The sequence below is a fragment of the Ambystoma mexicanum genome, chromosome 13, assembly GCF_040938575.1.
Source record: "Ambystoma mexicanum isolate Mex_15411 chromosome 13, UKY_AmexF1_1, whole genome shotgun sequence".
Taxonomy (NCBI): domain Eukaryota; kingdom Metazoa; phylum Chordata; class Amphibia; order Caudata; family Ambystomatidae; genus Ambystoma; species Ambystoma mexicanum.
Genome location: NC_090938.1, coordinates 255,515,087 through 255,659,265, shown reverse-complemented (window position 1 = coordinate 255,659,265; position 144,179 = coordinate 255,515,087).

Genomic DNA, 144,179 nt, shown 5'->3' with positions numbered 1-144,179 from the left:
ACCTCTTACATTCCAACTCATGCACTTGAGTGTGTCAGCCGCCATCTGCCCATAGTAGGAGGCAAGTCATGGGCCCGGAACAGGCCTGTAGGGACACCTTGTCAGATACAGTTTTGGGAGCTGTAGTCCTCTGGTCACGCATTTTACATTTAACATACCACACCCGCCCATCCACCACCCCCACCATCCTCCCAAACAGAGGGAATACCCCATAACAGAAAATACAAGAACATTTGTAATTTAGCATAAGGGGAATGTTCGCTTTGTACAGCCCGGTCCACAACACAGCAGGGCAGAATGTTGCAAGTGTAGAATGCATAGTAGTACACAGTTAGAGCCATTGCAGGGGAAATCAAGCTGACTGGCACTGGGAATTCAGTACTCACCCAAGTCTATTAAGTTATGCGTTAGAACCCCTACTACGACATGTAGAGTCGGCCAACAAGCATAATGAAAGAATAACCAGAGTCACCCATGGAAGTGTTGGTCCAGGAATTTCATTGCTTCCTCTGAGATCGTAAAGAAGTCGACCTTGTCGGATTGCTCATTTCTCAGCTTGGCAAGGAATAGCATAGCATATTTGACCTCAAGGTCACAAAGTCTCTTTTTCACTGCCATGAAGGACTTCTGTTCCTGCTGCACAGTGATGGATAAATCAGGGTAAAGGTGAATCCATTTGGATCCTAACAGGAGCTCCCCCTTGGCCCTAGCAGCACGTAGCAAGGGATCTCTGTCCAGGTAGTTCAAAACTCTGGCAATAATTGGGCGGGGAGGGGCTCCTAGTTTAGGCTTTGTGGTCAGCGAACGATGAACACATTCTATTGCAAATTGGGATGAGAACTTGGGGCCATCAAGCGGGGAGAGGAGGGTGTGCTCAACAAAGTCCTCCATGGAGCCAGTGATGTTGTCCTCAGGGAGCCCAATAATTTGTATATTGTTTCACCGTGATCTGGACTCTAAGTCCTCATTTTTCGTGCTGACAATCTTCACCTGTTTGGTGAGTGCAGTCATGTCCGATTTGAGAACATTGTCATCTTCCGCCAGCCGGATCCTGGTCTCAACCTCAGTGACGCGAGTGTCGGTCTTCTCCATACGGGCCTTTATGGCACTGATCTTACCACTCATGTCATCAAGTTTGGTGTGGAGGGTTGTGAACCCCTCATGCATGTAGTCCATCATCCGTTGTAGTTCAGAGGGCTCCTCAGCAGGAGAATGGAAGGGGCCCGGCACAACCTCACCCCATGCCCCTAGTTTCCGGGGTGGGTTTAGCGAAAATATATAAAGAACTTTGCTTCCCCCCCTCCTTTTTCATGTCTGCGCCCTGAAGGGGATGATAGGTGGGCCAGATGAAGCAGCGAGTGTCAGCAGGAGGGTGGGGAGGGTTGCAGGTATGGATGGTGCATTATCTAGTGTATTACCTTACACCAGGACTCTCAAGCAGGTAGGTTAAGGCAGCAGCACCCAGGGGGCCGGCGGCGACTCATTGACAGCGCAGAGGTCAGCCGGCCCAGACCAAGAGAACAGCAGCATCTGAGACATATGAAACGGTCTACACCATAGTGGTGCAAGCGAGGGCCAGGTGTATCAAATATATCAGAGATGAAACCCAGTGCACCATCAGGGCAAGAGGAGCAATTATACTACAAAAGGGAATGTAGCACATCCACCCAAATGAAGGCAACCCCATTGCATGGGAAGGGAGCAGGTGGGCGCACAAATGGATACCACAGGAGGCGAGGGATTAGGGTATCACAACGCGTAACCATTCACCGTCCAGCTGCCATACAGTCAGTCAATCAGTTCTAGAGTCTTCAAATGTCAGATAAGCTTAGACAGCAGTAGTTAGTTGGTTGTGTTCATCCTGGAGCAGACAATCCTCAGAGTTAACAGACAAATCCCACTGGTCCGGACCAACTAATGGCATCTCTCCATTACACGTATGTGGGGCAGCAGCACGGGCAAGCAGGGACCCCAATCCAGATGCCACTATGACAGAAAGCTCACAATAACCCACAGTTGCAGTACTACGTCACTGATATCTGTAGATATGTGGGGCAGCAGCACCTCCGTCAGGGTCAATCCGCTCTAGTACTTGGTAAGTGTTACGTGAGACCGGGGAGCGTACTATGCCACGCAACAGTCACCAGATTAACAGAGCGGGCTGGGCCGCCCGCACACAGTAGACAGCCCACAGGGACGTGAGCAAACCGCTCCGGATGAGCACACAGGATCAGGGACGGCTCCCCACTTGGAGTAAGCATGCTCAGCCAGTGGTACAAGGGGGAGTCAAGGGCAGCCAATCCTCTGCAGTAAGGTTCCCCTTCAATTGAGAGGTGGAGTGCAGGCCAGTTGCTCCAATCTAAGAATTTTGGCAACACTGCAGGTTGGAGTGCACAGGTCCAGAAGTTGTTTGTATATTCAGTCCCACCAGTTGGGGCTTATCAGCGCAACGTTAAGCTGTCAGCCCAGGGCAGCCCTTGCAGCCAGATCTAGGTTGTAGAGCCATCAGGTGTGCAGAATTGAACCAGACACTGCCACTCCGGGAACGGGCCACACCAGTTGCAGGGAGGCGCCTCTGGCAGTGCCCTTCTGTATTGGTCCTCACACTTCCACTCCAATTGGTCCCCTCAGTGGAAGCAGCAGTAAAGAGGAAGGCGGCGCACAAGCCGCTCACTGGCAGTAAGTGTCTAGGCGGGGTTGGGGAGAGTTGGTATGCCATGCACCACTGAGCCTTGTAATCGCTGAGGCGAACCGCCCAGTGGCTCGGGGTGCCAGGGTCGCGGGCATCCCGGGTTTGAATGGGTTTGGGATGCAGGTAGGGGGAAGCACCCACAGTGGAGCAGGGGCACCGCCAGGGGCATCCAGTGTTGTTCACTCAGCCCCGACACCCCAGGTTACACAGCAGGGCAGCCGAACGCAATCCAGTTGGCAGTCGCGAACACCAAAGCAGCGGCGCAGGGCTGGTTGCGGTCCAGGTACACCGGCAAGCCCAGCAATCAGCTGGTATGGTGATGTACCCCTCCGGTTGAAGTATCGGTGGTCCTCAAAGTATTCAGTGCATTGCAAGTATATTTAAACTGCTACTTTGTGGTCACAGACTGCAGAGCCACATGACTTTGCAGCCATCTTGTTCACGCGCAACAGCACCCCCTGAAATTGGCATTTAAAAAAAAAACATTTTTACACATTTTGGAAGATTGCATTTTTGTATTTAAATTATATATTTACAAAGAAAATCATTTGTGGGACTAATATATACAGAAGACATTTATAATTATGTATTTCAAGAAAGGGATGGGTAAGTAGGAGTAGGAAACACAAATAGGGGAATTTGGAGGGTGAATATTTTCTTGATTAGGGGATTGAGGATTGAAATTTAATCAAAATGATTATTAGGTGAGTCTACTGGTAATAATTAGGGTGATTGCTGGTGCAAGGGGCACTGGTACAAATAGGGCAGCGATAATCAAGATTTCTAATGACATGAGTTTTAACATAAATTACAAGTTCTTTGAAGTCATGGCTAAATTCATCTAATTCTGAAGACAAGTTCATGATATGATTCTGCACTGTTGGGGATTGGGATTGTCTTTCTGGTTGTTGAGATTCTCCATGATTACTGTGCATTAGTACCCGGCGCGCGCTGTACACCGTGTATACTACGTGTTGATTGGCTCTTTTCCGAGCCATACCCATGTACGTTAGTGCGTCCCGCATGTGCCGGGTACTCTGTTCCCGGCGAGGGGCGTGGTAGCCCCTTAGCCAATGAGGAGGCTTGAAACGGAGCAATCCCCGCTCCAAGCCTCCCCATGGCTGGAGGCTGCCTCCGTCCCCTGCCAGAGACTCAGGTAAGTTTGTTTTTTTCTCCACCCGCCCTTGCAACCCCACTTACCTTCTTTTTTCTTCTTTCCTTGGGAGCGTACGCTCTGGAAACACTTCTGTTCCCAGCGCGTCCGCTCCCGATGGCCGCCATGGAAAGGCAAAACGGACTACGTTTTCCCTATCCCGGTGGCCATTTTTTTCACTGCGTTTCGAAACAGAACAAAATTCCATTAGTACCCTGGTCTAACGGGCCGGGGTACTAATGGCAATAACACCCTCGGCGGTGGGCCAATATAGCCCACGGTAATGCCCCGGGGCTTTGTTAAGGCCCTCGCTATGATCGGGCATGTAACTACGCCCCCCGGGGCATTAGCTGGGGCGGTATTGGCCTGCCGCCTTGGGTCTTATTTGCCACAGTGTGGTTTCTTCATCTACATTATGAACTATAAGAAAATAAGAAATTCATATTTCAATAAGCTCTGTATAAGTTACATTAGGCCTAGTACGATAGTCGCTTCTTTTGTTCCTCTCCTCCCTTTCTGCACCCCTCTGCCTCACCTTTTGTTTTCCTTGGGCTCTACCAGAAATGTTGTCAGGCCTAGTAAGGTAGTCACCTGTCTGTTTCCATTTCCTTAACACTCTCCCGCTCCCTTCCTTATCTATGTCTTAGCTATTACACTATCTGAAATTTCACCAGGCCGAGTACGATAGTTAATTTCACATCCTTACTGTTCATGGCCTGTAAGAATGTCATTGTATTTTCCCTTGTTCCCTCCTTATCCTTGAAGCGCTTTGAAACACATTTTGTATAGGCGCTATATAAATAAACTATCATATCATATTATTTATTTGCATTGAAAGATATATTATTTACTGTTAGATATTTCATCATCACTAATTTCTTCTTTGGGAAAATTTTCTTCTAGCCACTGAAGTGTGTTTGCCATTGATGTCAAAATAAAAAAATGGTGATATTTGCTTATGACAAATGTTTAAAAAATGAATGGTAATAAGAGAGAAATAAATGAAGTGTACTTACTATTTGGTAAGAGATTATTTTCCAGTGTGCTGTTGCTGTATCTCATTGCATATGAAGAGTTGTACTAAACTGATAATATGAGGGGCACAGTTATGCTTTGTGTTTAATACATTTCATAATATTGTGTGCTAAATGTTGAATTGTATAAAGATGTGTATGTGGGGTAGAAAATATTAGTAATGTTGCTTTATGTATATGTTTTTGGTATTAGAAATGTAAAAAAATATTCTGTAGCACCCTGTGCTTCTGGCCTTTGTTGATGCTACCTGCTATCCACAGACTTTTATACTGTCTGCAGACTCTAGAGCTGCTACATTGGGGGTGAGTATGATTTTTAGGTGCAATCATTAAAGATATAAGGAAGTGGTAGAAAGTTATGGTGCACTGGTAAAACCCTATGAAATTCACTGAAAAAATGTGTTTAGAGGATGTTATGGTTACAAGTAAAATAAAAAAAAACAAGATATTTGCCAGTTATGATAAGCTATGCAAACATAACTCACGCCACCATCGTGCACTGCTAAGATTAACACAGAGGACATCAACGATGACCATGACCATAAAGTCCATTTAACAAAGATTTTTCACTGAATTTGTCCATATGTAAAAAGATAACTGCTGTTTCACTTGGGCCAGCGCTAAACACAAATTCAAATAAAATAAATAAATGTACAAAGCAGTGTGGGATCCCCTCTACTGAGAACAAACATGAGTCAAATACCCTGTTCTATGGAATTTCTTCCACTCAGGAGGAAACCCTGTTTTAGCACACTTCACCATTCACAGAGACGAAATAAACATTTCAGGACAGGATAGGAAGATCTGGATGGACAGGTGAAGTCAGGAGAGATGGTGAGTCTTATAAGGTGTGGGAAAATTGGTATGTTTTGTGGCCTTTTTGGAAAGTGGTGACAGAGGGAACAGTGCGGATGTGAAGTGGTAGGGTGTTCCGGGCACTCAGTGCCAACTGGGTAAAGACTTGATTTTGCTTGCATGTAAGTTTGCAATGTAGAAGGTGCTGGCCAGCTTAACCAGTGTTTGTGTGGTGATGGTTTTTAGTTAATGATTAAGGCAAGATGGGGTTTTGAGGTGGATGGTTTTGAATACAATGCAGAGACCTTTAAAGGCAATTCTCTGGGGCATTGGGAGCCAGTGCATCTGGGTGAGAGCTGGAGGGATGTGCAGGTGTTTGGGTAGGTGGAGAATGAGTCTGACTACTGTGTTGTGTATGTCAGGCAAGGGTGCTGTTGAGGAGAGGGTTACAATAGTCTAGTTTGGCCAGAACCAGCGCTTTTAATTCAGTATGGAAATCACCTGGGGAAAGGATGTGTCTTCTCTTGCTGAAGAGGTGTAGTTGTAGTTTGCATGTTTTTGTCACAGTAGCTGAGCAGTCTGTGAAAGAAAGATGGGGACTGATGGTAAAGCCTTGTGGATAGGGATATACATGGGTTGTCTGTGGTGAGTTCTTCATTCCAAGGGATGAGGTTGGGTTTGTATCTGGGAGGGCAGATGAGGAAGATTTCTGTTTTGGAAGGGTTGAGTTTGAGGAAGTGGGTGACCATCCAGGTGGTGTTGGTGGAGAGGCAGCTTTATAGGGTGTGGATTTCTGAGGAGAATGAGATTTGGAAGTGTATTTGTGTGTCATTAAAGTGTTGGTGGAAAACAATGTTGTTGTTAACGGTCTGTCTGGAAGATGCCACGTATAGGTTGAAGAGGCGTAGAGAGAGGGAGGGTCCTTTGCTGAGACGTTAGCTCAGGGGCAACGTGGAGCACTGCAGGTGCACAGAAAATGAAGCTTGACAGTCCTTCAAATCTTCGCTACGCACTGTTCAATGCAACGTTGCATGATCCGCCTCCATGCTTAAAACCTGCCTACCGAGCCCTCTGCGTAGAAGCCTGTAAAGGCAAAGGGCATAGTGTTGAGAGCCGCAGGGGCGCAGGAGACGTTAGTCGACTGTCTGTTGAATCTCTGCTATGCACTACACAACACAACGTCGCTTGAGCTGCCTCCACCCTTAAAACCTGCCTACCTAGCCCTCTATGGCAAAGCCTGCACAGGCAAAGGGGGTGGTATTGAGCACTGCAGTGGTGCAGGAGATGCTGCTCGACCGTCTGTCGAATCTCCGCTATGTACTACGGAACACAACAACGCTTGATCTGCCTCCACCCATAAAACCTGCCTACCAAGCCCTAAGCGGCAAATCCCCGGAAGGCAAAGGGCACACCGTTGCACATTGCAGGTGTTTGGTGTTGATGATGTATGGGCCAAATCCTCATGGATCTTCTGAAATAGCCGTCCTGACCTCAAACTGGCCTCTTCCTCCAAGGCTACCCAATGCAGGCTCCTGAACCAAACTGCAACTGCCTGCCACCCTCATCTCCCCCACAAATAAAGGTAAGTGACTGCATGATGGTACGAGTCTCCCACTCCACCTCTGCTGTGCCCCTTACATTCCCATTCCTCAACACATGTCCTGCCCCTACATACCCCCGCAGCATGTCACGTTATGGCGCACCACGCCGGCCCTCACTCTGTCTGCACCTAATACCATGTACTCGTCCTAAAGCCCCACGGTGCACCGTGCCAAGTCTCACACCTGTGCCTCCACCATGCACAGCCCAATTAATCCACCCAGTGCGCACTATGCCATGCAGTCAGCCCACACAGCTGTGCATCACCCAGTGCAATGCACCCACAGCCCCATTGCGCACCAAGCCAGTCATTCAGTCCACGCTACTGTGCATCACGCCACGCAATCCACTGAGGGCCTCATTGCACGCCATGCCACGCACTCAGGCCACGCTCCTGCACATTGCCCACGCAATCCACCAATGACCCCATTACACACCATGTCAGGCACATAGCCCACATTCCTGCGTATTGCACCATGCAATCCGCATTCGCTGTCACTCCTTCAGTGCCCAGCTCAACACAGTTTGCCTATGCTTCCACCATGCACTATGCAACATATTCTGCACATAATCCTGCTGCACACAATGCCATGTATCCAGCCCTGTGCCCCACAGCACATCACAGCACACCACACCACACTTCTCACCCACCACCCAACTGCACACTGCACCACACAACCCATCCATAGTTCCACTGTGTCCTGTGCCAGGCACTCCACCCATGCCCCGGCCATGCATCACCCCTCGCAATCAGCACACGGTACGCTGCGCATCGAGCCATGCATGCTGCCTGTCCCCCCGGACATACACTGCGCTCGGAGCCCTGCCTTCCATCGTATCTCGCTTCCTTTCCACATCCCCACCACGACTTGTGCCAAGCACATCCAGCTTACTGCGACTATTCCCATACAACCCCACATGGGTGCCGACCATTGATCTTAGCTTGCAGCCTGCACGTCTCACCCATGCCTCCCTCCTCACCTCACCTTCTCCCGGTAGCACACACAACAATGGCATAAACTCTCGCATCTCTGCGCTCAAAATCCCAACCTCCACCCTAGCAGCACGTGACATCCTACACCCTTCTCCGGCACCCTTGCCTGCCACCACCCCTCACAGCTTAATATGTGCACGTTCACTTTTGGCCCACGCACCCGACATCCTAGACCTCATTGTAGCTAACAATTTCAACGTGCTAACTCAACCACTGACATACTCGCACCCCTCAAAACAGGTACCCCCAAACGAGGTACATGCACCAACTCCAGGTTCACTCCTGAGCTCCTTGCCCTACATGCCAAAAAGCCCATCAGCGAATGCACATAGGGCCTATAACCCCACAGCAGTGAACAAATCCTTCTTCGCTACACTCGCCAGAACCTACAAAAAAGGATTCACCTGGCCCAAATTGCCCACGCCAAGTCCAACTCCCCTGAGCAATTCACTCTCCTATGGGAACTAGAATCCCCTGTCTCACCCCTGTTTACAGACATCAACAACGTCACGTTGTGCAATGACTTCCAGAAGGCTCTCCTTTACAAAATGTCCTTACAATAGAGCAAGGTCCAGCTCAAACTAACCACCATCAACTCAGCCTCCCAGACCCCTACCAACATGACACCTCACCCGCAGTCCACTCCTCTATTCAATTTACACCCATTCTCCATCCCAGAGGTCACTGACATCCTAAAGAGTCTTAAACCTTCCAGATATAAAGAAGACATTTTCCCTGTGCCCCTCATCAAAGAATGTGCAGACCTCCTACTGCCGCAAATCACAGATATTATTAATGCCTCATTTACCTCCTGCTCCATCCCCATCTCACTAAAAGAATCTTGGATATCACCCCTCCTCAAGTAGTCCTCACTTGACCCAGGCATACCTATCAATTACCGACCCATCACCAAAGTCCCCTTTCTTCTGAAAATTAAAAACCGGGCCGCCTACCTCCAGACACAGCAACGCCTGGAACAGCATCCCATTCTTGGCCCATGCCAATCTGGCTTCCTAGACCAGTCCCTAAAACAGTCGGAATGTTGCTGAGGTTTTAATCCTGTGGGATAAGATGCAGAGGAGAATGGTGTGTTATATGGTGTCAAAGGCAGCCGAGAAGTCGAATAGTACAAATTGGGCCGTATGTCCTTTGTCAGTGATATTGCGGAGGTCATTGAGGATGTGAAGTGCAATAGTCTCATTGCTGTGGCCAGCTCTAAAGCCAGATTGGAAGGGGTTGAGGCAGTCATTTGTGGTGATGTGTTATTGGATTTGGGTTGTGACAAAGTGTTCCATGATTCTGGTGCAGTATGGCAGGACAGTGATGGGACAGTAGTTTTCAGGGAGCATGGGGTTGTGGAATGATTTTTTGAGGTTGGGGGATAGTTGCCCTGTTTTGAGTGTGCGTGAGTATTGTATGATGTGTGAGGCTGGAGTTGATGTTGCTGACCGATTAAGGCGCAGGGCAGAGTAGTGATGCGGTTGAATGCGGCTTGTGGTGGGCTTCAGTCATCCAGTTGATTGCAGGTTTTGTTTAGTTGGTGAGGATGATGAGGGTGTCTCTGTCCATGGGAAGAAGTATCCCATATGTTGGGAGGTTTGTAGTGGGGTTTGGCAGTGGAAGATCAGAGGAGAGGGCTAGTCTGTTAGTGTGTATTTCTACTGTTGTAGTAGTTCATTAATGACTTGAATGCAGAATTGGAGGGGACTTGGAAGGTGTGGATGGTAGTTTGGTGAGTGACTTGACAATGTGAAAAGGTTTCTGTGTATGACTGGTTGTGTATTTATGTCCGGTGGAGGCACCATAGATAAAGAAACACAAACATGTATGGATATGGAGAATGCATGTGCATACACACACACACACACACACACACACACACACATATGACCACAAACCAGATTTCTTCTAACAGGTCTGTAGATAAAATATATGTACAAATACACTCACACAGACACAGGCAGGAAGACACACACAGACACGTGACATAGCCCCTACAAAGGGATCAGATTTTTCAGGTATTTACATGGATGTGGAAAATGTATGTACAAATACAAATAAGGACCTACAGAATTTGTATTTAACACATGACCAGAACACACAATAACGAAAGTAGCAAGATGCAGAAAACCGACTTCACTAGCGCAAAGTGAAGGAATGTAGAACACTCCAATTAGGAAACACACACGCTGATTCACTTGACCATACCTAACTCTAGCATACATATGAATATAAACTGGATTCGAACACAACCAAACTGTCCGCCATGCTTGATACTCACACATACATGGATATAGCGGTATGTTGAACTGATGCATGTGAATATGGATACAAACATGACAAACACACATGCAGACTTTTATAAGGGCAAGACATCACTCATGCTCACACTACCACCCTTATGAATGTAATGTTGAACACAATGCAGTGATACATGAGAAACATCAATGCATTCATGAATATGGACAGAAAAAGAGTCATGCACAACCTTATATGCATATCACACAAATGTAGTTATGCACATAAAAACTCATGAACCAGACAATGCATGCACCGACACGTTGAAGAACCAAAATGAAAATAAGTCCAGCCACACTACAGGGTACAAAAACAGGAAACACTCTCCATACAACGCCCTAGCATTCTGGAAAATGAATACTGTAAGAGTGGAGACTCATTGTGGAGAGTATTTTATCAGTACACATATTTTTTTTGTCTAAAACTATACAATATTTCTACACACTCATACCCGTTCGTTGCGTTACACATACGCAACAATGTAAAAATAAATGTAATTATAAGCATTGTGAGAAAGCTGAGGGTATTCTCTCTCCTGCTCTCCTTGGGTCCTCTGCGCAGGTGGCCAGGGAAAGGCCATCACTCTTGGATCTTGACCCTGAGGATGGAGAGGCGAGGGAGGATCATCTGGGTTGCGGGTCCTTGAGGAATGGGAGTGGGGTCCCCTTGGGCGAGACATGGTATCCTCATTCCCTATTGATGACCACCCTAAACTTTTTCCAACCTTTATGGGCTATTGTATGCCAGTTCCCCTCAATTTTTCACATGTAACACTTGGCAGCACTGGGACGAAGAAGAGGCAATTAAGAGTTATAAAGAATGCACCTTTTTACCACTTTGGTACTGGGAAGAAGAAGATGCCTGCAAGGAACTGTGAGGGACAGGCATGTCCCTTTAATTGTGGTCAGGTAGCGCTAATCAGACCTCCACAACTGCAGCCTGTCAAGGGGCTGCAGGTGTATAAAGGGAGAACAGCCCAGCAAAGCAGGGTACAGCAGGTGAAGCAACAGCAAGACATGAGTGTGGAGGAGCAGCAGGCAACCTGTGTAAGGAGGCAGCTGTGGTGGCCCAGGAGGAAGAACCAGGACACCGGCAGAAGTCCTAGCGGTTTTGGGACCAGATGTAAGTGGGCGGTTTTGGGACCAGATGTAAGTGGGCTTTGTATTCCCCACAAGCATGCCAGCCTCCAAAGCTCAGCGCGACCATCAGGAGCTGCTGAGGAGCCCAGAATGCCAAGGACGATGTCCGTGTCTGGAAGCAAGTGTTGCAGGTGCGGTGTGATGCCGGGGACACTCGGCGAATGAGTGGAGCTCACAACAGTGGGTTCTCCCAGCTGCAGGAGGTGAAAGGAAGTCACAGGATCCACCGGGAGGATGGAGAGCAGGCAGGTAAGTGTCAGGTAGTCACTCCAGCGAGCTCCTAAAGAACCACAAGTGAGTAACAGTTCAAGAGAATAACCAATTAAGCACATTTTGAATATTGAATTAAATGGAAACTTAACATTGAAATAAAACCAGTGAATATTGAATATCGAATTCCAGTGCATATTGAATACCGAACTAAATGAAAATGTAATATTAAAGAGAACAAGTGTACATTGAATACTGAGCTTAATTAAGCAACACATGAGCACAATGAACCTTGAAAAGAAGGTGAACTTTAAATATATGTGGCACAACGAATTGACCCAAAACTTGAAGTCAAATACATTAGAGGCTGAGGGAAGCCAAACATTGAACTTTAAAGAGTTAATGCAGAGCGGCAAGGATAGTTTGGTAAGGGGTGTATGATACATGCTGGCAGAGCCACTAGGCTACCAAGGAGAAGCCAGAGGAGCACAAGAATACAACCCATGCCAAGAGCCCAATAAAAGTAATCAAGTGGCAATGACTTGGTGCACAGGAACAAGTGCCAACTAAACTGTGTGTAGGTTAAGAAGCCCAGGGGTCCTGGTTGCACAACATGTCATGGGTGGACTGTGTGGCCTGACAACTGCGCCTAGACCAGCGAGCCCTTAATGGTGAAAGCTATAGACACCATAAAACAAGCCTAACAAAACCACTGCAAAGGAGCTGACGAGGCAAGCCAGAAAAAGGGTCAGGTTGACCTGGTGTTTTGTTGAAGACTTCTGAATAGACTGAGGCAAGTAGACTGAGGCAAGTGTAATTAAAGGCATGGAAATCTTGGGGAAGGGAATCCTGAGAGCTAACGGACTACACTTGTTGTCTTGGGACAGAGTCTCAAGACCCTTTATTTTTGGATTGTGTTACTTGAAACTTGGGGAAGGGAACCCCAAGGACTGGTTCTGAACCATCTGCCTTAATAGCACCTTGGTCCATGCCGGTAAAATACTGGCACCGCCTTGGTGGAAAGGGGAATTACCGCCCTATTCCAAGTTTGGTGGGGCGGTAATTCCCCCTTCCCCCATTGCCCTTCCCCATTCCCATTTTTGCCCCATAGGGCATAATGGGAATGGGGAAGGTGCTAATTACGGCACCGCAAATTGCGGTACCGTAATTAGCTCCCTGGTCCCTTTGCAGGTTGGTTTTTAACGCCTGCAAAAAGCAGGCGTTAAATTCTCCAACCCGCAAAGGGACCTAGTAGTAAGGCGGTAAGGGTTTACCGGTACCGGTAAAATACTGGTAAACCCTTACCGCCTACCGTGTAATGAGGCCCTGAGACTTTTTCATGGAACTTTCTTATGCTTGGGGAAGGAGAGCTGAACAAAAGCTGTGAGCTGGAAGAATCTCAGATCTTTGAGTTAAACACTGTTCCTTTTGACTTTTACATCCCTACACATTGGTTAATTGTAGTTGTGAGGGGAAGGATAGGATTTGGACCCAGAGAGACTTCTTAGTTGAACTCTTTGACTGAGAGTTTCTTTAGTTTCATTCTGGTAGGGAAATCCCACCTTAGCACAGGACAAGATAGGTATTCAACCATCCTGACATATAAGTTAATAAGTATGTTTGTGTTTGAAGTCTGTTGTCTGTGTCGTACTTCATGATGCCTTCACAGCATCCACTAATCTTTCTTCATCGTTTTCTACAGATCAGCCTCCACTGCCTCAATCCCTCTCCCCTCTACCTCTTTTCTCCAGACACATATCTGGCAACACCTCTGCCTCCTCCAAAGACAACACCTAATATTAGATAGCTCAATGAGATATTATAGTTAAAGTGTGTGTTGTGAAGTGGAATTGAAGTATGAGTTAAGTTTCGATTTTTTGGTGGATTGGTGTTTGTGTATTTTTGGGAAAATAATTGATTTGAACAGATCGCTTTTCGTGTCCTTAACATTGGCATGTCCAACGTGCATAGACTTTATTTTTATAAATAGTAAACTGAACTTACTTCTACAAAATACACTTTTTCAGATCATTTCTATTTACTCTGCACTATCTGTACCCATCTCATAGATCCACCAACCATCTCTAATGAAAATGGCAAACAAGAGATGTTAAATTGATCAAAACACAAGTAGCCTTGATATGTTGTCATGGATTCTTGATTCATTCGAAATCTGGGATGGGTGACATGCTGCATATTTTGGTGTACATAAACAAATCATCAATATCGAGACTTCTGCAGGTCCCATAAGGTTATTCAGGCATCATTTTCATCGAGGAGAAGTATTGTTAAAAACAGGAGAATAACATCAAATATTATTTTTGTTTGGTTTATTTACCTTATTATTATGCAATTTCACTACTTTTTACAGGGAAATTATTACATGGGTGTGTTTATCCTTAACCACTCTCATTAGTTTTGAGGCAACATAAGACCTGTGCACAGTATCTAAGACAGATACAAACTAATGGCATGGTTGTTTCATTGTGGCCTTAGCAGATAAACATCTTTTCGACAGGATTAACTAGCAAATGTGCCTTGTGACAGACACACAGATACACACACACACAAACACTCCCTAAGTAGTATATGAAGATCTATCAAACAAAGTACAATACAGAACGCTCGAGTTTCATTAGGATCTAGGAATTCAATGAAAACTTAAAATATGGGCATTTGTTTTAATCAATAAATTACTTCTGGATCCAAGCCAAATCCTTGTGCTTGCTTGTTGTGCTGTAGAATTGTAACCACTATGTAACATGATTATTGATTGATTGTAAATGTTTATTCAAATAAAAGTATTCATCAAACACAACACATACACATAACATATCAGAAATGAAACATAAACCATTGGTGCATATTGCATAAAATAAAAATTAAAAAACACACATTTTGAATGATTTAAAATATAGTTTCTTGTCCTCCTAAAAATCCCCTTCTTTAAAACATGGCAGCCTTCAAGTACAACAACAAGGGCCAAGTTGTCCATTTCATTCCCGCCCTCAACAGAAAAGACATGACTGCTCTATATTGGTGGAAATCTGTGTGTTTTAGAAGTTGCAGGGTGGTCTTCTTCCTTGTGCTCCCATAGCCTGGGCAGAAGAGAATGAAGTGGCTCAGGTTTTCATTCGGGGCACCGCACTCAGGACCATTTGGTTCATCTGGTTAGCCCACCCAGTTTGCTGGGTTCCCTCTCAAGCGTAAACAGTCAAATCGTGCCCTTGTAATGAACCAACTTTGAAGTTTTTTTCCGGCCCAGACAAGGTACGGCTGTAAAGATGTGCCTGATTTATGAGCTGATGGGAACTATCCACTTGTGACACCAATGCTGCATTCATGTGTTTAACCACAGTTTCCCTGGTTACCACTTCCTTAAATAATCTTACTTCCTGCGGGAGCAACATCATGGTAGAAGGCAGCACAACCGGCACATTCGTTTTACACATTAACTCATTTATGGATCTCAACCAGGCTATTTTATACAACAGATCCCTACTCAACATCGCTTTTATTATAAAGTGACACAATGTGGCATGTTTGTTCCCCCATATTCTTAACCATAGGAAACTTGGGGCAACTGCCCAATCATCCTCCAATAAGGCCATCCCCAATTCTCGATGCACCGAGGCACAGGAAGAGGAGCTAGGGAGTCCCAAAGGTTTTCTAAAAAGTAACGGTTTTCCCTGGCCCGCATATCACTGGGCTTGCAATACCCCCATAGAGCTGCTCCATATAGTATGGCTGCCCTTACTTGCATAGTATAAACCTTGAGGGCCGATTCCATATGCTGGCCTTTGTATTTAGCCGAAATGTGTGACAGACCCCCCAAATAATAGGACATTTTCAAGGACTGTTTTTTTTTTACATGTGCCATACCAGTTAAATTCTCCGAAAATATAACCCCCGAGTAATCATACTTAGCCACCCTTGGGATAACTTCTCCCATGCAGACTATGGGCCACACCTTGATGAGCCTTCTGTCTCCACTACAGCTCATCACTGCTGATTTAGTGGAATTAATTTTGAGGCCGAAGCTGGTCATAAAGGAGGTGTATGCATCAACCAGGGCTTGCAAGGCCTGTGGAGTTCTGGTCATAAGCACTGTATCATCGGCGTATGCTAGGACCGGGAATGACCCACCCCCCACTCTCAAGAAATCCACTGCAGTATTCAACAAGGCCCGTAACAGCCCGATAATGTACAAGGTGAAAAGTATGGGGGCCAATACACACCATTGGCGAACACCTAACTCAATTTCGAACCACTCGGTACAAACTGGAAATTACCTTTATTGTCCGAATGAATCTCCTGCAACACTCCCAAAATATACGAGGACCAACCCATGGTCTCAAGCACGGCCCACAGCTTGGCACGGTCAACTTTATGAAATGCCGTGCTTAAGTCGATGAACGCGAGGTAACTACCTCGCCCTTCCAGAATACAAAGTTTGATGCCAAAAGATACAAATTGAGTACCTGCCCCATTGTGCCCAAACCATGTGGAAGCCAAATTGAATATCGGTTAAGAGCGCAGCCTCATTGAGCCAACCCTCTATGTGGTCCAACAGTACCAGGCCAATGATCTTGAAAGCAATGTGCAAGAGAGAAATGGGACGATATGAGGAGGGCTTGGTGGCATCCCAGCTTTTAAAAATGAAGAAAACGGTTGCCGTCACCCGGGATGGTGGATAGTGACCTGAACTCAAGCAAGCATTAAAGGCCAAAGTTAAAACTGGTGCCCATAGATCAATTTGACTCCTAAAGAGGTCTATGGCATCCGGACCAGGTGCGTGATATTTCATGATTGGCCTCCTATTGCTTTGGCACCGTCCGCCAAGGAAAAGGGTAGAGATACACCCCAGCCTTTCCTTTCTTACATGACCATCATCATACAATGTCCCAAAATAAGAGTCCCATTCCGCTGCCCCCACAAAAGTCCCCCGTAGTCCATGTTTTCCCTCACTGTGGGACACACTCGTTACAAATTCCCAAAAGCCCTTTCTACCATTTGCCCTAAAGGCCTCTAGAAATTCTTTACAAGCTACGTCTTCCAGCTCCAATGGTCCTGCGACAGTCAGTACTCGCCTGGGCAATACTACGACTATTAGTCTATCAGTGGCTGGACGTTTTAGAGCTTTTTAGAGGGCCGATTTTGCCTGCTTGCAAGCTTATGATTATTAATACCAGAGTTGCAGCACTAACTCAATAGTTAGTCTGCATTATGCCGTTGGTCCAACCAAGTGTGGTGATGATTTGTATTGGAGGGTTGCAAATATTTTCTGTAAAATGTGTGAGTGACTGAGCATTAGGTTGAAATGGTGAATTTTACAACAGACAGTTAGTGAACAATTGGGTAAAAAGCCATACCCGCCATTACACAGCCACGGTAGTTATGGTTAAGTTGCTAATCCCATAGGAAGAGCACTTTTTGGGTGGCTTATAACTTTGCTCCCTCTGGACGAATCCTCACCAAAAGTATATGGCCCACTCTGAATTGTTTTGCAAAGTTTGGTGAGATTTGGTCCAGGGGGGGGCGAAGTTATAGAAGGTGTCCCTATTTTTTTTTTCCCTTAGACATAATGGGAAAAAACTTTGCTTATGCCTACAGCCCAAACCGCTGGATGGAATTCCACCAAATTTGCGGCAGGAGCAGCGGCTCGGTGTAAATCTGTCCAGTAGTTTTTTTTAAATGACCAAAACGTGAGGCAAACAAATGTGTGAAATCTATGTCCGCTCCGTGGACTCACTTCCCTGTGCGGTCTGCGGACTGGCCTCTGATTGGCTGTACTGTCCACAGACTGGCCTCCGATTGGTCAGAAAATTCGCTGACTTTTGGGTGGTCCGTGGACATCGGGACGCGCCCGCTGTTTGGCTGGTGGGAAAATGTGAAATGTGTCGGTTTTCCTGAAGCGCCCGCCACCTTGGATTTGTGGACTTTTTTTGGGTCCGCGAACAGCGCAGTGAAAAATATTTTTTTAAAAAGCAGCATTTCACTTGTCAAACTCAACAAACAATCTCTGAGGATGTGAGGGGGATGAGGATTGGATTGGATATGGCCATAGGAAGCAAAAAAATGGGTTGTTTCACCCCCCCGAAAGTCCGCGAACACTCCAGATGTCCTGGGGCAGTGCTGTGGTGTTCGTGGACACTTCAGATGTCCTAGGACATCTGTACCTATTTCTGCATTACAGGGTTGGGGAAAAGCAGTTTTTGGATGGCTTGCGCCATCCAATGAACTGAATGTAATTTTGCAATTTTATTCTAGAACAAATCCTGAATGGTTTTGCAAAGTTTTGTGGGATTCTGTCAAGAGGGGGCAAAATTAGAGGGGGGTCCCAAAATATTGTAAAGGCATATAAATGTGGTGTCATTTGATGAATGTGCACAACATTTGGTAAAACGATTTTGGATCTAGATATAAATGGTTTTCTAAAGTTTGGTGGTATTTTCTCAAGAGGGGAAAATTAAAGGAGGGTCTTAACATTTTTAGATGGCTTATAACTTTGTTGCTATTTGACGAATGTGGACAAACATTTTGAGAAAGATTATAGACCCAACCTTCAATATTTGTGTAAAGATTGAATGGATTTTGTCAAGTGGGGGCTAAGTTATATGACTATTGTATGTACATACATTTTGACACATTTAAAAAAATAAAACATGGGCGGATATCGAGCAAACTCATGAGGAGCATTGGCAAGGGCATTAAAGCATAGTTTTGCAAATGTGCCAGTGTTTTATTTTTTTACAAGTGTAATAATGTAGGTACAATAAATAGTCATATACCTTTGGTGACTGAGGTATAGCCTGTGGTCGTGGGCAGTAGCCAGATTGTCTGGGTCATGGCATAAGGTCATGACGCGGACAATCTGGCTACTGGCCATAACCGCTATGGACGAAAAATGGTGTTAAAGTGGCTATGTTTACCTGGGACCGGCTATGTGATAAAGTTATTCGAAGGTAGGATAGGTTTGAAAGGGAAAAAAAGTGCTTGTGGTAATATGTTCATAGGGTTTTGCAGGCTGCCATGGCAAGGGAAGAGGGGCTGTGTACGGAGCCCCGCCTTCTCTTTCCATGTTGGCTGTCTTGTAAAAGGATTTTCCTTCCTACAGCGGGACGCCGCTGGCGTCCCACTCTAGGAAGAATAATCCCTCCTTCTTACAGCGGGACACCTGCGGCATCCCGCCAAAGGAAGAAAAATCTATGTTATAGCACCCTGAGTTCCCGCTTTGGGAACCAGGGGTCTAATGGCCTTTATCCCCCATTTCAGGGGCTGCAATGGACGATAATGGTCCATAGCCCTCCTTATTTATTTATAACGCACCAATGCCCTCAGACATCAGGCTGTGTGGTTACAGTATTTGTTGAGGAAGATGAGGTGGAGGAAGACAGCTTACTACTTGCTGAGAAAGGAACAACCTTTCTGAGAGCATTGCGGTCATTGGATTTGGTGTGGCGGTGCATGGAGGTGGTCCCATAGGAGTACTGTCCAGGTAGTCTGCGACTGAGTGCACTCAGTGTATTTCACTTTGGTAGCTTTAGCTTCTGTTACACTCCCAACAGTAGCAAAGAACTGGCACAGCCATGATTTGATCTTGGTGCTAGAAGTAGGCACTTCCTCTACCTCATCTTCTTGGTCCTCTTCATTGTCTTTGAAAGTACTGCGCTTTTCTTGTTGTGAAGGTCCTCCAGCTGGTGGTTGTGGTGGCTCTTGGGGAGGAGGGATGGCAATAACTGATGCCATTTTTAAGATTAATAGCAGTTTTGATCAAATTCTTCCAAGTATGTACGGTGTACTAGATTGGTAATGGATAATGAGTACGAAAAGGTGTAGGAGGTGTGCAAGGGAAATTTTGAAGTTGAAAGTTCCTAGATCAGTAGAAAATGCAGTCCCGAACTGTCTGTGAAGGATGGATCTTATCGTGAAATTTGGATGGGTTCTCGGACATCTCATCATGCCGCGTGCCAGCGTATGGTCATGTGTCACTGTCCGGAAGGTCTGCAATGAAGTCAGATGTTGGTAGATGTCTACGGATGCAAAACTAGTTGAAATAGTTGCAAAAAGTGTATGGAAGTGTTAAAAATTATTCTAGAAGGTGGGAAATAGCAGAGTTTTAAGGTGACACTGTAAATTGGACACAAATATTGTTATATTTGGTAAGTATGATATTAGTAAGTTGTAGGAAAATAGCATGCACTGGTTAAAACCCATGAAATTCACTGAAAAAACGTTGTTAAAGGGACATTATGGTTAAGTTGGATCCCCTCCCTCTCCATTATTTTCTGCAGTAATTTCTCATTAATAAAGCTCCTTTCCTGTTCAAGTGCCAAGGTAGCTTTTATCACTTTAGAATGGTCATTTATACAAATGTGAACCCATGGCTGCTCATCTTCTATGTGTATTTCAGCAAGGCTGGTAATGTGTTTTCATGTGTCTATTTTAGGAATAGTATTCTGTTTGCATTTCTTCTCTTTTAAATAGAAGCGCAATGTGTGCTCATCTATTTCAGTTTGCCATTTCTTCCTGGGATCCAAATAAATCTGCACAGATTGTTTTTCTTTTTCATTTTGCATTTTATCCTGACATAGCAAAATGACAGTAACACTAGGCACACAGCTATTCTGTAGGTATACCTCCACTGCATCATTCGTTTTAGCAACAGTGTGGCATTCATTTATACTGTTGTTTTGTGATTTTATTTTCTTAGGCATTAATGGTTTTTTGGTTAAAGACCACAGTACTCCATTTACCCCATCTATAAGAGGAGACAATCTTTTCAGTCAATCTGTTCCCATTAGGAATGGAATTTCACAAATAGATGTTATCAATACTTCCTGTTTCATTCTGTGTTTTCCTATCTTTATGTCAACCTCAGTAACACCCACTATAGGTTCCTCCTCACCGTTAAAGTTATGCACTGGGCCTTCACTCTACCTCACTGTGATCTGGTTCTGTGGAGATCTCCCTTCATTGATACTTTTTACCAACTCTTTTGACATAATTGTGACCTGCACGCCTGTGCCAATCATTGCAAACGTATTGCATTTCTCTTCCACTGTAATGGGAGCATAATATCTGTCTTCAACTTCCTCTAACACACATAAAAAGTGCACATTTTTACAAATGTTAGGATTCACTTTTCTCAGACCTTTTTCACTTTTGGCTAAGCACATTGGTAAATGAAAGGACATTTTTCCTTCCTTTTTGTCCATTTTCGTTTGAGAAACCGCATTCTTCTCCCCATATTCAGAGGTCCTTTGGAATGTGTCCACTGTTCGCCCTTCCATCCGGGGATCAGCTGAGTTCACACTACAATTCTCCAACTGAATAGGCGTAGAAACATTACTTGGTAATTTGTCATTTTCTAATTCTGAGCATTTGTGGATATTTGGCATGGAATCAACCATTTTAACTTCCTCAAAAATCTGTGATTCGAAGAACTCTTCAGGTTATTGGTCTGTACCCTCCTTTTGAGTACTTATTCTTTCTGCCTGTATTTTGTTGATTGTCTAGGGAGAGTGTTCTAACATCCCCACTTACTCCCTGTTCAATTGTATTACCCATGCATGAGTTGACTTTCTTAAATCTGTCCCTTTGTTCCTTTGGGATTTCATGTTCTCCTTTTTCATTTGTGCAAATCTCCAGCGTTTGATTTAACTCCAAGTTAAACCAAACTTCTTTTTTAGATGTATTTGCAATTCCTGTAACATGTTCATTTGCCGGTATTTTCCTTTTTAAATCATTAGGCATCTCAGAGTCATTACGTAAAATCAAATCAGGGCAATCTGTCTTTTTAGCACTATAGGTATCATTCTTTAGTCACTTATCATCGGAAACCACCCAGTCATTGCTATGGCCTTCTGCCCCCTCCTTTGATGACTGTTTTTGTGCTGTACCAAGCTTTCCTATTTGTTCAGCCAACATTTTCACTTGGGCCTCGAGACACTGGAATCTTTCCATCTCTCTACAATCTTCTCTCGGTGGCCAAAGTCGATATTTTTTATTTTCCCCCGATTGAATCTATTCTGATATCTCTCAGGAGAATGATTTCTATTGGGGTGGTTTCTGAACTCTTGATTCATATGTGGAGGGGAGCGGGGTGAACCCATCCTTTGGTTGTAGTCCCCTGGTGGTGATGATTAATTGTATTGACGTGGGGCATAATTCATACTCTGCCTCATGTCCTGTCTCTCATTTTGTGAGTATTGTCCCCTATGCTGATTCCCATTTTCAGTAAATCGATCCACATATCGGGGTCTATCCTGATGACTATATATCATGGTGTTAGGGTCAAATCTTCTCTGTGTCCCCAATGCCTGGTAGGGACCATTATTCCTTTGATCCTGACTTTGTCTCTGATTATTATTCATACTTGACATATCAGGCCAATATCCTGCCCGGGGCCTGTCTCCTAACTACCTAGGGCTAATGTAGCTCTCCCTATTACTAGGATCATGTGATTGAAACATTGGTGCAGGGAGCAACAACCTCTGTTGATTACCCCTTTGTTCAGGTGTCACATTATTTTTACCTGGACTTTGAGCGGACTCAAGGGATATTTTAGCTGACCTGATCTCGATTACTGTTGCCGAGGGTTCTTTAGATTTTGGTCTAGTGGCTTTCATTTGATCACTTTTATCACTCTCTCTACCCTGACAATAGAGTACTTCATATAGTTTTGTACTTTGGTGTACAATCCATTCAAGGGACTTGTCACAATCAAATTCACGGACTAACTGTGATATGTTGTCTTTCTGTAGCCCATAGAAATAGCCAGTTTTAAACTCATTGGAATTGGGGTCAAAAGATACATCAAAGCGATAAAAAGCTCTTTTTAAGTCTTGCAAAAATTGGCAAGGTGACGTATTAGGTCCAGTCGTAATTGTGTAAGCAACTTTCTTTGCTTTCTGTAAGGACTGGAATGGAGAAAAATGATGTCTAATCTCTTTTTCAAACTCTGCCCATGTCAAGTTCTGCTGTTCATTTAATCCCCTAATGATACTGGCTGTGGGAGGGTCTAGAGCTAAATGAAAGTATTGTCTGTATTGTTCCTTAGGTATCTGGAGGGCTTTAAATATGTCGTGCACTGTTTCTAAGTTGTCCTCAATACAGCACTCCCCTCCTTTTTTAAATGGTTTGATCAGAGCCTTGATTTATTTCATTATTTTAACAGGGCTACTCGTTGCTATGCACGGAATTGCACTACTTTGTGATTCAACCCTTGTTTCAGGCGTATGGGATTGGTGGCAGCCCCCAATGGGTGTGTCAAATCCCCAAGGGTGCTGCAACCAAGTTCAGTCACTGGCACAGCCACTGGGGTACTATCGCTCTGTGTAGAAACAGAATTCACCTCAACTCCATTGAATGTGATGCCCTGTCGTTTGTCCTGGGACGTGGAATTGCATATTTGCTGTTCCAAATCTTTGCACTTTTTTAGGAGCCTATCTGCCTCTTTACGCAAATAATTGTTTTCATCACTCATCTTATTATATCGCTCATTTGTATTTGGCATTCATTGAATTCTTTGTTTCTTTTGTAACTTTCTTGAAACATTAGAACTATCTCTTGTTCAGCATTTTGAAGATCACTTTCTTTCTCAAAATGTTCTTTTTGTAAAATCTGCATTTCCAAAACAACTTCATCTTTATCTTGTCTAATATGATCTACCAACGAGATCTTTATATTTTGACTGCATGTCCTTTTGACATACCTCCAGTTCTGCTCTTAACTTTTCCACTTGTTCACTAGCTCCATCCAGTTCAACTCTTAATTCGCTAATCAGCTTGGCATCATTTTCTTGCATTTGCAGAGACCTATTTAGGATAAACCATGTCTTGGCAAATAGCCGTATCAGACAATCTTTCTCTGCATGTTTATCAGCTGCATTTAATAGTCTCAAAAGGCAGACCTGAATTATACTGCCTTCTGCAAAAATATTATCCAGTGGTTCTTTCTGCACTTCACCATATATGCGGTCATGCCATTTTGTGGCATTATTTGATGACCATGTCCCATGTGCATATAGCTTTCCCTCCAGATATTGCACTAACTCTGGGAATGTGGCCTCCATATGAGACATTCTGAAATTCACTTCTAATGTCACACTGCTCTCATAAAATGGGTTCTCTTCAATGCACGTATGGTAGTGTGAGACACACTTGCCACATCCAGTAGGTGCTCTACAGCCACTTTCCCGGCCAACGCACCATTATCTGTAGGATATTTTTGGCCTTATTGGGGCAAATTTGGGGTTTGGCGGTATTTTCTTACCGTAAAAATTTTGGTGGTAAACTAGCCTTGCATTTAGATTGGGTTTGGACTTATAACATACAAGCACCACAAAAAGTCCACTATGCGCTCCAAATTGTAGATTGTTTTAAAAAAATAAACTTTTCAGAATTGTTCCATTCTTAATGAGTATTGTTTATTTTGTGATTTCCATTTGTTAGAAAATTGTAAGCTCATTTTCATTCACATTGAATTCATTTTCATTAGCCTTTTCAATCACATTCTTGCTTTCGGAAACAATAAATTGTGAGCTTCATTTACACATAATTTGAAATCAGATGTTTGGGTCAACACCCACACTTCTTGGCACACTTTGTGCTGGTTTTTGCATTGTTATCTTCTAGCACCTTCCAGTGCCTTCTGGCACCCTCTACATGTTTTTCCCCTTGCTTACATTAGGCATTGTTCATCAGGAGGGAATTGTAATGAGGCGCTGTCTTTATTATAGGTCATACAGTTTGACTGTGGGAAAAGGGGAACAAGAAAAAATGTATCCTTAGTGAGCGTAAACCCGTTAGTGCCCAATATGAATTATTTCTGTAAATTGTCAAAATCACTTACTTTTTGGTTCTACTTCATATGGGTTTGTGTTGCTTATCCTCATGGGATTCAAAATCGCCTGGTTTGGCTGTTTGTTTGTAGTTTGCTATGCGGTCTCTATAAGCAAACAAGACCGCTTTTAGAAAAAGCAACAAGGATTTGCTCCCACTCTTAATAGGCTACAGTCTAAAATAAGGTGGCAGTCTGGGGCTTACCTGTGATTTGTGTTTCTTTCAATTCGTGTGCTCATGGCTCCATTCTGCAGAGATGCATCGGATTCGAGTGTCCGATGCATCTCTCAGAATGGCCGCCATAAGTATTGCGTCCGGAGCATCGTGATGCAACGTGATGACGTCACTGCGCTCCAGAAGCGAACCGATCGCCATTTTGGATCAGGAATGCCTTTTTTAAGTCGATTGGGGGAATTTGCTTGCATTTCGGTTATTATGAAGTGTTTTATAGAATATTAGTGCAGACTTAACTTAGCCCTAATCATGATTAACAAAGATGGAGACATTAACGGTTGTATACGTTATGCTGTGCCATTTGTCGACCTGCCGTGAGTGATGTCACTTGTTGCCGTTGGTTACACGGCTCAAGCGTGACACAATATGAGGACTTTCCATTTATGCTTCACTAAGTAAATGTTCGTACCAAAGTTGTTTGCCCAGCTCATGATGGGTAAAGGGGCAACACTTGTTAATGTGTATTATTAATTTCCACAATTGACACAATAGAAGCTCATTCCTTTCGTACATCATTAAACTATTTTGTCTTGAATATTACATGGTTTCTTGGTTACTATAATCTACAAAAAATGGCCCATTTCTGTATCTGAGTTCAGGCCACGATTACAACAGTCTAGGATACAGATCCATTTGGCTTCATGTTGACAAAGTTTTTTCTCCCTATTTCCTCATCTTTGGCCAATTTTGACCTGTTCAATTCCAAAGAATCTTATCCCATCTGTGTCCTGTGTCGGATGTTCAAGTAAGTAATGTTTGCCGAGAGGGTATCTTATATCTCTGTTTTTGATGGTTCGTAGATGTTCTGAGATTCAAATTTTCAAAGGCCTTACTGTACTTCCTATATAGGTCTTGGCACATATACAAGTAACAGCATAGACTGTATAATTCGTATTACAGTTCATGAAGTCCTTGATTGTGTACGTTTTGCCATTGGGCAGACTGATTGTTTTTTTGCAGTTTTCTGCAAACTTGCAGTAGTTGCATTGTCCACACTTGAAAAAACCTTTGAATTGCTCTTTCGACCAGATTTGACTTATCCCTTTTGACGAAGCTTTTTGTGTAAAATGTGATGGGCATAGGATTTGTTTTTTTCCTTCCTTTTTTACCTTTTCGATAAGAGGCTGATCTCCAACATAGTTTCTGAAGTCATTGTCCAGTGTAAGTATATTCCAATGTTTTTGTAGGATTTTCCTTAGGATCTTGTTGTCCATACTGTAGGTGGTTACAAATCTGATTTTATTGTCCTGTTTTTCTATTGGATCTTGTTTCTTTTTATTATGCAAGAGATCTAAGCGATTGCATTGTTTGACTTTGGCTAGTGCTTCATTCAATTGTTTGTTATTATATCCTCTTGTAAGAAATTTTACAGTTGCTGTCTCCATGTGTTTGTTCATTTCTTTGTCTTGAGTGCAGTTGCGTGTTATCCTGATGAATTCCCCATATGGTATATTGTTGATTGTGTGCGGTGGATGGTTACTACGGGCATGAAGAATGCTGTTTCCTGCAGTTGGTTTTGTATACAGTGTGGTTTGTATTTTGTTGTTTTCAATGTATAATTGCAAGTCCAGGAAGTGAATCTGATTCGTGCTTTCTTCCATTGTCAGTTTGAGGTTATAGTTATTGTCGTTAAGATATCTATGATATTCTTGCAGAGTTGTCTGGTTTCCATTCCATATTACCAGAATATCATCTATGTACCTGCCCCAGAAAACGATGTTGTTGTCTTCTGTAAAGGCTTTGTGTAGCCAGGCGTGTTTGATTTCGAAGATGCCCGTATACAGGTTGGCATAGGGGGTTGCAAATTTGGCTCCCGTTGCGGTGCCTTGGCATTTCTTGTAGATGATGTAGTTGAACAGAAATATGTTTTTATAGAGGACAAAGTTCAGCATTTCTAATATCATGTTGTTTTGTTCCAGATATGAGATAGATCTTGCTTTTAGAAAGTATTCTGTTGTTTCCATGCCTTTTAAGTGTAGTATGCTGGTGTATAGGGCTCATATTATTTTAGTGACCAAACCTAGTTAGCTTATATTGGGTAATTTAGTGATATATTGTTTTTCGGTATTTAGTGGTGAACATGGTTTTCTTACTTATATTATAACCCCATCATAAAACAAAACCTTCCTTTTCATTAGAGTACCTCCCAGTGGTTTATAGAGAGCCTTGGAACTATGCACTTGATAGAAACCCAACAATTTTATGTAGAGTGCCACCAATAGGTTGTGGCCGGGATCACTGGCTTATTTAAATCCAGTAATCTATGTCATAAAGTATTACTGGCTCATGGACGTCCAGTTATCTATATATTATCTCAGATTACCTCCCATCATCATGCAATGAAGACACACACACACACACACAAACCTGCTTCATCAATGAATATTATTAGCTTCTTTTGGATTGTTGCTTTATCAGCAGTGGTAAATTGACAAATGCAAAATTCACTGCTGAAACGTCATTTTGCACTGCCAACAAACACACTGTTTCATGGAACAGTGCACAGTGTCTTTTTGCCGTGCAAAGTCACTTTGCACCGCAGAAATACCCTTTTTACAGCTTCACTGTGATTCATTGAGCAGTGCAAAGTGTCATTGCACTGCAAAAATACACTTTGCACTGTTCCATGAATCAGGGTATTTGCTGGCAGTGCAGACACTTTTCACCAGTGCAAAGTCACTTTGCACCGTGCCAAAAAAATCCATGAATCTGGCCCTAAGTGTTTAGCTGAAGTAAAAGAGATTTCTACAAAGAAGGGGAACGTTTGGATATGAGCTTTATTTTATGCTGCATTTTTTTAGTCATGTCTGAAGCACTTGCAAGTTGTATTTTCAATGCTGTTACATTTCTTGATTGTATTTATCTCATAATTAATTGCATGTTTTACGGTTTAAAGATCATGTTTCTGAACTAAACCTGATATTGATTGGCATACTGCTACCAAATAGCATTTCCCATTAATCATACTTTTTAGGAATAGTGCATATTACTCAATTTTTTAAATCCATCTCACTTCTAAATTGAAAAGGTTTTTTAGCCATATTCTCATTTTCAAACAAAACAAGTATTTCTTACATGGTTACATAGTGCTCCGTAGGAGAGCTCGATAGACTTATGATCAATTTCCTCTTTCAAATCAGTGATCTATTTTTTCCATTTAGGAAAGGATCTTTCCGATTGTAAAATCGATAATCTTAACAAACCCATTGATGCTTTGTGTGAACTTTCATCCGAGGCAGCTAATATTTCAGTTGTCTCCTTCCCCTCAAAGACAAGACATATTCAGATCCTTAGTCTATGCCGTACTCTGCACGCTTTCGTATTGTTTTCAGGTTGAGCATGTTCCACCATTTTGAACATGCTCAAATATTATTTTTTTTTCCTTAATATTATTTAGATTGATATATTTCAGTCTAAATCACAAACATTGCAGCTTTATTGGACTAACTGAAAATATCATGCCATGGTGGAGTAATTCATTAGCTGTCAAAGTTTCAAAGATCATCTTCATCAGCTGGCAACAGGCAAAAGGGAGGGCATTTCCTGTTTGATGAAGACGCTGGCTAGTTTAAATCTGTAGAGCGTACTATACCTTATGGAACTGTTGGTTTAGCATAGGATAGATTCATCTCAGCCTAGAGGGGTATGCCCTTACTATAAAAGCATTGATTTCTTTTTTTCAATTCTTTTTCTTTTTTAAATCTAAGCCTAGGGGGTCTGCCCTTACAACAAATGCATTGAGTTAAGGTATACTTGCGTATTCATATGGTTTAAGAAATGTTTTATTTTAAGTCTGCAAGATTAAATAGTATGAAACGAGATATGCATTAAAAAAAATTTGCAAAGCCAATGTATGTTCAGATGTTGGATGCAAGGCTGCCAACAAAGCATCATACACCTTGTGTGGCTTTAGCTGCAGAAATAAATGTTAAATCAACCGTATAACGTGCAACTGCTAAACAAAGAGTGTGCTGGCATGTGTTTTCCATGCCAGCCAATACAATTTTATAATTATGCATGCTGGTAAATTGCCTAAACGTTTCAATAAACTATAACAGCATATAGGAGGGAGTATGTAGCAATACTGGGGGCTATGAGGTACAGGTGTTCGTGCATATGTAGTGGTAGTGGGTTCATGTAGAAATACAAACATAAGTGGAAAAGGCAGCCAGCGCATGCACCAGATGGGAAATGCACAGATTCCAGGAACAAAACAGAAAAAGCACATATTAAAATTATTTCATTTCAGGATAATATTCAATTTGACTGAATTTGCACCAAATTTAATAACTAATATACATTAACATATACTAACTTTATGAATCCCATCCCATGGTGTGCAAATTAGTTTACATGGAAATAAATGTTCCGAACCCAAATTTGAAATCCATGTGGCTTCATTCAATGATGATTTTAAACATGCAGCATGGGTTTGTTTGCTAGGCTGAACTATGCGAAGAAGGGCATTGTTACAGAAGGCCATTGTATGTGCAGGATGCAATGTTTCATTTGAAGTGAGCAAAACTGTTGTTTTTCAAAAGGGAAAAATAAAGGGCAGAACGGATGGGGTGACATGAGGTAAGCAAGGGGAAGGGTTATTCTTGAGCGACAGCGGAAGGTTTTAAAAAGAAACTGGGAGAAGGTGTGAGTTCAGACATGCAGGGAGACGTGGAGGAGCCACTTGAGGAGACAGACATCTGACATCCAGGTTGTGTCTGAGAGCTGGGCTGAGGCAGTGCTGGCAGTTTCTCGGGTCGTGACATTCCTTATCGGTGGAAAACCAAGTGAGAGGATTTTTCCATGGTTAGTGGTGCAAGGAATTTCATCAATTTCTAGGTAATTATGGTTCAAAGTGAGGGTGTGCTGAATTTGCCTGTCCGATATTCAGGAGTGGGTCTTTTCATGAATAATATTTCAATGTTAAAAGTGCACGCAGTTCTGAACTTACAAGGTTGTCTTTTTTATAGTTGGATTTTCATAAAGCGTAACTCTTGCCAAAGGACTTGGCAAGAGTTACGCTTTATGAAAATCCAACTTCAAGTTTGGGTTGCCAGGGCTGGTTACTGTTCATTCTATTTTTGAAATGTGCCTTTTGCCATGTGAAATTGGCAAGTCTATCTGTCATGATAAAGACACATCATAAAAAATACTTTGTGTTCTGATGCATTTTGTAGCCTTTGGTCATTCTATTTAATCTGCACACACAGACAAGTGTGCGATGATGACTACTTCCATGGGAAAGATCTGATGGGAACTCCATAGTTAGAAAGTGAGCAAGTGTACAGTGTTTCATATTTGCATGTTTACAGCTGTGCAGATCAGCCATCAGGGCCTATTTTGGCATTGTAGATAAGTTGTTGAAGAGTGAGTTTACCTCCCAAACTAAGTGTAATAAGTCCAGTATGTTTGTTAGATTATCTTCTGAGGAGAGTGCCAACATTATAAAAGGGGATTGTCAAAAGAGGTGCTATGCTATAATAAATACCACTATTTACCACCATAATAAGCTACCACAGAATTAGGTGTGACTCCTCCAGAAAATATATCTAACAAGCAACGCCATGTGTAAGTCAAAGATAAAATCCTGTTTTGATACCTAATATATGGCAGTTGCGGTAACACTCCTATAGCGCTCCTTCTTTGTACGATTCCAATGAATTATTTAATTAACTAATATGGGAATCTTTCAATCAAGCTGTAGCGGAATAGAATATCTGCTGTTTTCCATATCGGAAGGTAATGTTTATCCCTCACGTCCACCCTGTAAGCATTCAGGCAGGGCTGTTCACTGCTGATAAAGGGACACTCTCAGCCAGTTCTTTCCCATCATCTCCAATGTAAGTGAGTCCCTATTGTGCCACTCAAGCTAACTTATAGGGTTAGGAGGCTGTCCTCAATAACTTGTAGAACATTTGGGTTGGAGTTAGAGATAAGTGTCAGTGTTACGGAAAAATAAATTCCCAATTGCATGTATTTGGAAAATTCACGTTTTGGCACCCGTTAGGCTTCACAGTACATGTCAACAGAAATTCATGATGACTTTCCAAATAGCATTTAACTTCCTCTTTCCTCCTAGCAAAAGCGAATGCACCGAGATATTTCCACGCCACCTTTTTCACAGTCGAATAAACAGTCATGCTTCTTTTTGATAAAGCCATTAGCCGCTCAATTTATGATCTTCTGCACATGTTGCGCACTTAGCAAGTCTATATTCCAACCCCTTGCATGACTTAAAATCAGCAATTAAACAAGTGAAGGCAAAGGATAACCTGAGCTCCCTGACAGGCTGGAAGATGTATTTTCTAACATTTCAAGGAACAGGCCAAAGGTGCAGTTGTAAGGTATTTTTAAAATAAAGCATCCTGTCAATGGACCTCATTAGGACCCTGGCGCTAAGTGTTTAACAGCGCCGTAAAAGGCGGCGGCGCCGTTAAACACTTAGCGCCTTACTACGAGGTCCCTTTGCGGGACCTGACCTGAACGGCTGGTCTAGACCAGCCGTTAAAGTAGGGACCCGCAAAGGGACATTGGTGCTAAGTACGGTACCGCAATTTGCGGTACCGTACTTAGCGCCTTCCCCAGTCCCATTGAGCCCTTTGGGGAAAAAATGGGAATGGCGAAGGGCCAATGTTCAATGGGAAATTACAACCCCGCCAACCTTGGAATTGGGTGGTAATTCTCCATTGAACATTGGCGGACTCGTTACGATACCGGCACCAACCATGGTGCTAATAGCGCCATGGTTTAGCGCCAGGATCGTAATGAGGGCCAATAACTGCTAAATGATAAGTAATATTTGATTTATGATGATTAGATGTTAGTCTGCAAGTGCTGAAATCCTAGATGGGGGATCGAGGAATGTTATGGAGTGTTAGCCAATACGACAGTAATGCCTTTTCATATGCGTTCAAGATCCCTCCAAATGATGAGATGAGTAAAATGATTCTGTGCTGAATTTTACGCAATCAGGAATCAGCGAGCACAAGCAAAGAGAGTTCTGGACTCAGAAATGTGCTGTTGATAACCACTACAAAGAAAGTCTGTTGTCTTTCAGCTGAGAATCACGGACAGGAGTGAATAAAAAAAACTAGTGTTTGATTACATTGAGTTCCGTTTTGATTATAGTAATTCAGGTATTCAGCTCCCTGATGAGGAGCTAGTCATTCTCCCTCGCATACAGTCTTCTCCCAGACACATCAAATGTGGTCTGAATAACAGGTTTTTAAAATGCTAGATCACTTCAATCTCAATAATAAGCACATTCAATAATCCCCAGCAAATAATGACAGCAAACTGTAGACTTTGCATACGCCATTGGCATAACACAGACAGTTCACAACACCATACTTTGTAACCGGATGAGACTCCTCCATAACAGAGAGCTACTCAAAGTAGTTAATTAAATTGCTGTTCCTCTGCTGATGGCAGAGGGGTGTTGAGTCACTTGTTTGCTGAATCAGATGCGCTAGCACTCTTCTTCAAATTATAATATGTATGTTCACTTTCGACTAGAGTTCAGTGTCCAATCCCTGTTATCATGCTCCTGGCTCCGACAAACTCTTTTGGGTTCAAATCTTGCTAAAATAGGGTATTGTTGTAAGAGTGTGAAGGGTTTGTATAAACAACCAGGTACAGTCACTGAAAGCTTTAGATTGATGCTTTCCTTAGAGTTTGTAAAAGGATGACAAAATGTTACAAGGCACCAGGCTCGAAATCATTTGAGATATGCTGGAGAAGATGATGGTCATACAACATATAACATTACATCCGGTAATGAAACCATACCCTTTAATAACATTTTCATTTTACAAACATCAATCTGCATTCTTTATCTTAGAGTAAATCCAGAAAAAGCGGGTCTCTCTTCAAAACGATGGGTTTGATTCATAATGATTTGAACTGGAGCCAAAGAGGACATGCCTGTGAGCATCTCAGATTTGCACCAGCTACTATATATCTTATTCCCAAAGCCTAACACTGGGGGAAATATCCAGAATACTGTACATCTTTGAGATGCCCTTGAACAAATCTTGGTGAAGGGTATTTTCTCCTGATCATCTCAGAGGTGTTTTAGCCTTTGCAAATCAGATGTGAGGAGGCAGGAGCAAATCTGGGATGTCATGGGCATCACATTTTTGCTCCAATCCACACCTCTGTGAATTGGGTGCTATATATTCTGGTACATATCATTTCCATGTGTGTATGTGACTAGTAGTGAGTGCATTCACTACATTTTGAGGTTTGGGGGTCACATCAAGGTCATGATCTAAGAAAACTTTCAGTTGCCCTTGTTCCATTTGTAAAGGAAAGACATAAATTAACAATACAAATGGAATGATGTGGGTCCTCACATCTCAGAACAAATCATTCCTAATCCATAATGGCACAATTTTGTACTGGTTAAACAAGATTTAAAAGGTGAGTCATTTTTTTTAGAATGGTGCTTGATTTAGCATCGGAAAGGGCCTGTTATTTTGGAATATCCTCTGATATGACTATGACTGATGACTATATGATATGACTATAGCACAGTGTTATGTGCCACTTCAAAGAACAACCTTTCTCTTGTATGACTAATATACAGTTATTCCAGTCTACAAACTGATTCCCCTCTATCGGGGATCCATCTGCTGAACAGGTCAGAGCAGTCAATCTCTGATTTCCAGGTAGAATGCAGTATAATTAATTGTTTGCAACATTTGGGCACTACAGCAGAAGGGTCACCGCCATTTTTTTTTTAATGTACCCTAGAATTAGTTCTCTTGCAGTTTTCTCAAAGTAAGAAACAATTGTAAAGCCAAATATGTCCTTACGCTGGATGACATGCATTTCAAAGATATTTTGGACTATGCCATCATCCTCGTTTGCATACATTTCTTTTCATACCTTCTTTAATTTCTTTGTTTCTAAAACTATAAATGATTGGGTTCAGCATCGGAGTTAGAACAGTGTACACTAGTGATACAAGTATATCCCAGTCTGATGAATGGACTGATGTAGGTCTAATGTACATAAAGACGACAGCCCCGTAAAACATACACACAACTATGAGGTGGGAGGAACAAGTTGAAAATGCTTTGCGCCTCTCCTGATTAGTTTGGATTCTCAATATAGCAAGGCCAATTAAGCAATAAGTCACCATTATGAATAGGAATAGGCAGGGTACAAGGAATCCTGCTATACTGAGCACTATCTTGTTGGGGCGAGTGTCTGTGCAAGCCAGACTCAATAGTGGCGGAATGTCACAAAAGAAATTCTTGACTTCGTTGAGTCCACAAAATGGTAACTTAGATGTCATAATTGCCATGATCCGAGAGTCTATGCAGCCATAGGTCCAGCTTCCAATCACCAGTGCAGTGCATACGTTCTTGTTCACCAGCATGCTATAATGCAAAGGCCTGCATATTGCAGCATATCGGTCATAAGCCATGACCGCCAGAATTATACATTCTGTGCAACCAAGGCAGTGTAGAAAAAAAATCTGGGCTATGCAGCTGCCAATAGACATGAGATGAGAACCCCTCAGCAGGATCATCAGGATGGTGGGAACAGTAACAGCGGTGTAACACATTTCCTGGAGGGCCAGATTACCGAGGAAGAAATACATTGGTTTATGAAGGCGGGCATCCTTCTTCACTATCACAATTAGAAGGGTGTTTCCAATTAGACTGCACACATAGATGAACAAAACAAGAAGGAAAGCAAGGACCGGATACCTTAGACGGCTGCCATGGCCCACAAGTATGAATGTGTTCTTTGTAGTGTCATTCCCAACTCCCATTGTTTCAATTTGGTTTAATCTGTAAAGGAAACACAATTGATAACAACTGCAATTAATGCCTTCCCTTGCAACATGTAACATAAGCATCATTCTTCATGAAAATGGCCAGATCCAGGTGTGCTTCAGAATGATTTTGAATATTACTCTAATTTTGAGGCGGTTGTTTGATTTAACATCTATTATTTTGGATAATTTGCCTTGATATATTCTTGACTACTTTAGCAAATGATCATTTAAAAGAATGTAGAGACGAATGTTTTTCATAAAGTTTAAACTGGAGTTCTCTGATAAAGGTAATGGGCCAGCCATTTTAGACACCAGGTTGCAAACTAATCACCTACTTACCATTCTATCTACCATTTAACAAGTTTCCCATGAATATATCATAGACTAAAAAGTTTGATTTTTAAACTATACTTGTTATCATGCAACTTTTATTTTAATGTTATGTTATTTTAAATAGTTTCGAGTCATCCACTTCCATGTTTTGGAGGCAGTAGAGAAACCCTAAAGAGGACAACTCAAATGTATTCAGTACCAGTAGTTTGTCCGGGAAAAAATGTCTGGTAAGAAAAGTCAGCTTCTTTGTGACATACTTAAACTTCACTTTATAATACTTTCATGGTGTCTTATTGGATTCAAATAAATGGATCCATAGGCAATAGACACAGTTCAATTGTAAAACGTAAACAAGTGATAACGATTATTTGTTGGGGGAGTGACAATATAACCTTTAATCAATATACATGTCCAAATGCAAATACATGTTTCACACTACATATTACAATATAGTAATTCACAAACCCTAACTTTGAGGGTAGTCTACTGGTGAATGCATACAATAAGCAATACATGTTTTCACTTGATGCTATAGCCCTTAGGCAGGGGAAGTAGCCCATATTTTAAATTATTAACGGCTATACGCAACACATCGGTTTCCTATTTTGGATTAGAAACAACATAAGGTTATGCTAGACTAACATGTCCTTTCTCACTTTAACCCATGAGCTAGTTTTGTATTAAGATATTTTACACCCTTGACATCAAACTGCAGTCTGCTTTCAGATAGGTTAGTTATAATTCTTCCATGCCACAATCTGCCTCTTAGCTCTCATATATTCATAGCATTCTTCATGGGATGTCATTAGATATCATAGGTTTCTTCAGGAAATGTCATGCTGCATTTGTCACAGATGACCTGAGAAATCCACAAAGACAATGGGCCTCATTACAAGCATGGTGGTCCGGGAACTACGGTACCGGTAAGCATGCTAGTACCGTATTTCCTGGACCACCATACTACGTGCTCTGCTCGCGGGTGCCGTTTCACCCGGCAGGTTTTTCCTGACGGGTGAAATGGCACCCGTGAATAGAGCAAGTCGGATGCACCCGCACAACTCTGTATGTGCCGGCGCATCTGACATCCCCATGCCCATTCAGCCCTGTGGGGCAATATGGGGATCGGGAGGCCCTTGATTCTGGCACCCGCAAATGGGCAATTACTTGGTCCGCCAAGCTCGGCATGACCCGGTTCTTGCCCATTCGCGGTTGCTGGAAAAAATGCAACTCCGGCGGCAGCCGTGCCCTTAGGCTACCACCAGAGTTGTAATGAGGCCCAATAGATTTTAGTTACCTTTTTAATATCTTCAACAAAATTGTTTGGTAAGACTGGGATAGTCGAAACTAGGGGTACCCTACAACCTTTTCGGTCTCATCCTGTACTCCCTTCACCCTAGCCCAGATGACCTTTATAACTAGAATGTCTCCAAAATATTCTAATGGAGGGCATCCCCTACTGGCTAAGTCTTCTTTATTCAGGGAGGGAAACCAAAAGGTTATGACCTTTTCTATCCATCTCCCTCCAAGATTTTCTAAGGAATACTTCTGGTCTGCTATGACTACCCAATGGCATCAGGGTTTCTCTTCCAGTCTCTCCCTTTTCACACTCACTCTTTCTTTCTGCCTTCATTTCTCACTCTATATTTCTGCTTTTCCTCCTGTGGGGTCATATAACTTTCCCCCTTATTGTGGAAGTGACAATGGTACCAGCAGTCGTACACAATACACACTCCAGGAATCAGGGACTGTCATCCGCATCTATCTCACTCTTTCTCGGGGGTAAGAGAGGCTCTTGTATGAATCATGGTAGGCCACCTTTCCATTTTGGGAGAGGTCCTTCCTGACCCTTTCACACATGTTATAGGCCTAACTCCTACTTGGTTCCATTATATGAAGAATGTTGGTGGTTACGTGAATTCCTGATGGTTGTTTTCCACTGCCAGTTGTTTTAAGGGTATTCAATTAAGCAACTGAGCAATTATCTTTGTCACTCTCTATATGTTTTCCCAGCTTAAGTTAAGATAGTGTGATCCTTAAACTTAACATGTGATGTTTTAAGGATACAAACAAGGCATGTATTTGGAATCACATTTTTGTTTATAACTAATATTTAATTTGAAATTGCACGGGTACTTACTAAGTACTCTTTACAATGAATCCCAGACCACCAAAGTCATCATAGAGTCATTAACCAGTGTGTGTGATGCAGCTAAGTAAGGACAGTGAGAGATGGGGCGAGAGGCACAGACAGTGAATGCTGTCCAGCCCCCTGTGGTCATACTACCCCAACACGATAAGCCCTCTGCACCAGTGCTGCACAGGTCAAGCAATCTGGGTGCGCAAGAGGGCCCATTTTGCCTGACACAGCTCCCTGTTTCATCCCATCTCTGACGAGGGAAGGCACAGTGTACGGGAGGGACTCAGATCCTTCAAGCACCTCATATACAAATGCTGACAGGGAACGAGGAGGAGCAGCAATGGTACAACCTCATTACTGTACACATTCCATGGACACCAGAATTCCCAAGTATCAGACAGGAGCAGCAGCGATTCATAGAAGAGCTGCACATGGTCTTTCAATGTTATAACCCCGCTTGGGCAGACATGAATCAGCTATGAGGGTTGTGATGCCATCCAAAGTGAGGCCAGGAATTACTGAACACGCTACTTGGCCAGAATAGGACCTGGGTACAGGAGACACCTTGCGCAGGTTAGGGAGAGACAAATCACTGCTATCCCCTACCTTTGCAGCCAAAAGACCAAGATATGTGATTGCAAACAAAAAAAGGGAGAGTTGCCTGCAGATTACTTAGACCAACTAAAAAGTAGCATTTGCTCATATTCAAGTATTATTAAGCCAGACGAGACTGCGCAGGAGGCTATAGCAAACTCCTGTGTAGCCAGACTACCGCCAAGGTGCGGCACAGTTAAAGAATATGTGCATCGGATTCATACTAAACCCTGAGCAGAACTAGTGTTGATTGAGAATCACTGTGTAGCTTGTTAAGTGCAAAAGAAAGAAAGCTTGGAGGGTAAATTCATATCTCGCCAGATAGAAAACCTGCATAGACAGGTGAGGAGACAGATATAGAAGGCACATAATACCACCACAAATGGAGCTGAGGGCATATCACGAAATAGGGGAACAAGAGGTCCACCTCCAAAACAAATGGGACTATGGGGGAACGCAGAACGCTCCCAGGGCAACCAAAATAGCTCAGACAGTGGGGTCAACAGGATCAGCTGAGAGAATGGGGACCACAGACAAATGGGCTAGTATGTAATCAATGTAAGCAGATAGGACACAAGAAGATAGAGTGCCCATATAGAGTACAGAGACCATACATTTAGGGCAATGAGGGACAGAAAAACAACCAAAGTCACCCTGCAGATAATCCTGCCCCCTTTGCAGATGCGAGTCACAATGGATCCCCTAATACTGATATATGAAGATGGACAGTGCACAATGGATGTACATTGAATATATATACCCTGCTTTGTAGATGCAGGGGCAAGAAAGTTATCTCTGCATATCTCTGCATATGGACAATGTAACTGATGTGCCCGTGTCCACAGAAACAGCAAGGGTACTGAGTATATCTAACACTCCAGTCATACACTTGGGTACAGCGCGCCTGACGATCACACCAGGACCATTCACTGATACACATGCTTTCCTACTAAGCCCTTTAGCACCAGTCAATCTGTTAGGCAGATTTTTACTTAATGCCTTCCACACCTTCCTCTTTGTTGTTCACCCATGATAATGAGGTGGGATATATCCACACTGCTGATCCCTTTAGGATAAAGATACATCTATTTAAGAAACTGCTGTGCATCCGCCGCAGCCCATGATACCTGAAGCGGAACTAGGAATCACTCCTGTTATCGAATAACTCCTGAGCCAGTGCACAATTGTCCCAACTACCAGTACATGCAACACTCGAAACCCATTTCTATAAATTAACTATTCAGGCCCAGTGCAACTTTTATCATCATTAATAACTGTATTATTTATTGTATGGTTATTATTATTAGTAGTGGTAGTAGTATCATTAGACTGCTTCTTATTATTAGTATTTGGAATAATAATAATTATAATAATAATAACAATAATAATAATAATAATAGTTATAAGAAATTGCAATCTTTTATAATGGATTTACATTTCGAAATGTAATTATTCATGTTCTTATGTATAACCATAAATAATTACATTGCATTACTATTTATAATAACACAATATCAAATGTTAATAGTAATATAACTGTAAATGGTAGGTAGCTCACAAGTTAAGTGCTCACTTAATTCTTTGTCCCAGACTGTACTTCTCAGGTTTGAACCCCATGACAGGTAGATAAATTGCTTCAAGGTGTACCCATGGTAACTTTCCTCCTTTGTGATTTGCTCATAGTGGCGGGCACTGCTGTCTACATTGGTATGTGTGCCACTGTTATATTGCTTCACACTCATCTTTCCTAATGCTGGCTACTTCGAGGTATTACCCATTGGTATCTTACTCCACTCTGACTTTGCACCCAATGCTGTCTATTCTTAAACATGTTCAGTCTTTTTACACTGTGGTGTTGGACTCGGGGTTACACATTGCTCGTTGCCAGGAATACCAGCCCTTTTGCATTGCTTCAAGATACGCCAGAAATGTGCTCTGAATGCCCATCAGGGTCTCCACAACTGGTCACATGCTGCTTTCCAGGCCATAATACACATACCGAATCATCCACTCAAGCAAGGCAATTGAAGAACCCCTCCCAACAAGCATCCAACATCAAAAGGCTTCAGCCCTGCAACCAACGTATATATCACAGCAAGACTGTACTGGCCTATAGAGAACTCTGGAGAAGTCCTAGTAGATCTCTACACCCTGGGCCTCTTGTGTGTGGTAACCTGTGTTATTTCCAAATGTTCCCATAGGAAAAGGGCTGTGCATGCTGAACATGTGGAATATGGGGCAACTTTGAAAATGAGTTACATGGCCTCTTTCAGTCCCTAGTCCACCCCTGTATCACAGTTCGAGTCACGGCAACATCACAGAAGGGCCTGACATGACTCCCCACCGAAGGAAGTCAACTGCACTCAGCACACATTACTTAGATGCATATTTACTCAGTACTTGGGCACTTCGGAACTCTATACAGTAACAAATGAGCAAAACTACCTTGCATTTTCCCTGTCTCCAATAGCTAAACACAGAAACCATCTTGTTCAGCACTCCTGCCCCCAACACACCATGCAAATCGCAGCAGAGTGTTGTATACAAAATTAATAGCAAAATATGGCCATTAAAATAGATAATAACATCTGCTACTGCAGTGCTTAGAAGCAGGATGAATGCAGCTAAAAACACTCATTGTTGTTGTTGTTATTATTATTATTATTTAGTAGAAACTCATTGCATTATGTGTACATTAATTTTTTCAATATTTCGGTTAATTGTAATTTGTTTTACTTTTTTTAAATAAAATTCAAAACAACATTTCATGCCACATTTTAACACCTTTTTTGCATTTTAATATGTCTTCTTACTGTCTTATTTGGTCAGTCATCATCATTTTTCTTTTTCATAAAAAATGTGTCATGATGGATTTCATCATAAAAATATCATAATCACATGATACCAAATTTTAAAAGTTGATATTGTTCAATAATGAAACAGTTTTAATGAACTCCTACATCAATTTGTCATATTCCAGGAATATAGCTGTCTCTCATTCACACAGTATGTACAGTTTACCTTTGCCACAGCAGTTGCTACCTACCCCAATACACGCTTAGATCCCCACAGCACTCCTGAAAGAGCAAGAGCAAGAAATAGCATCAACTGTTTGTATCAATTTGCCATGAGTTAAGAGTTTTTTGTTTGCACAAATTAATACACTTGCTTTCAAAGTTGGTAATTATTATGCAAAATCATTCTTGCATAATTTACATCAGTGGTGATTATAAATAGTTTTAAACTGTGACAAGAGGCATCTTCAAGAGCACGATAAATTGCTATGACCTGACTGACCGGAGACTATTCTTGTATCCCACTGAGTGCACTAGATATTGATTATTCTATACAGTTGCTATTCATGCCATCAGTTGTCTGTGTGTGTCCTTATGTATGTTTTCTTTTTTTATTGTGCATTCGTTTAATAACAAAACTTTAAGCACATTTAAAAAAGATTTCAAAAGATATCAAAAACATCCATAAAAAAGGCAATACCTTTTCAATTTGCCATAATCAACAATATAAAAAACCATAAACAATGTCATGAATTTTACTGGTAAAATCTTACTATCAATTTAACAATTCATCATCATCGTTAATATAAAATAAAAAGTACATTGTATACTTATCCATCAATTTTTATATTCGAAACTAGCTTCCAATTACAAAAGAGCTACTGAATTTATCAGCACCGATTGTGCTCCCACCAGTGTGGCCCAAAATTGATCTCCACTTACATTTTCAACTGAGCTGACACATCTCCCATATCCCCTTCTATAGTATTTCTTCAATACCAGGCAGGAAGTCAATATATGACGGCTGGTCTCAAAATACCGATTTACAGCACCTACGTAGATTGTCTTGTGTTAAAGCATGTTTCCAATGACTAATAAACTCTTTGTTCTGTAAGATATTGAGGCGAAGTTGCATTGTAAAACGCCTCAACTCTGGGCTGGACCATTTGAGTATATAACTTTGAGGCAATCCACTCTTGAAGGATTGAAGCGAGTATTCACTATAGCTTTTAAGATTATGTAGCATGTCAATGCTGTTAGCTATATGAATTTGCAATGCTTTGCATTTAATAACTCTTTCATAATCTGGCTGACTTTCAAACACTTCCAATTGGAAACCCAAATCAAACAGATACTTTTTAGTAAAGGTTTGAAGATACGTAATGAAATGATTTTGACAATCTGTATACATCTTTTGATCCAGCAATTTCAACACATTATTAGACTTGCAGTCATTTTTTATGCAATTTAGCAAATAAAAGCACCTTTTAAACTGAGCACATAGAGCGCAAAGATTGAAGACAATATTCCAGCCTCTAAGCTTCCACTGGCACTCCTTTAAAGAGGTTAATAATTGACCGTAGTCATTTTGCCTCCAATTTTTCCAACCAAGTTATATTTACTGCTGATAAGACATCAAGGGCGTATAATATAGAGGGAACAACACTGATCTTATAACTCTCAACAAAGCCCTGGATATTTGTCCCCCTCAGTGCTTAGTTGTCGAAGTGGGCGGGAGCGGTGCTCCTCTACTTCTTTTAATTAAGATTTACTGTTCCTATACTTTTATTTGAAACAGAAACCGTTCTGGAATGGTTTCGTTTTAAAATAAAAGTGTAGGAAGAAGTTGAAACTTGCATGTTCAGTGCACTGCACTGAATGTTCCCCTAAATGGCAGGCACATGTGCTTGGGGGTTTGGATTGCTTGTGGGAAGGTGTTTGGTGATGGGGGTTGTGGGGAGCGGTGCAGGTCAGTATGGAACATAGTTCCACTACTTCTTTTCGTACACTTCGACCACTGTCAGTGCTCAATATAATGTTTAATAACCAGCCAACACTTCCAAATCTTTGCATGTATAAAAGCTTCATAATAAAATGGGGATGGTCTAGTCGTTATAGGAAAACATAGGTATAGTACCTCTTGGGCATTCTCCAACACAGTGTTTTCCATCCGCCTCTCAAATTTCTCAAGAACTCCATGAGACCCCCCCTAAGCACATCGTTTTAGTCTTTGTTTTATTTATGACCATTTCATTTGCCCTGGCATAATTGGTTAATGCATTCAATGTACACTGCAAGCCAATATGGGTCCGCTCAAATAGGATAATATCATTGGCATATGATATGGTGACTACTTTAATGCTGTTTATCCTTGGTGGAAATTACATGTGATCTGAAGGGCAGGTTCCATGTACGCAGTGTACGCATTATACACAAAGGGTCCCAGTACACAGCCCTGCTTCAGTCTCAGATTTGTAGATGTATGTTACCATCAGAGCTAAGGTGAATTGCAATTGATTTATTTGTATAAAGTGACTGTATAGAATATAACAATTGTGGATCTATGCCCTACTTTACCAATTTGGCCCAAAGTTCAGGTCTCGAGACCAAATTAAAGGACTTAGTAAAATCCATGTAGCAACAATACAGTTCACCCTTTGACTTGATAGTTACGTCTGTAAGAAATTGCAGCGTGGCGATGTTGGTAGTCGTACTATACCTCTTTCTAAAACCTGTTTGGAAAATGCTCAAGATGTTCTTTTCTTCCAACCAACTAGCTAGCTTCTCCAAAGGTATTTTTGCAAACAATTTCTGACTGGAATCCATCATTGTCAAAAGGCGATGGCTCCAGTCTATTTCCTTTCTTAAAGATCGAACTAATATGGATCTCCGCAAGCAATCTGGTAAATGGCCAGTCCGAATAATGTGATCAAAGAATACCTCAAGTACCCTGACCCACAGAATCAGATCATCTTTAAACACTGTATTCGGGATTCCATCAGGGCCTGGAACACGTGAAGGTTTAGATTTTCCAATTAACCGTACCAGGTTTTCTTCATTAATTTCAGCCTTGAGTGGGCCCCTTATCACTGCATCTATATTAACAAGGTCAGAAGTACCAACCAGCCTAGGTTCCATAGATGAATTCACTGGAATAAAATATAGCGTTTGAATATATGATAACCATACTGCCTGGGATATAGGGGTAAGTTCTTTCGGTGAGAGGGACGTGCGAAAATTGTTATAATATCGGAAAAAGCTAGTAGTTTCAGCCAGTTTGATCCTCTTATTGATGCCTTATGAAGTTTATGCCAATTTCTATATTTGGTAGACACATTTACTGCATTTTCTGTTTTTTCTGGAGGTCTATACTGGGATTAGTTCTAATAACCATACGTTGCCTACGATATAATTTCTTTCTTTCCGAGATGGCATAATTGTAGGGATTAGAATTATATATGATATTATTTGTTCTGGTTCTCCACGTCACATTCGCAGGCAATTGCATCTTGGCAATAACCATTCTTCCCAAGTCCCACTCTGCTTCAATAAAAGCAGCCACCAAGGCAGGTAAGCTATGGTTTAAAATCCCATTTACAGTTTTGATTTCCCTATGAACCCATCTGAGTCTATTTCCCGCATAATTTATCGACACCAAAGAACATTTTCCTTCAAAGGAGGGAATGGTTTTTAACTTCATGTTCCAACATAAAGCCCCATGATCACTTAATTTATTATGAATTAAAGGGCTACACTGGGCACTTAACTCCGAATTAGCTAACACACAGTCAATAAGTGATTTTAAAATTTCATTTGACCAGGTATATTAAGATTCATAGTCACATGTAGATGATAAACCAAGGAACAGTAAGTCATAAAACTCAATAATTTTAAACCAGGAATTATGTCTCCTAGTAGAGATGTTGTCAAACAAATGTAAAGCCCTTTTACTAAAGTGACACACTAATATGATATGGCCATTTGGTGATCTCTCGAGCCAGTAACAGATAGCATTTATCAAGATATTTTGTATAGTAGTGGTTTGAGCTCCACCTGTAGGATCATAGATATTTATGATCAAAATGTTACTGCTAATCAAAAAGATTAGCGGTATTAAACAATATTTGGTAGCCGTCAATAAAAAAATGTTTAGTGCATCATGTCGCTTGTGAAAAGAAATATGTCTGAATCCTGCAATAATCTTTGACCCTCTGTGTGCACCAGGAATGATCGAAAACCCTGTGTGTTCCAGGATAACCAACGTAAAGATGCTGTTAATTCAGTTGGTCAGTTTGCCCCATTGTGAGAGCACACTTGCATCCAAAATTCGGTAGTCCTTACATCTTCATGTGCTTGAGTGCTTTGATTTTTCATGGCTCCCAACACGGCACGCTCAGAGGTATGCATGGTGATTGGTCTGTCCCATGCAAGTACTTGATTTTCCTCACGTTGGGTGGCACCTTGAATCTTTTTGCATGCAATCAATGTATATCCTGTTTGTAGCAAAAGCTCTGCATGAGTTTTTAAAAGGGCCACCATTAAAGAGGACACAAACTCAACCAGTTCCCAATTTGTGGCGTTGCTCCATAAAGGTAGCTCAATTTTCAATATGTCAATTGATTGTATTACATCCAAATATGGGAGTTGTTTAAAAATGGACAAAAGAGTTGACCTATTTAGAAAGGGACTATACATTGTTGAAACATTCTCTTACAGGATAATCCACGTTCCTTGTGTTTGAGGATGTATAATAAGTAGAATGATCTTAGATTCCGCAGACTGTAGAGGCATATGATTTATTGGCACCTTCGCCTGATCACTCACTAAGATGCTACCTCTGGGGGTGGACAAGCCAAGTGAAAAACCATCCACAACCTTAATTATCTGCTCTTTTGTAGGTTGGACCTTTGTTGATAGCAATTTCTCAAGTGTTCTTTTACCTCCTATTTTCAATGGACCCTGAAAATATTCCTGACGAATGGTACCATGTGGTGCACATTTTTGAATCAATGTACCCTTACAACAACAGTCACTCTTCACTCCATGAGCTACATTTTATTTTGTCTTCATTATTACAGACTACGGCTTTTGTGCTACAGGTAGTAAGTATGGAATCTGTAGTTGGCGCGTATTCTTGAGGAAATATTTTAGTTCTGTAGGTGGGGGGATGTGCACTTCCTCAAAGTCCCAACCCATTGAGGACATTTTCTTATTTCTCTCGCAGAGTAATGATGGTTTAATTTTCTTTTTACCTTCCTTTTCAATCGACCTCTTTACTGCACAGGGTGCCGGGCTGATAATAACCTCCGATGATCTCAATGTATCATTAGTAAATGGTTGCTGCTCAGTATTTTTTATGGAAGTTGAAATGAGGTCAATCAATTTAAGCATAAGTGATTTACTAGCATGCTATTCCTCTATTATTAAGGCCAAAGTTGAAGATTGTAGGTCAGTCTTAGTTTCCAGTGAAGCGAGATAGTCCTTGAGGCACCCGTGATCTCTCCAAGAGGTGTTACTAAGATCACAAGCTTCACCTTTGCTGATGGAATCATCAGTACTAGTGGAATCAGAATGTGATGCAAAAAATGCCATATCCGGTGTATTGGATACATTTATATCAATAGCGTCCTCCAGGTTGTTTTAGGCAGAGTCGGTTCCCCACCCATAGAACCCATAGAAGCCTGTTTCAGATTTACTACAAATTTCAACAGCGAATTGTTGTTGTCAATGACCTGGGAAAGTGATTGTTCAAATTCCTTGTCCAATGATATGGATGAATGGCGAGGGGCTACAGAGGGTTTTGACCCAAATAAAGCTGTGATTTCCGTTTGAGAAGGTAAAATATAAGTGATGTTTTTAACAAGGTAGTATTTGGTTTGGGTTCTCATAGTATGTCGCTTGTTATGTGCAGCCGCACTGTGCAAGGTCGCTTTTCTCGTAATTTCTTAAAATGGAGAAAATAACTATTAAATATTCTTACCTTTAAAAGCCACAGCAGATGATAACTGATATATTAATAAGGGGGCAATAAAAAGGAGAGTCCCTCGCCCTCACCCACCAGAACACCAGACATAAGACACTCACCACATACTCAACGCACACCCGCTGACGCGCTAATCTAGTGTCTTTAAAGATTGAGGCAAATCCAGGCACGATGAGTGGAATGCAGAGGTAGATTGCCACGAGGCAAGTGCAGCGGAATCCAGAACAACGTATTCCAATGAGGAACGAAATGCCATCACTAACATTAACCAGGTAATGGGAGTGCTTGGATGAGCAGCAGAACATCCAGCCATACAAGACACCCAGCACACACACAACGCGCACGTGATGATGTGCTAGGTTATTGGGCCTCATTATGAGTCAGCCGGTCCAGAAACAACAGTGGCGGTAAATCCGCTGCCACCCTTGTTTCCAAACCAGCTGATTCCTGTTACTGTCCTGCAGGCGGACATGGAAACACTGGTTTTGTCCTAGAAGGAACCAGTGTTTCAATGGTCCCCATCCCCATGGAGTTTTATGGTACTCCATGGGAATGGGGATTTACAGAATTCTGCCTCCAGAATTACCGGGTCACTGGGGTTGTAATGCCCCGGTGATTCCGGCAATCACAGAGGTGGAATGGTATTACTGGTCCGGTGGCAACCTGCCAGTTATTACGACACGGCTACCGCCGGACTCGTAATGAGGCAGAAACGATTGAGAAATGTAGAAAGTTTGCTGGCAAATCCAGGCATGATGAGTGGACACTGAACTCAGAACCATGCGTGCATCAAAAAGATCTGCTGAAAACATCTGGCAAAAATCCGCAACGGAGCTAAACAAAAGCCTATACCAAACCTTAGCCAACAACTACAAAAAAGAGATAATTAAAACTAAAAGCAAAGTCTTTAATCAGAGAATATCGAACGCCCAATCCAATACTACAGAATTATTCACTATTCTCCACGAATTGGAATCTCCAGGACCTACCTCAGACCATACTGGCAAAGATGAACTATGATGCTCTAACATAAAAAATGCCCTAGCAGACAAAATCTCACTATTGCAATGAAAAATAGAATTAAAAAAACTAAACTCAGCCTCAACCTAATCCCTCCAGCATCACCCACTACAATGGATCCCCCTATGGCCAATAAATTTACATTCACCCCGCTCTCTATTTCTGACACCATTAATATTATCAAAAGCCTAAAACGCTCCAAATGCAAAGGTGACATCTGTCTCGCAACCTGGATAAAATGATAAAAGAATGTGCGATTGAATTTGCCCCCTCTGTTACTAGCCTTATCAACAGTTAATTCACCTCCAACAAAGTCCTGATAGATCTAAAAACAGTCTGGGTCCTACTCTTGCTAAAAAAACCTACACTAGATCCCAATAACCCCAACAACTTCCGCCCCATCACCACAGTACCTTTTTTACTAAAAATACTTGACCGTGCAGTCTATCTGCAGATACAAAAATATGTGGAAGACAACCATCTCCTGGGCCTAAAACAATCAGGTTTCAGGCCAGGCCATGGTACGGAAACAGCCCTACTGGATGTGAAAACACAAATGGACCAATATAAAGACAAAGTTGAACAATGCATCCTCCTTCTGTTAGACCTCTCAGCAACCTTCGATTTGGTTAATCATGACATCCTGTGCCAACACCTCGAGACCGCAGCCCAATTCTCTCCAGAATCCATCAAATGGATCAAATCATTTCCCCCAAATAGGACAATGAGGGTCTTCTCTGACACCGCAGCAGCCCCCCCGGTCCTTGTGACCTGTGGCGTACCGCATGGCTCTTGCGTATAAAGCACATTATACAATGTTTTTACTAAATTATTATTCGACAAACTGAACAACATGGGCATCACGTATACAAATTGTGCGGATGATACTCAAATACTGATACCAACCACTGGATGCTATGACACAGGCTCCAAACATTTAACAAAATCTACCTTGCAATCCAGGCTTGGATGGCTCTCAACTAATTGTGTCTTAATGACGACAAGACCGAGCTTATCCTTATCGGAAATAAAACTAAACTAAGCAACCTCCCCACCTCGTACAAATCATTCAACATCGACGACAATACCATCACGATCGCCAACGAAATAAAAACCCTAGGAGTCTCCATTGCTTCCTCACTCACCTTAAATAGACAGGTCAAAGCTATCATCTCCTCTGCAGCCTACACAGCCAAATTGATTAGAGCCAGTAGACCCTTCCTTTCTTCAGAAAACACCATTACCCTGGCCAGAGCCTTGATACTTTCCAGGATTGATTATTGTAACTCACTATCTGCAGGAACAAGTACCAGAAATGTGAAAAAAAAACTACAAATAGTACAAAACAATGCCATTAGAGCTGGCTTAAATATTCCTAAACATGAACATATTTCATCCATCAGAAGAAACATCCACTGGCTCCCAGTGCACGACAGGATCACATTTAAAATTCTGACTTTAACACACAAATGTATTGCTAACAAGGCGCCAATATACCTTAGTAGTCTCCTCTGCAAAGCCCAATCCATCAGACCGACCCACTCTTCTTATACCAATCTGCTTATCATCCTGAGGCATAGAAGACAGAAAGCAGGAGGCTCAAGTTTCACAGCAATAGCTTTATTTATTTATTAACATTTATAAAGTGTGCAACAGCCCGAAGGCATTGTGGCGCTGTTACAAGAAAACGTACTTAGTTACAAGAAGAAAACAAGTAGATGGAATGAGGAGGAGAGAGGGAGGAGAAATTACAAGGATAGGGTGGAGATGGTGTATGGGATGGGGAGAAGTTAGTTGAGAGGGTATGTGGGAAGGAAGGAGTTAGTTGAAGACTGTAGTTTTTAACATTTTCCGGAAAGGTAAGGAGAGAGGTCTCAGCTCTGAGTGGTTTCAGTAGGGCATTCCATAGTTTGGGGGCGATGTGGGGGAAACCGATGATGCCCGCTATAGCCCTCTTGATTGAATTGGTTGGCGTGACAAGTTATTTTCGCATGCAAGGAAATGGCTCTGCTAATTTTCTCTGACAGGTAGGGTGGGGCTGTGAGTACAAGGCACTTGTGCATCAGGATGAGCATCTTGAAGGTAATCCGTTCCTTAACCGGGAGCCAGTGGGTGCAGGTCTTGCATGTGAAATGTGGTCTCTTTTGGGAATGTTTAATGCTGCTCTGAGAGTGTTATTTTTAATAACTTGGAGTCTATTCAAATGTTAGGCCGAGGTGCCTGCTAAAAGGACATTGCAATAGTCTAACTTGTCCCCAATGGTGGCTCTAGCTATTGAAAGACAATTCTGTTTAGACAAGTATGGTTTTACTGCATTTATTAATTTGGTAGTGAGCGCAGAGGCGGATGTAATCACGATTACTTGTCTTGTCATAGATAAAGTGGAGTCTAAATAGACCCCAAGTATCTTTACTGAGGAGGAGACAGGGATAATGGTATTATCAATGATGAATTCACTATATTGTTTACCAAGTTTAGTTAGAGTTTCTTTAGGAGGGTCTCCGTTTTGTTTCCATTGAGACAAAGCACATTTGCTGCCATCCAAGCTTGTATGGTAGCATATATTTTATGGAGAGCTTTGCATCTTGATCATAGGTGCCCGAGAGTGGTAGGAGAACCTGAGTATCATCGGCATAATTTGTGTATGCTATGCTGATTTAGTCCAGTTTGTCGAAAAGAAGTTTAGTGAACAAATTGTAAAGAGTGGGTGCTGCACAGGAGCCCTGGGGGACTCCACAGCGGACTGCTGTTGGGGCTGCGCTCGCCTCGTTGGAGAAAACCTTTATGGCTTATTTGGAGAATTGAGCTGCATGGGTAAGGTGTCTGGTGAGAATCTTGTGATCTACAAGATCACATGTGGCTGACAGGCCCAGAAGTAGGAGAAGAGCTGGTTTGCCTTTGTCCATAATTTCGGTTATTTGGTTTTTGAGATTGAGAAGGGCAGATTCAGTGCCATGACCTTTGCGGAACACTGATTGCCTCTTGCTGAGGATGCAAGTTGTCAAGTCAAATGAGGGATGAAAGGGTCGCAACCCCCTCTCCCAAACCACAGAAGCCGAAAAGATCGACCCTCCCACCGTGGTTGGCACGGGCATCTGAATGTGAATACACAGATAACCACGTGGCAGCCAATGGGGGGAAGACGGAGTTAGGGAAAGGGTGTGGAATGACAAAGGGAAGGTAAGGAAAACAAAACATGCATTTCATAACACATCACTTAATACTGACACTTCATAGTCCTGCACTCCTTGCTTGATACTGCCTATCCTATTCAACTCCTGAATATACTATGTAGCACCTAGGGTTCTTAATGATACTCTAACATACCCAAGACCATGTACGTGTGTGTAAAACGTGTATAACACATAGCAAACATAGCAAACATGAAGCAACATAAACTTTATGGCACACACAAGGGAATCTTCCCTACATGAATTCAACATGACACATGGTTCCGTGGATTGACATTGAACATAAGCAAACATAAGCGAAAACATAGATCATGACTTGTCTGTAGTTGGATGCCTGAAATAGAGTATTGCCTCATACTCTGGGTATAACCAAAATTACCAACAGTCTACTGAACCAACGCCAGCAGCTCAGAATTTAGTGCTGAAACACCATGCTCGAGGCATTTAACGTAAATACTTGAATGTACTTATTTTAGGACATAGTTCTTAGTACTTGAATGTACTTATCTTAGGGTCCGGGTGACTCGAGAGTACACCCGGACATTAGGACATGCTGCTGTTGGAGCGCCGTAGCCGGAGCCACTGCCGCGCATCGTCTGGAGCTCAACGCTGTAGTATGGAAGGTTCACCACGGCGGCCGGGAAAAGCTGCCGAGTGACCCGCGTTGTTTCATAGAGTCACTGCCGTAGCAAGGATCAACAGACTCGGGCCGACAACTCTCTCTCACTGCCGTGATTGCCTGCAGCCCCCGCTCGCCACAGTGATTGCCTGATTACCCAGATTGCCATCAGTTCGTCCAGAGCCCCATACACGCCGTCCTAACCGCCCGTGCTGCACAACATCAATTATCAGCACCTGTGCACGGGCGGTTAACGGCTAAATACTCCCCTGATGGGCTCCAGCTGTCTCACGGCGCGAACTCCAGTGACTACAATTCGCCCATACGCATGCTTGGAACCGTAGTCTTTACCTCAATTTCTCTTATACTGTCTCCTGGGCTTGCCCCACACACTATTCCTGACACAAATAGACTCGAGGAAGTGTTGAATTTGGTTGTGAGCTGCTTTGTCAAGGATTTTCAAAAGAAACAGGACCATGGTGATTGATCGGTAGTTATTAGGGGAGATGGGATCTAGAGGGTTTATTAGTAGCAGGCGCACCCCTGCTTCTTTGAGGCTGGGTGGGACAGTCCCTGAGGTGAATGAGGCATTATTGAAGGCCGTCAAGAATGGTGCTAGGGAGTCAGCACATTCTTTGATGATGTTGGAAGGAAAAATATCTAATTTGCAGATAGATGGTTTTAAGTGTTGGAGGAGGTCAAGGACTTCCCTTCAGTGATGTCTCGGAAGGAGAAGAGGCCACTGTCATGGTGATTGGTGACATGGCTAGGCGAGGGCGGGGTGTCAGGATGGGGCAAAGATCTGTATTGAGCTTGGATTGATTTGGGAGGAGCTCTATTTTGTTGAGCAGAGCTGCTTGTATACTAGAGCACCAGGCTTCATATTTAGGGATCTAGACAGGGCTTGTGCTGGGGGTAGCTAAGTCTCTGAAGATGGCAAACATTTCCTTTGCCTGGGACTTGGCATTCGTTATACATGTGTTAAAAGAATTGAACTTGGCTTTGATTATGGCTACTTTGTACTGAGTGGATAGCGTTTTAAAGTCTTCCTTAGTGGAGTCACTAGGATTAGATTGCCATTTAATTAGAGCATTATGTTTACAGATGCATAGGGCCTGAAGTTCTGCTGTGAACCATGAGTTAACGTCCATTGTTTTTTTCTCTTTTTTAGGTTCAAGTGGGGCGATGGCATCAATTGCTTTTGTGAGGGTGTCTGAGTAGATGTCTGCTATGAGCCAGGGTCATTTAAAAAAGGTGGCTTGAGAGCAGGAACTTTGAGGAAGTGTAGAAGGTTGACCTTGGTTAATTTTCGCGAACTTCTGACATGAGCGGTGGTGCATATGTGAGTATTTTAGTAGAAGAGGCTCTGGGAAAGGAGAATTGTATGAGGTTGTGGTCAGTCCAGGGGTCAGAGGAGTTGGAGCTAATGGAGGCAGAACAGTTATGGTCGGGCACCCAGTCGACGGTGCGACCTTTGCAGTGAGTGGGATTTGTGACTCTTTGCACGAAACCCATGTCTTTAAGTTCCTTAGACAAGGCTGTGGCTAGTTTATCTTTTGAGTCATTAAGGCCCAGTTTAAGATCGGCAAGCAGAATGGTTTTAGCGGAAATCTTAAGGTTATCCACTAGTAGGTGGAGGAGATGACCCTGAAAGTCTGCGGCAGGGCCCGGGGACCGGTAGACAAGGTGTATCTTTATGGTACAGTTAGGGGAAATGATAAGTTTGGCAGAGATGATGTCCGCGATACCTTCCCAAGGGAGGTTGAACATTCTGAGAGAGAGAGAGGGCATCTTTAGTTATAAAGGCTACTCCTTCCCCTTTCAGAAACTGTCTATCTTGTTGGAGAATGGAATAGCCTGGTGGGAGAGCTAGTGAAATAGCCGGACTGGACGCTTCATGAAGCCAAGTCTTGGTGATGGCTAGCAAATCAAGGTTGTGGTTAGTGAGGAGATTATGGATCTCTGTTGCATGGGCGGGGAGAGAACGTGTATTTATGAGGGCGCATTTGAGGGGGGGATGCTTACTAGTTTTAGTGGAAGGGATAGCTGGGAATGCTGTGGTGGGCTGGGGGGGTATACCAGGTGGGGAGGATGAACCTAATGGCTTTCCGATATGAGTTGTGGGAGTATGGTGAATGTTATTAAGGAAGGAAGCAAGTCTTGGGGGTGGTATTTTGGTAGACGTTTCACACAAAGTGTCGGTGTATTTGACTCTTGTGTGGGTGGGGGCATCAGGGCAAGGTGAATGTGTGCCCAACCTGGTGCTCCTCATGGCCGTATGTCTGGGGTGGTTAGGTTGTTGTGTAGGTTTGGTGCGGGACCTGAGCCTGACTAATCTGTAGACCGGGGCGCAAGTAGTGGCACTGAAGCACAGGGGTGGGGCCACGTTTGTAGGGAGAGAGTCATACATGTGATGTGTAGTGGTGCACATCCCCCGCTGACGAAGGTGGGGTGAGTGTGCCTTACAGGAATCACGCATCAGCACTGATTTATAATTAGGTTGGGCGGCTAGGTAGGGCATGAGAAATAGAGCCAGTGGCAAGATTATGTAATGTAAGCAGGTAGGATGAGTGTTGACTGGTAATGGTATGCATTGATGTAGTGGCAGGCTACCGTTGGGTAGAGGTAGGAGGCAAACAGGAAGCAGATTGTACAATAGGCGTTAGTATAGTGGCATAAAACAGTGGTAAACAAGCCACCTATGTAATTATTGATAAGCAGTGTTAAACAGACTAACTTGCAATTGATATGCTATCAAACAAATAATAGGCATTCAGTACAATGATCCACTAAAGAGCATGCTATTCTAGTGTGAGAGGGCAGAACTAAACTTAGGCAGTAAGGCTTTGTTTAGAGGCAAGAAAAACTGAGAACTGTGCTTGTACATTAGTAAGGTGGCAGCAATGTCAAATGAGACCTGCGGATGAAGTCAGGAGGCAATCGTGAAGCACATATAGATAAGGTATTAGTACAAATGCGCAAGTTTATCTAATAAACAGATAGCTGAAAAACAGCAATGTGCATGGGTTCTTGGGCAGTGCATGTAGCATTAGCTTGCAACAGTAGAACTGTGAACAGTAATGATTTATCTAGGCATTGTGTCCAGTGGTGTTGGTACGTTATAGAGTGAGCATTAAATACATGAAGGCATGGGACAATATACACAGAGAACACATAGGGCCTCATTACGAGTATGGAGGTAGCCATGGTGCTATTAGCGCCATGGCTGCCTCCATACCGGGCTCCAATACCGGGTTCCTTCAATGGGGAATTACCGGATCATTCCAACATTGGAGGACCCGATAATTCCTCCTTGAAGGAACCATTCCCCTTTCCCATTTGAGCCCCCATAGGGCTCAATGGGAATGGGGAGGGAGGTAATAACAGGGACAGATTACAAGTGGCCCGTTATTACCTCCCTCTTCCCCTCGCAGGACCCGGAAAGTACATCTGGTTTTACCAGATGTCTGTTCCGGGTCCCGCAAAGGGAACCTCGGAATAGGCGCTCCTGTAATGAAGGGTGCCGGTCCCGTACCGGCACCCTTCATTGAGGGAGCGCCAGGGTCGTAATGAGGCCATAGTGTTATGGGTGTTACCCGCTGCCATGGAGTAATCATCTGGATAAATGGTTTGAATCGGCTGATTAGTACTATTGAGTAACTACCAAGCGTATATTTAGTTGAGGTAGGGTGGTAGCGCTAATGAGACAAGAAGTTGAGTACATGAGAATAGTGTCAGCGTAGAAGTTGTGCGGGAACGCACACATTGGTGGGTGAGATTGGAAGTGCGAGAGGTAGTGCAGATGGGACCGTTACTCACGTTCCTCCCAGCTCCGATAGGCTCAGGACAGGAGCCTTAGTTCCATTGCCTTTGTTCTGGGGCCAGCTTTGCATGCTGGCTTTTCATGTTTGGCAAATGTAGAACGCGTCTACCAATCAGTAACAGAGCATACGCCAGAGGGAGAGAGGGGGGTCCCAGAATTTGGTGGCAGTCATCTTAGATATATTTAACCCTCGTGGTTTAAAGAGGTGCATGGTGTTGACAAATGTTATGCAAAGAATATAATATTACCTTTGCACCACCAAAACACGAAGAAAGTGATCTCCTGCAATTTCTTAAAGGAACTGCACGTTCCGATGATCGTGATGCTACAAATCTGCTGTTCACGCCGATCCGAATTCAGTGAGAGCCCATGGGCTTACCTTTACTTGGCAATAAGGAGGGCGCTGCTCCTGTAGCGTGAGATGAGCTCCTGCTCTTGGAGAAAGTGATCTGGTACAACTAAGGCTCAGGACAGGAGCCTTAGTTACATTGCCTTTGTCCCGGGCCGGCTTTACGTGCTGGAGTTTTCATGATCAGCAAATGTAGAACACGCATCCACCAATCAGCAACAGAGCATACGCCAGAGGGAGAGAGGGTGTCCGAGAATTATGCGGCGGCCATCTTAGATATATTTAACCCTCGTGGTTAAAAGAGGTGCTGGTGTCAACAAATGTTATGCAGAGTATAATATTTCCTTTGCACCACAATGTATTAATTCCAATGATGAACGAAATGCCGCCACTAGCATTAACCAGGTCATGGGAGTGCTTGGAGGAAAAACAGAACACACAGCCACACAAGACACTCAGCACACACTCAATGTGCACTTTATGTATGTGATAGGAACAAGTACTGGTAGTAGATCTTGACATCAGTTTTCATCATAAACGCCATGGGGTGAGTTTAAATATGCCAGTTCACACTCTCTTCTGCAGCACATTTTTCTTTCATTAGCTAATCCTTTAGCTGCTGAGCTCTTTGGCTCAATCATTGACCATATTGTGTTGCTAGAGGAAAACCCTTCTGAGCCAAGACCCATGAGGCTGCTCTATTGTGGAATACATTGCCCGATACATTTCCTCGTCTGATTTTGTCACTTTGTAAGTATTTCAGTGGTTAATGAATGTCACCACAATGACTGTTTTGCCCTGAGGAATCGTCCAATTTTTGAGTTTTAAACTGTGACTAACAAAGCCTTTTCACAATGTTTTTCCACAGGGGTGTGCTGATGTAATATGCTTTCAGGAGAGCTGAGGCACTTTATGATGATAGCCGGGATGTGATTTGTTAAATAAGGCCTGGGAGATGGAAGTAGGTGGTGAGTCACGCAATTGTTTCCCTTTCAATATTGATATTGATATTGAAATTTTATTTCTTTCGCGCTCATACACAAGTGTTTCAGAGCGCGACAAAGCAAGGGAGGGGAAACAGGGGAGAACAAAACATCGATCTCACTAGGCCCAGTGACATTGAGAACGCGGAAGTGCATGGGGGAGGGGAGGGGAAAAGTGCAACAGAAGGGGGTAGAGTAGAAAGTGCGGAGCAAAAGGAGAACAGAATAAATAATAATAATAATAATAATAATAATAATAATAATAATAATAATAAATAAATAATAAAATCAACAAACGTGGTAGTGCAGCCAGCAAGTGGCAAGTGCTGAGTTTAAGGCAGCAGGCAGCGTAGGTCAGATAAGTCCAGGAAGAAAAAAAAGGGGGGAACTGTATGGGTACAGATACAGACCTGTCATAATGCCCGCTCCCGGGGAGCCGGTTCAAGCCCGGCGTCCCCGAAAGCGGACATCCAGTCCCCAAGGAAGGACCCAGCAACCCCATATAGGGGCCCTTTGGACAGTGTCCTGGCGCCTATGGCGCCAGGCTCATAAAAGACATCAGTCCTGGCGCCATAGGCGCCAGGCTCATTATGGGAATGCTTGGGTGCACTTACCTGATGCAGACCATGCTGCAGGATCCCGGCCTCCTTGAGGCCTGAAAGGAACTACTTTACCTGTGGGACTAATTTACCATCCGGGCGTGGTCGGGGAAGGATACATACCTGATTGGAGGAAGGATACATACCTGGAACTTCTTCCAAGGCTATTTAAACCCCACCCGAACAGCCACACGTGCTTCGCGTTGTTCTGCATCTAGCAGCTGGACGCTCACCGTGTCTGCTCCTGCATCCTGACTTCTGCCACGCCTGCCAGCATCCTGGATCACCTGCAAAGGAAGAGAAGAAGAGAACAGAAGAAGGAAAAGTCCTTACCTGCTAAATCCGCATCCCGGAGACATCTCGCCGACAATCCTGAAAAGGAAGACTTTAATTTAAAAGCTCATCGCGTCGATCGCTGCAGCGCCGCATTCCACTCACCTTTACAGGGCGCCTCCATGTTCAGCAGCGATCATTCGGATTCGCAGTCACGCCCCAGCGCCTAGGGAGAAAAACACCAGAACAAAAGGTGAGAGAGAGAAGGGAATAAGGAAAGCTAAATCTCCATGTTAAGACTTACCTGTTGATTCATTCCCTCTTCATTTCGTGTCCGCGCCGCATCCTGGCATTTCCGGACCCCGGCCCCTAAGGGGAAAAGGAGACATCAGCGTTAATGAGCGAATGAAAAGACATTACCAAAAAACGCTCATTAAAGACTTACCTGATTTCTACAAGGATTTCACCGCTCATCTCGGGTCGGTGCCTGTTCCCCGGCATTCCGTACCCCGGCCCCTATGGGGAAAAAGACACTAGCATTAGTACATTAATGCATGGACACAAGGGGAACCTCTTATCAAAAATCTTACCTGGAAGCCAAGCAAGTTTGGTTCTCACCAATCCGAAAATCCAGTGAAGTAACTGGATACCAACGCGCCCCTGCATCAGAAGCAGGATGGAGAGCTCGTCCTTCCAGACCCTAAGAAGAATACTTCTGCGAGCCAGACAAGCCAGATTTGGGGGCCCGGTCCAGTCCGTCTTCCGAACCCTGCGCATCACCTAAGAAGAGGTCACAGCAGCGCGAACCAGGCCAGCGCCTCCGTGGGAGTCAGGTGAGCGTAACAGAGGAGGCAATGCAGGAGGGTGGCAGGGTGAACAGGAACCTGGACTCAGAGGATAGAGGGTGGCCAGATGCACAGGGCCAGGAGAGAACAAATCAGCAGGGGCGGGGGGCGAAGGCAGAAGCAAAGAGGAAGGTCTTGAGGTGCTTCCGGAACCGGAGATGGTTCTCCTCAGATTATAGAGTGGCAGGGAGGCTGTTCCAGTGGGAGGCCCCAGCCATAGACATAGATCTACCCCCAGCTCATTTCTTTGAAAAACGACTGACCCTGAGGGAGTTAGAGGTGGAGGAGTGAAAAGCTCGAGAGGGGAGGTTGCAGAGGGATAGCTGAAGGTATTTTGGACGCAGGCCCTAGAAAGCCTTGTGGACAATCCAGAGGGTTTTGAATTTAATCCTTGCAGCCAATGAAGAGATTTCAGAGCTGGGGCGATACGATCCCAAGGCTTGAGGCCAAGGACAAGTCTAGCAGTCCTGTTCTGGATTAGTTGCAGAGGGGGAAGAGTAGAGGCAGGTAGCTTTAGAAAGAGGCTGTTACAGTAGTCCAACCTAGAGGGAACCAGAGCTTGGGAGACAGTGAGATTCTGGGAGAAGGAGAGGAAGGGCAGAGTACCTCTGAGGAGGTCCAGTAGGAAGTTTGACTTTTTAGAGACATCAGAGATGTGGGCCGAGAAGGAAAGTGTGCAATCAAAGATGACCCTGAGATTCTTAGCCTCGCAGATGGGGGTAGAAAGAGACCCAAGGGAGGCCGGCCAGAGAGTGACGGGAAATGATAGAAAAGGTGTGCCGATGAGGAGGATCTCAGTCTTGCTGGCATTCAGACAAAGATCATTGGCGGAACACCAATCTTGAATGACAGTAAGGCAATCACAGATGAAAGAGGGATAGGAGGTGGCTGAGGGCAGCCTGAAAATGAGTTGGGTGTTGTCAGCGTAGCACTGGAAATTTGAGCAGAAAATGGCAATGCAGTGGGCGAGAGTTGCCAGGTATTGGTTGAAAAGCCAGGGCGAGAGGTTGGACCCCTGGGGGACACCACAGGTAGAGAGGGAGATAGATGATAGGAAGGACCCCAGTATGACCTGGGGTCAAGAGCCCATATAGCAAATATTGGTGCAGCCCAGCACACAGAGAGAACTGCCTGGAATACAAACCCGACTAGCAGTTGGCATTTACTGGAGAAGCTTGTGGGGATGTTTTTTCAGCCTATGTGATAGAATCCTGCATATGTGTTTGAATAGTGTGCTCTGGTCCAGGTGAGGCAGTGTGCCTGATATGTCCAATGGCAGGTGAGGTTCCCAGGTGTTGCACTGCAGCAACAGCCAGACCGGTGCCTGGAACGCTGAGAATGACAGGTAGCGTTCTTTGAAGGACCACCTGCTTCTGCAATTGCAGACCTGAAAGCAGAGAAGAGGATTTGTGCAGGCACAGGAGTCAGACATCCGCAGGACTCTCCGTTGAGGATGAAGATGGGGGATCTGATACCAGGCAGATTCTTGATAAACGTGAGTCCAGTTAGAGCGAAGACTCAGGAAGAAGAGGGGTATAATAGAATGGATCTGTGTGATTACTGTACCAAAAAACAGCCAAACACAAAAATGTTTTTTATCCTGCACATTTTCCTACAATTGTTTGTGGGGGGTGACCCCCCGCAGCTGCCACCCATTTTTCCTTTATATGTTTTATCACTCTACCCCCCCCCCCCAGCCTCCCACATATAATTATGTGAAAATATGCACCTGCCTTTTGGTATTTTTGTGTTTGCCATTTTTTGCCACAGAATTATGGGCTACTACCTAAAAGAATAACACTAGGAAACAGCGTGTGGCAGCAGATTGATAATAAGGAGCAGAAGGCGTGAAACACAGAGATGGAAAGACAATGAGGATGGACTGGTGGAAGAAGAGTGAAAAGCAAAGAGGAATTCAGGAGGACCCAAGATAGGGAGGCGGGGAGAAAGATTGAAAGGGAATGGACATGGGGACAGAAGGATAAAGGAGAATATTTTTCTTTTTAAAAAGGAGTGAAGGTGAAAAATGGAGAAAAGGAAAAGGAGGAGGAAATGTGTGAAAGAGTGTTGCAAGATAGTAGAGATTGGGTATTAAAAAGCCGAGTGACAAGAAAGATCCAGACATTAAGAATAGAGCATCACAATGGCAAAGAGACAAAGGGGAAATTAACAATGATAGGAGGAAGGGAAGAGAGCAAAAGAAGATGAGAGAAGGGAGCCCAAAAATTTAGGGTGCAGGGAAAAAGAAGAAAGGAGAAGCACTGAACAAAAGATGTGGAAAAATTCACAGAGAAGAAGTCTCACCAAAAAATAAACGATGTGGATAAATAACCATGTATAAGGAAGGCCCCTGAACCGAGAGTAGAATGAACAAGCACACCCAGAGGAAAAGCAAGGTGTTGAGATAAGAGTAAACTAATATCAGTGGGCCTCATTCTGAGCTGGCTTGTAAAATGGCGAGAATACTGACATTCCGTTATTACCAATTCGGTGGGTCGTGTGCCAGATTTCCCGGCGTACTATGAGTCTGCATTCATGCACACATCTCCTGCGGGAAACAACAATACTGGCACGCCGTATTACCAGCGGAAAAGAACCTTTAATACCATCACTACCATCAAAATGCTGGTAATACTGGCACTTTGCACCGGTACCACTGGAACCGGAAACAGCATCTTCGCCATAACAGGAAGCCCTGTGCTGAGCATTTTATAAACAAAATCCATCACAATCACCTGCAGCAATCCAGGCCTAAAGCAAAGCAGAAAGATGGTACAGGAGAATAGAACCCAGGCCACAGATCACCAGCTCAGAAAGCCCAAATTCTCAGATGCTGAGCTCAACGCATTGGTGGACATGGTAGTACTGCGCACAGATTAACTGTTTGGGAGCAGGCAGAGGAAGACCAGCATCCAGCGCAAGACTGCCATACGGGCTGAAGTGGTGGTAAGTGTGAGGGCAGTTGGAACCAATAGGGACTGCAGAAAGTGGTGAGATGACCTCAAGGCCAAGATCCGTGGCCTCATCGCTAAGCACAGGCGAGAGTGTGCAGCCACCGGAGGAGGCACAGTGGAGCCCCTTCGCCTCATGCCCTCGGGGGAGAGAGCAAGCAGTATCCTGCATATGAAGGGCATAGGAAGTGCTGAGGCTGGAGCAGGGACCCAAGGTGACGGCAGTAAGCATAACTGCATGTGGATGTGCATGTCCCGCCCCAACTGCATGCATCCACCAGTAGAGCTGGCAAACTGTTAGAAACATGCCATGCACAAAAAATGGGCAGTGAGCAAACACACGTGCAAAAGATGTGGTTGAACGTAACTATGCACATGCATGCACAGTGAACACACTCAGCAGGGCCCAACACCACAAATGCATAGGCACCCATCAGAGCAATAGCACCCATGTGACCCACCTGAAATGATCAACTATGGGACACGAACATAGTGGCATGATTGTAATGCAAGCCCACAGACATGTCCGCAAAAGGACTAGCAAATGTAATTACATTACCAACAGGTACACTCTCCATGAACAGCAAAAAGTCTGGACCCTCGAATGAAGCCACTGCAATGCCCCCCCCTGCACAGACCAGACCACCCACCAGCAGGAGCAAGCAGCATGGCAGTGCTGTGGGCCCAGCACTGCTACCAGCACCAACAGCTGCAGCAGCACATACCAACACTGACACCTGCAGCAGCACAGCCACCAGTATCAACACCTACAGCAGCACTGATACCAGTACCAACAGCTGCAGCAGCACTGCCACCACCTCCAACTCACACCAATGTGGAAATCCTAACGAGCCATGAGGGGGACACAACAACCATGCCTTTGGACATTGAGCATCTCGCACCAGCACACCAACATCCCCATCACATGGACTTAGGCTCATAATATCGTTCAGCAGGGCCCATGTGCCTTACACCAAAGGGCAAGAGGAGGAGGATGAGGAGAAGGATTTCAAGGGTGACACAACACCTGGCTTCAGTCTGCACAGTCCACCTCCAGTGCCTGAGACCAACTTGCAGGCAATACGGGCAAGGCATCCAGGCCCTTGCAGGCCAACAGCTCAATGAACTGTGGGTGATGCAGGACAGCCTGCTGGGATGCAAAAGGTGTATGGCGTGCTCACTGGACCTTGCCACAGCTGCCATGGTGACACTGGGCCAAAGGGTGCATTAAACGCACCGATTCCACTTTGTCCTCAGCAGATTCACAGCAATTCAGTTGACTCTATATTACATCCGTGCCCACGGACGGGTCTTAGCCATCAACCTCTGCAACACCCACTGAGAGCACCCCAAGGAGCTGTTCATTGCACCACCTCGCGACCAGGGAGGAGCATGCCTCCAAGTCCAAGAGGCCATGGAAATGACTCATGCACATTGCTTGTGCACAGTTGAGTTAGGTTGTTTGGGGAGGGTGTGCTGAGGGTGGTTATTTGGGGAGGGTGTGCTGAGGATGGTTGTTTGGGGAGGGTATTATGTTTTTGGGGATGTAGTATTCATGTTGCACAGTTAGATACAAATGTCACCTGCAGCAATGAGTGGACATTCAACATTGAGTCAATGTATGTATTGTGCAGTGCCACTTCACAAAGGTGCAAGGGTAGTGATATTGTGTGTCCACATCAAAAGAAGTTGTCGATGAATTCCTGGTGGGCCAGTCGCCCAAGCCTGGCCCTCACATGCTCAGTTTGTACATGTGTGTCACCCGCGGGCAATGCTTCATCCTCATCAGGGGGAGGCATGTCCACATCTGGGGCTAGGGGTATGTTGCAGTGGTTGTAAATGTTGTGCAACATGGCACATGCCAGCACTATCTTGCCCACCTTGTCCAGCCTGTACATTAGCACACCCCCAGTCCAGGGTAGACATTTGGAAGCGGGCCTTGCAGAGGCCAAAGGTACGCTCAATGTGCACCCTGGTCATGATTTTGGCCTGGGTGAATGCCACCTCCTGGGGCATCTGGGTTTTCTTCAGAGGTGTCATCAAACACGAAAGCTGCAGGTATCCAGAGTCACCTGCAAGGGAGAGTGGCAAAGGTGTAAATCATGGTGGACTGCAGTCAGTTCATTGTTATTGCTGTCTATCAATTGTCAACCTGTGCATGTTTGTCACATGAGTCATCCCACCACGCTGATTCACATTTTGGCCTTTGCACATGCAGTCAACTACTCAGGGGGATTGATGTGGCATAGCACATGTTGCACACATCCGACAGTCATAGCTTCCATGGCCAGTGCTTGACAGGTCAGGTCAGCTCACCATGCCATGTTTTGCGGTTTGGGCCTGTGCTTTGCCCCCATGCCTGGGTCATGATGGGGGTCTGCTGGCCTTGGCGTGATGTACATATACCCGGTGGGTTCAATCAGTGTTGGTGGGCCATCCCCAATCCTACTGCAAATCCCGCAGCTCGCACAAAGGGTGACGGGGCTGTGCAGGCTGTTGAAATACCCAGTGTGCTATGATGCCAACTACTTTATTTGTGTGTGAGTAGAATGTTTGGATGAAATTAACATGGCCGGTAAGCTTGGTTCTCGTGTCTGTTGCCTTCTCTCATCTTTCAACCTCTTCCATGGCTCTTGGTACTCCCTACACATACTTTGGGTGCCCCTATGTGGACAAGCCCCCCGGCAGTCCATGCATATAGTGGGATGTGCAGTGTTGCATTTTGGTACCTGTGGTCCAGTGTGTGTGGCTGGTCTGTTGGGGTGGCATGTCTTGGCTATTCACTGCTGCTTCATGAGTCTTGTTCTACTACGGTGGCCTGCAGCCTGTCGGGTGGGTGGGCATGCAATTTTGGTGTGGGTGCCGCCCCCGCATGCCACTCAAACATCAGGATCATTGTGCTGGGACATGTACTCACCCATTGCCCAAATACATGGGCCTCTGTTCCCCTCCATTTATGCTAGCAGTGTGTTGTTCCGCAGGACCATGGCATCATGGGTTGATCCAGCAAACCGGGTACAGCAGTGGCTGACCGAGATGTCCGCATCACAGGTGACCTGGACATTGATTGAATGGAACTGATTCCGGTTCCTGAAGACTTCCTCCGAGGCCTGAGGTGCCACTAGCTTAATGTGCATGCAATTCAGTGCTGCACCACTTTGGGCATGCAATGTGCTGTGCCACATGCCGCAGCAGTGCGTCCAGCACCTAACCCAGCAGTTTTGAGAATACAGGCTGTGAAATGCCATGCAGCTTGCTCACAATGTGTTGAAATGTGCCAGTGGCAAGGAGGGGCAGGACCAACACCAGCCTTACCAGCATTGGTATAGCTGTCCTAATGCTGATCCTGCTCCCAATGTCTTCCTGGATCAGGTTTAGGACATATGCAATTCTCTCCCTGTCAAGGTGGTACAGTGTGAGGATTTGCATGTCAGTGAGAGTCCATGTTGTGGCCCTTACATGAAGTATTGGCGCATGCCTTGCATGGCGTCTCCTCCTCACATTCCTCCTCCTCTCCACCACCTTGTTCCCTCTGTTGATCCTCTAGCCCCTTCAGCTGTATGTTGGCCTGGAGCAGCTGTATATCGATGTTTACTACATTCAGTGGCGGCATGGTTCTGTTGGGAAGTGTGTCTGTGGTAGGGGTGGCCCTTTTCTACTCTTCTATGTTGAATTGGGTGCACCTGGATGCATTGGGTGCACCAGTGGCCTCATTTCACACACCTGCATGCATTTACCGCCTGCTTCCAGGTGGAGATTTTGCCACCTATCATTTGCCTGTATTAGTGGCAGAAACTTGCCAGTAAAACAGGCATGTACTAGCTCGGGATGTGCCGGTCATACCATTGCGCCGTTATTACCTGAGCATGTTTGGTGCTCATCCGGTATTTTCTGCGCTGGATACAATGGCACCAGTATTTAGGGAGACGTTGATACTGGTGCTGGTGATTCCAGAAACTGCGGTCAGGCACACCTGTACTTGGCCGGTCAAGGTAAAAGTGTTGTAAATGTTATTAACAGCACTTATCTGAACATTGGGTCACATTTGCTTATGCCACAACAGTGCCAGCAAAGCGGTAGGCACATGAACATGGCCAGGCCTAGAAAATAAAGCAGAATTAAAAGCTGAATGTGAAGGAAAGATTCATGGCGTGCAGATCAATGAAGGACACAAGTGAGAAATGGAACATTAATAGGAAATTGTCCTAAGCGGAACACTGCTCAAAGGTCACAAAGGGGGCAAGATAGGTGCCGGAAAGTTCTGGCACATGAGGTGGCCAGAGGAGACATCCCGAAAAAGACTGGTAAATGATACAGAAAACATACAGAAATATATGTATGCGGTCGAGATGAATTAGGGTTTTGAAATAGAGGAAGAACAAGGGGGGTTGGGCTTTTTGGCTCACTGGAGCTTGGGCAACCTCAAAAGGCTGGATCTGAAAAGCCATGCCAAATCAAATGCATTCTTGCACATGTCCCTAATGATAAATGTTTTATTGCGACATGATTGAGTTGCCTGTTTTTTTGCTGATGAGATTGAATATATAAAGTGCCTAACTGTGAATGTGTGCAGTGGTCCTTATTGTGTCTAGAGCCTGTCCTTTTGCTTGCATCTAGAGGTCAATGGTTATTATGAATGAAAGGTAGAGTACTAAGCCTGACGATGCATAGCTAAGGTCCTGCGGCATAATAACGGTGGCAGAAAGGAAGAATCAGGCTATTTCTTCCAACATATTTGGTGCATTGGCCAGGAACCTTTTAGCTGGTGCATTATTCAGACGTGGCAATATTGTATTTGTCAATAGTGTGCTGTGCTTGAAGTGAATACTAATTTGAGGCATTGTGAATTGTATGGAAAGGGTACAGCATGTCCGAGGCTAGTGTAGCTAACTTGCATGTCTATGCAGAATCGAAATTCTGTACTCTAGGGACGTGGTCTTCCGATACTATAAATCTATTGTGACAGCGCTTAGTTGCAAAGATTGAAAAAGAATCACCTAATAATTGATTTTATGAGGGCAATGTGTTGCACTCATGTCTAGTCAGGCTATTTGATTGCAATGATAAGAAATCTCAGAAAGACAGTATAAGTTGTTTGGATGCGAAGGTTTGGTTTATTTTGCATATGATTTTGGATATTAGGAGTCATGATGAACAAACAATGTTGAAGTATCAAAACAAATTGCCAGAATTTCTTGAAAGGGTGGTTCGAATAGAAGGTGTATCAGGCGAAGGGGAGCTACCGTTTTAACAATAGCAGACTAGATGCAATGAATTAATCGATGAATTGTCACATTTACAGGTGAGTCCACAGCATTAAGATGCATTGCTGAATGAGTTGGAAGTTAAAAGAAGACAGATTCAGGAAGATTTAGAACAGATTGACTAGTTGAAAAGGGGAATTAGCTCAGATTCAAGTTGGTAAAGATGAGGGCATGACAGAAAATTGATTCATTACGTAAAGAAATGAAACAACTGTCACATGATGTTCAGTGCTTATATGACAAGATCACTAGTTTGATGGCAGAAAGTGAAATGAGATTAAAAGTGGCTGCTAATTACATACAAATGAATGTACTAGTTGCAAGGTTGAGAAGGGAGCAATGTAAAATAAATGCAATCCAGGGCAAGACAGAAGATCTGAAAGGACAAGATAATTCAAGTCACAAAACAGGGGTCTAAGAGGACACATTTTGCATTCATGTTACAGTGAGCTGCAAAATACGCTGCCAGCTGAACTGATGTTTCAGTATGTGGGAGTCGAGGAGGCAGCACATCTGCCAAGGGTTGGCCACCTTCCAATATCTGTGGGGAAAGAATGTGGAGAGCCGTCGGCTTGCATAGATAGGGGAAGGCAATCTGTGAGGCAGAAGGAGGGAAGTGTTTTCACTGAGGGGAGAGAAACGGGCACAAGAGAGCAGAGGCCACAAAATGCTCACAGTTATGGACTTCCACAAGAAAATGTTATGCTTATCAAACCAGTTAAGATTATGAAGTCACTTATGGAGATTTAAAAAGGATTTGTAAGGGTTGATAGAAGAGCACTTTGATCGGGACATACAAATTTATCAGACACTAAATGTTCTGAAAGAACAGTACATTTGTTTCTTCCACTGGATGGTGGATCAGGCACGTGCCATTTTTTAGCATAGTTAAAAGGAGCAGCACATTTATTCATTTATTCATAGTAGGATTTGCAACAAGAATTAGGGAAGTATTTTTCACCCTACAAATCTGTGCAGGAAGTGAAGAGAGAGGGTTATGCATTATCAGCAGGTGCAGATGAATCACCTAGGCAATTTTTACAAACACTAAAAAGGGCTTTCTTCTGTGGTGATGTGGGCTGCGATTTTAACTCAATTGAGTTTAACAATACATTCTTTCATGGTCTTCATCAGCTGATCATAGCACATTTAGCACATGGGGAAAAGGATAAAGGAAAAGAACAGAAAAGCAGAACAAAAGAAGTGGTAGCTGGCCCTACAGTTGCAGAAATTGTCAGGGATGTATATGGCATTGTAGACCAGAAAGCCAAGAAATGACATGACAGAGAATCAGAAGGAACTGTAAATACAAAGAAGGGCCCAGACAGGGAATATGACATGATCAATGCCAGTGTTTCAGTCCACCAATCCAAGAGACCAAGCTACCTATGTCAGCCCCTGGTTTCTTGGAAATTCACCTTGGGTAGAATATCAGTACAGTGTAGCAGAATCAAATAGCACCACAAGTCATTCACCTCATGGACCGTACCAGGCAATGGGAGATCAAAGTAGGTTTAATCCTACAACAATGACATATGGGAACAGTAATCAATTGGAACCAAGATATGTAGATGGTTCATTGAACCTAGGATTCAACAAAGGGAGCAATATCTGCCTAATGAAAGACATAATGTGACATATAGCCAATGTTCATATGCCCAAATTACAGCGCAAGGGGATTATGGACAAGGAATAACACCACGTTCCCAACCTCCACTACCATGGAAATTCAGAGGAAATATTAACTAAATTCAGTCACCTGAAGGTAATCAGAGTAATCAAAACAGGCCAGGGCAGTTTGAGTTAAATCAGTACAGGCCTAGAGCACAGAGATGACTTTAGGGAAGTGAAGATGCTTGCTGACCAAGTCGGGAGGCTGTGCGCTAATCAGAGAAATCAGAATCAAATGACAAATCAGAATCAAGAGCACAAGAGTGATGTTCCCAAAGAACCAGTAAATTACTGGTCATGCAAACACACCACGCTGGAGCACAGGCACAAAATTACACACCATTGGATGAACATACAGGAATGCACAGTAGCTTCAATTTTCAGAAGAAGGTATGCAATTACATTGGAAATAGAAACACACACACACAAGAATGGGGTGTGGTTTAACATAGAGTTAAACCACACTATTTATTGCCTTTCAGGGTGGTGAGGACAGTGAAAGGACAGTGAAAGGCAAAAGAAAAATACACATGATTACACCAGATTGATTAGTGAAACCAAAGAACAGCGGGAAAGAAAGCAAACAAAAAAGAAGTCTATTGCAAGTGGGGAGGATGAGGAGAGTACAAATAAACAAATACCCTACAGTGTTAAGGGTGCAGGATGGGACAATTTTGGCAAAGGTTGAAATAGAGAGTGTTCAAATGGGTGTTGATGAAAAGGGCCATCACCTGTTTGATGCCTTGGTTGATTTAGTTCCAAGAGTACAAATGAGAGCAGAGAACCCATCAGAAATAAGTAAAATGGAAGCAAATGAAATGACTAGCGAGGATAGAGAAAATATGAAAAAAGTGATGGTGGTTCATTACCCAATGAAACCCCAATCTAATACTATTGATATCTCCACAGATGTAAAAACTCCTAAAAGGACACATACAGCTGAGTCCCCACAGTAATATTTCATACCACAGATGTTCAGTGAGGTGCAGTGAAAAAGGAACTGCTGCAAATATAGGGAAATCATGTGCCATAGAGGAGGTAAGTGATGACACTGAAAGCAATGTGGAAAAAAATAGATAAAGAATTGCCTGTGAACTCAAGCAGACCCATTATGCAGAGAGGCCAGCCAAGAGCAAATATTTAGTTGGAATCACAGAAAAGAAAGATACACAAAGAAGACAGGAAAGTTGAAAATGAAACAGCCAAAAAGCGGAGTAAGGTATCACTCCACATGTCCCTTTGTTTAGCAAGAAGTCAAGCAAGATTAAAAAAGAATAGCCCTGAGATCAGTAACAACTCACATGTTCTGTGTATACTAGAGAAATGTGAGGATCTGTATTGTGCCCCTATCACAGTAGAAGAACAATGTAAAGTGTTTGCGATGGTGGACACAGGAGCACAGGATACTGTAATGTCAAGTGAAGTGCTGGATAGCATAAATGAAGGGAGACAACATAATACTTTAAAATTAAAACAGATTGAGGGCCCTATGTATAGTTTCAATGGTGAGGAAATACCTGTGGAAGGTGCAACTGAGGTTGACATTAAGGTAGGGAAATGATGGTAACACCGCATGTGGCGGATATGCTGGTTAGAAGTGACATGAAAAGACCACCTGGTAAAACAAAAAGATGTACAACCTTCTCATGCTTAAACTGCACCAATTGCAGTCTTGTACAGAAAGGGAATATCATATTCAATCCCAACACAGGGAAGAAGATATACCTCAAATGTTATGCCACATCCGATACCAGCAATATTATCTACAGTATAAAAGGCCTATGTGGCAAATACTATGTAGGACAATCATCCGTAGAAAATGCAAAATCCGGTGGCACATACACCGTCCCAACATCCGCCCAGGAAATAGCAAATCACCAGTAGCACAACACTTCCTAGAAGGGAAACATCAAATATCTCAAATGATATTTAAAATACTCAAAACAATTGAGAAAAGAGAAGGTGGGCACACTATTGCCAAACTTTTGGACCAAAAACAAACCTTTTGGATAGAGAAACTTAATTCCCTATGCCCTAAGGGGATGAACGAGAAATGCAATTTTGCCTGTTGTCTCTAAATATCTACAGGGTGGGGTATTATACTCACCAAGTCTATACCTCCACACAAGCACATGTATCCCACACATCTACAACAAAAGGATACAAAGCTACAGGAAGCTGTCAGTAATTCATCTACTATTGTAGGACTAATACAACAATGTAACCACCAACGTATCAGTGGAAAATGTGAGAGGAATCTTTCCGTATGCCTTAACCAGTGTTAATACTATTTAGCTCTATAAAGCGGATATTCTACATGTAACCATCAATATAAATGTCTGCAATATTGAAAGTTTACATGGAACTTGTAAACTTATGTGAATACTGTATTTACGCTCGTAACCTCGGATATGAAATGATGTATGCAATGCTGGTATGGAAAGTGCACCATACAGAGTTGCCTAATTACAACATTATCTGTTGAGATATGCTTTGATTGTATAAAATGCACTAACCGATAATGGCAAGCCACACTCAATGTATTTTATCACATGCAGTTAAAGTAAGAAACCTTAAATCTCAAAATTGAGAAAACAAAGAATTCTATGGCATTAGCATGTACCGATAGGATCGAACAAGGACCACTATCAAATTTACAACATATGTACCAACTTTCCTTGTTTAACTTAAAATTGTGTTTTGACCCTCATGTACTGTTTTTTCAAGACTGATACTGGAATCTCTTGTATTGCAAAATTAAAATCACAATGTGATGAAACACTATATAATTGAAAAAACGTTTGTGATCCATTAGAACAGCCAGCCAGCCAGGCAGTTAAACAATGCTTCATTCTGCAATTGGAACAGCATGTTTTCTGCACTGTAGGAACATATTGGTGACTAAATGTTGTGACTCTCCAATGTTTTCTCAACATCTCATGCCTCTACTTGAAGGCATTCCCATATGGCAATATATGGAGAAATGTTCAAGTATTTCAAACATAGAAGCAAGCATTACTCAGCAATTACCATAGTAATCAAAATGTCCGCCGGCACGCAATGACGTAATCAAGCCAATGACATCATTGCATACCTGACGCTGGTGCCATTATGAGTAGAAAAGTGCTGCGGGGCACGCAGGCAACTACTTTCCAGTGGTCCTGTTGTCCCTCTCAAGCGCCTTGCCGCATAACCAAGGTAAGACTCCAAAACAGCTCCAGAATTATAGAGCAACCTCAATATGGTCAAAATAGCTTAGTAAATATATGTTTCCAATACAGGCCCCACGAAGAAAATAGTACTGAAGAACAAGGCCACCAAATAAGAAAAGGTATGACTTTTTGAAACTTAAGGCTACAAAAGTAAACATTTGCAGTGGAATAGAATAGACAGCATATCCATTTTTTTTACACTGCAGATCCTACAGTAGGATCTCAGGCTATAGGAAAAGACTGCTGAAAAACCTTCCACAAGAAAGGAAGACACAAATATTTTACAGATGTTTTGAGTGTAAATATTAAGAATAGATGGATAAATATGACAGCAATATCCCATGAGAGAGACCACTTACAAAATGGGCTTTTTTTAAATTCTTGTTTTTTTTAGAGCTTAGTCCCTAAAGATGTTCATTAGGACCGAAAAGCATTGGACGTCCTAGGCAAGCTTATATCTTTGATAATAAACATCTTTTCTGTTTTATGCAACTATGTTTCTGTAAGATTATTAATTTTAGAAGTATAAAGACATGAATTATGTATTATGTATGCAATGAATATGTTAACGAAATACATGTATAACAACTAACTTTAGGTGACATTTTCACACAAGTCCTTCCAGATGTTTGGGACATCTCAACCCAAACAACATACATAGATAGCTTTTGCGCTCCACAGCGTGACTGGAGTTTCTTCTGGCCACAGGACCAAATAATCTACTCAGAACCAGAATACATATGTAAATTAACAGCACAGAACAAATCTCAATTCAGGCGGTGCCCACTCCATCCTTTAGAACACTGATTGAAGAGACACCATTTCTATTAGGCATAAATTGTCTGAAGGGTCTGTCGCCGCTTATTGATGGGGTAAATGGTGTTCTGTGATAATTGGCCAAAAGCCCTCTGAAGCCTCAAAAAAGTTGCAAGCCAGTGTAGTAGTGCAAACTAATACCACACCATTGCCAAATCGGAAAATGTGATTGAGGTATATCTTCAAAATGGCTGTTTACCTAGTGTTACTGTCATTCCCATGTGCCGGGATGAATTGGTAAAAAGGAAAAACAGTCAATTCAAATTTTTAATTTAGATCCCAGGCAGAAATGGAAAACACAAGTAGATGAAAACACATTAAGATTCTATTCAGATGAGGAAGACCAAAAATCATGTGTCGCCTCTCTGTCAGACCAGAAGAAATATATTTCAACCATTGCAGAGATACACATGAATGAAGGTTGGAATGGGTACCAGGCACATGGATGGCTATCCGGAAATTATTGAGGCAATACTGCCCTGAAAAACGAGCTGCGTTTCATCAATGAGAAAGTGTTTAATCAAATGATTGACAGAAAAGAAATAACACTATTTTCACCATAACAAAATCAACGAATATGTCGATTAAATAGTTCTGGTTTGGAAAATAGAATTGTAGGGAGAGGCATGTTGAAAATAAAAATAGGATCCAAAAGCGTCCATCACAATATAAGGACTGTAAGTGGAACTAAGGCCAAATTATACCACAGAAATTATATCATGCACACAATGAGGATGGTTCTAGACTTTCTAAACCAAAAACTGTGGTCCACCACAGGAATTTGAGAATAAAAGGCAAACACACTGGTGTGCATAACCCATGCCATTTGCAGTTGAACTCCAAGTAGTGAATGATATTATCATTCCTGCATTCACATGGCAGTTTACTGTATCATTGAAATACAGAAAGGGACAAAAATGATGGAGTGTGATTCACTTGTGTGAATACACACCATTGGTGGAAGTTGGGGATAGTCCCATCCAGATAATTGTGAATAACAAAGGATGTCAGGACATTTATTTGGAAGAAGGAGCACCATTAGGAATGGCAATTCAAAAATCATACTACAATGCAGATTTGAACAAAACAATTATTGGAAATATTCCTGAAAGTTATGTCACTTCATGAGGTGAGCATCCTGTGTTTTAGACTCCAAACCCAAAGGGTTTATCAGGATTCAGTCATTTGGGGTCATTACAACCCTGCCGGTCCATTTACAACGGTGCCGGTAAGCCAACCGGCACTGTTGTTACCGGACCTTCAGAGTACAAGTTTGCAGTGCGGATGCCCTCCAGCCCGCCAGGTCTGACTTGGCAGGCGGAACTGCACCCGCCCGCAGACTTTCACGCTAGCACCAGCACTGTTATTAACGGTGCTGGTGCTACCGTCATCCCCATTCTCATTGAGTCCTATGGGCTCAAATGGGAATGTGGACTGCTGATTTTCCGGTGCCTGACTTCCAGGAACACCGGTGTTGTAATCCCCCAGTGTTTCATGAAGCTAGGCACCAGAACAAATCACAACTCTTGCAGCAGCCTGCCAGTTTTACTGGCACGGCTACCGCCGGAGTTGTTATGATGCCCAGTGTATCCTTATGAACCAAAAGATGTGATTTGTCATCATCAGGATGACTGCATTCTATTTCGGTTGGATGGCAATGAGTTAGAAGGAGAACAGCAAATTGAGGTGTTGGCTAAGGTGCCACAATACTTAAGGGTGGCATCTGTCCAAAAAGATACTGCCACACAATTAGAGAAAGTACAGAAATTCCTCCTCTGGAGGATTTTCCAGAATTTTCTAAAATGGTAGAGAACAAATCCAACCTGTGGATGCATGTACCAATGAGTTGGCGAGAGACTGGTTGAGGAAAATATTTTTAGAACTCAAGGATGTATTCGCCAGAGATGCATATGATTGTGGGTGTACTGATCTGCATGTCGCTACATTGCCAGAAGGCAATGGTAGGGAACCTGTCTTTGTGCAACAATATAGGCTACCCTTTGCCTTTTTAGAGTCATTGGTGGAAATAATTGAAAACCTAGAATCCAAAGGGATCCTTAGACCTATTCACAGTATATCAAATGCACCTATATTAAGTCTGATGAAGCCCAATGTTCAGTGGCAATTATGTGAGAGAAATTAACATTCCACTTCCATTCATTGTATTGATGCAAGGGTCAAATCTTTTTGACTACTTTGGATGTGACAGCTGGCTTTTGGTGTGTGTCATTAGTGAAGGACATACAAAACCTATTTTCTTTTACCTTCCAAGGAAAACAATATGCGTGGGAAAGAGTTCCCTTTGGCTGTATCACCAGTGGACGCGAGTTTGGAATGTTTCTGAATAAGGCAGTTCTGAATGCTCGAACAACATTGTGGAGGACTATTTCTATGTTCAGATGGATCATTGTTCCCACAAACGATTCACTTTATAATGACATTAATAACGCATTGGATAAGGAAACCAGTCATTTCTGAAAGATCTAAAATAATGCTTGATGAAGACTCTGACTGTGTGTGAACACACAGTGGAGGATTTAATCACAAACCCTATGGTTGTTAAAAAGTATTACCCAGGTTAGACTGTGTTTGTTCTATCGAAGGGATGAGAAGGCTGGTCCTAGCTAAATCCCTGTCAATCTACCAAAAACTCTTTGACTTCCTGCCAAGGTATTTGAGACACTTCCCAGACTCGAAGCCAAGATCATAGTTTCTAAGATTTCACTTAAATCTGATCAATACTGGTGAAAATAATGTAATAAATAACAAAAGTCAAACTGGATCGGAAACCTGCCCCCTATGCGGAGGTGTAGGAAAACAAACCTTGAAACATATAGTGATGGGGTGTAGAGCTACATGGAAGATGAGGGTGTCCCTTCTGGGATGGTTTGTAGATTGGGTGGAGAGCTTGCATACCTCTCAACTCACACGCATTTGGCGGGTGTCACCCGCCTTGTAAAGGGCGGACTCACCCACCAAGCCTTCTGCACGCCCATTCATTCCAATGGGCGTCTCACCCGCCAAAAACAAAATCGGGTGATTTTCACACAAATGGTTGAGGGCTATGAGCTTGTGCTTCGAAATTTTCTGGGAGAGGTTAATATCAGGCCAGGAAGTATTTCTTACCATACAGGTTTTAAGATAGGTGCAGGAACATGGTTTTGTTCAAAGCATAGGGTTTTAGCAGGGCATAAGTATTGTATAAGAATGATATATCTGTCCTTATATAATGGAAATGTATGTAGTAAGTAATGCAGGGGAAGCTTTATATGATTGAATTGAGATGTTTCTTGTAATATAATATGAATTTAATGTTTTAATATGATTTAAAGTAAATGTATTGTCTGTAGTGTGAAAAGTCGATTATTTGGCTATAACACAATAAAAAATGTAAACACAAATAAAAAAAACAACATTGTTTACTTTGGGTGCTACTTGCAGCAGTGTTTTGTACTGTCAAAGCTGGACTTGACTGGCTTCAGTAGGGGTTCTGAAGGGCTTGCGGTGTGCTTTGGCTGCCTTTGGGTGATCCTCAGCCCTAGTTCTATTCCATTAAAGGGATGCCAATGTGTTTCTGAATGTTCACATTTCTGCTCAGTGGGGTCTTGTGATCACAAATAGCTGTACTATTTTCCTCTGTTGCTTGGATATTGATAAATCAGGCACTTTATCTGTGAGCTGTTCTTTGGACACAGCAATCCCATGACCAGAGGAGGAAGTAAGAAGCAGGGCAGGCTGTTCTCCTTCACTATATCTGTCACCAAAATATCAAGTGCTGCAATCCCTGAGTGGATCAGTGTGCCTCCAACAAGATATAGCTAGTCCGGCTGCTGACACCGATATCCAGCAGCCTATTCAGATTATGCAGGGGGGATACGCATCTGCCAATTATTCAACTGGATGATATTACTACTATCATTAAATGCATGAAGTCAAAGTTGGGCAGGGAAGGTGCTAGAAGTGGTGTGCGAAGCAGTGTGTCTGGTGTGAGTCGTGAGGACAGACTTCTGCTGAAAACACACTTCATTCTGCATCGTGGACTGTGCACCCTGCAGCCCTCTCTCGATTTCTACTGATTTCTACTGAATTCGAAAGGACTTCCTATTTAAACACCGTGCAGGCGTGGAGCGCGGCGCGGTGTGCGAAGCAGTGTGTCTGGTGTCGGGTGGCGGGTGTCGGGTGACGAGGTAAGCTGCCTTCCCCGTCAAGGACCGTGAGTCCTATCCCAAGCAAACACTCTGAACTTTATTTCAACCACAATCATACTCAACCCATCCTCATGGCGCCATTTTCTCCAACTGACGATGACATAAGTCATCGTTTTCGGAGCAGTAAACCATTTTACGAACAGCTAGAACAACAAGACATACAGGAACCCAGAGAATCCAGGGAGGGGAAAAGTCACAAAACAGGAAAAGGATCCTCCGGGACACCGGCGCTGACCTCCATTGTAAACATCAAAACCGCCCCCCCTCCCGTTCAAACTACGATCTCACCGCTTCTGAAAGAGTCTTCCCAGCCCTTAAATCCACGCAACCCAGCGGACACTGAAGGCGCAGACTCCAGCGTAAATGATCTCCCTCCATATCAGCTTGCAGCAGGGGTGGCCGGGGATGAAAATTCCCAAGAGGCTGATCTAAAGAAGCTGACCTCAGCTGCACCATTACCAAGATCATCAGAATCACCAACGCGCAAAGCGCCTGAAGGTCCCACCACCCTGACGAGCAAATCCTCGCCGGAGACTGTCGGAGGACGGTCGCAGCAGGGTTCGGAACGGCTGGGCTCGGCGCGCAGGAATCTACCCGTTGCTGACACCACGCCTTCCCGGCTTTCCCCAGCAGTCCTGCGCTTCCACGCAGTAATTCGGGAGAACGTTTCTAGTAACACAAGCGCTCAGCGGTCGGTGCCGCCAGGCCAAGCGAAAATGACTACAGTTCAAATTCATCAAAGCAAATCTACACCAACAAAGCCCCAAACGCGGCCAAAGCAAAGTAAGCAGAGCAAGCAAAAAGACATCCCCACTAGAAATATCTCCAATGACTCATGGGACACGGAAAACGAGGTTCAATTGTGCTCACCAAACAACTCTGTGTTTGAAGTATCTTATGGGTCATCCTCTTTCCATCAGACAGCGGCCATAGAACCAAACGAGCCGACAGTCCAAAATTCGACAGATGAAGTGGCAAAGTCAGGCGTGTGCTCATTGCACCATGCCTTCACTCAAAGCCCAAACACCACCTCGGTTGCTGACTATCCCCTAGCCACAGACGAGACTCAGCCGGTGGTTCTGGGTTCCCAAATTAGATATCCAGGAAACTCCGACCAGGCTCATAAGATTCTGTTTGCAAAGGGGAACATTAAAACATGAACCACGTTGGACAAAATACCTACTAAGAAACATCGGAAACCAGCCCCAAAAGCGCAGGGGGGCCCTAAATGTCTACCAGCTCCACTGATATCCTCATCCTTAAAAGAATATTTCATAAAACAACACAAAAGAAAACTAGCCCAGGACCCAGAGCTGTGCGACACAGACATTTTGGAGGCCATCCAAGACTCACTACCAAGGACCAAAGCACGAAAAACAGACTTGAATCCACAGTGCCCAAAGCTAAACCAAAAATCTCAACCACAACTAGGCTCAACTACGAATCTGAACCTGGTAACTGAGAGCTCAGCACTACAACCTAACAGTAAGCCCAAAGAAATAGAAAGTTCCCAAAACGAAATGGACACTGGCCCTAAAAACACAGAAATACTAAAAGACAATCCAGATATTGAACCTATACAGGAAGGTGTGTCCGCCCAAACTCCAGACACCTCGGCAAGGGACAGGCACAGATTCTATCCTAGGAATCCCTTAACCGCAGACCATCACGCATGGACTCGGTCACACATTCAGGGAAATTCTAGTAGACTTTGGGGGATACCCCGCATATCACTCAAGAAGAAATGACATTTGCAGAAAGAAGATTCTCGGAGAGACTGGTCCAGCCTCCAAATGATAGAGGCTTAAAAACTCCAGCAAAAGCACGACGGTTAAGTGAAATTCCAAGCATGGCAGAAAAAGAGACACCGTCAAATAAAAAATCGGATCTGCTATCTATCATGTCGGCTCTTACGATAGCCTTAAATCCATTAGGCAAGCTCTACGAGTCAATTCATGAGGCTCTTACTGATAGTACCGCAATGATAAGCTCTATGAAAGACAAACTGTCCTTCATCGAAGGTTACCTAACCGCCGTTGAACGAAATTCAAACAGTACAGAAATAACCTTGGGAAAAAAAATAGACAACCTGAAACAATTCGGATCAAACTTCCAAATCATTCCAATCGAAATCTACTCAGACTTCAGAGAGCGAGAAGGTCAAGGATTTGGCCCCAATTTTTGCAAAAATTCCGACAAAGCTCTCTTCGCTAACATCATCCGTGGACTCTGCACCCCAGTCCACAGGAAGTGAAAAGCAGACAAAGGAGAGGAACCTTTCGGACACTCTCCCCCGTTCGCAAGAAAAGTCGTCAGAAGACAAGCTGCCGTCTGGCTCTAACCATAAAGACTATACGCCACAGAAACCACGGGTAAATAACAGACCCAAAACGGCAAAAACCTAAGTAAAGGCAGGCCCCTCTCTTGTGCTGAAAATAAGTGATGACCCAGACCTCCCCTTGGACCTGTTGGACACCTCACAGCACCCAGAAGTCGAGGAACTGATTCCTGCCCCATCGAAAAACCCATTGACCGTACCCAAGATATTCCCTGAACCGGCCATTGAACAAGTGATCCCCGCTCTACAGGGAGTAGAAAATCAAAAGGTGGTAGATCATGTGATGCGCACCCAAAGGCCCCGCTCAAACTCTCCAAGTGCCATCTTAGAAGCACTAAAAAACCTAAAGGAAACAGAAAAATAATCCAACCACAGATCTGACTGGAAATTCGACCTAAGATTCAAACAAAAGCACCGTCATGGAAGGCACCAAGTCCAATCCTTTAAGGAGTCCACAAGAACTAGTGAGGCGGAAGCCAGAAAAATTTCCAAACTGGCGGAATCATCGCTCTTCAAACTGGAACAAATTTCAGCAAAGGGCAGCTACCTGGTACTAAATCGAAGGACAGTGCTATGAATACTGGGAAAAATCAATAGGCTACGACACTTATCATCTGATGATTTCATACTCATTGAGCCTTGCCATCGGGAGCACAGAGCCAAAGCATATCTCTACAAAAGAAACAAGGCGTTAAGCAAAATCTCCCCCGAAGTAACGAACGATCTCCACCGCATAGGACTAAAAATACAACAGTTACAAAAGCCAAAACCAGTCTAGGTGGGTGGGGAAAGGGAAAAGAGAGGACCCTCGAGACATCGCTACGTAAAATGTAGTCCACTAAGCGACTCCAGATGGGCCGACCCCAGGAAGAGATGGGAAGAGGAGGGGACGAAACACCACGGCGATCGCATAAAAAACTGGACACACGGAAACTACACATCACCCAGCATCTCGCAAAGATATGCTGAGAGCACTCAGGAGAGACATCGTATAGAAGCAAAGGTGACCTCGCCCAAGAGGGATTTGAAAGAAACGTCCTCTTCCAAGCCATGGAAGTGGATCGCTGACACTTTCTCACAAAATCAAAAGAAATAGCAGTGAGCACTGTGTTCCACTGATACCAAGAGACAGGCTGAGAATCCACTGAGCCAGTTCTAAGAAAGTGCCCTCCAAATGGTATCATGGAACACCAGAGGCTACCGCCACCTAACCAGATCAAGTGATGTAAATCTGGGCTCATTCGATCTGATCTGTCTGCAGGAAACCTGGCTTTCGGATAAACCATCCTTGGATGGTTTTGAAATCGAAATTTCTCTGGCAACAAGATCTACGATGGGCCGACCATTAGTGGGTCTATTGACTGCCATCAGGGATCACCCCAAAGGGAAAAATCACAGAGGGCTACGACATGCTTACCACACTAACTACATGCTTCCATTATGATTATGGCAAAGATTCTTGGTCAAACACCGAACTGGCTATAATCAAATTGTACTGGAACCCGGAGAGAACAAACACCAAAGACTTCTGCAACTCCATAGCAAATATTATCGATAAAATCACAATCGACTTAAATGTCCCGAACATAATAATATGCGAGGATCTGAACGCCAAATGTGAGGACGAAACAACGAAGGACAAGGCCCACATGCCCAAACCACTGGTCGATGAAAGAGGCCGAGCATGGGCAAATTTAATGAAATCAAGAAAATTCCATAACACATCATCACTCCAAGACCGTGGTAGGCAAATTCCAACTTTGGAAAGGTCTGAATCTTTCGCCACTCTAGACTACATCTTTATCACGGAAGGCCTGATCCCGTACTTTGTGGACTTCTCAGTCATAAAAACCATCAAAAGTGACTATAACCTTCTCCAGAAGTCTTGGAATGGAGTATTACTGAAAAGACCTCAGTACTTACTTGATATTGAGTCTAACAAGCAACAAAATCGACTCCGGCTAACATCTGAAAATATAAGATCCTTCGATGCCAACTTAGGCAAGAAATATGGTCGAATTAGTAGAGGCTCGGAAGAAGCGAGACCCGAGTACACGTCCCTACTAGCTGCCCACAAAGTGAGTTTTTCTGGTAAAACATGAAATCTTTCAACCCACATCCACACGTTTAACCACCTGGTGGTTGGAAAGCGACTAGAGGTGAGAAAGATAAAAAACTAGCAGTGAAAATGAAAACCACAGATTCTTGGACTGCATACCATATGGGTGTAAGGCTCTACAAAACCTGGTTAAAGCAAAAACGGCAGACTATGTACCAGAACGATGCAGAAGCCATGTTAAGCACCTGGGCATCAAGAAACACCAGAGATTTTTGGACGCTTTTCAAGAACACAAATGGGCAAAAGGTTCCATCGATCTCAAATTCCGTATTTAAACAAAATTGGATCTCATATTTCACGGAACTTTACCGGCTACCTCCAATCTCAGTTCCACAGCCGTCACCTGTGATCTCTGAACCATGGATCGAATTGGCAAACGTGAAAGACATCTCCAGAATAATCTCCGATCTAAAATCTTCCAGGGCCCCCGGTCCCGATGGGCTGACAAATCTGGACCTCAAGGAGCACCCTATTGACTGGGCACATGCAATTAGCAAGCTATTCAAACATTGCCAGTTACAGAAGCAAATTCCGAAAACTTGGACAGAAGCAGTCCTGGTCCCGATTTTCAAGAAAGGGGACAGAGTTTCCCCGGCGAACTACAGACCAATAGTCCTACTTGACATTATCGGCAAGATTTTCGCGTCCCTTCTGCTGCTCCGCTTCAAAAAATGGGCCAGAATTTCTCCGGCAGCTGATATCTTTCAAACTGGCTTTCAAAAGGGCACTGGTACAACAATAAACCTCTTAATCCTTAACATCATTAAAGCAAAAGTAAAGAGAGGGGCGCCAAAGGTCTACATGGCAATGGTGGACCTATCCCAAGCCTTTGATATGGTGGATCAATACAAACTATGGGCAAAGCTAACATCTTGGAATTGCCCGGGTTCCGTCCTGGAGCCAATAAAGGCCCTTCATACATCAACATCTCTCCGGGTGCGCCTAAGCCGGCAAGGTATCCTATCAGATCAAATTGATACAGAACTAGGAGTCAAACAGGGCTGTCCATTGGCCCCCGCTCTGTTCATAGCCTTTATTGGAGATTTTCAAAAATCAGAAAAAAAAGTGCGATCCTTCCCGCCCAAAGTTGGCACCTGTAAAGTATCAAGACTGTGGTATGCTGATGACCTGATTATCATGGATCAGACTGTGATAGGTCTGCAAAGGCAACTAACAGATTTATCGGCATACATGGAAAGCAACAATCTACAAATCAACAAATCCAAGACAAAAATTATTGTATTTTCAAAAACATTGAAGACTCAACAGGCCAACACATCTTGGTTTCTTGAAAAGACAAAAATCGAACTGGTTAGCGAATGCAAATACCTGGGAATTCAGATCGATAACACACTCAAAGAAAACTCCTTACAAAACTCGCTCTGGGGAAAAATTAGAAATCTAACCGCACAAACACGTGCAGTGGACAAAAGATTTGGGAAGTTCTCGTGGATCCCCGCTCTCCAGTTCTACAAATCAAAAGTAGTCCCTGCAATAACTTATGGAATGGCGGACAACTTAAACCTGCCAGTGGAGTTTTGGATCTAGTTGGACGGATTCCTATGGAAATCAGTGCTGGGCCTGCCCAAATCAGCCCCAATGCCAGCGATCCGGCGTGACTTGGGCTTACCATCTCTAGCCTCTGTGGTGATCCAAAGCATGTCACAGCTATACAGAAAAATCCTGATGCCTAGCTCACTTACAATCTTCCAGGTGGTAGTCTCTGAAATCAACAAAGGATCTTGCAAACCCTTAACTGACTGGGTCAAAAAAAATCAAGCTAAATTAGAAGAAGTAGCGTGCAATGAAGAAATCCTTACTTCAAATTCAGGACGAGTAAAGACCAAATTTGAGCAACAAGATTGGATCAAAACAAATGAGAAAATCCAGCTCTACAAATCCTTAAAGCACCTTCCACCATCACACAATCAGCTGAAGGTCCCTCTCAAATATTGCGAGAAATTTCCCGCAAAAGAACTAAGGAAAACATATATGCGTGCTCGTTTAAACCTGCTCCCCACCAGGGAAATTCTGAACACTAGAGCACCTTCCCCGACTTCAGACTGCCGCCTGTGTGGAGTCTTGGGCCAAGTTGAAACAGTGCGCCATCTGCTCATGGTCTGCCCAGCATTAACATATGAAAGACAAGCTTACATGACACCACTAATCTCACAGTCAGCAACACTAGACAAAGAAACTTGTTGGCACCAACTGATAGCAGGTGACTCCGCCAGATGGTCCAGGACGGCTGCTACATTTTTGACAGTGGCCTTAAAAAAAGTAAATGCGATGGTTGCTAGTTCGCCCCCTGCTGTCTGTCTGCCTGGGTCGCCAAAATCATCTTAACTGAAATTAAACTAGGACCAAACCAACAAACCTACTCAACCGAAAGTGGTGTCTTAAAGTAGCTTGTAAATGGTTGAAAACTCTCACCAACGCAGGAACTTTTTCTTTTGTTAAAACCTAAAAGGTTATAAACAAAAAAAAAATACAAAAAAAAAGAAAGTGCTAGAAGCGGCAGAGGCAAGAATAAGTCAGAGTGAGGGTGAAACCACCTCCATTAGATCACTGATTACTGACTTATCCAAAGACCTCAAAGCTAACAAGATGAAATCAGAAGATCGAAATCCTGTCCTAACTACTCAAAAAGTGAGAAATGGTTAGAATTCCAAAGAACGCAACATGGCAACAAGGAGGGTCTCCTGAGGGATTTTCTTAAAAGCCTCTTTGAAAATCCCTGAGCTTTCTCCTGATTTTAAGGTCAAGCGAGCCCGTCATTCTTTTGCTCCCAATTCTAATTCGTGGGCTCCCCCAGACCAACTATATAACATATATACTGAACTATAGGTATTGTGACCTGCTAATGATATATGCTAGGGGGAAAGGTGTGCTAGGTTGCAGCTTGCGTAGGGTTTTTCTGTATCTGGATTTTTCTGTTGCTTTACAGGCAGAGGGTTGCGCAATAGGAACATACCTTATGTGATGCTATTTCCAGCTAAACTTTTAACTTATGGATAAACCCTACTTCTTTACAGTTCCTGATAAGACCATCTACTCTATTGAGGAAAGTGTGTCATTGCCATTGCCTAATACTTCGATTAACTCTCCAACTAAAACCTGTGCACTTCCTCAGCAAATGACTTTAAATGGATGCATATTTCTTTTGTTGGTGTTTTAGGTTGAGACCTTCCTATTATCCACCTGTTTTCTTAATCAGAGATATATACAAAACTGTAACATATGATATAAAAGTTGCTATGTGGGTTTATTCAGCGCTCCCATATTAGCAAGCTCACATTGTTTTCAAGGTGTGGTTTTGAGTGATACATGATTGGGTATGTAACACTTTAACTGAGGATGTGGTGGGGGTGGGTAAGCGAGTGAGGGAAGTTATTATATAACGTTAAAGTACACCTGTACTTGCCACTCCAATATTTCGGTGCAGCAGAAGGGCAGTATCTGAAACTGTGGGGTGCCTATAACTAATGCTGCATGCCTGACTTGGAAGCTGCCGCCCCATAAAAGCCAGAAACTTCTCCAGTAGAGGCAAAGCCTGGTGCAGCAGAAGTGCAGTGTCTGCAACTACCGGGTGTCCGTAACACATGCCACATGCCTGACTTGGAAGCCGCCGCCCCTTAAAAGTCAGGAATTTCCCGGGTAGCGGCAAAGCCCAGTACGGCAGAAGGGCGGTGCCTGCAACCGCAGGGTGTCCGCAAGCCGAGGGGGCCGGCAGTTTGCCATTCTCTGAAACTAGGAAGTGCTCATTGATGAGAGGACTCAGAGAAAGCCCCAGGAAGTAAGATTGGTGGGATCTGTGGACTGTGAGCACACTCGTAACTAGGAGCATTAACAATTTGTTATTGACAACTTTGCCAACTTGTTTGTTGCATGGATCAGTTTCAGTTATTTATCAACGTCTCTTGTGCTCTTATGATTTATTCCTGTATGTTTTCTCCACGGCATAATAGTAGGGCAGTTCTGATTATTTTGGCCTACTTCTGCAAAGGGAATTAAAACTGTAACAAATACTGATTTAGGACTGTAGTGCCGACTAGTAAGGAGAATATTGAGACTGCTGATCACAGGAAGCAGTGGGAGCAGTCAGACTCTGGATGCCTCTTAAATCATTCGGCTGTTCCCTTCTCCAGTGTGATTTGATATGTGGAGTTTTGTGGCTCTAGTTACAGCCCATACACAAATCCCTTGGTCTTTTGCGATAACCGTTAATTGTGACCTGTGATTTGCCAACTGTCAGAGACTTAGGGGATCACTATGAGTTCCATGGTATCCCACCGGTAATTCCAGAGGGGTACCGGGGAACAACTGTATGATATGAGATGATAGGTTATTTATAACGTGCTAAATACCCAGAGGTTTCTAAGCGCGGACCCGGGGATCGAACCTGTCTTGCTCTGTGTCGTCTTGCTTCCAAGGTGAGCATGGTGCCCCTGAGCTATCCTCCTGAGTATCATCTCTGCCACCCAATATCCTGTTATTACTGGGATATTATGGGCAGCGGAGGTGCCGGGTAACTCCCCATTCCATGAAGTCCTAGAGGACTCCATGGGATGGGGTTGCCCGAATCACCAGCACTGTTAGTAATGGTGCCAGTGATTCAGGCTTTTATCTGCCCAGGCTTGCCGGTACATTAGAGCCCCTACCGGAAGATTTGGAGTTGGCCCATTCAGAAAAGTGCCGGTATACATTGTTACCGGTGCCTTATCTATGGACTGGCCAACTCCTAATGAGGCCATTACTGTCCTATCTGTTCAGTGTTTGTGTATAGGTTACTATTTGATAACTTTGAGCTGTTAAGTTGTGTGGTTAACATGTCCAAAAGGAAGGCCATTGTATCCTTGTCCTGGGGGCAGGACATAGGAAACATTATAAAATATTCCAGCCAATGAAGGATGTGAACAATTTGATCACGAGATCAGAGGGCTACTGCATGATATTGATCCCCTGGAAGGTAACACATTTAATAACCAGGGAGAGTGCCTCCGGGGGCAGCAGCTAATTGTGTCTCAGACATAGACTATGACCTGGCCTTAGCTCTGTATGAGATTGCTATTCCAGTGAAGCCAAGAAATTAAGAAATACAGCCCCATTTGAGTTCCTAGGGTAGTCGAAACAAGGCTCCCTTTGCTCCATTTAAAACAGAGATAAAACGGAGTTAGGAGGGAGGGAACGAGTATGTGTTACATGTTAAATTGAGTGGGGAGTACACACCAGACCTCGGCAGCACGCAGTCTACAGACCTTTGTCTCTGCGAACCTCAGGTACGCTTTATTGATCAGTCCCCGTTTCCTCGGATTTAACGCAGCGTAACACATTATGATCCTTACAACTTTGATTCACAGATGTTGCTGTGCTGCAACAGAACGCCCTATACGGTGGATTTTTTCTACCTCCTTACATACACAGGATTTTTCCTGTTTTTTGACATGTCACTCAACATTCAGGTAATTCACTGTTTCTTACTCTTGGGGACCTTAATCTTTCATATTTCTTGCAATTGGCTAATTTGGCTTTTCGTCTCTTTTTTTCTGGTTTTGTGTTATCCTCATCTGACTGCAACCAAAACTATTGATGATGGGTATGTTTCCGTTTTGTTATGCTTATTTTTGCACTATTCATATCTGTTTTCACAAATTACATATTTATGTGTATATTTTGGTTGACTTGTCCCAATGTAGCATTTGACTTGCTCTGATGAAGGAGTTTCACTCCGAAATGCATTGGCATACTAAGTCAACAATTTTGGATGCTGTGACATATTTGCTTCCTCACTAAGAAGTTATTAGTGATCTTTTCTTTTTACAAAAAATGTACCTTTAGATATAAAATGGTCATCATAAAACTACAAACAGTGTCATTTGTGATCAATTGCTACAACTTCAATTGTGTTGATCACATCCAATAGAGAACTATACCTAACTCGAGAGTTGGTGTTTTTGAAAGTATTTTTGAATTTTTGACCCCATTTGGGACCAAAAGGAGAGCGACTACTTGGCTGGACTTACAACCTAGTCTTTCGCTTTGTGGATTTGTAGAGTCAGGGTGTCTCCAGACTCTTCGCAGCCAGCTCTTATCAAGATTATTCATGAAAGTATAAACAGTTTAATTGTTACTTACCTTTTCTAAAATCAAATTTTTCAAATAAGACTTGAACATTTGTGGTGCCCACTCATTTTTCTTTTTTTTTGTTTGCTTGCCATTGACATACATACATTCCCGCCGCCTGCCGCACAGACAACAATTAGATTTTCTTCTCCACACGTGTCTAACAGTGGGGGTAGTACTGGATTGGGGTTAGTCTTGATTGCACACCACAAAAGGCAGGAAGACATGAGTGGAACCAAAAAAGGAGCTGGCCCCTTTGAGGTTGCCAGCCCGGATACTGATGTGGTTATGCCTGGGAGGGACCTGGAAGAAATAGTCTGACTGAGACAGAGGGCTCCAAACAGTACATGGCATGCCACAAGGTTAATCTCATGGAATATTGTGGGGATTGTAAGACATTTAGAGGATCCAGGATGGTTGGTTGTGGGGATGAAGAACTACAATGGTATCAGTCATTCTATACCCTGCAAAGAAAGGACCCAGGGGGAAGGGCAAGCAGTGGCCTTCTGATCTGGGTTGATACTACCCTAAATTGGAAGATAGAGTCTCAGTCCACTGATTCACCTGACCTTTTACACTTTGTGGCGCACACCTGCAGAGGTGACTGAATCCTTTTGTTTAACATCTATAATTGGCCCTCTCAGTCTGATGTTTTTTTTTTTTTTAACCAGGGAAGATATATATAATCCTAGCAGCAGATTTTAACCTCCAACTTGAACCTATTAGAGAGTTTGAGGTTATATGGGAGGAACAGGATATATAGTGGGCTATCTCGGCCTTGGTATCGGATACACCCAAGAGGATACATAGCCATGCAATTGACACAACCCGTATGCTGTTTCACCTACAACTAATACCCTGCAATGATAATTTCTACTGATCAGCCAGACCATAATACATACTCAGGGGTAAATGAGTGTTTAGTCATATATTATATCTTGATAGGATTGGAGTAAATTAGATGGATTCGAAGTATTGAATACTCACGCCAGCGGCCATCAACCATCAACCATTATCTATTAATCTCAAATTTGAAATGAATTGTCATCTAAATGTAGATAATACATCTAGGGATGGTGATATAACGGTTTCAGGGCATGCCCGCAAAGTCATTAGATGGCCAAAAATAATAGAGCATGAAAAGAAGCCAATAATCTACAATTCGATTCGGAGTAAATTAGAGGCAATCTATAGTAAAGAACTCGCAAATTTAAGTATTCTTAGGGAGTTTGAAAAACATACTGCAAACCTTCCACATTTTACCTGTGAAGCCCGTAAAGTTAAAAAAGAACATTAAACAGGCTAAGTGGTATGATGTTGATTGTCAGGCCCCCAATAGGCAGTTACTGGCTTGCCTTAATTCTGAAACCATAGTGGATAAGGTACAATTTCACAAGTGCAGATCCAATAACAAAAAGAAGAATATTTATGTTAGGACACTGTGCTGCCGTGTTATGCAGGTATTTGATAATGGTGATTAAACAGCTTTTTGGACAACAATCTCGGGGCAGAAACAAATGGGAATGGGACTTAATTTTTGAATCACTGCAGATGCCTGGTGGGAGCTGTAAGGATATTTGGCGTGTTACAGCACAGAGTACAGCACTACTGCACAGGTAGCAATTTTTTTTTTGATGCAGCACCACCACATGGATGTGGTGCATTGCTATATGTGTTGCCAGAGTAACATGGACATATAAGTAAAGACAGGCTATTCAGTCAAAACCGATTTTTACATATAAGATGCAAATCTATTTTTACAGTTAAAAGCACACATGTGCACATTCAAAAATGCACACTATTTTTCACCTGAAATGCCTATGTTGCAAGAGACACATTTGAAAATTAATAACTAACCTTATTAATAGCTAACCTGACTAATAAAACTTCATTTAACATAACCCACTAATAAAAATGTGTCTCCACTGCAGAATTAGGTCTACTCTGAAAGTGAACTTTTAAACGCACATTCATTTTTTTTTCTCTGCTGCTCTGTCCACATAACTACAGGAAGCAAAGAGCTTGAAGGAACAGGAAATCAGTTTGTTACAATTTTTACTGTAGAAATGAGCCATTGTGTAGTGAGGGAGGCGATGACATGATTGATTCTGATTGGAGCAGCGTCATAGCAAGTATCATGCTGGGGAAGCTTGAGGAGAGGGGGAGAGCAATCGAGATCTTGCAGAGCTGGGAGAAGGACCTGTTTCCTGGCTGAAGCATTCCTGCTGCAAAAGCTGAGAATTCCAGGCAATAACCTCGGTTTGAGAACGGCAGACGCTTGTTTTCACTGGGGTTAATCTTCAAGGGAGCCAAATTCAGAAAGAGAATAGCCGGAGAAAACTCATGCTGAACAGATAAGGTAATTACAGAAGTGTGTGGGAGCTGTGCGAAAGTGTGCGAAACTGTTCAGTCAGTGTATTCGAGGGAGTCCCAGTCCCTTATCAGCATATTTAATGTTACCAATTGAATATATTCTCGCAGCTCTCTGTTCATTTTATCACAAATAATGTTGTACCATTTCATTTATTTCTGTAAAAAAAGGTTAAACTGTGTTTAAAGGAAATTTCTATAATACAAAAATATCTGAAAACAGATAGCTAGTGTGTATTATTTCTCTCTTTCATTTTGCATGGGAAAAGGTTTAAACGTGGGTAGATTTTTAAACAGTGCAATTGTCATTTTAAAACAGATGTGTGCATGATTATATTCAGTATGGACAGTTGTGAGTGACTGTTTGTAGCATAGCTTGTTGGAGGTACATGAGCCAACGGGAAGAGAGACTCTCTGGACATAGTTCCATACCGTATATAAGGTAGTGGAAATTACCACAAAAATACCACAATAGCCCATGGTGGCACACAACACTAACACTGAAAATGTAGTATCCCTAAAATGTAGGCCTGAGGTCTCTCTAGTGATCAAGAACAATCTAGATAAAAAACAAGGGATGTTGGATATTGGGGCCACAAATAAACCAACCACTATACCAACCAACCACGCAAATTATCACGCACATTATCTAAATAGGTCTGAATTCTGAAATAATGCAATGTATTATTGTTATGTGTGACCCAATATGAATACAGAGAGTGATTATTGCTAAAGGTATTTTGGCGGTAAGAAAATACAGCAAAGCCCCAAATATCCACAAAATTCCCAACATATTTATGGTGCGTTGCAGGCCGGGAAAGTGATCATAGAGTACCTACTGGGCGTGGCAAGCGAGTCTCACACTGCCATTTGCACATTAAAGGGAACCCATTTTATAATAGCAGTGTGCCACTAAAAACGAATTTCAGAATGTCACAAAGGGAAACCACATTTTCAGACCTAGTGCAATATTTAGAGGCAAAGTTGTTTGCACATGGGACGTGGTCGTCGAACAGCACCTTAGAATTGCGTGACCGCATTCAGGGTGAGGTGCAGAAAGAAAAACTAGACAATATTTTTGCAGAAGGCTGCATAATTCAGGTCTGCCTTACAAGATTATTGAATGCAGCCGATAAAAGTGCAGAGAAAAGTGCAGAGAAAGACTGTTTAATACGGCTATGGTTTATTTTGAATAAGTCCCTGCGAATGCAGGAGAATGATACCCAGCTAATTAACAGGTTAAAGACTGAATTAGATGGGGCAAGTAAAAATCAGGAAATGTTAAGAGCAGAATTGGATGTATGCCAAAAAGACATGCAATTAAAATGCAGAGACTTTGATGCTCAGTTATCCAAAAGCAAGAAACAATTTGAGGATAGTGAGCAAGAATTGGTACACTTAAAAGCCTTGGTGGACCACATTAGACAGGATAAAGATGAGGTTGTTTCAGAAATGCAGATTTTACAAAAAGAACATTGTGAAAAAGAATGTGATCTCCAGAGTGCAGAACAAGAAATGATTAAAATGATTCAAGAAAGAGACAAGAGAAATAAAGAGTTCAATGAATGCCAAATGCAAATGTGCGACATGCAGGAGGTGATTAATAAGATGAGTGATGAAAACAACTATTTGCAAAATGAAGCAAACAGACTCCTTAAAAAGTGTAAGGACTTAGAACAGCAAATGTGCATTCCCAGCTCCCAGGAGAGGCGGCAGGGTACCACATTCAATGGAGTGGAGGTGAATTCTAGCTCTGCCCAAAGAGCTAGTGCTCCAGTGACTGGGCCGGTGACTGAACTTGGTTGCAGCGCCCTTGGGGGATTTGATACTCCCATTGGGGGCAGCCACCAATCTCATACACCTGAAAACAGGATTGAATCACAAAATAGTGCAATTCCATGCATTGCAACAAGTAGCCCCATAAAAATAATGAAATCCATTAAAGCCCTGATCAAACCATTTAAAAAGGGAGGTGAATGCTGCATTGAGGATCACTTAGAAGCAGTGCATGACATTTTTAAAGCACTCCAGATACCTAAGGAACAGTACAGACAATATTTTCATTTAACTTTAGATGCCCCGACGGCCAGCATCATAAGGGGATTAAATGAACAGCAGAATATGACCTGGTTGGAGTTTGAAAAAAAAATTAGGCGTCATTTTTCTCCTTTTCAGTCATTGCAGGAGGCAAAGAAAGTCGTTTACACAATTACTGCTGGACCTAATACATCCCCTCGCCAATTTTTACAAGACTTCAAAAAAAGAGCATTTTCTCGCTTTGATGTATCTTTTGACCCAAATTCCAATGAGTTTAAAACTGCATACTTCTATGGGCTACAGAAAGACATCATATCCCAATTGGTCCGTGAATTTGACCGTGACAAGTCCCTTGAATGGATTGTACATCAAAGCACAAAACTGTATGAGGTACTCTATTGTCAGGGTAGAGAAAGTGATAAAATGAAAGATACTAGACCTAAATCTAAAGAACCCTCAGCCACAGTAATGGAAATCAGGTCAGCCAAAATGTCCCTTGAGTCTGCTCAAAGCCAAGGTAAAAATAATGTGACACCTGAACAAAGGGGTAATCAACAAAGATCAACAAAGATCGCCATTTCCTGTACCAATGTTCCAATCACATGATCCTAGTAATTAGGAGAGCTACATCAGCCCCCTAGGTATTTAGGGGACAGACCCCGGGTAGGATATCGGCCTGATATGGCAGGTATGAACAATAACCAGAGACAAAATCAAGATCAAAGAAATGATGGTCCCTACCAGTCATTGGGGACACAGAGCAGATTTGATCCCAACACCATGATATATGGTAATCAGGATAGACCCCGATATGTGGATCGGTTTACTGATAATGGAAATCAACATAGGGGCCAGTACCCACAATCTGAGAGACAGGACATGAGACAAAACGTGAACTACAATCCACGTCAGTACAATGATTCCCCACCAGGGGACTATAATCAAAGGATGGGTGCAACCCGCTCCCCTCCACAAATGAAGCAAGAGTTCAGAAACCATCCCAACCGACATCAATCACCTGAGAGGTATCAGAATATATCCAATTAGGGGGAAAACAACCAATATCGACCTAGGCCACAGAAAGAGGATTCTAGAGAGATGGAAAGGTTCCAGTGCCTTGAGGCCCAAGTGAACATGTTAGCTGAGCAAATAGGAAAGCTCTATACAGCGCAAAAACAACCTTCCAAAGAGGGGGCTGATGGCCATAGCAATGACCGGGGGGCTTCCGAAAAGTGACTAAGTACTCATGATAACTGCAGTGCCAAAATGACAGATTGCTCTGATATAATTTTGCATAACAACTCTGAGATGCCTAATGGATTAAAAATGAAAGTGCCAGTAAATGAACTTGTGACAGAAAGTGCAAATACTTCTAAAAAAGAGGTACGGTTTAACCTAGAGCTAAATAAAACAGTAAAGATTTGCACAAATGAAAAAGAAACATTAGGAATTCCAAAAGAACAAAGGGACAGATGTAAGAAAAATGGCTCATGCATGGGGAATACCAGTGAACAGGGAGTAAGTGGGGATGCTATAGCTCCTTCCCTGGGCCAGTAAAACAATGGCCAAACACAGACAGAAAAAGGAAATACTCAAAAGGAGGGTACAAGTCAATCACCTGGGGAATTCTTTGAGCCACATATTTTTGAAGAGGCTGAAAGGGCTGGTATCACACTAAATGATCACAAATGCACAGAATTAAAAAATGACAAATTGCTGAATGATGTTGTTACACATGTTCAGTTGGAAGGTTGTAATGTGGTCTCTGATGTTACCCAGATGGATGGGCGAACAGTGGCCACACTCCAAAAAACCTCTGATCATGGAGAAATGAATAAAGTCTCTCGCGCAGAAATGGGTAAAAAGGAGGGAAAATGTCTTTCCATTTACCAATGTGCTTAGCCAAAAGTGAAAAAGACCTGAGAAAGGTGAGCCCTGAAATCAGTAAGAATTCACACTTCTTATGTGTATTAGAGGAAGTTGAGGACAGATATTGCACCCATCACTGTAGAAGAAAAATGCCACACCTTTGCTATGATTGACACTGGCGCACAGGCCACAATTATGTCCAAGGAGCTGGTAAAGAGTATCAATGAAGGGAGACCCCCACAGAGTCAGATCACAGTGAAGGAAAATCAAGGTCCAGTGCATAACTTTAATGGGGAGGAGGTGCCAATCATAGGTATAACTGAGGTTGACATAAAAATAGGAAAGCACAGAATGAAACAAGAGGTATTGATCACATCTATTTGTGAAATTCCATTTCTGATGGGGACAGATTGCCTGAAAAGATTGTCTCCTCTCATAGATGGGGTGAATGGAGTGCTGTGGTCCTTAACCAAAAAACCATTGAGGCCTAAGAAACTAAAATCACAAAACCGCAATATAAATGAATGTCACACCGTTGCCAAAACAAATGATGCTGTGGAGGTATATCTCCAGAATAGCTGCATACCTAGTGTCACTGTTATATTAATGTGTCAAGACAAAATGCAGAGCGACAATGAAAAACTACCTGTACAAATATACTTGGACCCAAGGAAAAATTGGCAGACTGCCATAGATGAGCACACATTACGTTTTTATTTAAAAGAGAAAACATGCAAACAGAATATTGCTCCTAAAACAGATTCAGAAAAACACATTACCACATGGAATATGAGCAACCATGGGTTCATGTTGGTATAAATGATTATTTTAAAACAATAAAAGCCACTTTAGCGCTTGGACATGAAAGGAGTTTCATTAATGAGAAATTGTTGCAAAAAATAATGGAGAGGGAAGAAATCCCGAAATTTAGGATTAAAAACCAATATGTTTCTGGGTTGGACAGTCCAGACTTTGAAAACCGAATTGCAGGCAGATGCATGCTTAAAATTAGCATTGGGCAGAAAACAATTTACCATAATGTATGGATAGTGAATGGAGCACAAAATGAATTTTACATGGGCAATGACATCATGCACAGAATGTGTATGGTGTTAGATTTCCTTAATCAAAAAATATGGTCACGCCTAGGTGGTCCGGCACCTGAATTTGAAGACAAAAGAAGGGCTTATCATTGTGCACAACTGGTTTCTTATGCAATCGAATTACAAATGAGGAAAGATACTATTATTCCTGCATTTACAAAACAGTTTGCAATAACACTGAAGTGCAAAAATGGACAGCAGATGAAAGGTTCTGATGCATTTGTGTGCCTGAATGAATCCATAAAACAGCAAGGCCTGTATTATGAAAACATTCCATTGGTAGATATTGGTGAAGGATCTGTAAAAATTATGGTAAATAATATAGGTTGTCAGGATATTCATTTAGAGGAAAACTCCCCATTAGGAATGGCCATACAAAAATCACATTATACGGCAGATTTAAATAACATGGTGATTGGAAATATCCCTGAAAAGTATGTAGATGCCAAGGGTGAGTTGCCAGAACACCTGGACTCTCAGCCCAAAGGAATATTTAAAATTCATTCTGTGTATCCTTATGATTCAAATGAGACAGTGTGCTGCCATCAAGAGGATTGCATAATATTTAATTTAAATGAAAATGAAACAGAAAATCAGCCCATTGAAGTGGAAGCTGATATGCCAAAATATTTAAAAGTGGCAGCTTTACAAAAAGACACAGCCACACAGTTAGAGGAAAGCGCCGAGATTCCCTTACCAGAAGATTTTCCAGAATTTTCCAAAATGGTAGAAGAGCAGATCTCCTTAGCGGATGCGTGTGAAAGCAATGAGGATAGGGACAATCTGAGGGAGATATTTATGGAGTTTAAGGATGTATTTGCAAAATATACTTATGATTGTGGTTTAACTGATTTACATGTGGCCACACTACCAGAAGGGTGTAGCAGAAATCCAGTGTTTGTACGCCAGTATAGACTACCGCTGGCATGTTTAGAATCATTGGCAGAGATTATTAAAAATTTGGAATCGCGGGGAATCATCAGGCCCATTCATAGCACATCCAATACACCTATTTTAGGTGTGTTAAAGCCAAATGGTCAATGGCGGCTATGTGCAGACTTGAGAGAGTTAAATAGAGTACCAGTATCTAGATGGCCACTGCCATTCATTGATCAGGGCCTAGCTCAGGTACATGGTTCAAATGTATTTACCACATTAGATCTCACCTCTGGATATTGGTGCGTGCCATTGGCAGAGGAGATACAGAATTTATTTTCCTTTACATTTGACAGGACTCAATACGCCTGGCTTAGAGCTCCGTTCGGGTACATCAATAGTGGGAGTGAATTTGGCATATTTTTGAGAAAGGCCATGCCGGATGCAGCGGAAAGAGGAACAATAGTTTACGTGGACGATGTCCTGATAAAAAATGAAAGCCTGAAAAGCCATTTTGATGAAATAAGACATGTACCTGGCCAATTGCAGAAAGCAGGCGCCAAAGTATCTTTGCAAAAAGCACAATGGTGCAAGAAAAAAGTGAACTTGTGCAGTAGTGCTGTACTCTGTGCTGTAACACGCCAAATATCCTTACAGAGCCCTCTTCAGGTTTATTTGGTGTCTCTATAAGGCATGCAAATGTTGCCCCTTTAGATGAGCCCTTAAGGGAGAGCAGTTTTCACCTGATGGTGCAGGAAGTCTGTACAGCTATGTGTACCCAGGAGAATGGCAAGGCACCAGACCCAGAAGTAATACCCATCCATTTTTACAAGAATGAATTGTGTGTATGGTGCCCAAGTTTATGTAAACTATTTAACACAGTCGTAAAGCTGAAAACTGTACCTTTCTCCCTGCATTCTGATTTGATTGCCCCTATATACAAGGAAGGGGGTAGGGATCTGACTGGGAACTACAGGCCCATCTCGCTTTTAGACAGTGTTGGTAACATTTTTGCCAAATCAGTCTTGGTTCATTTACAAGCCTAGGTGGAGGAAAATAATATTATTAGGGACCTCCAGACCGATTTTCAAAAAAAAGGGGCACAATATATCAAAGCTTCTAATTACACCTGTTGGTTCAAAAGTATGTGGTTTTGAAAGGAATGAAATTATATGCAACTTTTGTAGATCTTTAAACCTCTTTTGACAGGAAATCTCTGAAAGATTTAAAGAAAAGAAAAGTACCCTGCCATTTAATTTTTGTAATTCAGCCACAGTACAGCAACAATGAAGCAGTGGTGAGATGTGGCTTGGCCGGGGAAGTCACAGAAGCCTTTGGAGTATTGAAGGGTGTGAGACAAGGTTGTCTCCTTGCTCCAATATTGTTTTGCATTTATATGGAAGGGATTATTGAGCCTCAGATACAGGAGTGTTTGGAGTGTCCTGGACAAGTATATGGACAAGGGTATGGACAAGTATCCTGCACTCCTGTATACAGACGATGCAGTGTTGCTATCCATTACCCATCGGGCCTAAAATCAAACCTCTGGCACACAGGGGAGACTTATCTCGGTGGCAAGGCTCTCTGGTCCTGTTCGCGATGTCTTGGATTTTTTGGTAATTAGTCCATTCTCGCTGTCTATAGAAGTAGCATAGTCCTATTCCAACAAGGCAACATACTTACCCCCCGGATCTACAATAAGATATTCAAACATCAGGTGACGCAATATAACCCATTCCAACATGGCGGTATTGTTTTCTCTCCCAATTTCAAACAGGGAATTAAAACACTGGGTAATGCGTCACACACGTCTCTCCTTTTTTGGAATTACGGAGGATGGGCTTTCACTAACGGCAGCAAATGGATATAAATATATGATAGGGAAGGACAAACCATTTGGAAGCTTTGGAACAGTGGTGTGAAATACTCTCAGGGACAGGCTGACTTGGTGACGGCTTTCAGCAACTAGGATCTAACACACAATAGAGGAGAATGTTAGCCTCTGGTTTGATGCATGTGACCCCCAGTGGCTGCGAAACTTACGGGAGGCCGCAAATGGTCTTGCTACCTCCCTTAACACTTATTGTTCACCTAACTTTGATGGGGTGACGGGTCACATATGGACTCCCGATGTCAGAGGCTGCTCACAAGTTGCCCTCAGAGTAAAATGTTTCCCTCTGTCACTTTACAGATCGCACTGGGACAAGTTTCCCAATGGGTACAAAATATCAAGTTAATAGCTGCACTCCTCAGAATTGACCCTTGGATCGGCTCTGTTTCTCCGGTTCCACGTCGTGCAGGCTCAGCACCCCAGGTAAAGAAGTGGAATATGTTTCAGGTATTTTTTTTAGACACCCCATTGGCCAATATCTAACGAAAATATGTACCAGAAAATGAATGTATCTTCCAGGGTATAATGTATGCAATTGCATATATGATAGGTTGACCCCCTGTGGAATTACCAGTAGAAAAGAGTGACCAGGCCATCTTCAAGCACTATGGATGATCGATGGGTGCTTGACAAACAGAGAAGTTGCCCTTCCTCCTGAAGATAGAGCTTCAGCATAGAAAATTGCTGAATTAAAGATGCTAGGTGGGTTTTGCCAAAATTGACTTGTGATTTATGACAAGCGAGGATGTCAACGATGAATGATCTGAGTTATGTGCCCATTGGCTTGTCCTTTTTCAGGTCAGATCCATTTCCAGATCAGATCCATTGACCGTGGTGTTGTGTGTGGTGGGCCCCTACCTTGATGACTTTGGGATAGTGGGTAGTTTACAACCCTTCAGAATAGACAGGAAGAACTTTTTCTTTTCCCTGTTTTATAAATAATGTTTAAATTTTAGTAGGAAATGGTAACAGTATATAGACTCCCCACTATCACAGAGAATTGTTGATGGATAGATGGGCGGGTCTAATTACTCAGTCTTTACAAAGCAAACTTCTGTCTAAGATTGATTTTAAAGAAATGTTCTGTTTCTAATTAGGAAAATATTGTGGGTTCATGAGAGTCATTGAGATATGTATGTTTTTCTCCTTTTTGCCTGTGGTGTTTATTCATCTTTTCATTGTTTGGAACATGGAACACACAGAGAAAATAACAAAGAACTTAATGGAAACAACCAAGTCAACATAGACCTATGTGATCTAAAATCAAGAGTGTGTTTTTTTGGTATCAGGTAATAAAATCGCGGCACAAATGTTGCGGTATTAAAAAATCGCGCCAAAAATGCCGTCGTTAGACCGGTAAAGGTATGCCCATTATACCATTTAAAGGGAGCGGGGGCTGCAGGGGTGTCCCCCGCTCCCATTAAATGGTATAATGGTTCTGGGGGTTGCAGGGGTGTCCCCCGCATCCTTTACATGGATTGCGGCGCAAAAACCACTGCATTTTTGCCGCTATATTTTGTAATCACTGCAATTTTTGCCACGATTTTATCACATGGAACCGTTTTTTTGTCCTGATGAGGGCCTTGGCAGGATACTTCCTCTAAGCCAGGCCCAAAACCCGAGTCGACAGTTTAAGGAATGTGATTGTAATTTTTTGTATTATATAAAAATTTGGTGATTTAATATATTAGAATGTTTCACAATATACACCAACAGTATATTAAATAAGTGATACACTTAGTTGGGGACAATGATTATTGTCAAACATCAATGGTCTAAAGGTTAGGCCTGTTGGTTTTTCAAACAAACGGTTATTACTGCTTTTTTGCACATTTATGAATGGGTTTTTTGAATGAGGATGTAAGTGATTAAGATGAGTGTTTTTGTATATGAGATCACAGTATGGTGTGGTGTTTTTATATAATGAAATTGTACTGAATTCGTTTTTAGGTGTAACTATTTAATTAAGGTTTTAATGCAATGTCAATGAGTGATTGCAATTTTTGTATTACTGGTCTTGCTATGATGATGATTTTTACAAAAGAAAAAGGAAAAGAAAAACCAAATAATGAATAAACAAACTATGATAAAATGTAGTCTTTGAAATCAATCTTTGTAGAAGGTATTGTATTCAATTTACCTATAAATAACACAAATGCAAAGAGAGTCACTAAATGTCTAGTGACAATTGTACTTTTTGTACTGTCTTTGATAGCTGAAGACTCTCCGCCCAGTGAAATTATAGTGTAGGCTCGACCACTTTTTCTTGTGTGGCTAAAATCAAACCTGGACATCTTTTTAAGAAAATGTGAAGAGCTTAATCTTAGACTAAACATTGCTAAAACAAATGTTTTGGTTTTCAGGCGTTCGTATTCTAAGCATCATACGCTTGTTATTAGTGTGGTGGGTTAAGAATAGAACATGTTCCTTTCTTTGTCTATGTTGGAATTAGATTCCATGAGAATGCACTTTGGACTACCCACCTATATAAGGCTAGTACAACTCTGTGGAAATATTCAGGCACACATAGAATATTCCATGTTAGACATGGCAGGGTTGCAATTGCCCCAGCCCTAGAATTGTACTGAAACAATCCATTCCCGTGAGTCTTTATGGTGCAGAACTGCGGGGCTACGTAAACTCGAAAAGCTTTGATAGAGCGGAAAATAAACATTTGAAGCAACTCTTCCAGATACCCTCCGGCTCCCTGAATTCACTGGTGCATCTGGTAATACACCTAGGCTAAAGGAAAAAGCAATCTCCCTATTTAGGAGTAAATTAGTGATGCATGTTAAAATTGGGCCATAACTATTTAGCATGTAAGTTAGAATTTTGTCAAGAAGACTATTTGGATTATTTCAGTCAATCGTATGTGCAAGCCTTATTTGTCAGCTGTAGGATGAGAACACAAAAAAATGCTGCTTGCACTAAATCCTGGAAAAGTGGAGGGGATGGTCTATGCCCTCCATGTAAATTGGGAGAGGAAACTATTGTGCACTATTTATTTTTATGTGGACCATTGAAACTTGTGACAGTACGGCTTCTGAAACCACTATTACAAACGGAGTGCATACGCACAGTTGCAGATGCCTTAAAATTGTACAAGAGTACTACTAGCCCCAATTATGTCACAAGTATTGCATGCTACATTCATCGGGCATGGCTATGTAGAGTGAAGATCTGCCCAGCCATCGGAGATGACATTTGAATTATTTGTAAAGTCATCACCAGATTGGAAATAACCAGATCTTTTTGATTGTGGGGCTATGAGTTTACTCAAGCACATTTTCTGTGGTTCTGCATTTCGTAATTTATCTGATAACCATGCTATTGTGTCTGAAAATGTTGGGATAAACCTGTGATAATACACAATCAAGCCCAAGAATGATCTAAGATCTATTTTGGTGGGGGGCATCTAAAACGGCTTTCACCTTTTCTTGCTGAGGCTGTACACTACTATTCCCCATGAAGAAGCCCAGATATTTCATGGCTGAATGAGCAAGCTTATAGTTCCTAGATTTGGCAGTCAATACGGCCTCTCGGAGGGCTATGATAATAGTGTAAATATGGGAAAGATGGTCCTCCCATGTTTTACCACAGATAACTATATCATCAATGTAGGCCCTACAGAAATTGGAATAGGGTTAAAGTATTATGTCCATAAATCGTTGAAAAGTCGCTGGGGCCCCATACAGACCAAAAGGGTGAATTTTAAATTGGAATAGCGTATAAGTGTTGAGAAGGCCATTTTTTCCTTATCCGGTCTGTGTACAGGAACCTGCCAATACCCTTTAGTTAAATCCAGAGTAGACAAGAACGCTGCATTTCCCACTTTATCTATGAAGTCATCGATGTGTGGCATAGGATATGCATCAAAGGCGGAGACGGCATTGACTTGCCTAAAATCTCTGCAAAATCTCTAAGACTGGTCTGGTTTAGTTACCAACACGATACGGGAGGACCATGGGCTTGAAGACAGCTCGATGATATTTGCCTTCAGGATATTCTCAACCTCATTAATGACTATTTTCTTTTGCGCCTCTGGGAGTCTGTATGGTTTTAGATTAACCACTTTTCTTTTTGAGGTTGTGATGTAATGGTAAATTCCATGTAGTCTCCCTGGTTTTTCACAAAATACGTCCGGGAAAGCGATAACAAGGTAATTTGAATGTTTTTGTTTGTGTTTAGGTAGTTCTTGGGGAATGAGTTCTCGGTTATCATTCTCCTTTTGTACCAAACAGAATAACATGGAATAGTTAGAGGCAGAGGGTTCTCTTTGCATTCTTTCAGGAGATTTATGTGGTAGAAGTGGGTCGTTTGTCTTCAATCAGGTTGGGCTCCTCTATTAGCACATGTTCTAGCATTTCATAGGGCCCATACCATTTTGAAACAAGCTTATTTTCAGAGGTAGGTAAAAGAACCAGAACTTTCTGACCTACTGAAAATGATCTAAGATTGATCTTTTTATCATATGAAAGCTTCTGTTGTTTATGAGTTTTTTCCTTGAGTATGAACTAGAGTTCAGGACTAGATTCATGTGTTTTCGTAACTGGGTGGCTGTCTGTGAAAGAGATATTGGTGCTTCTTCCCTTTCTTCACAAGTTTCCCTGAGCATGTCTAAGGCACCGCTTGGTTCTCTACCATACAATAATTTAAAGGGGGAGAATCCATTAGATGCTTGAGGGGTCTTTCTCACTACAAACATGGCCCAGGGTATTATGCGATCCCAATCTTTCCCATCCTCGTCTACTAACCTTCTTAGAACCATCTTGAGGGTCTTATTAAATCTTTCTACCAATCCATCATTTTGGGGATGGTACACCGAGGACCTTAAGGTTGTAATAAGTAGCGATTCCTTTAGTTCACCCATAAGTTTACTCATGAAATGTGTCCCCTGGTCAGCTAGAATTTCTTGAAAATAATGGAATATAGAAAAGAATGATAGCAAATGCTTTAAGATTTGCTGGGTGCTGTCATTTCTCATGGGAAACGCTTCTGAGTAACGGGTGGCATAATCAACCATCACAAGAACAAATTTGTTGCCCAACTTAGAAGTTTCTAATGGTTTGATAATATCCATCCCTATTCCGGAGAAGGGAACTTCGATTATCTGTAGTGGATTGAAAGGGGCAGGTAGAGGAATATGCAAGCTTTTTACATATCTAACATGTCTGAATACAGAGTTTTATATCAGCATGTTAATAGAATTGTCCACTAATGTGAGCTTGAGTATTAGACTGCCCTGAGTGTCTACCTGTCAAGTGAGATTGTGCAATTTCTAAAACAATTTTCTGACGGGTTTTGGGTATTACCAATTGGGTTTTTTACGTATGCCTTCCCCTGAGGTTTCTCTATGATAGATTAGTCCCTATTTTAGAAAGAAAAAGGGATTTATTTTTTCTTGGCCTTCTCCCTCAGGAATTATTTGCAAGAAAGCCTCTGCTAGCCTCTAGATTATTTTGTTGGGCGAGGCTAAGTCTGGAATGATGGTGGGTTCATCTTCCACTTTGGCTCGGATTTTAAGTTTCTCATCAGTCTCCCCAACATCTAATTTACCTCTCTCAGTTTCCTCAGGCTCTATCTCTTCCTCAATACAAGGAAATAAAGCTTTCTCGAGAATTCCCTGTGCAATCTTGTCTTCAGGACGTATCCCAAAAGGGGTTTCTCCATGATTTTGCAAGAGTACTTTTATGTCTCCCCTAAAGTCCGGATCTTTAACTCCTGCAAGTACATCCATAACACATTTTCAGGCTAAACCAGATTTTGGTGCCAGCCTAACATAACAACCAGAGGGGGTATTAGAACTAAGTCAGTGGGAATCAGTCCTCTTTACCATGGAGGGATGGCGGCCTCTATACTGCTGCATACATCAAAGCTGATAGATTCTTTTGTGGTGGTAGTGGGGTTTGAGGCTCGGTTACTCAGCTTCTGGAATTTTAAGATTCTCCAACTTGTTTCAATTGAGTCGTACCCCACTTCTGACACCATATATGAGAGAGGCATGGTATCACAAGTAGGCACTGAAACAAGAGATGCAAGTTTGAAAAACGTTATTGATGGTTTAAAAGGGATTGGAAAACTCCTATCTTGCCCTATAACTAAGATGGGAGTATTCCCGACCATCAAGCAAAAAGAAAATACAATCCTAGTCAGTCCTTAGTCAAAATAAAATGGCCTATACTAATAAACATAATGCCTGCCCCCTTTCTAATACAATACATGTACAAAGAGAATGTGTAATGCAAAAAGGAAAATCAGTGTTCAAAAGAAATGTCAGTATGGCTGAGCAAACTCCCTTACTCACATTTTGTAGCATGGGGTAAGGTGGCACACTTGGACCTTGTAACACACTCTGGCTTAGGACACAAGGATTCAGTTTGTTTCGTGGGCCATGGCCCTCTTGGCCTTTCATGAAAAGTCACTAGTTTGTCTGCTGGACCTCTCAGCTTTCTCTCACTCCAGCCCAGGTCACCTTTTATTTTGTAATACAGTTCAACAAAAGTTTGTTTCCTTCTAGTTACCACAATTCAGGTTTCCCTCTGCCGGGCTCATACCTTTCAATCAAAAGTTGTTCGGGTCCCCTTCTCCAAGCTGCAATCACACTTTCGTAGGCTTCTCTACATTCAGCTCAATCCTCCTTTCATTTTCCTTCTTCTGTTGAAGACTTTCTAAACTGCAAGGCTTTTGCTCTTACCTCGGCATGACCACATCAACCTTCTTTCCTCAAACATCACTTGTTCTCTTCTGCACCAAGGACTCTTGGTAAATGTAGTTTCGAGCACAGTACTTATTTCAAGGCCATCACTCACATCCAGGTTTCCCTCTGCCGGGATCAAACCCAACAACTGTTAAAATCTTGCATCTTAGTGTCTTTCTCTTCCCGCCGCTTCTACGGCATCAGACATTTCACAGAGACTTTCAATTGGGTAATCTTCTTTCGCTGGACCACTCTGTTACTTTGTATCTTTCATTTACAGTTCTTTACAATGCGTTGCCTTCTTGTGCATCTTATCAGCACACGCACAACCTTCATTAGTCAGATACTGTTGCCGTCAAGTTTCATTTTACACAGACCAGACTTTCATTGCTTTCATCAACTCACCGGCTGTGTTAATTATTTTCGCCTTTTGCGGCTTTGATCCTGAAGTCAAGGCTGATACCACAATTGCTGCTGCACCTCCCCAACTCTACCATTCACCCGACACGGTGGCTGGTATCCTTGAAACAAAAAATAGGTTTGTTTCTTCTCTATGGCTGTGCTTCCTTGCACAACCTTCAAGGCCCTTCAGAGGTAATGATCTGTCAAAGATTTATCTGTACCTCGGTTTCCTCCCTCAGCCTGTCGCTCTGCTCCACCTCATTAGCCATCGCCCTGGAAGAACGGCTCTTTCTTGTGTATCGCCTTGCTCAGAGTGTGTCTAAGTGTTCTACATTTTAACCATGTGGGGAGAGCTAATAGGTACCAGGTGTATGTAATAAAGATGGAAAGCCTGACTCTGCCTGATCTTATTAGTGGGACATGTCCAATGTATTGCATGGATGGTACTCCTTTTAGCCTCAGACCTCCTCTTCCTTGGTTAATTGTTTGTGTAGGAAAGGGGGATCTGGGAATTTAGAATATCCTATAAAATAGGATGGGACAGCAGTATTTGGAAAGGGGGGATACCATGTTTTGCCATCAGGCATTTTCTCCCCCACTTCACCAGCCCACGAGGACCCCTCACCCAGGTGATCGTCCCGCACTTGTCCACCCCAAGGGTCTGATCCAAAGATGATGGCCGTGCCCTGGTCACCTGAGTAAGGGATCCCCAGGGTCTAGGCAGTGAAACACCCTCTGGTTTTTCATAGGTTGTATACTAATGAAATACTAATCAATGATGGACTATTTCCAATTTAAAAATATTGTTTTCAACTCTCCACCTCCAGGGACCCTGCAATGAATAAAAAAGCAGCTGGAGAGCTCAAGGAGAGACGTTGCACAAGTGTTTGGGTGCAAATATTCAATATTTTGTTTTATTTGTGTTTCAGTTTACAAGAAACCTTTCACAAAGAAAATCATCTTAACAACTAATTCAGACACATTAACATGCATATTGACATACACATGCTAAAAAAGGCATTCATCTTAACATAATATCATCCTTGTAACATGTATAGTCTTATACATCAAAAATAAAAATCCTCTTCAAAATGTTCATGTATAGCTTTTAAAAATGTTATAAGTGCAATAATTAGCTATGTGTTAGATCCCTCCATTAAACCAGATCAGAGGTTCTCACTTCTAACCCTACTGGGATCATGTACAAATCTTTCAAACCACATTTCGCTATATAAGCTTAACGCATTACAATATAAAATAAGATGTTTCAAAGTTTCAAAGTAGTGAGGATCCTTACACAGCTTACAGGTCCAGTCCTTAATCCCCGTGCCACAAATCGGGCCCATCTTTCCAAGGTACCTAACAAATTAAGTGTGAACCACATGTAAACATACATATGTTTGTACGGATAGTCGGTTAAATACTTTGTCAGTTGTTAAGGTGGCCTTCACAATTTCCCATATTCTGAATACATTTTATATTTATCCAACTAGTGCAACTGCTGACAACAATCATACATTTTCAATATTGTAAGAGCGTTTAGATGTTCCTGTGTTGCTGTTACACTAGACTCTGAGGATATTCTGATTTTTTGGATGTTGGAGTCATTTGTTGAAAGCAATTTGGCAGTGAATAACTTTGGGTGGGGCTACTTAAAACTTGCATCATAGGAATCATGAATACTGAAAAAGTGTTACAGCTAAACTCCTGGCCCATCCAGGATTACTATATGAAAATGAGGCCAGTTTTGATAAGGTATTGAAGTAGGCGATCCGATTTAGGTAGCGGCAAAACATTGTGAAAAAACGTTGACCTGTTTTGGTCCTAGAATATTGCATGGATCACAAAGCTGAATTGCTAACCAGCGGATGAAGTTGCTTCTAGTGGTTTGTAAAATATATGAATCAAGTTCTATTCAGAAATTAATTAATGGAATCATCATAGCGCTACTTTTGGTGCTAGAACATTGCACAGATTAAATAGCTCATTTGAAAGCAGCTATCAGATAAACCTATTTCTGGTTGTCTGGCAATAACTACACATTAAGTTCTGTTTGTAAATGAATTAATTAATCAATAAATCATTCATTGTTTGAATGTTTGTATTGAGAATGTACTGTTTCACAAATCATGTCAAGCTTTGATGGGTTATACAGAGTTTTAGGGCACTAAATCCACATTAAACGTTCACCAGCGTGGTCAAAAATGTGGTAATGCAGTGATAACCTAGTTACCTCCACATTACCACACTGCCAAACTATAGGTTTGGAGATAAGATGAAGGAAAATCCTCTAGAAGAATGCTGGAGGTAATTCCTCCACTTTACAGCCAAAAACCAGTCAAATCGGCGGAATTACTGCTGGCAGAATCACTGGCATTAGTAATTCTGCAGAATTCCCCATGGAGTCTTATGGACTCCAATAAGTGGGGACTAACACTGCCTACCACCGCTTGTAATACGGCAGTAATTCTGCTGGACCAAGTGGTGCATAATGGTAAATATTGTTGGTGGTATGTCAGGAGATTTTCCCCAAGATACCACCAAACCTGTAACAAGGCCCTATGATTAGATACATGTTTCATATCAACGAATGTTCTTTATTATGTATTACTCTAGGTGTGCTTTATGTCTTGCTAAATGTTAGATTATGGGCTGTTATTGGTGTGAATTGAAATAAATTGTTTTAATTGATTGTGATGGCAGGAAATAGATTTTCTGTAGATTAGTGTATTGTAGAGTAAAACATATTTGGAATAATAATCACAGATGATTTCAAATCAATTCCCTGCTGTTTCCCACTAATATCCTTTCTTGTGCCGGTAAATTCCCTGTTGCTGCACAGTCCTCTTCTCCTCTGGCTTCATGAGATGAATTTTGATCAGATGTTACAGCCTTATGCTAAGCATCCAAACCCACCTTCCTGCCGGGGAATACATTTTTCATAGTTGCTGACTGAGCGGGTGTAAATTGAGTAGTATTGTGGTTTAATTAGGAGTTTGAGGAACTGATTCCTTTTGCCTGTTAGATGGTGCTGAAAGCACTACCTTTAAGGCAAAACTATTGTCATTAAAATAAGAACTTTAAAATAAGAGCTTCAAATAGGAGCTGTAAATGTAATGCTTTTCAATTGAGATGACATATGAGGATGGATACATAGGCACTTGGTGTTCTTTGATTATGTATCCAGCCATTTAACGTCCATTTCTAAGCTACATCTATATGATTTTTCACCCATTCCCACCAATCTTCACTCAAAACTACACCCCTTTTGCACTTTTTGCCTGCATTTGTATTCTGTGCTGAATTTGGCAGCCATTCTTCCTTTTATAAAAAATGTATTTTACTTGTTTTTTTATTACAAATATATATCCTAGTGGTTTTAAGTTATGTACTATATTTGTATTTGTTTTGTATTACAAATAAACACTTACTGTTATAGATACATTGTGTTCCAAATTGTCTCTGAAAATGTTTATGTACTTACTTGTGGGTATTGGTTCAGTGTTTGGTGATGAAAGCAGTACCTTATTGGATGTGCAGTATGTTAGTGACGATAGTATGATGTGATTGGGTGTAGAGTATGTGCTTGTTTCCACAAGATTATTCCTGTCATTAGCTCTTGACCAAACACAATCTGTGCATGGAGGCTGACAGGAGCTAGAATACATCGGGCCTGAAACCACCAGTGTACAGTTCAAGTAAATGCTTTTTCGTATGTGTTTGGTGCCCTCTCTCGTCCATTCATCAAATACATGACCAAACATCTGTCCAGGAGTTCACGTGGTACTCATGAAGTGGAATCATTCAATTAATGTTAGGGGCAAATGCAACATGTCTAGGGATCTTATTCACTTTCATATTTACACCTTGCAACGTAAAGCATCAGCGTTGTCTTTTGGAAAATGGTGCTAGCAGGTCTGATGCAAAAGCATCCCACCATCCTATAGTGGTGGAACCTGGCCCCATAAAAGTGCCCTCGTAAAAAGTGCAACTTTGATGTCTAGGCCACTTAAATATTTTGATTTAGGTGTGGTCCTCTGGTATAAAGCCTTTTGGGATCCCTGCTCTTAACGCTTGTCTGAGTCCTGCTTTGCAGATGGGCCTAATGTTTCTGTGCCAGACAAATGGGTTGGGTAGGGTATTGGGTGTTTTTTTTTTTTAAAAAATCCCCATCGGCCCACCCCTGTACTACAACATTCCTGGCATTCTTGTGATCTGAGACATTCCCTCTTCCGATGTGTTCAGTTCATAGCAGGGAATCCAAATGAGAAATTTGGATTTCTGAATCATGTTTCCTACCTTAAGATTTAATGCAAAGTACTGTTTTAGCAACAACATTAATCGTGGTGACTGGACCTGCCGTTGAGTAGGACGATGCAATGTTTTCTGATTTTGTTTCACTTATTACATTCATTTATTACAATTATTAAATGTATACCTGAAATAACCCCTGAATACTGTCAATGGATTGTTATTAGATTTAGTTGTAAAAACCTTTCTCCGATGTCAATACTCAACAGGAAAATATGTAATAACATTGTTTTTAAATATTACAGAGGGGATTCGATAACCGAGGCCTGTTGGCGGTCTCTGCTGGAAAAAGTGCAAGACTGGACCACAGCGCTGGCCAAGCACTCCTACACTCAGTGGTCGTACCCACCCACAGGATAGGACCCTGTTGTAAAGTCAATGGTAACTGTTCATATGACCTACACACGTGAAAGAAAACCCTGATCTGTGTTAAATTAGCTGAGTTCAAAATACTTCTATAAAACCATTAATGCAGTGGTACAATGAATCATGGAAGAAGATGGCAAGAAGCGTATGTAAATCGAATGGCTGACAGAGGAGGCAAATGGCGTTTAGGGTAGCAAAGACAAAGTCTCAAGAGTATTAACATCAGGAAGCATACAAACCAGCCTTTCTGGTGAAAATTCTAGGTTCTGACGTGGAGGCTATATACCAGTCCTGTGCACTCACCCCCAGCCACTTTCATCGGCTTGCAAGGGATGAGTGGTGTGGTCCTTGGGTCTGCTACCCTTTCTTTGGCAGTTTAAAGCATTTGTGTTGCATTTTCTTATGTGATCCAGTCGCATGAAGTGTAAACCACGACAAAATGATGATGACTTTTATCGTCGCTCCTGAACTGGACATTGGTCAGAAGTACGAATGGTTGCAGATTTAAAAAAGACTAATGTGACAAATCCCTTATTACTTCAGAAAGCAATAATATGGGCAGCAAATGATTAAACAGCATCCCTTCTTAAAAAGGTTGTCAAACATTTGCGAATTGGCACCTATCAATATGGTCAATAATGCTATGCATAATGGAATAACTAGAACACATTTGTGTTCCTTTGTGTAGGACTGCAAACTGAAAGTGAAAAGGTTTGTAGGTATGCAGAAACGCAATTCTCATGGCCTGCTTGCAATGCTCACTCTCCCAAATGCGTTGTCTGTGTCTCTACGTTTACGGCACAGGTTCCTTACATTGTAAGCAGGCTTGGCTCCAATGGTGTCTCTAGAAATGATTGGGTAGGGCAGCATACAAGTGTGCACAAATAGAACTAGGGGGTGAGGTTTGCTGTGGGGGCACCATCAAGGGCCAACAGGCAAAACTGGTTTAAGTAAATATTTATTTTACCAAGCTCTGTGTATTCACTAACAAAAAAAGTATGGGCAATGCCAACAGTTTGTGTTTTTGTGCAGGCAAGGCACTTGCCAGGCACAGCCGTGGTAGTGTTAACTGCCCATTGATGGTAGAAGCTGCAAAATGGTATGACTACCTGAGCATTTAATAGCACGCTTGGCAGATGCATAATACTTGTACACAAGCCAAAACTGCTGGCTTTGACAATGCTTGTTTTTATTAGCACAGCCCTTTGTGGTTTCATTCTATCTCAACATTAACAACTTCTTCAGGGAACTAGATTTTCTGTGTTTTCATTTTGTGTCCCTTTTTTTTGCCCCTTTCAGGGAACTGTTGCCCACTGCATTTGCCCTAAATATTGGGTATAATTCTGCCACAGTAGCTGCTAGAATAAGTGAACTATGATCCGTGGGCTTTTGCATTTTTTATTTGTATAACTTTATTAGAGATTGCCACCCTACGAGATGCTGGTGAGATATAGCTATCAAGTTTTAAAACCAATAAAGAGATGCCATTAAGGATCTCTATTTCTACAGCAGAGCTGGAGGCCGCCATCTTCCCTTGCTGGGAATCAGGTAAGTGTGCTCCCCTGTGCTCCCCTGCACCTCACGTCCCTCACCCCACCCCCTTTTCACACATTTTAACTTCCCCACACTCCTCTCACTTAACTTGCGTTAGCTTGTCCATCGCTGGCCCTGGGATCAGTTGTGTTCCCGGCATGCCTCTGACTCGCAAATGGGCACCATGGAAAGGGAGAAGAGACTGGGGGCCTCATTAAAACCCTGGCGTTGGACCATGGTGCTATTAGCACCATGGTCCATGCCGGATTCCGCCATGGTGGATGGCGGATTTACCGCCCCATTCCAAGGTTGGCGGGGCGGTAAATCCCCATTCACCATGGCCCCTTCCCCATTCCCATATTTGGCCCATAGGGCTCAATGGGAATGGGGAAGGCGCTAATTACGGCACCGTAAATTACGGTGCCGTAATTAGCACCAAGGTCCCTTAGCGGGATGGACTTTAACGCCTGCAAAAAGCAGGCGTTAAAGTATGAATCTGGCGTTAAGGGTTTAACGGCGCCGCAGCCTTTTATGGCGCAGTTAACCCCTTAACGCCAGGGTTGTAATGAGGCCCTATGTGTAGTTCCTTTCACCCAAAACCATGGTGGGCATCTTTTTTTTGTAGTTTTTTCTAGAGATGAGAAAAGGTTAATATGCCATTTCTCAACTTGAGAAAAATACACTATTAGTATCCGGTATTATGTGCAGGGGTACTAATAGTAATATAACCCTTAGAGGGGGGGCATTACTGGTCAGGTAATGACCCAGGCTTGATGTTAGAGCCCTCACTTTACTCGGGCTTCTAACATATGCCCCAGGGCATTACCTGACCTGTAATGCCCCCCTCCTCAGGTTATTTTGCTTAAATATTTACAACCAGAACCTCACTCATTGTGCAGATTCTGAGACCTTGAGAATATTGACCAGTCTTGTTAGTGAGGTTGACCTGAAATCTAATACAAAACTACCAGCCCTATATATTGTTTGTGCTCTATATAATATCAATTGCTAGCAAAACAGATAATGAAGATTCTAAAATACCAGATGATTTATTTTGAGTGCCTTTACATGTGCATCCAATTGAATTCCAGGTCTAAGTAGTTGACAGCTTTCTGAACCTTTGCATACTTTCATGACCTAAGGATTATATTTGAAATATGATATGATAAGTAATTTATAACGCACCTGTACACAAGTGTTTGTTTATAAAGCCCTTACGTCTAAGTGCTTTACATACAACATCATACATACAATAGCACTCTAACGGAATTGGTACTCATTTATTGATCTCGGAAGGAGGAAAGGCCAAGTTGGCCTTGGCGAGATTCGAACCTGTAACCTGCAGATCAAACACATATTACAGCAATGAGTGCTCAACCCGCTGAGCCATCTTACCAGCTTTGCTTGATTATATTATAATTAACATCCAACGGTGGAAGTAGAACAGTATTTTTGGAAAGTCAAATGTACAGAAAATAATCAAGACCTCCACGTTTTATAATTGGAGGAGACATTTTGTTCACCACTGAGCATTAACTATGGGATGAAAGTTGTCTCAAGCCAATCACTAATGTTAGAGCAGTTGTGTCAAACATAAGGTCCACATGCTAGAGTATGCCAGTGAAGTACCTTCCTCCGACCCTCAACACACACACAGCATAATGCAGACGAATGTACCCTGACAGAGTTCCAAGATAGTTTTTCTGGGCTTTAGACGTGAGAGTAAGGCTAGCGTCGTGGGGGCAGACCACCAAACTACTTAAAGCAAAGCAATCTAAAAAATGGGAAATTAAAGTAAGGCAAACAATGAGGAGTGAAAATGTAACAAACACAGAAATAAACAGACATCTTCCGATTAGACAGGTGTTCCCTGCAGCTACACTGAAATACTTTGGCACCATTCATAAACAAATAATGCATTTATTGTGAACTCAACAAGATACCCCAAAATGCCACGGACAATATTACTATGACTTGGACATACTTTTACAAGAACGTCGCCATATCTGAAACCTGTTTAATATTTGAAACAAAGATGAAACTGCAATGTATTAAACCGCCAGCTCATGTTCATTCAGTATTGCACCTAAACATCACTCTGCAGCATAATCTTTCAAGCCTGCTTAAAAAAATGAATTCAAATCTATATTGGATGACAATCTCAAATCACAAACTTACATTGCAAAAATGAAACAAAGGTGCAGACCGAGATACAACTCTTCCAAACCCAGGTTATTTCCCAAATGTGGAAGTGTAAACTGTATTAGGTGCTGTCTTAGTGGTGTTGGGGCAGACATTTATATTTGTCTACAGTGCATCATTTGTGGGTTGTACAATTTTTTGATAGGCGCATCCATGATTTGCTGCAGTGAATTGCTACTGTGTACTTTTGCTGATATGAAATTTGAATTACTTGAATATTTGATGTGTTCTCCTACAGAACTGTTTGTAAATCATAAGCATTTATATTCAATTTTTCATGGTGTTTGTGATATAACATGTATTTTATCTCCCTATTTAAAAATATTCTTGTGGTGGGACATGCCAACGCTCTTGAGAAGTTTCAGGCTTGCTTACTTTGCTGGATTACGTTCATTTTGCTTTGGAACCTTTATGCCACAGCACTTTAAAAATCCATAAGCCACCACTCCATTACTATCCTGTTAATTTTCCACTTTCATGGAAGCGTGCTATCATTTTCTCATTTTTAAAAAGGGGGGTTGTGCCAGCCCATCATCGTTCAGGCCATCTCCTTGTTGGATACCACATTTAACATCTTTGCAAGTGTTCTCTTGAGTCGTCTTGAGGCTTGCATTACCAACAAATCTATCCTCAAAGATATTCAATTTGGGTTCAGACTGGGATGGGCACTGCTAATCATGTCCTTAATTTGTATTTGATTGTTGCATATTCATTTATTATTATGGGCGTGTTCGGGTCTGTGAACTATACAATGGAGATCAGGTTTGGCCTCCCTTCATTTTCTGTCCGATAGAATATCCCTCTGGCTTTTAGAGCACTTTGGAGTTTCGTGTTTATGTAAGGTCAGACTACGCAATGGCAGCATTAAAAGTAGCAAGCGAAGTTGGGCTTCATGAATGCAATAGAGCAACAAGTAAGGAGGTGGGGGGAATTACTGACACTGATTTACCACGAGAGTGTGTGGAGAAGTTTGCTGAACTCAAGATTGGTTTACTTAACACACGCTCCTTACCTAAACATGCCTCTAATATTAAAGAGATGATTATCTCCAATAATTTCGACATTTTCTGTATAACCGAAACCTGGCTTAAGGACCCAGTGGGGCCTACTTGCGAACAGGCTATCCCTAACGACTACACTATTTATTTTGAAAACAGAGTGCAGGGTAGAGGAGGTGGGGTGGCAATCATTGCCAAAAACAGTCTCAAACTTTTCAAAGTGACATTAGGACTCAGTGGGTGCGAAACATTGCATCTTAAACTAGTGTTTTCACCCAACAACTGCTTAAACCTAATAGCAATTTACAGACCACCTGCGTTGGTTTCAGAGTTCTCGTCGGAACTCTGCTCTTACTTAAACACCCTGAGTACTGCTAATGCATCCACAGTTGTTATGGGCGACGTGAATTTTTGGCGAGGCAATAAGAAGGATAAGGGTGCCATTGCCTTGGAAAAAGCTCTGAATAACTTGGATTTTACCATTCTTAACAAGGAACCTACTACTCCGCAGGGCAACCAGTTAGACTGGTTGTGCGGTCACAACATATCATTACTAAACTGCAGAACATCCCCTTGCATTTGGAGTGATCACCACATGATATCAGCTAACTTAAAACTACCACACTATGCATATATACCAAACCCCCACATCAAAGTAGCCAAGAGAGATTTTAAAAATTTGAATGTGCTACTCCTTAAAGCCTGCACGGATACAATAGCGGGTTCTTTTCAGGATCAGGATTCCTGCATTATCCTCCTGGATAAATATAATAAGCATCTCACTGAATTAGTGGAGGCAGAAGCTCCGCTTACCTCGAAATTAATTAGGAAAAATAACAACAGCCAAAAATGGTTTACTCCAGAGCTTCATTCTTTGAAGAGGGAAAAACGGACCTTAGAAAGGAAATGGATTTCAGACAAAGCCGCGTAGAGCAAAATTATCTGGAAAAAAAAGGACAAGGAATATAGAGATAAGATTAAATCAGCAAAGGCCGACTTTTTCAATTGTGAAATTGAGCTTGCAGAAAACAAGACAAGCAAGCTTTTTGATATTCTGAAGAATATTGAAAAGCCTGACTCTCTCACCCCTCCATTTACGCCATCTGAGGAGGATTGTAATATGGTTTTAAATGCCTTCCAAGCAAAAACAGAAAAAGCAAGACAGAATATTATCAAAGCTAGATCCTCTGCTAATCTAGACACCTGCCCTTTAGTAACAGATAATTCTGCCAGAGAGCAGTCTTTTATATTTAGCTCCATCTCAGAGTCAGAGATGTTAGAGGTACTGAATAACATGAAGCCAACCACTTGTGCAGAAAATATCCTGCCTCCAAACATCATTCTACAACATAAAGACATTTTCGCTTCTATTCTACAGAGAATAGTGAACTCATCTTTTCAAGAGGGCATAGTGCCTAGAGATCTTAAGAAAGTTACTATTACCCCTCTAGTTAAAAAAGCAGGTCTGGATCCCAAAGACCCTGGAATCTCCGTCCAATAACTAATTCGAACTTTGTTCTTAAGTTATTGGACAAGGTAGCTACACAACAACTGCAGCAGTTTGTTGAGAATGAGGAGATCCTGCATCAACAACAATCTGGATTTAGAGCATCCCATAGTACGGAAACTGCCATGCTGGACCTGCAGAACCAGATGCTCAGCTTAATGGATAACAGCAAGTTGGGAGTACTTATGCTTTTGGATCTAAGTGCCGCATTCGATCTGGTGGATCATCGCCTTCTTATCAAGGCGCTTAGAGAGAATGTGGGTTGCTCGGAAGGAGCCATTGAATGGCTCTTGTCTTTCCTCTCGGATCGCCAAGCAAGAGTACATTGGGGCAGTAGTTTTTCCGATCCGTATGACATCTTATTCGGAGTCCCACAAGGGGCCAGTCTGTCCCCCATGTTGTTTAACATATACATGCGCACATTGTGCAGTCTACTGGTGAATGCGGGGGTGTCGTTTACTAATTACGCAGACGACACCCAACTCATTCTGGAACTGGGTGGCAGCCACTATGATTCAGACAGTGAAATAATAGCCAGGGTTTATAAGATAATCGACGATTGGATGCAGACAAACTGGATGTGTCTGAACGACTCTAAAACCGAGCTGATGCTGTTTGGATCAAGTCATCAGCTAGGGAACTTGGGGGCTGAGTATAAATCGTTTAAAATCAAGAATGCCACTATCCAGGTGGTCCAGAAAGTGAAGACCCTGGGAATAATGGTCAACTCACAGGTGGATTCTCATGCCCAGACAAGCTACCTACAGAAAAATACGGCATATTACTTAAGGCTCATGAAAGCCATTAGGCCGTTTCTTAATGAGGGTAATATGGCCACCGTAGCCAGGGCCATTATACTATCAAGGCTTGACTATGGCAATGCCCTGTTATTAGGGGCCTCCTCTAAGGATGTTTCTAGTTGTCAGGTGCTGTAGAACAACGGGGTTAGGCTGGTAAAAAATCTGAAGAAAAGAGATCATGTTACTGCAGAGAGAATAGCCTTGCATTGGCTCAGAGTGGAGGAGCGTATTAAATTCAAAGCTCTCTGCCTGGTGCATAAATGCCTGTACGGCTCTGCTCCTGAGTATCTGAAAAAGGGCTTAGTGCTTCATACCCCCAGTAGGAATCTTCGTTCAAAGGGTAAATGCCTGTTGATCGTCCCCAAGTTTAAATTGAAATCTGGGCTGGGCAGTTCCTTTTTGGTGCAGGCCCCCAGCTTGTGGAACAGTGTTCCAGAAACACTCAGAACCGTTACCAACCTTACTGTTTTTAGGAAAGGGTTGAAGACTCATCTTTTCAGATGATGAACTGGGATACGGGGGATTATGACCACCTCATGGCTTAGCGCAGACGTTCCTATTGTATTGTTTTGTTTTTCGTTGTTTGCCTAAGCGCCTTGATGCCCACAGGCTATCGGCGCTATACAAAAAATAAATACATACATACATACATACATGTCTGTCTTCCAGGCTATTTATTGGGAGAACCAGGCATGTGTTCGTTTTGGACCAGACAAACAATGCACAGCATCTTTTGATGTAAACCCTGGGGTTTGCCACGGCTGTGTTCTGACCCAAGTCCTTTTTACGTTAAACATTAATGGATTACATGAGGCCATGATGAACTCCTTGGTGGACTGCCCCACAATGGGTAGAAAACCATTCCCATTATTGGCCTACACGGATGGCACAGTACTTATGACTCAGACTCCAAGAACGTTGCAAAAATACATGTTTGCCTATACCGTTTTATGAATGACCTTGATCTCAAGGTCAATGCATCCAAGTGTGCTGTGATGGCTTGTGCCAAAGACATAAAAGAAGTCAAGATGAACCTGATGTTATGCCACAGGGCAGTAACTCCAAGAGTATAGGAATTTCATTATCTAGGTATCTGCTTTTCTTTCACTGTAACTGGCTTTGCCCATATTCATAAACAGAAGGTTAAGATCAGCCAATCTCTTGGAGGCCTGGCTCATTTTATGGCTATGTGCCATGACCAAGCCTTGGACTTGATTGTGAAGGTATACGAGGCACAGAGTAGGGCGGCCACAATGTATGGATCCTCATTTTGGGGATATGTCAATCCTTTGGAACTGCACATACTGCAAAATAAGTTTTAAAAAAAAGTTTGGATCTTCCCTTCTCAGCACCCGAATTTGCAGTCCATAATGAACTTGGGGTAGGCTATATAGAGGACATGTGGCGTTTGGCCCCGATTTTGCAGTGGCTTTGAATATGATGTAAAATCAAGTCTGTTTTAACACATTTCATCTCTAGAACCTTGTTGGACGGGCTGACTGGTGTAAAATCCCATGCTTATTTTATAACTATAAACAATTGTTTTAATCACAGACAGCAGCACTTTTTTCTTCATGCCCCATGCTTCCGGTTACACAAAGAAATGTCTATAAGTCTTTGCTTAGTGGTAGTATTAGAGATCAGCGCAAGTCTTTAGAACTCCAGGTCAATGCTAACAGATCTCTAGCAGTTATTGGTCAGCCTGATACTTTGCGGCTCTATCTTGTATGGAGTTATAAAAAAATCTGACAGGTGGCTGATCACAAGATCTATATTCAACTGCCTGATTCTGGAGGCAAACATTGCCAGTTGGCATGGCTACTCTGACTTCTCTGGTTGGCCCTGTAGAAAACATTCTATATCTGGTGATGTTTTGTCCGGCTTATCAATCTATCAGACATGCTAATATTCTTTCGCTTCTGCATGTTTTATTCTCTTTTAAAATAAGCAGGCTTGTCATCAATATTTCACATAATAAATATTCTTGCACCACAGGGCCGTCTACTGATCTGCCATGAATATTATTAATGGGATAAGTTAGTGTTTAGGCGTTAATAATGTGTAGTCTTTTTGTTTCATTGCAACTCAGTCCATATCTAATGTGGTGTTGTGCAAAATGATAACACCAGCTATTATCAGTGAAAAAATCAAACCCCACTTTTAGCTGACATGTGCTCTGTGAATTTACAATACTGGCATACACTAGATTCGGCCCAAAGTCTTACACTCTTGCTGACAAATGGGATCAGTTTTCAACTTTGTTGAAATGCTGACCTGGATAACATTCAGAGCCTCCTTTCTTCCTACAGCACCTGTTGACACATGATAATATGCATAATCAGGTTCTTGTAGAGGATACTTTTAATCCGGGTTAAATTGGTAACTCTAAGGCTCACATTAGAGGTGCACAAGGGAAAAGTAAGCACCAAACAGGAAGCGTATGCAAAGTAGTTAGAAAAGGTGACAATGAGACGAAACGTGTCGAAGATAAGCATGCTGAAAGATTCTAATGAGTGATTGAAGGGACAAATTAGATTCCTGAGGGGAACATGAACTAGTGGGTTGTCCATGCTAATATGCCACTGTATAATAGATGAAAAGACAGTCGGAAACAAGATGAGGAATCAGGGAGGACTTTATTGATTTTTTCACTAGTGACACAACCTGGTACCTGTCCGGAGGACAAGAAAAAAATGACTGAGGGATTCTGGGATACTGGAGGCTTTATACATTCTGGGGGAAGGGGATACGACCTGCATACATTGAAAATTGTATTTTTGTTATAAAGGTTGATAACTCAAAATAAGTACTGGGATGAGGAAGCGTGACATACAGGCAATATGTTTTACACATGCACCCACAGAGCAATGTAATATATATGAATGGTTTCTACATTGATGTCAAATGAATACTGAGAACATTCATTAAGCTACTGTGCAAATGCAGTGGACGTCCACCACCGTGGAGGGTCGGGGACGGGACCTGGTGGAGAATAATAAAACCAAAGAATGGTTAGTCTACACATTAAATGGTCTGTGTAGGCTCCATCTTGAAAGTAAAGATAAACTCATTTGTGTGTATAAAAAGGGAATTCACCTTCTAAAGAGGTTATGTCAGGTGGGAATGCAAACAAGACTATGGGCCTCATTACGACCCTGGCGCTAAGGGGTTAACGGTGCCGTAAAAGGCTGCAGCGCCGTTAACCCCTTAGCGCCCAATTACGAGGTCCCTTTGCGGCTCCCGAAATTAACGGCTGGTCTGGACCATCCGTTAAAGTAGGGACCCGCAAAGGGACCTTGAAGGTAATTACGCTACCGCAATTTGCGGTACCGTAATTACCGCCTTTGCCAGTCCCATTGAGACCTATGGGGCAAAAATAGGAATGGGGAAGGGCCAATGGTGCATGGGGAATTATCGCCCCGCCAACCTTGGAATGGGGTGGTAATTCCCCATTGCACCATGGCGGACTCTTTACAATACCAGCAGCAACCATGGTGCTAATAGCGCCATTGGTTACCGCCGGTGTTGTAATGAGGGCCTATGCATCTAGGATACTGTTAGGCTATGGCCACCCACATTAAGGGTTTAGTTGCTGAAGCTGGATGAAGGTACACACCTGCAAGCAGCCCAAATGATGTTCTTTTCTCTCCTCCTGCATTTTCAGATAAGTCTTGAAATAAAATTGATAAACAATGTCACAATACATAAAAATGGTTTTGCAGCATGATTAATAATACTTCGCAATTCAATAATTAAGGAGTTGCAATTAAAGCAAGCCAAGATTCACAAGAACACAATAAGGCGATCCAGTCAGCTGCACTGTGCTCTGAGAATGGGCCTCATTACGAGGTTGGAGGGAGCCATGGAGCTATTAGCTTCATGGCTGCCTCCGAAACCCTACCGACTCCGCCCTGGTGAATGGAGCAATTACCGGTCCATTCCAAGGTTGGCAGGACCGGTAATTCCCCATTCACCAGGGCCCTTCCCCATTCCCATTTGAGCCCCCATAGGGCTCAGTGGGAATGGGGAAGGCGCTAATAATGGTACCGCAAATTGCGGTACCGTTATTAGCTCCAGAGTCCCTTTGCGTGCCCCGTCCTTAACGCCTGGAAAAGGTGCCCTTACTGGTGCCGGTAATCCCTTACCGCCGACCTCGTAATGAGGCCCAATGTATTTTCTGTTTCAGTTCACATGGGCTGAAACAACTGCGATAAGATGTAAAATGCGCATTAAGTCTGTATTTCTTTTATATCACTTACCTTTTCGTCAAGGGTCCTAGCTGCCTTGAGGGTCTGCACAGTATTCCGTTGATTCTACAGCTGCTCAGCATTGTTGGAGGCTGTGCCACGTTCCGACACAGAGCTTTGTGAGCTGCTCTGCAGTGCGCCGCCCCTCATGTGGATAGGTGCAGCGTTGCATTTCAAGTGACGCGCCGGCTTCAGCCGCGCCGCCTGTAGTGAAGCAAATTATCTGAAAAAAGAAGAGATAAGCAATGGGCTAAACATACATAGAAAGGATGAAAGGAGAACAATGAAGATAAATGTAAGACAAGAAAAATGTAGAAAGAGGTGAGAGGAGGAGGCGGAGGAGAAAAATAAATTTTGTAAGTAAAACAAAGGAAAAAAACAAAACAAAAAAACAGGAGGAAGAGAAGAGGAGAAACAAACAGCAGATATATACTGGGAGAATTAGCAGAGAAGAAGGGAGGAGAAGAAAGTTAAAGAACACAAGGACGAACAAGAGATAATAATAGTGTGACATATACACAAAGATTAACGTTACTAGGATACCTAAATACCACCTTACTTCAGTATATTTTAAAGCAGTTAAAGGACTCAGTGCAGAGTACTTCTCTCCTCTAAGATCTATAACAGCATGCAACGTTAATAAATCAAAAAAATAAAATAATCTATTGCATCTTCCTCTTGCTCTCAGTCTTAGTGCACATGCAGATTCCACACAGCTTTGAATATAAGCTCCTTACCTCTTCACCTCATTACTGATAAACTCAGCAGCTTTTATCTCATTACCATAGCTTCATTGATTTTTCTGATTGCTCCTTTCCTCATAATATACAGTATTGGCTGATCTCATCTGGATTCCATAACCCAAGTATCTATACCTGCTTGGTCCTTCGTCAAACCCAGCTTTGCAGCTGTAGTGCTCATTAACAGGATTAAACCGCCTTACTCAATTTGGTGGTATCACTATACTATTTATTATCCATAGTCTGTGCCTTATTATTCTCTGTCTGTTCATTTTGACCTCTTATTGTGAGAGTAAGACAGCATACATAATATGGATGTAATCATTGCATACTATGAGATGTTATAGAACTTAAGGTACCACTAATCCTCTTCAAGTTAGGAATTCACTCCTACCTACCACAAAAAGATCTCAAAACTACTGTATACAAGTTTAATATTGTATTGATCTTCACCTATTTCAAAGTATCTGCCTCAGTGTACTGCTCCCCACTCAAAACTTTAATAATAACTGTCAGAATGGCCGCTAATAAAGCAAATAAAAAATACATCTACTGCAAAAGAACCCACCTCCTCCTCATCAAATCTTAAAAGACCTAAAAGTGACTCGCCACCTCCACTTGGTATTTCTGACTCCGCCATTGAAACCATTCTTGCTGAAATAAGAGCACTCAAAGCTTTTTTTGAGACTACACATATTAAACTACAGCAGTTAGATGACAGATGGATGAAAGTTGACAACAGAATGGAAGAAGTGGAGAGGAGAGGTGGGATTGTAGCAGAATTAACCCCTAGCGTTGTACAGTTAGAGAAATCCATTAAAGAGCTCCAAAGGCACAATGAAGACTTAGAAAATCGCAGCAGGCGCAACAATCTGTGTATCTCAGGCCTACCAGAAGGCTCTGAAAACACTGACCCATTGCCTTTCTGCAAACATTTCTACCAGCCATTCTACATCTGCCCTCAGAATCGGCACTTAACATACAGCGTGCTCATAGAATTGGTCAACCTACAGTCTCAACCACCTCTCGTCTGTCACCCAGAACACTCATATCTTACCTCTTGCAGTACTGTCAGATTTAACTCATTATATCTACAGCCAAGGATCGTAAATCCCTCATTTGGCACGGAAACAAGCTATTCATCTCTCAAGATGTGGCCAGAAGCACAGCTCAATGCAGAAAAGTTTTCCTATCCTTTCGTCCTGCTCTGAAGCAGCTCAACATCCGATATGGATTATATCACCCATGTTCGTTTAAAGTAACACATGAATGTCGTACAGCAGTGTTTGATGATCCAGCAGACCTTAGAACCTTCATTCAATCCATCTAAAGCAACGATATGCATACTTCCTCACCCAGGGGTGCCTCAACCTCGTCTATTACTTGAGAACTTGACCTCATAACATGTTCAGGTTTTCTTTTTTCCTTTTTACTACTTACTTAATGCAATCATTCCCCAATTACCATAACAAATTGAGGTGGGTGCTCTCGCAGCGTCCTTCTTCCACTGTGGTCGTTCTTTTTCCTTTTGGCGACCCAGTTGGCGTTACCTATCCCTGTTATATCCTTCTTCCCTGTTCTTTCTCCCATGTCCTGTTTGATCTCTTAAGTCATCCTTATTTCATTGCTTACATTCTCTAAATCTATGATCAAACCAACCCCCTATTCCCCTCCCTGATTCCCAATGTACTATCATTTTGTATCACTGTTTGGGTATATATGTTTCAAACTACATTACTATGGTTCAGACTCTAACATTGTACTACAGGTATATGATGCATGTCTATCATTATACATATGATTAAATGATGTTTAAATGTATTACATGGAACATTAAAGGATGTAAGGATCCCATCAAAAGATGTAAAATGATATCTCACCTAAATAAAGTTAAGCCATTGGTTGCCTGTATACAAGAAACCCATTTATCCAACAGAGAAACAATGAAGCTTAAGTCCCTTTGGGTTAAGGAGGTTATCTCCAGTCCTGCAATAGCCAAAAAGAATGGTGTTGCTATATTAATTAGTAAAAAACAACCCTTTAAAATTCTTGATCAAGACGCTGACACTGTGGGAAGATTGGTTTGGGTAAAACTCTTAATTGATTGTACACATGTCTCTATCTTAAACATGTATGGTCCCACTTTACTAGATCCCACCTTTTGGATCTCTAGCAAACAAATGAAACTCAAAAACAAGTTTACCCACCTGATTGTGTGTGGAGATGTTAACCAGGTCCTTGATCCGCTTCTGGACAGATAATCCAGATGTCTGTTTAAAAAAAACAAAACCCAACAATCCTTTATGAATTGTCTAGCTGAGACAGGATTAATTGACACTTGGAGACTATCCCATCCCACACAGTTAGATTATACCGTCCATTCACCCCCTCACAATACACTATCGCGACTAGATTATATTTTCACAATTAAAACCCTATCTGGCTCCATTGTAGATTCTAAAATCTCTAATATTATTATTTCAGATCACGCTCCTGTAATTACATCCTTCTGTCTCTCAGATGTGAACAAAACTGCTAGCCAATGGAAACTTAATAACTTCCTATTACAGGACCCACTGTTTATTCAATCAGTCCAATCATTTATCCAACAATATTTCATAGACAATCAGGATTGTGACACTTCAGTTGTAAACAATTGGGATGCATTTAATGCGGCTTTAAGAGGTCATATTATGGCCTTCTCAGGGATAAAAAAGAAACTAAGAAAGAAACATCTAGATGACCTGTATTCCCAACTTAACCAAGGTGAGCAATGCTACTATATAGATTCTAACGCGATCAACATTCATCAGGTCATAGCATTACGCTTCAAAATAAACAAAGAAATTACAGAACTTGCTGCTAGGACAATACTTAAATATAAAACAAAAATATATCAAACATCAAATGAAGCTGGCAAAATGCTTTCCTCTTATTTAAAACATAAACAGGAAAAGTTTCATATTTCCCATATCAAGGATATCCAGGGCATATCTCATCACCGTTCAGAAGATATACTTAATTGTTTTAGGAAGTTCTATGCAGATCTATATACCCCAGAAAGTCCTATTCCTAATAAAAATGTAGAATCCTTTCTCAATTATATTAGCCGAGCATCATACCTCCAAATAGACCTTTCCCATCTTGACAATGACATTACATCTTCAGAGATTATTAAAGCTATTAACAGCTTAGGTAAAGGAAAAGCACCAGGGCCTGATTGACTATCCACAGAAGTTTATGCTATCCTATCTAAAGACCTAGCCCCAAAACTTAAATCAATATTCTCTTGTTTCATATCCCAAAAATCATCATCTGGCTCATTTTCAGAAGCATTACTTATTATATCCCCTAATCCAGATAAAGACTCTACAATCCCCAGAAATTATCGACCCACTTCCCTCATCAACATTGAAAACAACGTTTTTGCTAAGATACTAGCAAACAGAATTGAATCTGCACTCTCTGCTCTCGTTAAATCAGACCAAACTGGCTATGTGAAAGGACGCAATATATCCTCGAATGCTAGGCTGTTAATTACTGCTATTAACATAGCGACTAAAGACAAAAAAGATAAACAAGGCTACGCAGCCATAGCATTGGACATGGAAAAGGCATTTGACCATGTAAATTGGAACTTCATGTTTCAAGCCCTACACTGGCACGGATGTGGCAATAATTTTATTTCTCTCGTCAAACTTCTATATTCATCCCCCAAATCCTCTATCTATCGTAATGGCCAAACATCCTCCTTTTTTCCTCTACTCAGAGGAACTCGGCAGGGCTGCCCCTTTTCAACTATATTATATATTCTTTCACTGGAACCATTATTGGAACTAATAAGATCCAGTAAAAATATCCCTGGCATTACTGCTGGTACCTCATGTACTAAAATAGCAGTGCATGCTGATGATATCCTTATTCTTATCAAAAATCCCAAATTTCACCTTCCCAATCTACTTAATGCTTTATCCTAGTTCGGTCAGGTATGAGGTTACAAATTAAATAGAGAGAAATTAGAAATCATGCCCCTAAACTCCTATTGCTATAAACATGACATTGATACCTTCAGTCTTAAATGGTGTAGTGGCTCTATAAAATATCTAGGCATTCGATTTGCCCGCACAATTCAAGACATGGTCAAACTCAACACTAAGATTTAGCTGGATACTCTTAAAGATCTAACATCCAAATGGACCCCCCTTTACCTCTCTTAGTGGGGACGCCTTGATACAATTAAAATGATCCTTTCCACTATTGTTCTATACTACTTACAGCTTCTTTCTGTTCCACTATCTCTTTCCTTTTTTAAATCTATATATTCTATTTTACTAAACTTTCTATGGAGAGTAAGAAAAAGTGAGAGAATTACCTTAACCAACCTAAAAGCTCCTTATGAAATGGGTAGGGTTAGATTTACAGACTTCAAGCTATACCACTCTGCATTTCTCCTAAAGCAATCCTGCCACTGGTTTGCAGATCCTGAAATCTCTGATACTTCCACATGGTGCACATTATAAAAACACTGAGCTTACCCTTACAACATCACTGACCTCATCTACATATTTAAACATACATCCATGAATGTCTTGGAGCCCGTCAAAGCATCCATCTCATCCCTAAAAGCATTTCTCTTCCATTATACCATAACTCCCAATAAGTACCTCTCCCCTTTAATATGGCGTAACAAAAATATTGTGATTAATAACAAAACCTTAAATCGCAGATCTTGGATCAAAAAAGGAATTAGATTCATTCAACACATTATTGCTGGTCCTTCCATTCTCTCCTTTCAGCAGATATCATCCAAATTTGCTATTCTCAAAGCAGACTTTGAGTACTACAACAAGTTAAATAATTCCAGTCTAGATGCACTTAATCACATTCACATTTATCCTCTATCTCAACTGTTTCAATGTAACTGTGCATGGTACTTTAACCTATATACTTATTTTTGATCTAATAACTTACTGTTTATAATATCGCTCATAAGCATGTCATATATTATATTACTATTACAATCGTATCAACAATATGATCAAATTATATATTATACCCACCCTTTCTCTTCCTTCCTTCCTTCCTTTTGTCTCTAGTATGTCTTTTTTGTCTGTCTACTAATTTGTTTCCCCATTTTTCCTTCTTTTCTTCATTTTTTTTCTTCTTTTTCAATTCCTCCTAATTAGTTCCTTGCAAACTTGTAATTACAATGAGCTTTTAAGTTATATCGCTTCTATATACTATGTTCCATCAACTATGTACAATGACTCAACTATTTCATTAATGTTTCATTAATGTTCATTAATGTTTAGGTATTATTCAATCTCTTTACTAGTTTATATCGTTTACCTCTGTTAATCATTAGTAATAAGCTCCACTTGATGTCTGTAACTTGCGAATACTTGTATTTCTATTATTATCTTAAACAGTAAAAAATATTAAAATGAAAAAAAAGACGTAAAACACAGTGCCTAAAAAAGGGCATTGGCTGCTTCAGTAGTATGCTAACATGCATGAAAATGCAGAGGCAGACATGGGATGGTTTAGGACGCACGTATTAAACCTCATTAGGCACACTCTGCTTCTACCGCATGCAGAGTGGGCAAAGCATACGATCAGACATTTAAGTGTGTTCTACCATCGTCCAAAAGAATAATTCAGAGTGTGGAAAGAGACAAGGTAAGAATTAGAAATGACTATTATTTTGTATTCATTATTAGATTACATAGATTGAATGCCAAGATCTGTGTATCCCCATACAGGATTGGCCCCCAACACAACGATAGTTGCCAAATGGAACCCTGTAAAAATGATTATGAAATTGTCCATGTCATCTTCATTTGGAAGGAATGTGCATGTGTCATTTATAGGATCTTCTTACTCGTTAGTGTAAATGTATCCAAAATAACTGTATAATGGACCAAACATATGTACTTTTTTCCTGATTTGAGTGCATTTGCAAATAGATAGAATAGATAGAATACATTAGGATATGTGTCATGTTGATGACGGCAGGCGGGTGGTGGGTAAAGGGAAATGACAAGGGCAAGGGAAGTGACGGGGAGAGGGCGGGGGAAGGGGCAGAGTTAACTTGTATTGCAATAAAGACAGATGTTGATGTTATCGCTCCTGGTCCCGTGCTTTATTACCTGCACCACACGGGCCCTTGGGTCTACCCAAGCCATAACAATGGCGATGAGGAGGGCAGCCTGGAGCATGCAGCCGCAACGCTGAAAGGAGGCAGAGGCGGTCGCCGGGAAGCGACGCGCACAGTGAGGAGCGGGTGCACCCGAGAGTGCGGCATCATCCTCTGGAGGGCAGAGAGCCAGGAAAGCACTGTGGGGAGCAAATCCAAGCCGCGAGCCATGGCAGTGATTGCACACCGTAAGGTGAAGGTGGCGTGAAGCTGCGAAAACTCTCCCAGGCCGCAGCGGTGATACAGTGCAGTAGCACATGCTGTCGAGGAGCGGAGGGCTCCCAAACGCAGTAAGTGAGCCACGAGGCCCCGCCCACACAAGCAGACACACAGCAAATGGCGCTCGTGCCTGTCCAAGGCAGCCATCGCGCCCACAAAGGACTGCTGAGTCAACCAAGGCCTCAAAGGAGGGTGACACACGGATGCAAGAGGCCTCACCCCAGGGACAATTACAGTAGATGGTGCTTGTGCATGAAGAAGACGGGCATCTGGGCACGCTGAGAATCTACAGAAAGGATTAACTCCGGAAGCAGCCCCAAAAGACATACCACCCTCTCAAGGCAAAGAGAATGTCAGGTCAAGAAGACAATCAAGGGGCACAAGCCCAAGACAATGGTCCACCAGCACCAGGTCCACAGGCGCCAGACCAAACGCCATAACATTGACCAGACACGCTGGCCGCACAAATACCCGGCACTTTTGACATCACTGATACCAGCAACATGGGTCCCAGATGAACAAAGTGGATAAGGGATTTTGACCTATACATGGGGGCCACAGGGCCGATCGCGGACGCTCGAAAGATATGCCTGCTGAAGTTTGTAGTGGGCTCCACCACACGCGACATCATCGACGAAATAGCCCCCGACTCCATAGACTCCATCTAAGACCTGAAAGAAGCGCTGGCAGCATATTTCACCTCACAAACCAATGTGGATTACGAGAGACACATTTTTCACAGTACCAAACAAATCAAGGGTGAGACGATGGATGCCTCTGTAATGCACCTATGCACCAAAATGATACATTTTGACTTTGCCAACTGCTCCAATACTGAGGCCCTGCAGTCTCAGATCATAGCAGGGTGCGAGTCGCTAGCATTCAGGAGAAAACTACTGCAAAAGTCCTGCACGCTGGAAGAGATATTAGCGCTTGCCTGGGTCGAGAGGGCCATAGAGTCTCAGGTGGAGAGCTTCAGCAATGGCCCGCCTGGAGAGAACCTTCACAGGCTCCAGCCAGAGAGGAAAGCAGACAAACTTTTCTGCTACAAGTGCAGGTTTGAATACCCACATGACAGCGGGTGCCCTGCAGTCAGCCAACGCTGCGCCACCTGTGGCGAGGAGGGTCATTTCAAATCGGTTTGCAGTCTATTCCGGGACAAGGGGAGAGACCGAGCCAGAGACAATCCACCTCGACCCAAGTTGAGAAACACGGTGGCCTCAGGCCCCCACTTGAGTGCAAGAACCCAAAGCCTGCCAAATCAGACCAACCCAGACCAACGAGAAAGAGATTTGGGCAAGGAAAGACAAAAAAGAGAGAGAAGAGAAAGAAGAAGCTACGTCATGCATGCAAGGCCTGAGCGCAGATCAAGGCACCACATGCGGTAGCTAGTAGAGCAGTCCCCAACAGACTCAGACCCCAACTCATCGGGGAGTGACCAGAGAGCATATGTATACGCCATAGGGAACCCCACCACCACGGCACACAGCCCCACTTTGATCATCAAGCTAAATGAACAGCCGCTCATTGACACGGGAGCCACAGTGAAGGTGGTCAGTGAAAGCACCGACAAAGAAATGCCTCAGAAGCCAAAGCTAAACCCTGCAACAGTAACATGTACGCCTATGACTCCAAGGTGCCCCTTAAATGTCTAGAACAATTTGACGTTCTCTGTCGATATAAAGGACATGGAATGAAAATACCCACCCATGTTCTGTCCACCGAGACAGACAGTGGCTGTGTTCGAAGCTTCAAGGCAGTGCCTGACATGGGACTCATTCATATCTTGTATAACATCATGCTCCACAAGTATATTTGACCCAGTTGAGATAATCAACAACCTATATCCTCGCATATTTAAAGGAATTGACAAGTTAAAGAACAGGCAGATCAAACTGCATGTGGATGACTCAGTACGCCCCGTAGCACAACACTACAGGGGGGTCCCCATCAACATCCAGAAGAAAGCAGAGGATGAGCTCCACAAATTACTTCAACATGACATTATTGAGCATGCCATGGGCCCCACCACCTGGGTATCCCCGATAGTGCCTGTGCCCAAGAAAGGGTTTGAACCCATACGGCTGTGCGTGGACATGAGAATGCCCCAAATTGAGGTGGGTGATGTTGTAGCCGTGAAACAGCCACAGACTCATAAACACACCTCCACATTTTGAGAGGAACCCCTGTTGGTCACTCAAAAGAAAGACTCCATGATTACAGCCCAAGGCCCAGAAGGGTCAGTCACTCGCAACTCCTCTCACTTCAAGGGAATCCCCTCCCTCAGATCAAGGTGGCTAAGTGGACGCATGAATGCCCCCACTGATTATGAGTCTGATGATCCCTATCAAGGAGACTACGGTGATACCGAAGACTCTGATCAAGAAGTTCGGGTGGAGAGTGAGGTGGGCGGACAGTCTCCAGTCGCCCTTGGTACACATCCGCAAAGGGCTCAGAACAGACCACGCTGATGGATCGAGGAAATTGACTAGTTTGATCCACCAGACCACCACCCGTTGTGAAGAGTCTGGTAACTGTTTAAAATGGGGGGAGATGTCATGTTGATGTCGCCATGGTTACGGGGAGGCGGGTGGTGGGTAAAGAGAAATGATGAGGGCAAGGGAAGTGACAGGGAGAGGGCGGGGGAAGGAGCAGAGTTAACTGCTATTGCAATAAAGATGGACGTTGATGTTACCGCTCCTGGTCCTGTGCTTTATTACCTGTGCCATGCGGGCCCTTGGGCCTACCCAAGACATAACAATATGTTTGTTCACATTCAGTTCAAAGATGATTCTTGCTTTTTGGAGTCGCATTAGATAGGCAGGAGAAAGAAAAAACATTAATTTTGCTGGCAACATCGGCTTGGTCTTCTCTTTAAATATGCAGTAAGGAGTTCATTTGTTAGGTGGCAATTAGATGTCCAACTACAACGGATGAAATAAAGTAGTGAGACTTTAAATAGTCACCCCTGAACCCCTTATTGTTTTTTAAGGACAGAAACATGTCAGGTTCTCAGGACCTTAAGAAGGCAGAAATGTTAACATTTAGGGAAGCAGAGTGTGGGTGAATATTGTGCCTGGCGGTGTATTGAGCAGTGTATTGAGCGTTTACTGCTGCTTGGAACAGTCTTTCCTTTCTGCCTACTACTGCAAGTTTTGCCGCCCCTACTTCCCCACAGCTGCTACACGGAGCGTTGAAGCAGAGTGTGGGTGAATTTTGTGCCTGGCTGTGTATTGAGCAGTGTATTGAGCGTTTACTGCTGCTTAGAACAGTCTTTCCTTTCTGCCTACTACTGCAAGTGTTGCTGCCCCTACTTCCCCACAGCAGCTACGCGGAGCGTTGAAGCGGAGTGTGGGTGAATATTGTGCCTGGCGGTGTATTGAGCAGTGTATTGAGTGTTTACTGCTGCTTGGAACAGTCTTTCCTTTCTGCCTACTACTGCAAGTGTCGCCGCCCCTACTTCCCCTCAGCTGCTACCAGAGCGTTGAAGCAGAGTGTGGGAGAAGAGTGTGTTTGGCGAGTGGCAGGCACCGGCAGCTGCAACTCCAATAATACTGGTTGCGAGGAGGTAAGCGAAAGCTAGAAGTCTTGATAATATGCCGACTAAGACAATGACAAAGAGTAAGCATTATAATCTACGGAAGGCTAAACCTTATGGGAAAGGCTCAACGAGAGTAGCGCAAGCCTGCTAACAATAAAAACCGTGACATTGTAAATACTTTGCTGACTAAAAGTAAAAACAACAAAACCCGTGTCTGCAGATCCAAATCTCTCTGTGACACTGCCCCCATTACAGATTTTTTCAAAGAGGTGAATGAACCGCAAGTAAGAGTATGCCACCCAGTCGGTGCTATCACAACTGTTGAAAATTCATCCGCCAACTGGAAGCATCTGCAAAAATACACTCCCCCCACCTCCTCCAAAGCGATCGACGATAACTCCCTGCTGGAGCTATGCTATCGCCTCTGCGGTACTAATCGTGCGACGGCAGAAGCAGAGGTGGCAATGGTGGACCATATGAATGACAAATCTATTTCCCAATTACCTGAAGTCTCATGTCATATTGTTGGCGCCTCTGCACGTCTTTCTAGCACTCCTTCTCTACTCCCCCTATCAGCACTCCCTATTTACCAGATACCTGATGTACCTGCACAGACTGATGTGATAGATATATCCGATCGTGATGAATCTGATAATCCGCTCTCACCGGCTGGCATGAAAGAAAAATGCCCCCTGAGTCGCTGCCGTTTCCATCTATTGGATTATTACATTTTGCTTGGAACTAACTAACTGATCAAACCTACTATCAAACTGTAAAAAAATTGCCAGATGCAAGACACACTTATGCAGGTGAAAGATTCTGTACATGTACCTAGCTTAACAACAAGGACCAATAATAGTCATATGGAAACAATACATGAACCCTTAGCTTCTACTCAAATTATTGAGCCCATTGAAGTAGCTAACTCATACACCATAAATTAAGTGCTAGTAAGATATTCTACAAAAAAGAACAAAGGGAACAAGTGAAAAAGCGTAAGCAGTGATCACCATCGCCAGTACCTTTTAATAGCATTGAGGACGATAATAATGAATATAGCCAGCCACTCAAATCTACAGTTGCCTCACTGTTTGCAATAAAAGTTAAAGCAAAGAACCTTAGGGAGCTCATTAACAGAAAGAAAAAGAGAGCATCCGTGAAATTGGGAAATTTGACCAGCTGACTGGCTTCCAATGATAAAGCTAAAGTGAAAACTGTCACCGGTCCTTCTAAGCAAATTTTAACGATAGATTCTACCGCAAAAACCTGTGATACCATGTCCCATGCTTTAATAGGGGGACTATCTAATAATGATTTACATGATAATGGTGGCCCAGAAAAAGAAGCTAGTGTTCACAGCTAAGGATAATCAAGTGGTTACCGTCAGCGAATGCATGGATAAGCGCACGAAGAAACCTTTTAATCACCAATAATGCTTGTAGTTTATGCTAAAATACCAGCTATACGTATTCTTAAATCCTGTGATTTTGAATTTGTGCAACCTCTGAGACGACAGTTGGGGCCATTTCTTTAATCCATTGTGTTCTCCCTTCAACGGCAGCCCTTATTCGTACTCATACAGATTCACTGAACTTTTTGGGTTATCTTGATATTGCTATTCCAACTAACTCTGATTCCCTAGCTTGTGATCACTGTGGCTCTTGTAAATCTAAGCCAGCTAAGAAAATCAAGCATGCTGGAAATGGCTAAAAAATCTGCTGGGGCAACTTGAGGTGAGTCAACCATGAGTGATAACTATTGTGTTGTGGAATACTCGAGGGCATTCTCACTTCTTGAGTCCGAGTGGTTCTCTTGAAGTCAGTGCCTTAAGTGGCACTACAAATCGAGCTGGGGCCCATCGAGGGGGCGTGGCCTAACAACGGGGTCTTGATGGGCCGTTAGGCCACGCCCCCTTGACGAGCCCCGGCTCAATGGGCTACTGGCACCCCTGCCAGGCAGCCTTTTGTAGAGATTAGCACCCTCTCCCCTATGGGGGAGAGAGTGCTGATCTCTGCATTTATTTTGTATAGGCTTGCCTGGCAGGGGACTGCGCCTCGCCTATTCAGCCTTAATGGTGGTGCTGCCCCTCACCAGCCGGGGAGGGGCAGCGTCACCATTAAGGCTGAAAGGGTGAGGCCACTGGAAGCAGAGGCCTTTTTCCTAAAGACTGAAACTTCAGTATTTAGAAAGCAAGGCCTCTGCTTCCAGCGGCCTCACGTTTCTCCATAATGGTGGCGCCGGCCCACGTGCATCCCTTGATTAAAGGGATGCCTCGCAGGTGCGGCGCCACCATTATAGCTGAAAGGCATTTTTTCTGAAGCCTGAAGCAATCACACACGAGCGAGAGCTTCAGGCTGTAGAAAAAAATGCCTTTTCGTGTAGTGGCCGGGGCTGCCCGGGGAGATTAGTGGGCCCCGGCAGGGCCCCGCATCAAAACGAAATTTCGGAGCCTGCCGGGGCCCAGCCCCGGCAGGCCCCGGCCCACTTAAAACCCTGCTTGAAGTAATTATTAAACATCCAATATTTTTCTTCCAAGAGACCTGGCTGATGGTCGATTTTCATACTACCAAATTCATGCAAAAAAGGGGGAGAAAGGCCGCCCTTATGGCGGACTGATAATGGGCATTAGCCACGAATGTTGGTCTTGTGAACTAACTGACACTTCTGGCAAATACTATCTCTTGGCAGTTGAAATTAAATATAAAGATGGCACGCACTTTCCTAATGCTTTAATTACAAGTATATATAATCCCCCTGCGTGAGAGTGTACAACAAATACGCATGACTTAGTAGATAACTTTCTCACAAATTGGTGTTTGGCTGAAAGCAATGATGTGGTTATTCTAGAGGGCGATTTGAATGCCCATTGTGAGAATTTCTTGATGAAGGCGGAGTTTGCTAATGTTCTCACTTATAGCCCGATGGTTAAACATAAGTGCAATGCTGGAGGTACAGTGAGGAGCAATTTTTTGTATGATTGGGACCTAGGGCAGTTAAAAGGAAGAACCACTATTGACAGCCCCGGCCAATGTACATGGTCCAACGGTAATAAAACTGCTACGCTGGACTACATTTGTGGGAATACTACAGCCCTTGGCTACATGAGTGACTTTGAGATGGTGCCGCTGCCTTTCAGTGACCACGCCATGGTTGTAGCTCTCCTTAATTTGACATTGGTCAATATGAAGGCGCGAGGCCCCACAAATATTGAAGTGGCGAATAATGGAGGCAGAATTAGATGGAACCAAACAAAAATCAGGAAAATGTCTAAAAGATGACCACAACCTTTGTGCCATCAGTATGACGAGATTCATGATTTAGATGGCGATGCAAATGAGACACTCATCAGTAAATGGACTGGTGAAGTAGCTCTATCCCCTGGTAAGCCAATTGCAGTCACTGCTAAAAGTAATGTGACTCTATATGATAAAGATGTGGTGATTAAATGACTTTTATATTGTTGTGATCTCCGATATATGAAGAGATCCTCTTTATCAAGCAGTGAATGTATAAGTCTAAGCATTTGCCTAAAAACTAGGTATAGGGGTTGGTGCAAGAGACTCCGCCTCGAAAAAATTAACCAGAGATGGCAAGGACTTATTAGAAATATTCAACAGGGCAATAGTAGAACCATATGGAATGTGCTTAACAAAGCCAGAGAACATATTTTGCCTCGGCTGCTTAATTTAATCGATGAACAAATATTGGCTGATTATATCACTGCTAATATGTATGATAGCCAGATAATGGAAAAAGCTGCCTGCTCCACTGGAGTTTGGCCCTTGACATTTAGCAGACAAGACATAATTAACATCATAGCCAAACTTAATAATTCCTTACCTCTGTGGAAGTAAAGCAAGTCCCGCTGAGCTGGTCACTTGTCTTGATGACGCTCTATAAAAATGTGTGTCGAGACAAACAGTCATGGACTACCTCCATCTTGATTCCTGTCCATAAAACTGGTGCGCGCACGTTGCCTGGCAACTATAGAATCTTATCCTTGCTCGACACTACAAGCAAGATATTCTCAGCTATAGTACTCAATCATCTACAGAGCTGGACTGAGGAGAATAAGCTCTGCCATCCTTTTCAATCTGGATTTCAGAATATTGGATGCAATCATGACTAGGGCTAAACAACATGATAACGCTTCAGTATTTGTTACTTTTGTCGATTTTAGCTCTGCGTTTGACAGGGTCAACCGCAATAAATTGTGGGAGATCCTTGCATCTTATGGTTGCCCGTCCTGGTTACTTGAAATCCTGATCAAGTTACATCAAAATAATACAGCCCGTGTCTGCCTAGACACTAACGGCGGACTATCTGGATATATTAATTTATTAAGGGTGTCAGGAAAGGTTGCTTATTGGCGGCTCTTCTATTTAACTTGTATACCGCTGAATTAATTTTGCACCTTGAAAAGCATGCGCATTGACCTACTCATTCAAAACCATAAAGGTCTCTGCATTATTATATGCTGACAAACTTGTGATAAATGACCATACAATTAAGGGGATGAAAGGAATATTGGAAGAACTGGGCTGGTTTGCATCTTAATATGGCATGACAATCAACCTAATTTAAACCAAGACCATGCTTGTTACATCTAACAAGTTAATAGTCCAGAAATGAAGAACAGCTGCGGAGTTAACGATTATATAAACTCCTATAAATATCTTGGAGTGGAGATGGACTGTAAGATAGGATATACTACATTAAAAGTGAGGAGAATCCAACGAGCCAGACATATTACCAACTTGGTTCGCAAGTATGTCACGCAATATGCCGGGTACACCTTGAAAGAAATTATGTTGCTTTACAGCCAATGGTATATTCCAGTGCTGGTTTATGGCCTTGAAGCCCTCACTCTTACTAATTTATCCTGGTTGGACAAAGATGAAGGCCACTTTTGGAAATCAATATTAAGCCGGTAATTGCCGTTTTCTGGCCACCGGAAAAAATAGGGCTCAATGGGAATGGGGAAGGTGGTTAATAACGGTAGTGGTGCTACCATCATGTTCTGCTTGCTCTAGTTTACCACTATGATAACAACGGTACCGGCAAACTCGCAATTAGGCCCATTGTCCAATACCAAAGATATTTGCTCCCATTGAAATCTCTGTGTCATCACAGCGATATGTTGAGGATCATGGGAAAAGGAGTCATTAATTTGGAGGGTGAAGTGGTGCAGGAAAAATATGACCAGTTTTGTATCGACTCTTACTCGACACTTAACTGGGCGATAAAGCGCTCCAAATGTGGGAGATATAGTGCCATTAAGAGAGCTTTTATATATAAATCTAGGATGAAAGACTAGAGTGATAACTTTGAAAGCATGAGCAATTTACATAATTGTGTACATTTACAAGGGATTTGTACATGTATCGTTGCCCACAACGGTACTTGATCAGGTGTCCATCTCCATCAGTGCATAGATTTAGACTGCTAATGCGTCTCAATCAATTACCAGTGAGAGCAATTTATGGAACACAATGGAAATTGACACCAGAACAAAGGTATTGTAGAATATGTAAAATTGATGGTAATCTTGAAACAACTAGACATATACTACCTATGTGCCCTACATTTATAATCTTATATAGAGCTATGTATGGCCGCAATGTGCTTAATTATGAATATATTGTGTCCATACCCTTTTGGCATCTATGCTTAAACACCTCGTCTGAAAGATTGATTATAGACATGTACCATGTATGGAAAATGGCCATGTATACCATAAACACTGACATCGGTATATAGGATATGCTCTTTTCTCTAAACTTCGGCCTATGGTATGTCAATTAGTTTTTAGTCTACGGTAATAGCAAATCTGTATGAGTTTAGGAATCGACCTAGGTAGGATAAGGGGTTATTTAAGCCCTGTCATTGGGCCTCATTACATGGAATGCGATAAGGGTTTACCGGTACCGGTAAGGGCACTGGTACCGGTAAACCCTTACCACCTTACTACGAGGTCCCTTTGCGGGACCCGACCTTAACAGCTGGTGTAGACCAGCCGTTAAAGTTGGGACCCGCAAAGGGACCTGGTGCTAATTACGGTACTGCAATTTGCGGTACCGTAATTAGCTCCTTCCCCTTTCCCATTGAGCCCTATGGTGCAAAAATGGGAATGGGGAAGGGCCATGGAGAAAGGGGGAATTACCGCCCCGCCAACCTTGGAATGGGGTGGTAATTCCCCTTTCCTCCATGGTGGTACCAGTATGGTACCGGCGGCAAGCATGGTGCTAATAGCACCATGGTTTACCGCATTCCGTGTAATGAGGCCCATTGAGTGGATATTGTAAAATGAATGTATTGCTCCCTATGAGAGCCTTTTATGGACTTGGGTCCTAATATGGAATTGGTTGTGTTTATGCCTTTTTCATATCATGATGTTTATTTGTTATTTATTATGACTTAGGATCGTCATAAAAATGTATTGTATGTATTGTTGAGAAAATGTATGAGCTTATAGGTGTAACTACTGCTTGTTGTAAAAGTTCATTTTCTTGAACTATGAACAACAATAAATAAATAAATAAATAAACAAACAAACAAACATTTAAGAATGTATCACAAAGCAAATCGTAAATGCGAGAAAGGATAACCATGTATGACCAGAGGATAAGATGTGATTGTGATAAGGGGTGTTATGCTGTGTTATGCTGTAATTCGTAAAGAGGAATTATTAAAAATTAACAAATAGTAAACATGATATTTCAATATTTTTTAATACCAGACGGAATGAAATAATTTGGGGATGCTTATTGATGGTTTATTGATGTCTTGCTAGATACAAATACTATTTTTACCACTACTGGAGCAACACTGAAGAGCACCCATAGTTAATTTTTCTAGCATGTTGGATAAACAGCTCATCACATTGCGATTAAAAATCATCATGACAGTTGCAACCACTGTTAACATTACACAGATATTCTTCATACGTGATTTCGATGGCGCATTTGCATATGGGGATATTATGAAATCAGGCCAGCTTCTAGGAGATAATATAGAATAGAATAGCGAGAATTGTTCCCCTTCAAGCTGCCATTGGATTTTGAGAGTCTCTGTGGTACTCATATTAACATATGCCACACCAAATTACACACTTTGGCAAATGGTTCATCAACAGTTCATGATCAATTACTTTCATACCTGCATTTGCAGCTGAGGTAGCCCCGTTCTTCATATTGTATTCACATTGAGCCACCCATACCACAGAAGACCTTGGCTGAAGAAGAAAGGGCACCAGCCCCATACTTCAGTGGTGGCAGCCTCTGGGAAGCAAGATGAAAGTAGTCATTATATTGGATTCAGAGACACACCGAGTTGGCAGCCCCCGTGCAAGCACCTCTTCAGTCTAGCGGTACAAGCAGGGAACAGGGGTGGACTGGGAACTAAAAGAGGCCCTGGAAATGATAACTGGGGACCAAAAGAGGCCCCGGAAATAATATTCAAAGTGGCCCCAAATTACACATTTTCAGCAAGCACAATGTTTTTCCGATGAGACAATTTGGAACTACCACACAAAAGAGGCCCAGGGTGCAGAGGGTGCAGAGGCTCACCGGGAAATCTCCAGAGTTCCCTATAGGCCAGTCCACTTCTGGCAGTGGGTTTCTCTGTCCAGACAGGCAGCCTGCATTCATCTCAAGTGGACCACCTGCCTCGCCTTCATCCCCACATCATTGGAGGAGTAGGCAGTCTTACCCTAGCAATTTAGGAATAGCAGGTGGCAGAGGGTTAAGCCTTGTTGTCTGCTCACCTGTGAAGACTCGGATACAGCTTTTCTGAGGAGCTACTAGGTCGCTTAGATGCGAGAGACAATTGACATGCAACAACTCGTGCACATGCTCTCAGTCCAATTAATCCAAGGGAAAAGGGGAATGGCCAAAACAAAAAAGCTTCATCCTCTTCGTTTCTACATACAGAGGAAAGAGAGAAAATTAAGAATGACTCATATCTTAGAATGCTACATTGTAGATTACTCTGACTGTCTTTCTTCCTTTATCCTCCATTTCAGCAACTGAGCCTCTTCACAAAGAGTTGGAAGGTGAATAAGAGAAGATTAAGTAGGTTCTACTGCAGATCATAGTAAAAATATTGCAATCACTACTTGACCATGTGAGGGATAACCTAAACCTGAGAATTCCAAATATATTCACTGGAAATCTTTTCTTGCAGGTGTTGTATGGAGGTCTAACAGGCTACATTTATCTATTCTTTGGCTGAGCTGATGTAAACATTCTTTGAAAGTCTATTCTTCCTATAGTTGCTTGGAAAGATTTATATTATTATGTCTATCCTGTTGTATATTTTTTGTGACTCGAATCTAGTAATTACTACATGGTTTAGACCTTCTAAATGAAAACTAATAAGTAGACTTCCTAGCTATTCCAGTCAATCGCTTGCGTTAATCTAGACATTTCGACTACATCAGGTTGACTGGTATGATAACTTGTCTTCCAGTGAATCTGACAGTTCCTGATGTAGCACTGCACTGGTATCCCTGAGACTACTTATTAGTGGCTGCTAACCACGTGTAATGAAATCCACCAGAGAGCAGTGGCTTCAAATGACTAATGACCAAAGCCAATGCCCACCGCTAATCAGGAGTGGGTCCCATATAGATTTGGCATCTAGTGCAGGAAGGATGACAGCTCAGCTGGGAAATGTCCTCTTTCTTAGGATGCAGCAAAGAAAGGAGAATTAGAATGTTAGCGACATTACAAGCCACAGCAGACCTGAGATTCCAGAGTGAGAATCTACTGGCTGTGGACACCCCCTTGGATAGAAGAATTCTCCTGAAAAGTTTGTTATGGAAAACATTAACATAATGAGTGCAGACCACGGGTGAATAACAAGGCACATACCTTACAAAGTTCGTCAACCACACATAAATTAAAAAAAACCTTTCTAGCCCTGCCCGATTAACCCCAGCCCTGCAGCCTTTAAACAGGCAAAGCAGATATCATGATCCTGACACACATACATGACTTCGCCCTTCTAGCGACTCGAAACGGTGCTGGTTGGAGATAACATGTAGCCTCCATCACATCTTGCTTTAGTTCAAGCCACCCATGGTCCTGTAAGTGCTAGAGCTGTCAGTGCCAGTCTCGCTCTCTCTTGATAGAGTCTATATAATGATAAACATAGACATTAGTATTTCCAACATGTAAATTCCTTTATTATCCCTATCAACTAACCCCACCTCTCTGACCTGTACGATCTGTACAATAAGATCAGAGATGTGTTCCTTGGTATTATCAGTATAAACCTTGAATACGTGCTTTGGTAAATTGGTGACTCTAATTGGTAACTAATTCCTGCTGTCTTTTTAAATTGAATGAACTGAAAGCAGTGGACTTTCCCTAAATATAACAACTCTATCTAGCTAAACTTGTCTAGTCTTAAAAAAAGGGTTTGTAATCAAGCTTGTACAGGACTCTCTTCTTTCTTTTTCGTCAACATGTGGACTTGTGTCTTTTAATGAAATATATCATAGGCTCTCTCTGAAAACCTAAAAGTAACTACTTTTCAATAATAATAAAATATAATGACCACTGACATTCATATCATATATTTGACAGAATCGTCTTCGACCTGGATCATTCGTCGGATTGCAAAGTAGATTTCTCTATACAACATTCGTATTGAAAGTGGTGTTTATCCAAAGAACAGATGTGCTGGAAAGGTCACAAAGCTTGATAGATCACGTTTTCACTGTATTCAGGAATATCGTGTCTCTCTTCAATGCACAAATGCATATTAAGGGCCTTGTTACAGGACCCCTCCTTTACTCAGCTTGCTTGGTATAGGATTATGGATGTGTGGTAGGCCCTCAGATACAGAAAGCAGATTCAGGTGCCCAATAAGTACCATGAGTTTGTTGATAGGTAGTTGATTTTAACTCGCGCTCTCCTTCATTCTAAAAGCTCTGGGGCTCGATACCATTATTCATGTATCGTAGAGCGGATGCCATATTTGAGCTGCATATTGTTTTATGCAACGTATTAAGAACACTCTTTCAATAGACGCTTTCTCTCCTCTCCTAGCCCTCCCAATATACATTTCTTCCACTAAATCTACTATTAATCTCACACAGACTCTGACAATAATATAAAGATAGTATACCTTTCTTCATTAGTTAAATCCATAATTAAATCTAAGGGTATCAGGAGTGGTGGGGTAGCTAACGCTTACAAGAACCTCACTGGTTTATTTGTCTGCGTTTTTGACATAGCACAAATGTCTCTGGGACGTAAATCTTACCTCATGCATTTCCACCACAAATGTCATTGTACCATTTCCAGAGTCATCTGACTCCCTGGATGCCCAGCCAGCACAGAACCATGATTATTCGCTAGCACTCCACATTGCAACTCATGGGCTGGTAAATATAACCTCCACTCTACCGTGTTTAAATCCCCAATGACTGAACATTGAACAACTTTACTGTCTAAATTCTGCATCTTGTTGCATCTTTGCTGTCTAAGTTTTGCATGTTGCAAAGGCATTGATATTTTTAGCTGTTCTCCTGAACTTTTCTTGTCCAACATTCAACAAAATATTCTGCCGATATAATAGGCTCCAGTGTAGATTCTAGGATTCTGGTACTATCTCCTGTTTGTCTGGCTAAAATGTCTGCTTTGCCATTTAATTTACCAGGTTGAAAAGTGATAACATTATAATCTGCAAAGAACAACTACCACCTCAGCAGCCTTGGTGCTAATGCCTTGGCCGAACATAGAATCTGAAGATTGTGTTGGTCGGGAAGGAAGTACAGTTACTGCATGCACAGTTCCAAATAAGTGGTGCCTGCACTCTTGCAATGTTGCCTTGCCAGCCAATAATAGTATATTAGATTTGCTGCAATTTAATTTCACATTAGTTAGTTTCCTGAAAAAGCACCAAAGCGGATGCAGCTGACCTGACTCTGGATTCTATTCTGATACAATTGCTACACTTGAAGCATCAACCTCCATAAATAAAGGTTTCTGCATGTCTGGATGTTGTAAGAGGGATCAGTAATAACACTTTTCTTTTACGTTTTCAAAATAGACTAAAACCACTATATTCAAGTTAAATGTAGCTCCGTTCTTCAACAGCTGGTTTATAAATGCTGCTACTTGAGAGAAATTATGATTAAAGCGTCTGTGGATATTAGTTATTCCAATAATGCTCTGTACCCCTGGTATTACCTCTCCTTTACTGCCCTCTCTTTCTACATCTATGTATATTTGAATGCCTTCTGGTAATTGCACAACCCCCAGAAATTGTATGAAGTTCACTTTTTTCTAGCTTCATGAAGAGTCAATTTGCCTATTCACAAGGGGGGTCCTGGGAGTCCCTCTGCCAGACATTAGTCCTGGTTATGGGAGACTTACCCAGAGTCTTGAGCTCACTATCTTTCACAGAGAAGAAATATCCCAAACATATCAGTCTTTGTCCGGCCCTGCGGTAGTCCAGCACCGAAATGCTAGTCAATTCTCCTCTGAACTAGAGTACCACCAGAAACCCCAGACACGTGTTGCGGTCTGGTTGGACCTCATCAGTAGGGTGGATCTGTGCCTCTCTAAGAATAGTGAGCAAGGGGTCCACGTCTGGTCCAGTTACTAGGAGAATCCAGGCGTGGACCCCTTGCTCACTATTCTTAGAGAGGCACAGATCCACCCTACTGATGAGGTTCAACCAGACCGAAACACGTGTCTGGGGTTTCTGTTGGTACTCTTGTTCAGAGGAGAATTGCCTAGCATTTCGGTGCTGGTCTGCCCCAGAGCAGGACAAGGACTGATATGCTTGGGATATTTCTTCTGTGTGAAAGATAGTGAGCTAAAGACTCTGGGTAAGTCTCTGGTAACCAGGACTACTGTCTGGCAGAGGGACTCCCAGGACCCCCCTTGTTAATTTGCATATTCAAGTAACTTTAGGTCTCACCCTAAGTTACTAGGGGAACCCAGACGTGGAGGACCCCTTGCTCACTATTCTTAGAGAGGCACAGATCCACCTTCCTGATGAGGTCCAACCAGACCGAAACATGTGTCTGGGGTTTCTGTTGGTACTCTTGTTCAGAGGAGAATTGCCTAGCATTTCGGTGCTGGACTGGCCAGGGCAGGACAAGGACTGATATGTTTGGGATATTTCTTCTCTGTGAAAGATAGTGAGCTAAAGACTCTGGGTAAGTCTCTTGTAACCAGGACTAATGTCTGGCAGAGGGACTCCCAGGACCCCCCTTGTTAATTTGCATATTCAAGTAACTTTGAGTCTCAAATGTCTGGCAGAGGGACTCCCGGGACCCCCCTTGTTAATTAGCATATTCAAGTAACTTTGGGTCTCACCCTAAGTTACTAGGGGAATCCAGACGTGGACCCCTTGCTCACTATTCTTAGAGAGGCACAGATCCACCCTACTGATGAAGTCTAACCAGACCGAAACACGTGTCTGGGGTTTCTGTTGGTACTCTTGTTCAGAGGAGAATTGCCTAGCATTTCGGTGCTGGACTGCCCCAGGGCAGGACAAGGACTGATATATTTGGGATATTTCTTGTCTGTGAAAGATAGTGAGCTGAAGACTCTGGGTAAGTCTCTCCTAACCAGGACTAATGTCTGGCAGAGGGACTCCCAGGAACCCCTTGTTAATTTGCATATTCAAGTAACTTTGGGTCTCACCCCAAATTACTAGGGGAATCAGACGTGGACCCCTTGCTCACTATTCTTAGAGAGGCACAGATCCACCCTACTGATGAGGTCCAACCAGACCGAAACACTGTCTGGGGTTTCTGTTGGTACTCTTGTTCAGAGGAGAATTGCCTAGCATTTCGGTGCTGGACTGCCCCAGGGCAGGAAAAGGACTGATGTATTTGGGATATTTCTTGTCTGTGAAAGATAGTGAGCTGAAGACTCTGGGTAAGTCTCTCGTAACCAGGACTAATGTCTGGCAGAGGGACTCCCAGGACCCCCCTTGTTAATTTGCAGTCAATTTGCCTGCCATGTTTCCAACATGCGTTTGATATATTGATAATGTTGTTCTAAATTTTGAGAGAACATTAGAAAGTCCTCTGTGTAATGTGACAAATTCAGGGAATCGGTACCTTCTCCTGAATTGGGACCCCCATCTAGGGAGAGGATCCTGCTATGCAATGCACTCTCTAGGGCTCAGGGCAAGCAGGATCTCACTGGAGATGGCATCCCATTAAGGGACAAGGTAGCCCCAGGTAAGGCTGCTCCCACACCTCCCTATATGACAAAG